The following is a 123,359-nucleotide window of genomic DNA, read 5'->3' as shown; positions in this document are numbered from 1 at the left end:
TCACAGAATCATCTGTTTTTCTAACAACATTCCCTCGGCACCTCTGAATGGAGGTGAAACCTCTAGAAAGGTTTCAGGTTAGTGAAGAGGTCTCTGTAGTAAGCAAGCACTGTCCTCCTGCGTCCCTTCTACCACAAGTGAGAAACTATTTGGGTCCCCACAGAAACCAAACCTCATCTTTGCTAGGGTCTAACATGGACCCATTTGTGGCTGGAATGTAGAGACTAGAAATCACAGGAGAGGCTGCTAGAGACCTCACTGGGTCCTGCAGGGTCTGGGGTGGGTCTCAGCCCTGTGGTGTCAGAAACCCCATTAACCAACCCTTAAGTGGGTCTGTCAGGCCCAGTGAGCTAAGCTCAGAAGCTGATGCACCACCCGAAACACCCAACATGTGCGTGCACACACACACACACACACACACACATACAGCTTCTTCACTGACAATAGCTGCAGTGCAAGAACCCTCAGCTGCTCTGCTATCCAGGGTGTTCTTGGTCTGTAGTTGCATTTTCATGGAAAGCTGGAGCACAGCCAGTCTCAGAAGAAGGGAAAGGAGTTGGATAGTAATTACTATGGGAGCTAATTCCCAGGCCTTCACCTCTAAGCCCTTAGTGAACCGATATGATTGTTTTTAGTCCTCACACCAACCAGAAGGGAAGTATGGTTATTATCCCCATTTTATGGATGAGCTCAGAAAGGTTAAGAAGCTTGCCAAGGTCACACGCACCCTAGCAAATCTCCATGGCAGGGGCAACCAGATCAACGGCACATACCAGTCTTCCCTGGAGAGTGTTGCCTGCCCTACCAATGGTCTAGTGACTCTGACCAAGCCATTTCAGAAGGGTACTGATCTGTTTCTGCTTGGCAAGGTCCCCAGAACAGCCCAGAGTGCAGGCTCAGACTTACCAACTTCTTGCATGGGGCATGGAATGGCAGAAGCTGGGCAGAGTAAAGGTGACCCCTGAAGCTTTGGATCTGAGTGTGGACAAGGCTGGTGCCACAGCACCTGATCACCAACTCCGATATGCATGAACCCAGCACCACGCCTGCCTGACTCACTCCTCAGGTCATGATCCCGGCTAAATGGGTCATCCCCACTACTCATCAACCCTCCGTAGTTCCAGGAGGTTGCTGAGAGACAGCCTGGACTGGCCCCTTCCCAAGCCCCAGGGCTTTCTCTCCAATTGCTGGAAACTATCTTGTCACCCAGAAAGAGATTTCTAGGCGGGAACAGTCTCTTACTCCTCAGTCCTGCCACCTGTGCTTTCCCAGCCAATGTTCCTGTCCACTCTCCTGCCTGCCCCTGAGGCACCAGCCTCCTCAAGGCCCTATGCTAGCTCCTCCATTCCTCCCCAGACGCTCATTCTCTAGGGTGGTTTGTGCTGTTTGTGCTGTCTAGTAACCACATCCCTTCTAAACTGTCCCTACCCTACTTTTGTGCTCTCACCCCAGTCCCGCTGGACTTGTTCCGGGAGAACAGTGATCAGAGGCCATCCTGACCCAGTCAAGGAGCAGCTCTTACACTACAGGCTCAGGGGAAGAGCTTAAGCAGGCTTCCCTGTTAGGGCTCCAGTCTGCTCTGTCTACTTCCCAGGCAGATGCCATCTCCAACAGCAGATTTCTGCTTATCTCAGCAGGATGTCAGATTTCCCATCAATTATGTGAGCATGCCTGCAACCAGGAACCCTGGCTGGCTCTACTTCACAACAAGGGCCTCAGGAACTCTGCAGTTATGACCTTTCCCAAATAGGTATCTCCAACCGAGATCTAAATATGCCCTACTTACAAACCTTAAAGATCAACATTGCTGAAGACCCATCACCCAATTTCTTGAATCTGAAAACAACCTGATGCTGCATTCTTCTTCTTTTTAGGCTTCTAAATATTAATTTTAATTACTTTGAAACCACACAATTTAGTACCAAACGTTTAAAAAGACCTTTACTAAAATGTGAAATCAGTGTTATTTGTATCTGATCAGCTATACAAAACTCACCAATTTTTCTTCTGAGAAAAGATAGCCAAAATCTCAAAGAATAAGGGAAAGACTACTCATTAAAGGTCATGTTCACTAATCTAGCAACATAATTCCAGTCTTAGAACCTCCCAAGCTGGCCGGGCTCAGTGGCTCATGTCTGTAATCCTAGCACTTTGGGAGGCTGAGATGGGTGGATCACCTGAGGTCAGGAGTTCAAGACCAGCCTGGCCATCATGGTGAAACCCCATCTTAAAATAAATAAATAAAAATAAAAATAAAAAAGTAAATAAAAAGAATCTCCCAAGCTGCTGAAGGGAAGATTTGGAAAGAGAGAAGGATGTCGAAAATATAAAGGTAATGTAACAAAAAAAACCCAGAATTCTATTTTTAAAAAAAAAAAAAACAGAAACCCTTCAAACTGACAGGGAGCCCAGAGACCAAAAAGAGCCTCGGACAAGGGCAGCTTGGTAAGCAAATAAGTTTATTAGGACTTTCACAGGAGGCACTCCTGGATGGCAGCGGGACAGCTTTAGAGATCTGTGCCGCCTCCCATCCCTAAGCTGCTTTTAAGCTAATTTTCTGGCTCTTTGCCACCTCTGTGTATGTGATGGTACTATTTCCCTTGGTGGGTTCTCAGCTATTCTCTGGGACGTTTAGGTTCTCAGGGTTATTCATTCCTTGGCTGGGTACCATGGCCTTGGCTCATCACCCAACTCAGAGTTCAGGCAGCGGACATACACCTTTAAGTAACCTGGTCAGGGAACATGTCATACTTCAATTTATCCCATTCCCAACTCTTACATTATTTCCATCAATCTTGCTGGAGAGTCCCTGAGCAGGGAATGGGGGGAAGAGCTATAGGGGTCTATACGGTATAGCCACAGCTTGTGCATACAGGTCACATCCATGGTATACATAAGAGCATAAAAAGTAGAAGCTAACTATAATTATGATGCCTATTAGCAAAACATAATTCCAGCAAGTAGGTAAGGTGTATAACTAATGAGTCAAAGTAAACTAAGTGAGCTATATCATGGATCTGAGTTGACAAATTATTTAAGTATCTGTGACATTATTCTCTTTATTAGAGACACAACAGGTAGTGCCTATAAGGACACATGTTGTTGGGTCTCTGTCATGTTGGCAATTTGGCCTCCAGGTAGAGGCAATCCCCAGTGAGCCTGATTGCCTTGATGCTGTTGAACCAGTCATTCCAGTTCTGCTGGGAGAAAGGCAGAATGTTCCAAGGCATACCATTATCATTTGACAGGGACAGGTATTCCTATCCCCAGTAACTGGGCTGGCTATTGACCATTGCTGCAGCCACAGCCCAGTCCTGGAAGACTTTACTAGCTTCCATTGGTAGCAGAAGCCATAGCCTTTGGACATAAACACAGGCGTTTAGTAAGAACCCTCATAGGTGTATCCATTCCTTGTAACATAATTATTGCTAACGTAATTATTTTTCCCATTGGCCCTATTAGGGCAGCTTCACTGGGCCTTGAGCCTGGCTTGCAGTACTACATAGGGTCTCCCTCCACAGGGGTGGGCATAAGGCCAACTGGTAAGTTTCTGGCCTTGCCTGCACTATCCACATTCTAATGCATCTAGTAGGTGTTGGTGTTGCCCCATGTTGATAACATCAGTCTCTTGGATCTCCATAAAGGAGCACAGCTGGGACCTTTTTCCCTCTGTCAGTCTTCATGGCATCCTCCAGCGCTATAAAATCGATCCAGTATGGGGGCACTTTCCAGCTCAACTTTGGGTCCATGTAGCCATTGCCACTTGGCAGATCCACTGATACGCTCAGGAGCATAGTCTGGCCATTTGTTTCGGGATCATAGTTCTGAGTCTCAGAGGCAACACCAAGAGTTTGTGGAGGCTGTTTTATAGACCTTGCTGACCATTCACAGGAAGTGAGGCCAGGTATGGTAGTGGGTGACATTTAAAATTTATATCGCTTCAGGGAGATTCTTAGTCCAGTCCTAAGACAATGTATGTAATTGGGTCTTTAATAGACCCTTTCCACCCCCCCCATATAAGGCCTGCCCCTGTTGGGTTATATGGTATGTGGAACTTTCAGTCTATGTTTTGTCCTGATGCCCAGTGTTTGATATTATGGCCTGTGAATGGGGGCCTTGATTATTATCTATCCTTTTTGGTATGCCATACATGAGATTAAGAGCAGTGATGTCCAGGATCACACTTGTAATCCCGGCACTTTGGGAGGCCGAGGTGGGTGGATCACTTGAGGTCAGGAGTTTAAGATCAACCTGGCCAACATGATGAAAACCCATCTCTACTAAAAATACAAAAATTAGCCAGGCATGGTGGCAGGCACCTGTAATCCCAGCTACTTGAAAGGTGGAGTTTGCGGTGGGCTGAGATTTCACCACTGCACCCCCAGCCTGGGGTACAGAGCAAGACTCTGTATCAAAAAAATAAGGAGTGAGACATTTGATGATCTCCAGTTGAGTGGCACATTTTATTGGGAAGGCCTGTAGCAGCCCCATTGCATTCATGCAAGTTAAGTCATAACTCTTCTTTCTATTCTGGGGAAAGAGGCCAATATAATTGACTTGCCAGTCTCACATAGTTGTGCAGCTCGATATATGTAACCTGGTGTGGAGGGAACCTTTCTAGGTCACAGGTATGAGCAGATCTCAGTGTTCTGAACAGCTGCCAAAACAATTGCATATTGGATAGGGACGCCTGCTGCCTTTGCTACAGGCCATTCTGTGATTGCCCCTGGTGGCCGTTCTTATGATGTACACATATGGCAGTTTCCTGGGATGGGCTTGGGCAAATTGCCATGTGAGTAAGGGCATTCACCTTTTAATTTCCAGGAGGTGGTTTGGGGCTATGTGCATCCATATGGTTCATCGCAAGATGGGCATCCCTTTCCTGTAACCTGATGTGGATCTCTTGCCACATGGACATTCCCCAGAGGATCCTGCCCCAAACTTGCCAATTGTCTTTGGCCCACTGATTGATCCACACAGTAAGGCGTCTGTACATAGCCTAATTATCTGTGCAAATGACTATGGCCAGGGATCATGGGTGATGAGTATCCAAACTGCCTGTAGCATGGCCCATTGACTGCTTTGTCCTAATTTCCATTCTATCCATAGGTTGTCAGTATCCATTTTCACCGTAATTGCCAACCATTGATGTTGGGTGCCTTTGCTAGACCCATCAGTGGATTAGGCCCCAGTAGGTATCAGTGGGATCCCTTAATATATGGTGGTTGGCCTAATAGGTAGATTCATCACCATGTCAGCCCTTTCCACTTGTTCCAAGTGGACGGGTCTGAGCATGTTCCGTGGTGCCTGACTTAAAGGACTCGTGGACAAGACACCCCTCTGTTGTAGATAGGAATGTCACTTCAGCAGAGTGTGTGATTATATTATCCCAGAGGTGGGCTTGGCTAGAAGGCATTCCATCTACCCTTTTATAGGAAAGGCAGTTTTTATCGTGATGGTTTGCTTTCTGGTAATGGCCTCCATCTGTTGCAATGTCCTGTACACAGCCAGAGTTGTTGTGTCAGGACTATATAGTGGGATTCTTCCCCCTCCCATAATTGAGATCAAACCTTACAAGTACCATTACTGTTGGTTGCTTTTGCCACAAACACCATTTCATTCCTGTGGCAACTCTAGTGACTTCTAATACAAAAGGGAGCTGTGGCTGTGGGGAGCACCTAACGCTTGGGCTTGTTTTACCAACAGTTTTGCTATGTCAAATGCCTCTTGCTCTATGTGTGTGCAGTCCCATTTTTTAATCCCTTTTTACTAGGGCATAGAAGGCTGGAGGGTTTGCGTCAAATGAGGGATGAATATTTTCGAGTAGCCTAATAAACCTAGGAAAACATGAAGTTTCTTTATTGTCTGAAATAATAGACTGTTGTGCTATCTTTTCAATAAGAGCTCTTGGTATGTTTTCGTGTCTTACCCAGCCAGGTAATTCCTAGGAATTGGATGGCTACGCTGGGCCTTTGTATCTTCTGGGGATTGACTTCCCATCCTCTTTCTTTTAGGCTGTCTAAGATGGTGTGCATGGCAGTCTCCAGATTTGTAAGAGAGTCTGAGGTTAACATGATATTATCAGTATAGTGAAACAGGACGACCGAAGTAGGCAAAAGAGTCTAGACAGGTCCTGTGCAATCCTATCGTGACAGTTGGTGAGGCTGCACCGATACTCTTGTGGTAGCACCTGGAAAGTCCATTGTTCACCCTCCCAAGTGAAGGGAAACTGCTCCTGTGACTCTTCGGCTAAAGAAATACTTTAAAAGTCATTAGCCAAATCAGTCACAGCATGGACATTTCCCAGCTTAAGGACCATTTGCTCCAGCAGTTGAGCAATACTGCGTACAGCTGCAGGTACAGGGGGCGTCACTCTGTTTAGTTCCTGGTAGTATACTGTCATTTTCTTGGTGTCATCTGGCTTCTTGGCAGGCCACATAGGGCTGTTATAGGTGCTCTGGCCTACTTGTGCCTATGTAATTGTTGAATTGCTCATGTGATTTCAAAGCATCCCCCTGAACCGTGTGGATCAAAGCATCCCCCGGCAGGTGGTATTGCTTCATGTTAATTACCTGCCGACACCAGGGCAAGTGTACAAGCATCCAGTTGGCCCATCTGCTTTTTGTTCTTTGATTATTTTCTGGATTTGGTCCTTGTTTTTATCCAGTTCGTTAAGGTTCACCAATACCTCCCTCATATCATAACCCTTTTTAAATCACAAATGACCTAGACATTCAATGAGTACCTAAAATAATTTTAAGATTTTAAACTGTACATAAGTTTAACTTACAAACATTTATCACATTTACATTTAGTCAGTTTATTCATTTTTAGCAGTTTATCTAGATTACTTGTGAGAACCAAGACATTCAACAAACCTAATCATCAACTCAAGTTATTTCCCTGTTAACTGTTTTCATAGCTTGTGAATATCAGGTGTTCATGTAAGTAAGAGCCTTAAGTTTAAGCACATGGGGATTCTTGCTGATAACTCAGAAAATTCAGCTGTTTTCATTAAACCAATAATATCAAATTAGTCTTGCTTATCAATAAATCATTCAGACAAAGATCATTTTGATTTGCACTGGGTTTACAGTCTTCTAACTTTTATGTAAAATCCTGACACTTTAAAGTGTCTAGCAGAAGCAAATATAAAATGTATTTTATCAGTAGACTCAGACAAAAATGTATGCTGACACTTTTGAAGACATACTTTTTATTTACTAATAATTTTTTTTTTTTTTTTTTTTTGAGACGGAGTTTTGCTCTTGTTACCCAGGCTGGAGTGCAATGGTGCGATCTCGGCTCACTGCAACCTCCGCCTCCTGGGTTCAAGCAATTCTCCTGCCTCAGCCTCCTGAGTAGCTGGGATTATAGGCATGTGCCACCATGCCCAGCTAATTTTTTTTGTATTTTTAGTAGAGACAGGGTTTCACCATGTTGACCAGGACAGTCTCGATCTCTTGACCTTGTGATCCACCCGCTTCGGCCTCCCAAAGTGCTGGGATTACAGGCTTGAGCCACCGCGCCCGGCCTTTAGTAATAATTTTAAAGCCAACTTATTTACCAAAGATTATTGAATTCTTGTGAATTTGAAAAGCATTTGGACTTTATACCCATTTATTTATAATTTTATTTGGTAGCACGTTAGACAGAACATATAACACATGTACATATATAAATATATTTAAACATGTATATACATACATACACAAAGATCTGATAGCTTTTACTTCAGAACTCTAGCCATGAAGCAATATAATAAACTTGTTATTTTTATAAAAGACAGTTGGACCCAAATTACTTTGGACAAAACTGGGACCTATTCACATGGCTAAACTCTATTTTCTCCAATAAGTAATCCAAAGAAAGCTATGGATCAAAATTTGGGGTAAGGCAGTTTCCATGGCAGTTTGATTTTTAAAATCCTCTTTTTTCCTTTTTTTTTTTTTTTGTTTGTTTCAAATGAATTTTATTGTTTATCTTTTAACTAGAACTGGCTAAACTGTATAAGAAAAACAAAATCTTCAAATAACCTTGAATTAGTGTTATCATAAACAGTGCGTTGTTTTTTTTTTTTTTTTTTTTTGAGACGGAGTTTCGCTCTTGTTACCCAGGCTGGAGTGCAATGGCGGGATCTCGGCTCACCGCAACCTCCGCCTCCCGGGTTCAGGCAATTCTCCTGCCTCAGCCTCCTGAGTAGCTGGGATTATAGGCACGCGCCACCATGCCCAGCTAATTTTTTGTATTTTTAGTAGAGACGGGGTTTCACCATGTTGACCAGGTTGGTCTCGATCTCTCGACCTCGTGATCCACCCGCCTCGGCCTCCCAAAGTGCTGGGATTACAGGCTTGAGCCACCGCGCCCGGCAACAGTGAGTTTTATCTCAACACTGGTAGCTTAATAATAGCAGATTCAAAGCACATGGAAAAGGAACGAGAGAAACAGAAAGCATCTGAAGATACTATTTAACTCTGTATTTGCAGGTTAACCATTTGAGCTCTGAATTTTATTTTGTAATTTGCCCATCAGTTTTTTTTTTTTTTTTTTTTTTTTTTTTTTTTTTTTTGAGGCGGAGTTTCACTCTTGTTACCCAGGCTGGAGTGCAGTGTCGCAGTCTCAACTCACCACAACCTCCGCCTCCTGGGTTCAGGCAATTCTCCTGCCTCAGCCTCCTGAGTAGCTGGGATTACAGGCACGTGCCACCACGCCCAGCTAATTTTTTGTATTTTTAGTAGAGACGGGGTTTCACCATGTTGACCAGGATGGTCTCGATATCTTGACCTCGTGATCCACCCGCCTCAGCCTCCCAAAGTGTTGGGATTACAGGCTTGAGCCACCGCGCCCGGCTGGCTGCCTATCAGTTTTAAAACGTGGGTAAGAATAGGCCATAATATGTAAGCTGCTTGTGTCCTAGAAAACCCGGCATGCCTTTGACCTTCTGCAGGAGTTTTTACCCTTTCTCCCTTTCCTGCTCTCATGATTTCTCAGTAGCTAGCCTCATTGTTAACAACAGTGCGTTTATTATCTTTATCGTATTTTAATATCTTAACTTCTTACAATAGGTGATTTAGTTTCTGCCAGTGTTTTCCCAGAGTCCACAGTGGCCCACGAAGCTTGAGCAGCTGGGCAACTCCTCCCCACATGCATGTTGCCAACCACCCTAGGATTCACCCTGCAGATGCCCCTTCCTAATTCATCTGTTGGTTTCTCAGAACCTGCTCATGATGCCACTTGTAATGAGAAAAACCTGGAATTGTATTTTAAAAACCTTCCCCCAAACTGGGAGGGAGCAAAGAGACCAGAGAATGTCTTAGACAAGTCCAGCTTGGCTAGTAGATGAGTTTATCAGGACTTACGCATGAGGCACTCCTGAATGGCAGCGGGACAGCTTTAGAGATCTGTGTCCCCTCTCATCCCTAAGCTAATTTTCTGGCTCTTTACCTACTGTATGTGTGATGGGACTGTTTTCCTCGGAAGGTTCTCAGTGATTCTCCAGAATGTTTGGGTTCTGAGGGACACCTATTCCTCAGCTAGACACCAGGGCCTTGGCTCATTGCCTAGCCTTCAGGGTTCAGGCATAAGACATGAATCCCTAAGTAACCTGGCAGGAGACCTGTCAGACTACATAGGTAGTTCTTAATTTGTGGGCCCATTTTTGCCCTAAAGCAATACAGGGTCTAGCCAAGAAGAAAATAGCTGAGGTTGGAGATGAAAACAAAAGCCTTTGGTTGAGATGGTAAAGGCGGCCCTCAAGAGTGGTGGAATCAGTGTATCCAGAAGGCAGTGCTGAGATCAGCCTCATGAACTAGGGGGTTTCCTCTCTGCACTGACTTTTTTCATTTTGTCAAGTGTTTTAGCCAGGCTTGGTGTGGCATAGCTCTGAGCCAAATACATTCCAGTAACATTGCCAAAGTAAATTCAAGCAGGAACTGGAGCATGATGTCGGCAAGGAGGGTGGGGAAGGCTGGGAGGGCGCACAAGGCGGCTGCAGCTCTCTGGGCGGGTCTGAGGCTCTGCACTCTTACATTGGCTTCCCTTCTTTCCTGTTTTACTCTCCCCAGTCACTTATTTTGGTTCCTTTGGATCCATTCCCAGATAAATCATATACACACAAACTCTTGACTCAGGTTTTGCTTTCAGGAGAAAACCTGGGCTAAGACAGTTGACATAAGTATGGTCCTAAACGGCAGATCTGCAAGGAAGGGATTCACAGCCTTGATGGGTCTGCTTTCTACAACAGAGTCATGGCACTGATAGGAAATATATGGAACCCTGGAACACATCATGGGAATATTTGAGTAGATTAATGTGAGAATTTTGAATTCCTGGATTCCCCTAAACCTTCAAGGCCAGCAGAAGCAGCTATCTTTCTCTTGCTATAGGAGACAAGCCTCTCCTTGCCTGGAATCCTGCCAAGACTATTCTTAAGGTAAATGGCTCAAAGATGATGCTTATTCTCCTTGATATTCCCTACTTCCCTTCATTGTCTGCAGACCAATAACTAGGGCTAGGTCTCAGCATAGTCTAAGTGGAGAAATACAGTATCTGACTTACAAGCAAATACCATAAGCATTGAAAAAATTACAGGACCTATGTTCTGGCAGGAACAGGCGCTAACAGGGGTGTGCGGAGCAGGGGTGTGAGAATGTATCAGTCTGGGAGCACTCTCATTATTCAGGGATTAACATCTAAGCAAGGATACATAAAACCATTTTCACATGCTTCTGTGACGGTTCTTTGAATCTTGGATGCAATTATGACCTTCGAAATGAAGTAGAGATGCCAGAACTTCTTGGGAGAATATTGAAGGAGTCAGAAGGCTCAGAGGGATTAGCATGTTAGACTGTAGTTATTATGCAAGGCCAGAGATCCTACCAGAAGACTACATTCCCATGGGACATCCAGAGGACACTCTTCACTGAGGCAACACAACATGTAAAGGTGAAGAATCCTTAGTGTCAGTAGAGATGGTAGGACTCTGGGTGACAATCAATAGGGGCAGGGGAGATATAACAACTACCACAAAACCAAAGTGGCAACCAGAGGGCTTTGACCCATAGGGTCTGTTTATGGCAATGGCTAGTAGACCATAGTGTTCCTAGGCGTTAACTAAGCTGGCAGATGACTGGGTATTACTTGACTGTAACAACAGCAATCTCCAAATCAAGAGCTCATGAGCAGAAGGCAAATGACAGCTGCCAAAATGGAAAATAGTATTTTCTCATAAATTTCCTTGATCTAGGCCAGTTCTCAGGCTCACAGCCTATTGATTTAAGGAAGGGCCAACTCTTTTTATAGAAGAGCCCTCTAAATGCTGCCAAAAGTATACAAGATAACTATTTCCCCAATCTTTCCACATGAGGGATCTGTGGCCTTTTATCAGAGTAACTCTGGTCAGTGGGGAAGAAAAAGAACCGGACTTTCAAAGGCTATTGGGTACAGACTATGAGCAGGCATCAGTGCCGGGGGCAAACACTATCATCGTCCCCCAATTAAATTGAAGGTTCATGAAAGCCAGGTAAATGTCATTCTCATGCAAACAGATCCAAGAAGTCTGAAGATCCACTCTGTACTAATTTTCTTATCCCTAAGTAAATAACTGGGACAGATACTCTAGCAACTGGCAGGACCCTAACATTCACTTCCTGTTTTATTAAGAGCCATAAGGTAGAAAGGGCCAAATGAAAGCCCCTGACACTTAGCCCTACCTTTCTTACTAATTTATTAATTGAGGGGTAAAACCACATCCTGGGTGATATTGCAGAGATTAATTTTAACATCCAAGATTTTCCTCTCAATATTCTTCAGTCAGGAGGATGAAAAACTGCTTTTATGTGGGAATAATAGCAGTACATATTCACTCTCTTTCTTCCGGGCTATTAATTCTCCTTCTCTCTGTCACAACGCAGCATCTAGCAACTTTGATTATCTCAATATTCCATTGAACATCAGAGTAGTCCACTGTATTGATGACCTAATGCTAATTTGACCTAGTAAACAAGAAGAAGCAAGAACTCTTGATGTCCTAGTAAAGACACATGCATGCCAAAGGATAGAAGATAAAAATATGAAGATTCAGGGAATTCATGTTGTTCAAATTTTTTCTTACCTTTTTGTTCTAGAATAAGTTAAATGAATATAAAAGTAGACAAACTAGTAAAATGGACCCCTAAACGAGAACCACTATTCACAGCCCACATTGTTTCATCTATATCCCCACTAACTTCTTCTATCCCTATTATTTTTAAACAAATTGGTAAAGTTATCAGGGATCAGTAGCCTGGAGCATACCAGGTTATCTCCTGTAAAGTAAAGACAAGTTGTTAAGCTCTGTATCCTCCAACACTAAGGCACAGTTCTTGGTGGAGTATTCCTCCGACCCGTCTATTGGGTGCCTTTGAAGGCTCTCAGTTTTGAGTGAAGTCCAGAGGAGGAAAGAGCTGTACAGTGTGTTCAACTATTGTACAAGTTTCTCTACCATTTGGTTGATATGATCCAGCAGATACAATGGGGCTAGAGGCATACATAATGAATAAGGCTGCATAGTCTCTGACATGCCCTAATAAAGGAGTTTCAGCATAGATCTCTTAGGTTATGAAACAAGGCCATGCAGCAGAGAGTTATTTGACTTTTGAAAAGCAGCTGTTCGGTCCCAATAAAAACCAAGAGCCAAGCAATGGAACATGAAGGGTCTATGCAACCAGAGATACCCATTGTGAGCCAGTGATTGCCAGAGTCTATCGAGTCATAAGACTGGGCAGATTTAAGCCAAGGATGATAGCCCACACCTGTAATTCCAGCACTTTGGGAGGCTGAGGCCAGAGAATTACTTGAGCCCAGGAGCCCAGGAGGCAGAGGGGCAAAACCCCATCTCTACAAAACGTGGAATTAAAAATAAAGTTAGCTGGGCCTGGTGGTGTTTGGTTGTAGTCCCAGCAACCTGGGAGGCTGAAGTAGAAGTATCATTTGAGCCTAGGGAGGTTGAGCCTGCAGTGAGCTGTGATTGTACCACTGCACTCCAGCCTGGGTGACAGAGTGAGACCCTGTCTCAGGAAAAAAAAAAAAAAAGGCAGACTTATCAGCAATCCATCATACAATAGGAAGGGTAAATTCAGGATCAGGACTAAGCAGGTCGGTAAGGTGCATGTAAGTCACCAAAAGGTGGCGGAGACTCCTATGACACTTACCTCAGCTATCAGCCATACCAACCCTTCTGTCTTAGCTCAGACCTACAGCTTTAGTGAGTAGTTCTCTGTAACCAACTGATAAAAGGGAAAATAGCCCTGACTCACAGATGGATTAGCTTTAGGCATAGATACTAGAAAAAAAAAAAAAAAAGATTGTTCCTGTAATGTAGCTCCATTTAGGGGGTAGCCTTAAAGAACTTTGAAGGGAAATTCCCCCCAATGGGCTAAGCTGTAAACAGTATACTTGTTCATCCATTTTGTATGGAGGACAAAACAATTCCAGATATAGATTTGCATACACTTGTGAGCAAAGGCAAATAGTTGAATGGTACCTGATCAGCACTCACTTATGTGCAACCTGGAAGTGCAGGCAGTTGACCGATGGAGACAGAACTTGGAAACAAATACCTCCTCATTCTATATGGCTCTTTAGGAGTCCCCAGTGGGATTAAACCTCATAACCCATAGCAATAGGGATTGAGACAAGGCTGAGGTGAGGGAAAAGAGCAAGGCACTTTTCTCTGGTGCAAATTTAAGGAGGCACCAAAAAATTCAGTAACCAAGATTAATTATATTTTAATGCAATATTTTTAAAAATAGGAATTAATGCAAATATCCATGATGAACACAATATCAAAATGTTAAATAAAGAAACAATATTGCTAATTTTCCCTTTATTCTTAGGCTCCACAGGGCTCCACACAGCACTGTTACTTATATATTGGTCATCGCCAATGACCATCTCAATTTCACAGTCGATGTCGGCTTTACCTCCCTCCCTGCTCAGGCTCCTCCCTAGTCTCCTACTTCTGTTTTATGTCATCACTACTCAAGATAAACGACCTTATATAAGTTCTTGTCTCCGAGTTTGCTCTATTATTTGGGGTGGAGTAGGGGAGATGAAACCCAAGCTAAGTAAGCTAATTACCATAATACATCATTCGAAGAAGGATACTAGTCAAAGTATAGGGAGGCTCTATTAATAATTTCACTGGATTAATAGACAAAAATCAGAGCTGTCCTAGCACATCAGAATACATAGTCTTATTACAGGTAAGGAAGCTGAGGTTTCAAGGGGGTGAGAAGTCCTCCTAAGAGGAGGAGTCAGACTCGAAACTACACAAAAAGAGGCAGAAATGTCCCTCTGCCTCTTAATCGGGGCCTGGAGACTCAAACACACTTGTGCAAAATCTCCAAAGATGGTGAGCTCTTCATCCTGTCAATTTCGTCTGCCTCGTGAACCTCAAGGCTCAAGTCTCCAGCACCAGACTAGCTTACACAACAGCAGAGGGGCCTTAGGTCTGGGCACCGAGCCAAAAAAAGGGAGGCTGTGGTCCCTGCTTTGGTTACCCTGGTGGGTCTGAGCGCCAAATCCGATCTCTTCCTCCTCTCTCCCTCCCTCTTTTCCTCCCTCTGTTCCGGGTCTGGGAGCAGGCCCTTAGGCAAACAGAAAGCCTTCCAGTCGGAGAAAGCTCTAGCAGCCTGCCGGGATAAAGGGCCCTGGGGGCGTGAGTGCAAAGGGCTCAAAATCAGAACCCAGCGTGGTGACAATGCCTCCATGAGTGTGCTTCCGCAATGGGCAGGCTCCTGGTCCAGGCGCCCGCCCATGGACCCGGCGGGGGCTTCCAGGCTGGGCCCAGCCATTCCGCTAGCTTGCGGGGGGAGGAAACTCGCTTCCCGAGCAATCGGTTGTCCCCTGCCCCCGCCACTCCCTCCGGTCCGGGCCCATCTCTGACGTAGTGTGACCTTGCTCATCCCTTCCAGGCTGTGGGCCTTTTTTCCCTGGGCAAGGTGAGGCTCCTGGCTGTCCCGAGGACGCTGTCCGGGCGCCGCGGGGGATTGACCGAATTGAGCCCTCCTAAGACTAATGGGCAATGAGCTCCCTGTCGGCGAGTGCCAGCCGCCTGCGCGGGGCGCCCCAGGAGAGGGTGCATTCCTGTCGCTCCGCCGCCCGCAGAAATTTCCCGGGAACCAACTCCACTGACTCGCCTGTCCGCACCCCGCGCGTGGCCGCCTAAGCTCAGACTCCAGACTGGAAGAGACAGCGGAAGGAACGCTGCCCGGGGCTGGGCCCGGGGCGACGCGGCCCGAGCAGGCCGAGGACCGACCTCTCCAAGACCTTGCTCTCCGCCTCTGCTACTCCCTCGAGCCAGCCCTCCCACGTGGTATCCAGGTCTGGGAATCAGAGCTCAGGGATGGCTGGGGACAACCGAGCGTTCTGAAGGTAAGCTTCCTCCCCTGCACTCGGGCGGAATGGCTGAGCCGGGCCTGGAAGCCCCCGCTGGGTCCTTGGGGACTTGCGGGCGCGCCGAACACAGGGCGGAGACAGTCGGGAGCCCCGCCCCAGCGGACTGGGCCGCCCTCCCTTTCCCCGCGCAGGGTCAGGGATGGGGGTGTGGTCCCAAGTGTACAGTGGCATCAAGCTCTGTGCGGAGCTCCCGGGAACGCTCCAAAGCCCTCAATCTGTTTCCCAGAACCGGTCCCCGGCCGCGCGCCTCGATTTCCAACAGCCTGCCTGTCCCCTGGGAACGTTCTGACATCCCTGGGGAGCGCCCAGGCCACGCGACAGCATCCCGAGGACGCTCTCATCACGCGTAGTCGCAAGTTTCGGAGCGGCAGTGAGAAACATGCGGGACTACGACGAGGTGACCGCCTTCCTGGGCGACTGGGGGCCCTTCCAGCGCCTCATCTTCTTCCTGCTCAGCGCCAGCATCATCCCCAATGGCTTCAATGGTATGTCAGTCGTGTTCCTGGCGGGGACACCCGAGCACCGCTGCCGGGTGCCGGACGCCGCGAACCTGAGCAGCGCCTGGCGCAACCACAGTGTCCCGCTGCGGCTGCGGGACGGCCGCGAGGTGCCCCACAGCTGCCGCCGCTACCGGCTCGCCACCATCGCCAACTTCTCGGCGCTCGGGCTGGAGCCGGGGCGCGACGTGGACCTGGGGCAGCTGGAGCAGGAGAGCTGCCTGGATGGCTGGGAGTTCAGCCAGGACGTCTACTTGTCCACCGTCGTGACCGAGGTGGGTGCCAGGCCGAGACCGGGGACCCAGGAGTGCCTGACCCTCCCTGTGTGTCAGCTCCCCTTGAGACTCTCTGCGCACTGCTAGGGTCAGCGTTTCGCATCCCCTCAAACCTGCTGTTCATACTTCCAGCAGCGGGTGTGCGCCCCAACAGAGAATAGGACTCACTCGAGGTGCATTCCTGGGTCCTTTCTGTCCAGTAAGGAGGTGATGGAGAAGGGAGTTTGTCACCAACTGTCTTTTCGTTTCCGATTTTCACAACAAATGAAGTTCCCCAAGAGCCTAGATGCTGCCTTGGGGGAAGCACAGCCTCAGGCTGCCCAGACGCACTGCCTGAGTCACCTTCCTGCCAGGCAAGGGAGGAGGGGTATGAAGGACCTTGTTACTGAGCAGGGCAGAACCAAATCTTGTCTGTTCCCTGGCCACAGATTTCCGGAGACATCAGGAGATGTACTGCTGAACCACATACTTGTGGTGAGGTTTGGGGTCCTGTCCTGAGGTCCCAGTTTCTCTAAAAGACAGCAGATGGCCTCCTGATGCTCTTTGGGTGCAAGGAAGCAGAGAAGGGGAAACCCCGGCTGGAAGCCCTGGCACTCAGGGACCTCTCTGAGCACAGGGTCAGTTGGTAGGCAGGAGCTGCAGCCCCTCAGCACCCTGTGTGGTTAATGGTAGGTTTTCTAAGTTCCAAGAATCAGGATGCACACAGGCTTCTCCCCTTTTTTCCTGCTTCACATCTGGTAAGGGCCAGGGGCTGCTGGGTCAGGACACACCTTCCTTCTGAGAAGAGCATCCTCACGGAGCCATTGCCTGCTCTTGGTCAGGCAGGTAGGATTTCCCTGCCGCTAGTCCCTCCTCTGCCTTGTGCTGCTCCCAAGAAAAACCTGAGTGGCCTCTGGTACTCAGGTTTTATCCCTTATCACTTTCCCTCAGCACAGTACGGCAGTCATCAGACATTGTGTCTGGCCTTGTGCTGGGCACCAGAGTGTGGATATCTGGGTGTGAAGCCTGCCCTCAGATGTCCATGGGGCACACTGGCTGTGTTACTGAGAAGGCTAACATTCACTCTGGTTAGGAGTAGGGTTCTGGAACGCAAATTCAAATCCTGCCTTGCTTGCTATGCAACCTGGGATAAATAAATCACCCTCTCTGTGGGACAATAAGTGGAGGAAATACTCCAAGAAGGGGTGATACAATTTTTGGTAAGTCTGAAAATATGAGCTAAGACCTGTCTAGGAAAGAACATGGGAGATTTAGGAAATGGAATTCTCATACATCAGAGTGGCTGGAACTCAAGGGATGAGAGATATGACAGATGAGACAAGAAATGCCCACAGGGGCCAAAGCTGACTTTATTCAGAGGACAGTGAGGAAATAGTAAGCATTCTAAGGCCAGGTTCGTGCTTTTGGAAAGAGCTCACTCTAGCTGCTATGACAAACAAGACCAATGAGGAAGCTGTGAAAGTCTCCTCTGCAAGAGAATGGTGGCCAGCCAGGTGTGGTGGCTGTGGAATCTGTGGCACCTGTGGGAAGAGGGCTCAGCCTGTGGACTGCCTCTGGATCCCCCAGCATTGGCACCATACCTACTCTGGGCCCTAAGGTGGCCATGCTTCTCTGGCTATGCTTCCCTAGCAGGGGCTCTAGTGCTTGCCCACTCCCGGCCCACAGCATGGCCTGGGAACAGCTAAGACTGGGTGCCAGCTCATCCCATGCTGATTTCTGGAAGTGTTAGCAGTGCCTGATATGGAGGCTGGACCCACGAGCAGCAGCCTTCCCTGACAGCTGGGCTGACCTGTCTGCTTTCCCTTTGTTCACTGGTTTTGTTTACCATAGGGTATGAGGGGTGGGTAGCTGCTGGCCTCCAAGTCCATAGCTACCTATGTTGTGTCCTGTTCACAGGGACCTCTAGGGATGTACATCATCACATATTCACACGCATACACCAGGATTTACTTTTTTCAGCAGCTTTTCCCTTCCTGGCTTCCTTTTTGAGTGGTGGGAGTAAAATAAAAAGCAACCAGAGGACAGGTGCAGTCACTCATGCTTGTAATCCCAGCACTTTGGGAGGCCAAGATGGATGGATTACTTGAGGTCAGGAGTTTGAAACCAGCCTGGCCAACATGGTGAAACACCGTCTCTACTAAGAATTCAAAAATTAACTGGGAGTGGTGGCGCACCCCTGTAGTCCCAGCTACTCAGGAGGCTGAGGCAGGAGAATCACTTGAACCTGGGAGGTGGAGGTTGCAGTGAATTGAGATCATGCCACCGTACTCCAGCCTGGGTGACATAGAGCCAGACTCTGTCTCAAAAAAATAAAAAATAAAAATAAAAAAAGCAACTGGGCCCTGGAAGTTGGGAGGAGAAGGGAAGGAAGCAAGTACCAGGGTGAGGAGGATGGATGGATGGCTCTCCCCAGAGGAGTGGTGGCACATGGAGTTCTGGAGTCAGACTCAGTAGAGGGCCAGTTCTGATTCCACTGCCCATCATCTGGCTGGCTGACTCCAGACAGGTTACATCACTGATGAAAGCCTCAGTTTCCTTGTCTATAAATTGGGGATACAAGCATATGAAAAGAGGCTCAACATCACTAATCACTAGGGAAATGCAAATGAAAACCATAATGAGGTACCACTTTGTAAAAATAGCTACTACCAAAAAAAAAAAACCCACCAGAAATCCACTTTAGGAGGCAGAGGCAGGAGGATTGCTTGAGGCTAGGACTCAAAACAGGCCTGGGCAACATAGCAAGACCCCATCTCTCCAATAAATAAAAATAAAAATTAGCCGGGCATGAAGGCATGCGACTATAGTTCCAGTTTATCAGGAGGCTCAGGCAGGACGATCACCTGAGACTAGGAGTTCGAGGTTGCAGTGACCTATCACCATACCTCTGCACTCCAGCCTGGTGACAGGACGAGACCCCACTTTTTTAAAAAGTGTTGTTTTTTAACACAGAAAATAACAAGTGTTAGTGAGGATGTGGAGAAACTGGAACCCTTGTTCATTCCTAGTGGGAGTGTAAAATGTTGCAGCCACTGTGGAAAATAGTATGGTGGTGCCTAAAAATAGAATTACCATATGATCCAGCAAGACCAATTCTGGATATATATCCAAAATCACTGAAAGAGGGTCTCAAAGAGATATTTGTATACCATTTCCATAGTAGCACTGTTCACAATAGTCAAAAGGTGAAAGCAACCCAAGTGTCTGTCCACAGACAATGGATAAACATAATGTGGTATGTGCGTACAATGGATAATTAATTATTCAGCTTTAGAAAGGAAGGACATTCTGACACATGCTACACATGGATGAACCTTGAGGAGACTATGCTTAGTGAAATAAGCCAGTCACAAGACGAATTATTTTCTGATTTCACTTAAAGAGTAGTCACACTCATAGAAACAGAGAGCAAATGGTGGTTGCCAGGGACTGGAAGAAGGAAGGCATAGGGAGTTGTTGTTTCATGGTTATAGAGTTTCAGTTTTGTAAGATGAAAATAGTGTTGGAGATTGCACAACAGTGTGAATGCTACTGAACTGTACATTTAAAATGGCTAACATATTAAACTGTATATTATGTGTACTTCCTCTCAGTTTTCACAGAGGATAGTAAGAGAAACCACCTTATGAGTTGTTGGGAGGACTCAGTGAGCTAATACCCCAGGCCCCATCCCATGGTGGCCAGCAGAGTGTGGCACCAGCAAACAGGCTTCCTAGGTGGGCAGTGAGGAGTGGTAAGGACAGGACCTCAGCCCTCTTTGCCTTCTCCACTGGCTGGGCACAATGGGCATGGTGGGAGCTGTCCTAAAGTCCAGATTGTGGCTAAAATAGGTGATAGGACTTGCTGGAGGCTGAGTCCCTCTCCCCACAGTGTTAGTTCCAAGGCTCAGAGACTTGGACACAGGTCCAAACCCATGCTGACTTGGCCAGTGTCAGTGGAGAAGGCCACACCCAGGGCCCCTGAGCAGGTTTTCTGCATCCCAATTGGCACAACACAGGTAGTGGAATCGTCTTCATATTGTGTCTCTGCCTTATACCACCATGCCGGGATCTCCCAGTGAGCATATCCTAGGGGACAGACAAGACTGCCTGAACTGCGCCCCACCCCCAACACCTCTTCACAGGATGACAAAGCTAGTCAGGAACCAGGGATGGCATGCTCTGGTGTAGAAATGCCTTTCATAGTATGCAGGAGGTAGCACTAAGGTGTCGGAGTTGGACACTTTATTTGTTATTTAACTCCAAGCAATGAGTTGGAGTTTGCATGAGTGCATTCGTCTGTGTTTGTGCATGTGTATAAGGCAGTTTCCTTCTTCAGGGGTTATTGTGAAGTCCAAGTTATTCATCCTGTGCAATTACTGAGTCAAAACATTTTTTGTTTGTTTTTTTTTTTTTTTTTTTTTGAGATGGAGTTTCATTGTTGCCCGGGGTGGAGTACAGTGGCACCGTCTCGGCTCACTGCAGCCTCCAGCCCCCGGGTTCAAGCATTTCTCCCCACTCCTAACACTGTGGGGAGAGGGACTCAGCCTCCAGCAAGTCCTATCACCTATTTTACAGGCCACAACCTTGACTTCTGGACAGCTCCCACCATGCCCACTGTGCCCAGCCAGTGGAGAAGGCAAAGAGGGTGCTGAGGTCCTGTCCTTACCACTCCTCACCACCCACCTAGAAAGTCTATTTGCTGGTGCCACACTCTGCTGCCTCCCAAGTAGCTGGGATTACAGGCACCTGCCACCATGCCCAACTAGTGTGTGTGTGTGTGTGTGTGTGTGGCCAGATTGATCTTGATCTCCTTATCTCAGGTGATCCACCTTCCTTGGCCTCCCAAAGTGCTGGGATTACAGGCGTAAGCCACCACGCCCAGCCATTATTTTTTAACTTTATTTTGAAATAACTTTTGATTTAGAGAGAAGTTTGAAAATAGTACAGAGATTTCACATATACCCATCATCCAGCTTTCTCTGATGTTAACAACTTAAATACCCATTATGCATTTATCCAAACCAGGAAATTAACGTTGGTTACAATAGTAATAACTGAACTACAGACTTTTGTTTGAATTTCACCCATTTTTCTGCTAATGTACTTTTTCTATTGTAGAATCACACCCAAAATCCCATGTTGTATTTAGTTGTCGTGTCTGTCTCCAATCAGTGACTGTTCCTCAGTCTTATCTTTCATGATCTTGACATTTTTACGAGTATTTTGATGAATGCTCCTCAATTTGGGTTGGTATGATTTTTCTCATCATTAGATGCGTCATGTGCTTTTTGGTAACAATACAATAGAAGTGATGCATATTCCAGGCATCATGCCAGTGGGTACATGATGCTGATGTGTTTTATTACTGGTGATGTTAACCTTGATCACTTGTCAAGCTGGTGTCTGCTGAATTTCTCTGCTGTAAAAGTATTATTTTTTCCTCTGTCATTAATAAATATCTTAAGGGAGGTACTTTGAGGTTATGCAAAATCCTGTGTCTCCTCAAATTTCTATCCACTGATTTTAGCATTCATCACTAGACCTTGACTGAAACAACTATTGCTGCAGTTTGCCTTGTGATGACTTTGCATTTCCTGATTCCTTCAATATTAATTGGAATTCTGAGAAGAAGAGCTTCCCCTCCACATCTATTTATTAATGTATGTAATTATTAACTTATATCGGTACAGGTTCATACATACTTATTTTATTTCATCAGTTATAAACTAATGCTATCCGTCTTTATTTCGTTGCTCCAGTTATTCCAGCTCAATCCATCAAGTTATTTTTCACTTTAAGGTGAAAGAATTAAATATCCAGGGTAAAGGCCTTTATCTATCTCTGGAGTCCGGGCTAGAGGAGTCTGTGTTTGCCCCTGCGGGAGGAGTGCCAGCCACAGCTCATTGCTAAGTTTTCCATCAGGCAGCAGCTGAGCAGGAACGCAAGCAGGGACTGGTGGAACCTGGGTTGGGACTGAAGCTTCTGTTGGGGAAGGAAGGGCCCCAAGCCACACAGAGTGTCTGATGATGGGGTCCTCATCACTGAGACCTACTTCAGGGGTCAGATCTCCATCTCTATGGGTGTAGCCCTTCATCTATAGCTCTCAGGGCCAAAACCTTAGAGAGAAGAGACCCTGTGTATGTGAGGAAGCCCAGCAACCTCCTGCCCTGAAGCTAGAGGATCAGGAAGGGCAACAAATGCCCTGCTCTGGAGAGGGCCTAAGTTCATCTGCAGGGCAGATGACAATCCTGGCTCTTGGCCAGGGGCTAAGCATGAGCCAGCCTTTGCTTCAAACATGTCCTTTTCTCCCATGAAATATCATTAGGGTCTTGACCTTCCCATCCATCCATGGGCTGGGAAAACTGAGGCAGTCACCTTAAACTATATACCACTTCTGCCAGGTCTTATGCTCCAGAGTTCTTGGGGAGCCTTGTGTATTAAGGACCAGCCTTCTTGATAGGCTACCAGTGGTTTGAGACAGGGCTGCTGCCATACCATAGAGTCTTCTGTCCTCTTCTCCAGCTGGGCTGCATCCTCTAGGAGCCCCTGAGTGGAGCTGCTGGTAGCTACGCCCTTAAGCATGACAGAATCTCCAGCAAAGGGCCTGGACCTCTGGGGGCACTAGCCTTGTGCTTTCCTGGGAACTGGGGTCAGGGCATGAACCACAGCAGGACTTACTGATTCGCCACCCATAGCCCAGAAGCGAGCCAGGTATGTGGAGCAAGATGAGGGCCTCTTCCCTTGCTAACAGGGAGCTTCTGGCAGGCATTGAGAGCAGCAAGCAAGGGAATAATTAAACAGACTAACCCTCACATCCAGCTGCTGCTATGTGGTACTTCACACAGTAGCTCTCAAAGACGCACCTCTCCTGGGGTCTGGGTAGGCCCTGACAAAGGGGAAAACCTCCCGTGATAGGCAGGTTTGTGGAGTTTCTTTCTATCAGGCCTGCAGGCTGCCTGGGGACGTTGCTCATGGACGTGGAGACTGGTAGCCTGACTATCAAGATAACCTGAATATTAACCAAGTTGTTCATCCAAGTCCATACTCAGACCTGCCCTCTGGCAGATTCCAAAGGGGATAAGGTATGGGAGCCTCTGGCTCCAGCCAGCCCTGCGAGACTTCTATTTCCAGTCAACGCTTCAGAAAGCAAATCTTGCCAGGGAGCAGATAGAGGAGACTCAGGGGCTTCCCCTTGCTCTGGCCTGAATGTGCTTCCCTGTTTGTTTATCAGCTGCCTCACCCCAAACTGTTTGCCTCTCTGCTGTGTTCCTCTGACAACAGCCACCAGGATCTCAGAATATGCTTTTGCTCAGAGGTTGCTTCACCTGTACCTCCTGCCAATTTTCCGGATAAATAGACTTTGCCCATCCCTCCGGTGGGCAGCAGAACCCTCATACAGAGTCCAGGGTGGCATTTTGACAAAAACAAGGCTTTGGCAGGACTGGTCGGGGGGAGCTGCAGGTACCTTGGGCCTCTAAGACTGTAATTCCTCCCTTATGACAGGCTGCATTCAATTTAGGTGTAAGTCTAATACAGGTCTGCCTTGTTATCTAAAGCTGTGTTGTGGTTTTATACATGTTTCTGGATTCCAAAAGAAAGGCAAGAATCCCCATTTGGAATGGAGAAGGTGTGGAAAGAATGAGGGTTCTAGGGAAAGGCTGGATTGACTCACAGGCTCTAGCAAGAAGCAGAGACAGCCCCAAGCTGGTGGCTCCTGCTCAGCATTTGCAAGACTGGAGGGCAGGCCCAGGTGGCCCTTCCAAAGCTTCCCCTCAGTGCTTGGTGACTGGCATAAACATGGTGTCATTTGCTCATGGTCCCCTAATACAGGCTGGGATGGCTATGGTAGATCCACTGTCAGGATGCAAGGGGCACAGCTAGATCTCTGAATGTCCCTTCTCCTTCCCACAGCCCCTCCACTCCCATCCCTATCTTTCCACTCACACTCACTGCTGCTTCTGCTTTGGTTTAGCCTCCAATGACTACAGAACTCATCAGTGAGGGTTTTCCATCTGTGACAGCTTTTTCTTTACCTCTAAAGGAAGAAAGATACCGAGAACATTTTAAGGTTTAGCAGCCTTCTGGCTTAGTTATTTGTAAATGAAAATATGAGTAGAAGAATTAAACAGCCAAAAAGATAACCCACAAAATGGGAGAAAATACTGGCAAATCATGTATCTGATAAAGGATTTGTATCTAGAATATAAAAAGAACTCTTACGACTCAGCAATAAAAAGCCTGATTTAAAAGTGGATAAAATCATTTGTCCACTTTGGAGAACAAACGTTTTCCCAAAGAAATACAAATCAATCAGCACATGAAAAGATTCCCAGACTTCGAAGATGGCAGTGTGAGGAGCACCAAAGCCACAGACCAGCTCCCCAGTGAAACAACCATAACTGGTGAAAATACCACACACACACACACACACATTTAGAGTCCCTGGAAGTTGTCCTAAGGGCATACATTTATTCAAGAAAGTCTACTATATCTTGGCAAGAACAGTGGAAGTCTATGATATTTGAGTTAAAACCCCTTCAGCCCTCCCTTTCCCCATACTCCCAGCACAAGAAAAATGGAAGTTCCACTCTAGGTGCATATAACCAAGAAAATAAGAGTTCTTTCTCCCACCAGCTTCCAATGAGAGGAAACACCTCACCAAGAGGAACAACAAATTCCCATCCCCCACCCATCCCTGTATTCTCTTAGCTCCAAACCACGGAAGTTAAAATTCTCGTGAGTGCAACCAATTTATAGGATCCCATCCTCCACCCAGCCCCTATTCATATAGTAGAGACTCTACTCCAGGTGTTACAAGTTGAGACTATTAGAGCCTTGATTGCACTTATGACAGCTTATTCATAGGGCAGAGCTTCCACACCAAGTTCCCACTTCCACTCAGTGTCCTACTCATAAAGTAGGGGTGTCATTCTGAGATAAAAAGGCCACTTTTCCTGCCCACCTCTCTAGAACAGGAGCTCAGAGATTTTGCCCAGTGCGGGAGAGATAATCCAAAAGAAGAGAGTGCTAAAGCTATCCACACAGGAACTAAATTTATTTGAAATAGAGTGTAAAAGGACAGCCCAAGATTGCTCTCAAGAACAATGGAGAATTTGGTGGTAAGCAACTAAGAGGATTCTGGTAACTCCATCAGGGCAACAAGTGAACTCATAATACAGCTAGTTGACCAGGAAAAAAACAGGAAACAAACAAATGAGAAAGAGACAGCTAAGAGCAGCCCTTCTGGAGTCAAAACAAATCTTAAAGACTTGTCTCAAAAACTATCATTGCAAAGGGGCTTGACTCAATTGGATTAGACTGTGGGACAATATATGCCCCCAGGGAATTGCTGAAATTAATAAGGCAATTGGCTAGCAATTAGTGAGGCTAACAGCTGAGTGTGATACCAGCTGAGACAGACAGCTTAACAAAAAGATCAGGACAGGCGGCAATGGCTCACGCCTGCAATCCTAGCACTTTGGGAGGCTGAGGTGGGTGGATCACCTGAGATCAGGAGTTCAAGACCAGCCTGGCCAACAGGGCAAAACCCCATCTCTACTGAAAATACAAAAATTAGCTGAGCATAGTGGCAGGTATCCATAATTCCAGCTACTTAGGAGGCAGAGGCAGGAGAACTGCTTGAACCCAGGAGGCGGAGGTTGCAGTGAGCCGAGATTGTGCCACTGTACTCCAGCCTGGGTGACAGAGTGAGACTTCATCTCAGAAAAAAAAATGAAGAGGAGGTGATCAGGGAAATGGAGGTAGAAGAATGTGTCAGTAATTTCTACAATATATTATCTAATTTATAATGTGTCCTAATTTCCACAATATATTATCTAAAATGTCCAGCTTTTTAGATAATGCAGAGAAACAGAAAAGTATGACCTATACACAGAGAGAAAAATGTGGACAACAGTTACTGCCTGAACGGGCCCACATGACAGATTTTTAAAAAATTTAAAGCAGCCATTATAAATATGTTCAAAGAATGAAAGGAAGTCATGCTTTTAAAAGTATAACGACAATATTGCATCAGACACAGAATAGCAATAAAGAGAGAAAAGTTACATTTATATTTTTAAAAGCTGAGCCAGGCATGATGGCATATGCCTACAGTCCCAGTTACCCAGGAGGCTGAGGTAGGAGAATTGCTTGAGCCTAGGAGTTCATGCCCAGCCTGGGCAACAGAAAGAGACTTTGTCTCTTAAACAAACAAACGAAAGAACTGAATAGAAATTCTGGAGTAAAAATGTACAATAATTGAAATTAAAAATTAACTCAAGGTCCTTAACAGAAGATTTGAACAGACTGAAGAAAGAATCAGCAAACTTGAAGGTAGAGGATTGGAAAGTATGTAATCCAAAGAACAGAGAGGAAAAAGGGAATGAAGAAAAATTAAAGAGCCTCAGAGAAATGGGGAACACCATTAAACATAGCAATATATGCATAATGGAAATACTAGGAGAAGAGAGAGAGAAAAGGGCAGAAAAAAATACTCAAAGAAATTATGACTGAAAACTAACCAAATTTGGTGAAAAACATTAAACTACACATTTCAGAAGCTCAACAAACTCCAAATAGAATAATCACAAAGAGATCCACACCTTGACATATCATGGTAAAACTGCTTTTAAAAAAAAAAAAGATAAAAAGGCCGGGTGTGGTGGCTCAAGCCTGTAATCCCAGCACTTTGGGAGGCCGAGGCGGGTGGATCATGAGGTCAAGAGATCGAGACCATCTGGTCAACATGGTGAAACCCCGTCTACTAAAAATACCAAAAATTAGCTGGGCATGGTGGCGCATGCCTGTAATCCCAGCTACTCAGGAAGCTGAGGCAGGAAAATTGCCTGAACCCAGGAGGGGGAGGTTATGGTGAGCTGAGATCACGCCATTGCACTCCAGCCTGGGTAACAAGAGTGAAACTCCATCTCAAAAAAAAAAAAAAAAAAAAAAAGACAAAAACAATGGGAAAAATTTGAAAGCAGCAAATATATGACTAGGCACATACAAGAGAACTCCAGTAAGATCAACATTTGACTTCTCATCAAAAACAATAAAGGACAGAAGGCAGTGGAGTGGCATAATCTAAGTCCTGAAGGAAAAAACTGTCAACCAAGAATTATGCATCCAGCAAAACTGTCTTTTCAAAAAAGAGATAAAGAAATTCTGAAATACACAAAACTTGAGAGAATTGTTTCTAGCAGTGATGTTTCACAAGAAATATTAAAGGAGGCACTTCAGGAATAAATTTAAGAATTTGCAAAATGTATATTTTAAAAACTATAAAATGTCTTTGAAAGAAATTCAAGAAGCCCTTAAAAAGTGGAAAGGCATCCCATGTTCTGTTCCATGGAGCAGAAAACTTATTGTTAGGATGGCAATGCTCTCCAAATTGATCAATAGATTCAATGCAAAAGATGTTCAACATTAGTTTTATTAGAGAAATACAATTAAAACCATAATGAGATATCTCTTTACACCCACTAAGATGACTAAAATTAAAGTCATGCAATAACAAGTGTTGGTAGAAATGTGGAGAAATTGAAACCCTCATTCATTGCTGTTGAAATCATAAAATGGTGTAGCCACTTTGAAAGCAGATTAGGAGTTCTGCAAAAGGTTAAGTATAGACTTGTCATATGACCCAATGACAGTTTCCCTCCTATGTATATGCCCCAAAGAAATGAAAACATTTACATACAAAATGTTGTATATGAATGTTCACAGCAGCAGCATTCATAGTAGTCAAAAAGTGGAAACAACCCAAATACTTATCAATTGATGAACGGATCATTGAAAATGTGGTAGACCTAAACCATAGAATATTATTAAACCATAAAAAGGAATGAAATACTGATACACTGCACAATGACATGGATGGACTTAGAAAACAAGCTAAGTAAAAGAAGCCAGTAACAAAAGACATATATAATTCTATTTATATGAAATGTCCAGAATAGGCAAACCCATAGAGACAGAAAGTAGATTAGTGGTTTCCAGGGACTGGAGGAAGAAGAAAATGAGGAGTGACTGCCAATAGGTATCGATTTTCTTTCAGGGGTGATGAAAATTCTAAAATTAGATCATTGCTGATGGTTGCACAACTCTGCGAATATACTAAAAATGACTAAATTGTATACTTTAAAAGAGTAAATGTTATGGTGCACAAATTATATCTCAATAAAGCTGTTATAAAAAAAATAATTAGCCAGGTTTGTTTTTGTTTTTCTTTGTTTTGTTTTTTCAGATGGTCAAGGAATTCCCAGCTTTACATCACAATCAAGTGATAAAGATAGAAATGGGGTGGTTAACCCCAGTTAACCTTTTTCAGTCCATTATTAACTACCACTTCTTACTTTCTCCTGCAATAAAGAAAGGATAACTATGAGAGGATACCATAGAAACCAATTTTTTATTCTTAAAAGGAGCACTGCTGATTTTTCACTCAGTTGTCTCTGGGATTGAAGACCATTTATAAAATCCCTTTTGAAGAGCTTTTCTACTTTTTAGTAATGGACTGGAAGAATTTTTATTTCTTAGAATTTCTTTCTATTAGTCAGATTTTAGTGTAACCTGCTTTGCTTATTCATCCATGAGTTCCAGGTCATGATTTTGCTCAGGACAAATAAAATGCTCTACTAGCATGAGACTAGTAGAAAGGAAACTACCATTTAATGAGGACTGTGTCAGATGCTCCACTGACATTTCCCATCCAATGCACACAACAAACCCAGGAACAGGTATTATTGTCATCTTTTTGAAAGTGAAGAAGCAGGCTAATAGAGGTGAATGGACTGCCCAACATCACACAACCCAAAGTGGCAGACCCCGAGAAAACCTGTGTTCTTTGCTGAACCCCAGGATACCTTCCAGTGTTCTCAGTTCCGTGCAGGTCAGATGGAGTTCATTTATCTTTATGATCCTTTATGACTCTGGCAGAAACTAAAACTGCCAGACTTTGGCTACTTGGAGAATTAGTTCAAGGCTGAGGGTGATTTTCCAAGTACAATGTATGATACTCCTCAGTCCCAGAACCACATTTTCCAGATTGATTTTCTGTGACTCCTAATTAATTGTTCAATGTTCATTCAACAGTTTGTAAAGCACCCACTGTGTGCCTAGCACTGTGCAAATATTAATCAACTAAAATATGATTATACAGATTATTCAGGTTTTAGAACTCTGTCCTTCTGCTGGAGGATGGTGAGGAGGGGGTGTCTCTTTCCTCTCTAGCCAGAGAGCAAGGGTGAAGTGGCCCAGAACAGAGCCTGCCCCACCCAGGGCTGCTGGGCTCATGCATGCACATGTGCACATCTGATCTGTCCTGTAAAGTATGCTTGACCTTGAGCTTTGTGAAGGCTGGGACCATGTCTTTCTTGTGCCCCACACAGAGCCTGGCCTGGAGCAGGTGCTCAATGTCAGTTGAATCAATGATTAAGCAATTTTTTGACCAATTCACTAGGAGAACTTGGGCTGGTTGCTTTATTGCTCTGTGCCTTTACTTCCTCATTTGTAAAACAAGGATAAAAAGAGTACCCATCTCACATGGCAACCCTGAGATCCCCTGAGATAATACATGGCACTCAGTGAGCACTCCACATGTTGTTCTCATTCCCATTACTGCTACTGTAGGGAGGCATGGGAGGTGGCACATCCTTCTATGCCAAGAGTGACCTCCCATTCCCTATTACCTTATCACCTGGATTTTTGTTTCTTAAATTAGAGCTGAATGCCAGATGGACCACTACGTGAAACTCTGCTCTGTTGTGAGAACCTTGGTCTGAGACCCTGCTGATGGGACAGACATAGTAACTCTGGGAGGCCCCATCAGAGGGGCAGGGAGAGGGGGGGTAAGCTGTTTCAGAAATGTTAGTGTTTGACTTGAAAGTGCAGCCCCAGAGCAATGCCAGCCAGCTCCTCAGGAAGACATCCACCATTAGCCTCTGAGCTGGTCATGTGAATGTATGTGTGTGTGTGCATGTGTGTACAAACATGTGCAGGGACACACAGGGACAGTTCTGTCCCATCAAGGAAAACACTGACTCCCACTGGGCCCACCATATCACTGTTAACCACAGGGAGGTTTTGTGGCCCTGGCTAGTGGGGACCCAAGAGATATCCCTCAAACCTAAGGGTCTGGGAGCAGGGAGGGCTTGGTTTCCTAAGAAAAGTCCTTTCTGAAGGGTCCCCTTTAGGACTGGCAGCTGATTTACTGGACTCTAGCCCTTCACTCCAGGTGGAACTTTGTCTGCCAATCCTGTGTCCTAACACCAGGCCCCTCACAACTTCTCAAAAAGACTCTGGGCACCATGACTCCCCACAGGAGAGCCCAGTCCTAATGTCAACAATGGGCAGCCATGCAGTCTAGCTGCCTTCCCCTGTGGGTTGTAAGCAGGGTCTCCAAAGGCAGATAGCACCCCGCATGGGCTTGGGACAAATGGCCACTGCGTGTGTGTGGTTCTCCTCTGCTGCATCATTCTGACAGGGCTTCTTGGCCCCTCTTCAGGGAGGGAATGGGACCAAAAGCCATGGATACAGAGCCTCCAGGAAGGAGAATGATGGGAGCTGGCCCTCACCCCACTCCCCTTCCCAGTGCCCTCATTCAGAACTCCTGCCTCTGCTTCATTCGCCTGAGCCAGGCTTGACCCCTTATCAGGGCCAGCTTCATGGGCATGCAACTATACAGTCACACAAAGCCCCACACTTGGTTTCAGTGTTTTGCCATTGCTGTTTTGAAATTCTTAATAACTTTTGACCAAGGAGTCATGCATTTTCAGTTTGCCCTGGACCTGCAAATTAAGTAGCCAGTCCCCAGTCCTACCCTTTGCTCACGCAATGCCTGGCTCCACATCTAACAGCCTTCCTTTCCTTTCTATCTCTAAATCCTATCTATCCTCCCCGAAGGCGAAGTCCAGACAGAAAAATATTTGAAAAACTACAAAGAAGAGCACATTAGATTTGAAAGAGCTTTTCTGCTCAACTGCAGATGGAACGATAATGGTTGGCATGTTAACGTGTCTACCAATCTTGAGTTTTTCCTGGCTCTGTCCAAGGCTAAAGGCTGCGATGGAGGCCTTCTACTCCTAGTCCTGGGTAACTGTCTCCTGGTATCACATTCTTTGAAGAAGGGTAGGGCATCATATTTAATAAGCTCCTTTTGTCCTGTGTTAGGAGCAAAGGTCTAAAGCAGGACGCTGGTACAAGTTTGGGTTCTGAGGCCCAAGTAGCTATCTGTCATGCTCATTTACTTGCTGTGGCTTCAGACAAATCCCATTCTCACAGTCTTTAATCTTCTGCAAAATGAGTCACACCACATCATGAGGCGTTGGGGCCTCAATTGCTCATCTCTCTAAGTCAGAAGCAGATCCCAAGCTTTTATCTGAAGCTTTGGACAGTTATTTTTGGAGGTAGATGTCCATGAATGCAGGCACACATCCTGTTTACTGTTTCTGGTCTATGGACTGGCAGAACACATTCATCTGGCCATACAGTTTTAGAGGGTTCATTCCCCTTTCTCCTGAAGCCCACTCAGGAGCCCCATGTGAGGCAACCCAACTCTGGGTACAGCCTCAGATATTTCCTTGGATTGTGCCTGAGCGACAGAGCACCAAATTCCTGACCCAAGTTGTTTTTCTTCTGCAGAGCTGTGTTGGGCGTTGCCCCTAGCCAGCATTGTGAGCACTGTGAGAGGCGGCCTCATGAATCTTGCTATTGTCTCTAGGACAGGGGTAATCTCGAGGACATTATCCTCAGCATCAGAGTGGCTCTTTTGTGGAAGAAGTACATAGGAGAGACTTCTTTCAGACCTCAATATTCAGAACAAGTGGGTGCTTCTGCGAATGAGCAGACAACTTCGGGTAGTAACCCTTCTGAGAGCTGGGATATGCAGAGCCAGTTTTGGAGCCCTGTCTGGCAAAGCAGACAGGCCCAGGACAGGACAGTCTAGGGTCAGTCTTACCCCAGGCTTAGTTTTTGCAACCTCCTTCCCCTTTATTTTCCGTTTGCCCCAATTTCCATAGCTTTTTGTTTTACGTTTTTCTCTTGTATGCGTCTTAATAAACATCTCTGCCTGCTGCAGAATGAAGTGTGATATAAATATGTGAGTTTGTTCTTAAATCCACCACACTTTCAAGGGAGTTGTATTAAGAATGAATTATTTGGCAACGCTGTAAAAGGAGCCCCACCCCAGATGGAGCTAGGGATGGGTGGGAGGCAGGAGTCTTTCCTCCAGACTGGATCATCTTGCCATAGACAGCAGCCCCCCAAAACCCAGGCCCAAAGTGCTCATTGGCATCTATTTATTTTTTTGTTAACAAATGAAAGGCCACTAAACACACTTTGAAATCTTTGCAACTTCCCTTGAAATTTTGCTGAATTGACTTAAGTCAAACTGAAACTCTGGCTGAAACTCTCATTTTGTAGACATACTGGCAGGGACTTGTTAGGGCAACAGCATCCCACAGGCCCTAGGGAATGGGAGGAACCACACTTCTGGAAAGACTGGATGGGAAGGAGGGTGTAGGGGTATAGGAAGGGGAGATAGGGAGCCCTGGAGAGGGGTGAGTTAAGTAGGCCCTAGAACAGCAGGGCCCTGAATCAGGCCCCAGGCTTGGCCTAGGCGTGAGTGGACCAGGGACCACATGATTTTTCAGAGGGGTCTTTTCAGAAAATAAAGTCACAGAGCTCCTGTAACCACTTGCACTTTTCAACAAGGGAAAAGACATTTTACCCCTAAACCACGTGGCCATGTCCTCTGCCCTGCCCTTTGGGCTTTTTAAACACCTTCCCTCCACACCAGGCTGCCTTCTAAAGATGCAGTGCTACTTTTACTTCGGACTGCTTCATAGCTGAGGGGTCACCAGTCATAGCCACGGCCTCAGCTGGCTTCCTGCTATGTAATGCGAGCAGAGTAGGAGCATCATCCTTCCTTTCCAAAGAGGATCCTGAGTTTCAGGGAGGGCAGTGACATGCCCCAGGTTCCTCGCCCCAGTCCCGGTATGAGCCAGTCAAACCCAGAGCTGCAAGGCCTATGCCCAGGCTATACAAAGGCAATAGCCTGGCACAGGGGAGGAGAGTCTGCCCAGCAGCTGTGCTAATATTCCCTCGGAGCTGGGCTGGGGTTGAGGTCTGCCTCGGGCTGGGCTCATGCTGCATGCTGTCTTTCTTTGCAGTGGAATCTGGTGTGCGAGGACGACTGGAAGGTGCCTCTCACAACCTCCCTGTTCTTCGTAGGGGTGCTCCTTGGCTCCTTTGTGTCTGGGCAGCTGTCAGACAGGTAAGGATGTGGGAGGGGAGGAAGGTGGGATGGCATCTCTTGTCAATCACTGCCTATCTTGGGATTGGACTGAATTCAGGGTCTACCCAGAGACAGGGAGGACCCTCAGGACACTGAGTCCGTGAAAGGAGGAGCCCTAACGTCTCTTAATCACCCTGTTCTCAGTCCCCTTCGCCTGGACACACTTTTGTTCCATTCTCCCAGCCTCATACTCCTAGGGCTTTGGCGGATTGTGGGGAGGGGCCACTGACCCCACTGGTCAGTGGGGTCCTCATACCAGAGACTCCTTGACAAAACATGATGCTGCCATCACCATTGCCCTCCCTGCTCCACCACCATGTCAGGGACAGGGGTGGATGGCACAGGATCTGTCTGCTAGGACAGCCAGCAACCAGACAGTGAGCCTTCACATGCACTGCTGCTGTGCGTTGGGCCCTGGTTGGGCACTGGGGCCATGGAGCTGATGCTGGCTCTGGGCCTCATAGAGCTTACAGGCCTGAGGAGGCAGCATCACAGCACTGGGAGACAGTGTTCCACAGGCCCCTGGATGTGCTGTGGTGACCAGTGCAGGAAGGTGGGAATGCTAAATGGCAGTGCTGGGGAAAGCTTTCCAGCTCAAGCCAACAGCCAGAGACCTGAATTTGGAGAATGGGGCAGAAGAGGCTGTGCTGCTCATACCTGTGCTCCAGTCTACCCACTGGTCACTACCAGAATGTGAAGGTAACAAACCAGCTGCAGTGTCTAGACACTGCTGAAAGCTACATCTTTCCACAAAGCAGTGGTTTGCAATTTTGTTTGCACACTGCTTGTTTGGGAAACTCCAAAATTCTAATACCGAAACTGTATCCCAAAATCTTGGGAGGTGGGGTGCTGGTATCAGGTTTTTTTGTTGTTGTTGTTTGTTTGTTTTTTGAGACAGAGTTTTGCTCTTGTTACCCAGGCTGGATTGCAATGATGCGATCTCAGCTCACCGCAACCTCTGCCTCCTGGGTTCAAGCAATTCTCCTGCCTCAGCCTCCCAAGTAGCTGGGACTACAGGTGCGCACCACCATGCCCAGCTAATTTTTGTATTTTTAGTAGAGATGGGGTTTCACCATGTTGACCACGATGGTCTCAATCTCTTGACTTCGTGATCCACCTGCCTTGGCCTCCCAAAATGCTGGGATTATAGGGGTGAGCCGCTGCACCTGGCAGGCATCAGTATTTTTTCAGGCTCTCCAGGTGATTCCAAGTGCAGCCAAGATTGAAAACCACTTGCCAAGTGATTCTTAGTTCTGGATTTACAGAAGTTTCATGTTGCTGATTCAAGAAATATCTGCAATCTGTGCTGTACTCACTTTCCAGAAATGTGCTGGCAGCATCCATCTCTGGCTCCTTCTAAAAAGCATATTTCCACATGGTCCTTGCATACTCAGTTCCATGCTTTTGAGGCATAGTGACTCCACAGGAAACTGAGACTCTCAAAGCTATCTCCAGAGCAGACAGATGCCTGAGACCTCACCAAGGAGGAAGATGAGATGATGTGACAGGGGAAAAAGTCTGCCAAGGCCCTGAAAAAACACTAAGTCTGCATTGATGCCTGACTCAGGGCTTGCAACATACCTTGGCAACCTACACCTCTCATGTTTTGTATTAAACTGCATTTTCTAGGTTTGGCAGGAAGAATGTTCTCTTCGCAACCATGGCTGTACAAACTGGCTTCAGCTTCCTGCAGATTTTCTCCATCAGCTGGGAGATGTTCACTGTGTTATTTGTCATCGTGGGCATGGGCCAGATCTCCAACTATGTGGTGGCTTTCATACTAGGTAGGAATGGCTTCTGGGACACGGGGTTCCTCCCTCCAACCCTCTGAAAGGCCCAGAAACAGGAAATATTGGGCCATTGGGCCGTGCTTCCGAAGCCCTTGAATATATATGTGTGTTGGGATGGAGCTGTAGCTGTAGCTCTTGGAGCAAGTCACTCATAGAGACTTGCTCACAGGAACTTGTGAGCCCTGAAATATGGTGGAGGAGGAGAAGAGCTGGAGCCATTGAGAACCAGATGCACAATAGCCAAGACACATTCTCAGGAGCACAGGGCTTGAGAGAGGCACAGAGGAGGACATTTTAAGGGAAGGGCAGCCTGAGGATGTCTGATCTGAGCTTTGCAGGCTTGAGAATTCTTCCTGGTGGCCTGTGAAGGAATTTATGGTAGTCACTGTGGCCAGTACACAGCTGAAGAGGCTCATGCCAGACAGGGGGAGTTCAGTGCCAGCCGGTCATCACTGGGCCCATCTGGTCTCACCCTGAGTCACAGCCCACCCCAGAGCCTATCAGCTAAGCACAGGACAAGCCTCCCTGCACTGATAGCAGCCCCATCTCCTGTCAGGCTGCACAAGGAAGACACATCAGCTACAAGGTCACTAGGAGGTCCCTGGGGCCCTCTGCAGGGCCCTTTTCCTGGGAAGGAGTGAGGTGAGCTCTGGACAAGTTGGTCAGGGTCATCCACAGGAGTGAGAGCCCCCAGTGTGTTTTCTGAGCACAGCAAATGGGCAAATGAGAGAAGCAGAGGCGAGGGGTATTTCTGGGACAGGAGACACAAATTCCCATTATCTCTAGGGTGACAATATATTCTAGCTTGCTCATACCATCTCAGTTTGTCTCTATTGTCATAATGTCATTATTAATAACGCCCCTTTAACAGAAGTCTAACGATTCTTCTTGCCCCAAAAGTCTGAATCTGGTTAGGTGACTCTGATTGCTTTTTAAGAGTCTGGAGGACTAATTGGCTTTGGAGATGCTGTGCTCTCTTAGTTGAAGGTGTGTACACCCTCCATCGGGCTGCCAGGATGGAATTATTCCACCTCCATTCCTCTATATGTGAAGAGCCCCATGCCATGGGCTCAGCCTCAGTGTCTGCAGAGGGGAGGAGGGAGGAGAGAAGGAGGGAAGAACATGCTGGAGCCACATGGTCCCAGCAGATAGCATACTCTTCAGTAGGCCCCAGCAGGAGGAAGCTGCTCCCCTTCCTGCAGGGGGAAGGAGAGGGGCAAGATTTTCTTGAAGTTCATTTGTAAAGAGGCATAGGGAGCTTCAGGCCAGGGATGTTGGAAACTGGAGGTTGGAGGATCTTAGGACAGAAATTGCAATCTCCTAGTCCCCAGTGGCTCCAAGATCACAGGGCAAAGCCTACTGTCTGCATATTTGAAGTCCCCAGAATCCATCTTCTGTGTCATGATCCTCCCTAAACCTGAAAACCCCAACATGTAGCTCTGCTAGGGCTAGACACATATCAAAAACCAAACAGGCCTCCCCAAAACAGAGGACTGTGACCAGCAGGCTCATATCCCAGGAAGACCTGAATGACCACCTGGAACAGAAGGGCAGGGAGTCATGGTGAAGCCAGAGAAGCTCCATCTATGGGAATGGGACCAAGGTGGGACTTGTACCAGGTGGTGGCATCCCCAGTTCTACAGAATGGGCAGCATTGAGATCTGCCTTTTCAGTGGCACAGGGTGCTTCTGGGGCCTCCAAGCCTCCCCTATGCGAGTGGGTGAGGCAAGGAGAGCATACTCCAGACTTCCTACAGGAAAGCGCTGCCCTACCTGCCCTGACACTATCATCTACTCTCCTCCCAGCTCCCCATGCTACGTGTGGTCTCACATGCAAGGTGGAGAAGGGGAAGAGGGCCAAGGAGAAAGTAAGGTCATGGAAGATCAGTCAAGTCAGCAGTCGGTAGGTGAAACCCTAGGTGCAGCAATCTTGCTATCAGCCAGGATCTCGGCTGCTCAGGGCTTGCTATCAGCCTGGGGCCAGGCCTTCTGTAGGGTGCTCTGGGAACCTCTTCAGTGGTAGTTTTACTCCATTGTGCTCTGCAGGAAATTACTGGCTTTTGTGTCCTTGTATGAGACTCGTGTTGGATTCTCAGAGTGTCCCTGAAAATTAGCCTGCTCTGGAGTGGCTGACTCCCCAGTCAGTGTCTGGGATTGGCGGACACAGCGGAAAGGCAGGATGGCTGCTGGCTTTCCTACAGTGCAGCAGCGCTCTCTGGTGTTTCTGGGATAAAATTGCTGAATTCCAGGTTGTATTTGACTAAAATAAACCAAAAACTGGGGTCTGGGCTGAGGAGTTCTGTAGGTGCCTTCGCTTCTGCCCTCTGGCCCTAAGGAAGGGTTGGCAAAGCTCTGCAGTGATCATTTCACATTAATTTGGGAAGCCAAATTACTCCCACTGTCAAGGCGGTGCAGAAATGAGTCCTTTTTTTGTGCTGCTTTTTAAAAATGATCAAGCCTGCCAGAGTCACAGCAGACTAGAAAAGGGAAAGAAAGAACAGTGCTACCCAATTCAGCATAAAGCAGACATGCCTGGAAGTGATGGTGGTGCCAGAATGACACTGGTTTAAGAGGAAATGACCACTCGGGACCAAGGACACCAACCCTACCCACACTTCAGCTCCCCTCACAATCTCCTACTGTTGCCCAGAAATAATGCCCTCCACCTGTCAATAGCCTTCTGGGTAGAATGCCATCAGTATCCTCCCTTATCCCCCATAACTAGTTGCTTAAACACAAAAAGTTACCTGCCTCCTCTTTTGACTGATTCATTAATTCCGTATTTTTTAATACTTCTAACAGCCTCCATGTGACATTTCTTTGGGCATGCTGAACCATTTAAAGCCTTGCTTCCTCTGACATCTAGAGGTTTCTCCTTTTGATAGGTGTGTAAACGATGGCATCTTCCTTTACAACTCTGGCTACTAGGAAGCTCAGGCAAGTCTGGAATTTAATTACATCAATGATGCAGCTTTTACCAGCCACATATTTGTTTTTTTACCGTTTTTAAATGGAAAAGTTGAAATATAATTTTGTCTTAGCCTGTTTGGGATGCCGTAACAAAATCCTGTAGACTGGGTGGTTTAAATGACCAAAATTTATTTTCCACAGTTCTGGAGGATGGAAGTCCAAGATCAAAGTGCCAGCAGGGTTGGTGTTTAGTGAGGGTTCTCCCCTTGGGTTGCAGACGGTTGCCTTCTCCCTAAGTGCTCACATGGTCTTTCCTCTGTACAAGTGCTCAGAGAGAGGAAAAGCAAGAAAGAGAAAGCAAGCCATGGAGAGCTCACTATCTGATATCTCTTCTTATAAGGACACTAATCCTATATCCTATCAGGTCAAGGGCTACAATGTATGAATACAGGAGAGACACAAACATTCAATCCATGACAGATTTGCATACCATGATATTCATACTTTTAAAGTGTAGAGTTCAGTGGTTTTTAGTAAATTCACAAAATTGTACACCCATCAACACTATCTAATGCCTCATCACCCCAAAAAGAAACCCTTTACCCATTAGTAGTCATTTCCCTCTTCCCTTCACCCCTGGCAATCACTAGTTTACTTTCTGCCTTTAATGGATTTCCCTATTCTGCATGTTTGATATGAACAGAATCATATAATATGTGGCCTTTGGGACTGAATTCACTCATTTTGAAGGTTGATCCATGTTATAGCATGAATTAGTATTCCACAGATGAAGACAACACATTTTGGCCATCCATTCATCAGTCATTGACTGTCTGGGAGTTTCTACTCTGGGGCTGTTATGAATAATGCTATGAACATTGGAGAATAAGTTTTTAGTGGAAATATATTTTTAATTATCTTGGGTATATACTTAGGAGTGGAAATGCTGGGTCCTATGGTGATTCTATGTTTAACCTTTTGAGGAACTGCCAAACTATTTTCAAAGTAGTCAGCTGCGTAGTTTTGTTCTTTTCACCAAGGCACAACTTTTACTTTTCTGTATATCTTACTTTAATGTTACCATTATTTTATTGTGTTTAAATCTGAAGTTGCCTCAAAATCTCCAAGAGATGAGCTGGCATATAAATACATAAATACATACATGATGCAGAAATTTTCTAGCATGCCTTATTTGCATTGTACCATGAGAAGGAAGGACCGTGGGGACCCAGGGAAGAGTAAGAACTCACTCCTGTCTATTCACAAGAAGCTCACTGCCTGGTTGTGGAGAGGGAGCCAACGTAGTTGTCACTGTGGACATGGGGACATGGGTCATGGGAGTAGGGCACATATCATTGCTGGGTATACACAAAGATAGGAAAGGTTACTTTTGACTAGAGTGATCGGTGCAGAGAGAGGAGAAGCCTGAGCAGGAGAACATCTATTAAGTCCTGAGCATTTTCTGGGAAGCAGAGGGGTTCTGCTGTCTTCCACTGGGCCTAATTGGATCAAAGGCATTGTACTTTCCATTATTCCCCTGAATGTAGCACATTTCAACTGCTTGACCAGGATAAAGAATAACTATTGCTGAACACCTGCCACATGCCAGATACCCTCCTAGTCACTTTACATATGTGATCTCAGTCTTCATAATAATATCTCCATGAAAGAGATATTATTATTATCACAGTTACTCTAGCAGCAAGTTAGTACCAAGAAACCCAGGCTCTCCTCGTGCCAGATAGAGGACACTCCTAGCCCAGGGTTCCTGGGTCTTACCTCATATGCTGGCAGCTGCACTACAGTCTCATTTCTTGAGCTGGGGTCTACTGAGGGCCTCTGTTGGTCATTTATGAAGGTTCATGTCCTGCCTCTGTGTGAAATGGGCCCAGTGGTTCCAGAGGCAGGTACTGCTCTATGTGGAAGGGAGCCTGGCCCTCTCTGAGTCACTACCTCTTGGAGAGTGCTCAGATTCAGGTGGGTGTGACAGTTGGTAAGCAATACTGCTTGGGCTGTCCTGGCCCTCATCCTAGCTAGGTTATGTCCCTTTGGCTTAGATGTCAAAATTTCACTCTCAGGAGACACTCAGAGGCCCAGCCAGACCAAGACCAACCAGGCTTTGCACTAGAAGCAAAGCAGGCAGAGGAGGCTGATGGAGCAGAGGAGGCCGGGACAGGGATCCCCAGTCAGCACAGCAGGAGTCACTACTGTCATCTGTCTCACTGCTACATGGAAAGCTCGTGACATCTGCAGGCCATAAAAGATCTGCGTAATCAGGCTCCTTTCCTAGCATTCCTCAGAGGGGACTGGCTGGCCTCTAGCGACAAGCTCAGGAAGGGAAAATGCAAATCCACTTCTGAAAGGGGGATAAGGAGTGCAGATCACCTGAATTCAAAAGTTCAAGACCAGCCTGGCCAACATGGCAAAACCCAGTTTCTACTAAAAATACAAAACTAGCCAGGCGTGGTGGCTAGTGCCTATGGTCCCAGCTACTTGGGAGGCTGAGGCAGAAAAATCACTTGAACCCAGGAGGCAGAGGTTGCAGTGAACTGAGATTACACCACTGCATTCCGGCCTGGGCGACAGAGCACAACTGTCTCCAAGAAAAAAAAAAGAAAGAAAGAAAGAAAGAAAACTGAAAAAATGAAAGCACGATAGGGCCTTACCCACCTCCCCTCATGTCTCTACTGGAATCTCAGTTGAAGAACTACTTTATAGGGCCAAGGCTTGCCTCCAGTAATTTTTTTGCTTGGAAGGTAGACCAGTATACATAGAACAAATAAGGCTTAAATCCTGGTGCACCATCTATTACGTGCATGAATTTAGGCAACTGGCTTTAACTCTGAAGTCTCAGTTAATTATGTGTAAAACAGAAGGAATATTAGGGTTTGGGGGGGGGTTGGTTTTGTTTGTTTGTTTTTGGGACAGAGTTTCACTCTTGTTGCCCAGGCCCGAGTGCAATGGTGTGATCTCAGCTCATTGCAACCTCTACCTCCTGGGTTCAAATGCTTCTCCTGTCTCAGCCTCCCAAGTAACTGGGATTACAGGCATGTGCCACCACGCTTGGCTAATTTTTTGTATTTTTAGTAGAGATAGGGTTTCATCATATTGGTCAGGCTGGTCTCAAACTCCTGACCTCAGCTGATCCTCCTGGCTCAGCCTCCCAAAGTGCTGGAATTACAGGTGTGAGCCACCATGCCCAGCCTGGAATATTAGTTTTTATATAACTGGTATGAAAGATCAAAGAGATAATATACATAAACCCTTAGCCTGGAACCTGTCTCAAAGTACTTACTCAAAAAAAAAAAAAAAAAAAAAAGCTATCTGTGAAGATGGTGATCCTGTTTAAGGAAGGGTGACTGCCTAAAAGGCAGAGAGCAGAAAGTAGGGCTAAAAAGGAATTATTTCCATTTGTACCATCCATGCTGCCCACAGGAAGGCAAAGAGACAGACCTACAAAGCCTCTGTCCCCAGCATGCACTCTGCAAAGTTACATAACTCTGTTCTGGTCTGAGTCTCACGTTTAGAGAGGGAGATTATCCAGGAACCCAGGGGTATAACTTCTCTTTTCTTAACAATGTCACAACGGTAGGAGAAAGCTTCCCTGCCCTCACAATTCTACAAAATTCTCACTTGATCCTATGCACTTTCTCTTTTCCAAAATCACACCCTCTGCTGCTTCACTTCTGAATCGCTGCTTAGGAATAAAGCACCCTCTATTTATTTCCACATCACAATCATAGCCAAAGGGTTTAGAAACCAGTGCATAGCAGAAAGGTCACTAATGAGGTAAGAAAAGACCCGAAAATCACACTCATGATCCTCAAAGAAGTCGGGCCCTATGCTTGGAAATGCGTTTCTAGGCTGAGCAATGCTCTGGGTGATTAGGGCAACTGTCTGTAACATGGTATGCAGAAGGCACAAAGTACTGGCTGTTTCTGTCAGTCTGGCTTTTTTAAATGGCCTCTTGAGAGGGACCCACTGAGACAGATCTCTCAGTTATGAACAGTGAGAGAGAATGAGTGGGGTGGGATGGGCACAGGTAGGTGGTAAAATGAGAAACCAGTTAAAGTAGTAATTTTGCTGCTTCTCTGGAATTAGCCCTTAATCCTTTAGCCTGTGCCCAGAGCATATAAACATGATTGAGAAAATCTCTCTTGAAAGCCAATCATGAATGACCTTTGAATTATCTGTTTTGTATCTTCTGAGCCACTTCTTCTCTGTAGTGTGGGCAGATTCCCAACAAAAAGCAGAGTCGTTGCCATTGGTCAAATCTCCACCCCAAGGGTAGAGAACCAAGGGCAGACTCTGTGGAAAGTGGCTGGAGCTCCATGACAAGAGAAGGAGCTTTGTTCTGGGACTCCCCAGTCTCCAAGGGACAGGCAATGATTCTGGAATGCCAAGTAATCCACTATGGTACTGAGCAGAGCAGAGGCCAACAGTCATCTGCATGTCTTTTCCCAAAAAGCAGTGCCCACACTGAGCAGTCATGGGCCTTTGTGCTGTTCTGGGAAAACTCTGTGGAGTTCACTGGGTGTGTAGCCAGGTCCAGGGCTGCTGCCTGCAGGGGCAGCAGAACAGCTCCTGCTTTTCTTTCCTTGGTCCAAAAGGACTGTGTCTGCCTGGGTTGATCTCTAGGTACAGCATGGCTGCAGGGAATTCAGTCCTGGGTGCTGAAGGCCTGCTCTGTGCACCTCCAGAGCCAGCTGACTCCAACTGATTTCTCAGGGCTCAGGCATGGGTAAGTGTGTCCTGATGTCTTAGAAACAGTGAACTCTCCACTGCCTCCTGATGGGCCAGTGTCCATTTATTTACAGTTCAGAAATGTGGGAAAGGCTACACACACCGTGACCCCACACAGCCCTTCAGAAGAGCCACTGCTTGTCTCCTGAAATGCTCTCTCTGTTTCTCGTGTTGGGGCTTATTTTGGAAATGTGGCATTCTCAGAAGGGATTAGCTCTTGGAGCTGGCATGATATTTCTATGATATAGAATGGCCTTAAAAAAAAAAAAAACTGGCTGGGCATGGTGGCTCATGGCTGTAATCCCAGCACTTTGAGAAGCCAAGCCAGGTGGATCATTTGAGATCAGGAGTTCAAGACCAGCCTGGCCAACATGGCAAAACCCTGTCTCTACAAAAAATACAAAAATTAGGGCCGGGCGCGGTGGCTCAAGCCTGTAATCCCAGCACTTTGGGAGGCCGAGGCGGGTGGATCACGAGATCAAGAGATCGAGACCATCCTGGTCAACACGGTGAAACCCCGTCTCTACTAAAAATATAAAAAATTAGCTGGGCATGGTGGCACGTGCCTGTAATCCCAGCTACTCAGGAGGCTGAGGCAGGAGAATTGCCTGAACCCAGGAGGCAGAGGTTGCGGTGAGCCGAGATCGCCCCATTGCACTCCAGCCTGGGTAACAAGAGCGAAACTCCTTCTCAAAAAAAAAAAAAATTAGCCAGGCATGGTGGTATGTGCCTGTAGTCCCAGCTAGTCGGAAGGCTGAGGTGGGACGGTCACTTGAACCCAGGAGGCGGAGGTTGCAGTGAGCCAAGATCTCACCACTACAATCCAGCCTGGGCAACAAAGGGAGACTTCGTCTCAAAAAAATAAAATAAAATAAATAAATCTATGGCTTCTTTAAAATCTCATGGAAATTCACCCTTCTATAAGTTGCCAAGTCTCAGATAACTTCCCACCTTTATCCACCCTGACCATGCCTGCTCTGGGCCATGAGGCAAATGCCTTTTCCCTTTTCTAAGTGATGATAGTTTGAACTCTACCTGCCACATAATGATAGAAAAAGCAAATATTAAAATGAGTTAAAATGCTAATACTCCTCCCTTGTTTTGAACAGGAACAGAAATTCTTGGCAAGTCAGTTCGTATTATATTCTCTACGTTAGGAGTATGCACATTTTTTGCAGTTGGCTATATGCTGCTGCCACTGTTTGCTTACCTCATCAGAGACTGGCGGATGCTGCTGCTGGCGCTGACGGTGCCGGGGGTGCTGTGTGTCCCGCTGTGGTGGTGAGTGTAACTCGTCCCCAGACAGGCCCTCTGCTGCGAGTCAGCACACCTGGAACACACCTGGAGCCTGGTGCTGACCTAGCTTGGGCTCACATGACCTCCATGGAACTCATGGAGGCCAGCTTCCAAGCTGGGAGAGTTTTCGCCTCATTGTGGGTGGGCCTGTGTGCTGGAGTTTGAGTCTCCATTGTCCTGCAAAGCACAGTTCTTGGGATTCTGGTCTCTTCCTTGACTCCAGCCACTCTTGTTTGTTGTTACTTGTCGTTTGTGAAGCTAGTGGTGTTGAGTTTTGTTGTTTTTAACTCTGCCCCCTCCTCTGCTCTTTTGCCACTTTTCTCTCTCTAGAAATATCTCTCTCTATTCAACTAATGTAATTCTTCAAGCTTCCCTATCATATAATGATTAGCATCTATGATAGGGAAGCCTATTTATTAGCACTTATGATAGTGTGCCTATGTATCTGCTATGTCCTAAAGAGTGAGAAAATTACTTTTATTTAATAAATTGTTAGAGAAATGTTCTCTCCCCCCACAACCTCTCAACTCAGTTTCAACACAACAGTTAAAGGAATAACAAAGTTCAAAGATTCTGGCCTCAGTCTTGCCCAATATGACTATCTGGGAGATTTCAGGTGAAAGAACAGATTAAAAATAATGGAATAAGGTATCACACATACTCTTTTTTGGGGGATTTCCCATTTCTTTGCTTTTTCATATTTAAGCAAGAGGAAAGGGGATTTCTTCCATTTGTGGGTCTGGTTAGGTCTCTCTCTCATTCTCTCTCTCTCTCTCTCTCTCTCTCTCATTAATTCTTCTTGGTTTGATTTCATTATATTTGATTTCAAAGTCAAATCTCCCAGCACTGACTAGTTTTACCAGACTGCATGATTTCTACCTGCTTACACATAACACAAGCTTCTCTGATCATTTTTTGGAACTCACAATTTAGACTAGACTTCATGGTTGCCCTGTCCTTTGGATACCTCCTGACTGGGAAACTGTTTAGGCCTTTATCTTACTGCAGCTGTTAGGCAGTCATAGAGGTTGACAGGCAGGCCACCTTAGCCCTGTCTTACCAGACACCACAGGTCAGGTGGGCTCACTTCATGAGAATACAAGCCCCTGTATTCTCATGACCTCTCAGAGTGCTACAATTTACCAGTGCAAATTCTTAGCATGAAATGCGCAGGGGGAGTTGACAGAGAGTTTGTTAAAGGTTAGGTATTATTCTGACTTGCAACATTCCTCTGGAACCCTGTCTGAGGACCAGAAAACCCAGTCTGAGGAGCAATAAATAAGGGCTGGCCATTATCTACACAGCTGTGCCTCCAAGGAAAGCAACCCAGATTTACAAGAGCAGAGCGATGTTCTGAATGAGAGTAATTATCGTCCTCATCATCTATCCTTCTCTCCACAACTCCCTTGCTAACTAAATTTATTGGAAAAGATGTTGGTGACCAGAAGTTCTCTCAAGATGCAAGACAATATTATTCAAAGGTTCTTTTCTGCCTCTTCAGTTGAATGATTTTAATAAACTATGTTTTCTGGCTCCAATTGTCATTTTGACCTAAGAGACCAGTACTTTCAAAATGTTATAATTAGCCAGGCATGGTGGTTCACACCTGTAATCCCAGCACTTTGGGAGGCCAAAGTGGGAGGATTACTTTAGCCCAAGAGTTCAAAACCAGCCTGGGCAACATGGCAAAACCCTGTGTATACTAAAAATAAAAAATTATCTGGGTGCAATGGTGAGCGCCTGTAGTCCCAGCTACTTAGGAGGCAGAGGTGGGATGATCTCTTGAGCCTGGGAGTTCGAGATTACAGTGAGCTATATGATCATGCCATTGAACTTCAGCCTGGATAGAATAAGATGCTATCTCAAAAAGAAAGTTATAATCAATCATATTAGTGTATGATTTTATCAGAGAGAAAAAGAGAGAGAGAGAATAACAATATAAGGCCCCTGATGGGCTGAACAGAGGTTAGTAGGGATGGGATCTTTCCCTTGGGACCAAATGTCACAGTGAGGAATGAACAGCTCTAATCTGTTAACCCTCCAGAGTCAGCATCCAGAATTTCTAGCAGAGAAGGTCCATCCCACAGGGAGCCGGCTCACTCTGCCCTAAGGAAAACTGTTTTTTCTGTTCCCCAGGGGCCAGTCCCTGAGTGCCCCTGGCTGTGGGCACACTATACCAGGGACAGGACTTGCCCCAGACAGAGGCCAGCCCAGGACCAGCACTGACAGAGTGCTCCCCCTGAACATTTAACAGTGGTCTTATTATTCTTCCATAAAAGAAAATAGCTTTCTTTTGAACATCTCATCCTTGCTGGTGGGGCTTCCCAAAGCGATGCTCATCAGTCTAGTGGTTGGAGTATGGCGGATGCTTAGAGCTGACATGGACCCTTGCTGCCTGCTCAGTATGAGGCAAGCTCTCCAGCAGCACCTCATTCCTGTTTAGTCTGAATTAAATCTAGAGATCATAGTGTGCAACCACATTTGGCATTCCACTGACTTTTGAAATTATCAGCTAGATCTGAGATTTTGTGTACCATAAAAAATCAAAGCAATTCAAAATTAGAGATACCAGTGGCCCTCAGTTCAGCGGGCTAGAAATGGGAAGGAAACCTACATAGACCTACTGCTCATGGTTTGGGGAACTTTTTACGTCCCAAGTTTCCTTTAAAAGGATTGGCAGTAAGTGGCCACAGGTGTGAATGGAGTATGTGTATAGAGATTGGCGCTGGGGTAGGGAAGCAGGCCATAGATGCAAGGTGAGGAAATCTATGCAATTTCTAGCCAATTAAACATTAAGAATCTGAGGCCAATGCTCTGTAGGAAAAAAAGGTAGGATATTTCTAAGCATTATCTGGTTGGGAAAAGATACTGGCCCAAAGTAGAAGCATCCATGAGGTGTATTGTGGCTGTGTAGTAAGATCTCTAATTCTGTACTAATACAGTAGCCACCAGCCACATGCAGCTATTTAAATTAAAATTAATTAAAAGTAAATAAAATTAAAGTTTTATTTCTTCATCACATTAGCTCAGTAACTACATGTGGTTAGTGGCTGCTGTCTTAGCACAGATATAGAACATTTCAGAAGTTTCTATTGGACAGCATAGATCTAATTACTGAAAGTCAGTGACCTAACATCATCGTAGTTCCTATAAGGACCAACTAAAGGCATATTCTGAAAAATGCAAACTAGGCTAATTTTTCAACTCATGTACTAGTAAGCTGGAGAGGGGAACTGCTAGTTGGTCATTTGTTTTGCTCTGAGCTAGTTTCCAGTGTGGCTTTGGGGCCAATTAATTATAGGAGGGTTCTGTGTCTGCTACTTATAATTTGTTTTCTAGGCTAAGTAAGTACAGATGCTCTTCGACTTATGATGGAGTTACATCCCAATAAGCTCACTGTAAATTGAGACTATTCTAGGTCAATACTCCTAACCTACTGAGGTAGGAGGCCAGACATGACTCCAGAAGCAGAGCTTGGACACCGGACACCACCAGCTAAAATAGAGCTGGGGTGGAAGCTGCTTTCCATAAGACACACTTATCAGTGTGCCCTGTCAGTTTACCATTGCCATGACAACACTCAGGCATTATTGCCCCTTTCCATGGCAATGACCCAATGAGCCAAAAGTTGCTACTCTTTCCCTAGAAATTTCTGCATGAACTGCCCTTTCATCTACATGTAATTAAAAGTAGTTATAAATATGAGTGTGAAACTGCCCTGAACTGCTACTCTCTGCCTGTGGGGTAACCCCGCTCTGTAGGAGTAGTCACAGAGCTGTAATGCTGCCTCTCCAATAAAGCTGTTTTCTTCTACATCCAGTTTGCCCTTGATTCCTTTCCTGGGCAAAGCCAAGAACCCTCATGGGCCAAACCCCACTATGGGGCTTGCCTGCCTTGCATCCCTACCAAATATCATAGCTCAGCCTGGCCTACCTTAAACATGCTGAGAACACTTACATTAGCCTATAGTTGGGCAAAATCTTCTAACACAAAACCTATTTTACAATTAAGTATTGAATATTTCCTGTAATTTATTAAATACTGTACTGAAGCCGGGCGCGGTGGCTCAAGCCTGTAATCCCAGCACTTTGGGAGGCCGAAGCGGGTGGATCACGAGGTCAAGAGATCGAGACCATCCTGGTCAACATGGTGAAACCCCGTCTCTATTAAAAATACAAAAATTAGCTGGGCATGGTGGCGCGTGCCTGTAATCCCAGCTACTTAGGAGGCTGAGGCAGGAGAATTGCCTGAACCCGGGAGGCAGAGGTTGCGGTGAGCCAAGATCGCGCCATTGCACTCCAGCCTGGGTAACAAGAGCGAAACTCCGTCTCAAAAAAAAAAAAAAAATACTGTACTGAAAGTAAAAAACAAAACTTTGAGTACCTATACATGCAAGTATAAGTACTCAAAGTAAGGTTTCTACTAAATGCTTATTACTTTTCTCCTATAATAGAAAAATCATAAGTCGAACCATCCTAAGTTAGGGACCATCTGTACTGACAATAGGTAAGGAAAATGAGAGCTGACAGGAAAATGGCTAAAATATATTGAGAAATAAAAATTAGGAAAGAATAGAAGTCCTATTTTTTGCAACTGTGTTTGAGCATCAGTTATAAATGGAAACAGACTATGTAATTTAACTTTTAGACATTTTTTTAAAAAGACAACATTTGGACTCATCTCCCAAAAACTGCTTTGGGCACTCGCTGATCTGGGAATCTGCTGAAAGCTAAGGGGACCTCACACAGGCGGTTATCAGTGCCCTCACTTTCTCTCTCGACTAAAGGAAAAGATCAAGAATACAGGTGCCCTGGCCATCCTTTTCCCAATAAACTGTGAACATCACCAGCTGGGACACCAGCAATTCTCCTTAGGATGGACCCACTGCAAAGACAGTCTCTTCTCGAGGGGACCTATAGTCTAGTAGCTATGTTTCTTTTATGAGCCACACTGGCTATAAGTTTTGGATGAACTTCTCCAGATACCCTGGCTCAGACATGCCCACAGTTAATGTTACCACTTAGAGTCTGGTCCTGGTCTCAAGCACAACTGATGATCAGTCTTACAATTTGATTGGAAGTTTGAAACTTGAAGGTGCTTTTATTTATATTTCTATGCTCCAACAGAAATCTTATGTGGACTCCCTTTAAAAAGACAAACTAGAATTTTACAAAATTTAAACTATCTGGGGAAAACTCAGATTTAATAGTATTCAACTCTGCTGTTGTGAAAAATTATTAAATATTAAAAATAAATTATAGGTTCATTCCTGAATCTCCCCGGTGGCTGATATCCCAGAGAAGATTTAGAGAGGCTGAAGATATCATACAAAAAGCTGCAAAAATGAACAACATAGCAGTACCAGCAGTGATATTTGATTCTATGGAGGTAAGCATTTGCTGATGTTTCTTCTTAGATCAGCGATGCATTCTTGATTTTATGAAATTTAACTTAATTCAATATTTGTTAAGTGCTCACTATGTACCAGGCCTTGCACTAGGCCTTATGAACACAATCATGATTAAATTCTAAGATAAAATCCACCTTAAAGGGCTGTTTATAAGAATTAAATGCAATAATGTTTATAAACTGTTTAGCAAATAGCAAGCGTTCATTAAATATTAGTTTCCTTTATTTTGCAAGTTTATCATTGACATTCTATTGGCATTGCTCCGAACCACTGACACAGCTATGTACTGATGATTTTTAAATGCCAAGATTAAGTAGAAAAATATGTTTCAGAGCTAGTCCACCCTGGGTTCTCCACTGTACCCTAATCTTACAACAGACTGCTGAAGAAGCTATGCCTGTCTTTAGTCTCACTCTGTGTCATGTCTAGAACCTTAAGGCCTGAAAGCATAGGCTTAAGGATTCATCCTTGAAAGCTGGTGGCCACAGGAAAAGCTGATATTCAATGGAAGCAGCCACACTTCCTGACAGTTCGTGAGGACGTGCAGTGTGCCATGCCCTGTGCTGGCTCCTAAAGGAAATAAGAAAAATAAGACACAGCTCCAATTCTAAAAGAACAGAGAATGTAACTAAGATGGGCAAGAGAATTAAATGAAAACATAAAGAATGGCATAGGAGCCGGGCGCGGTGGCTCAAGCCTGTAATCCCAGCACTTTGGGAGGCCGAGGCGGGTGGATCACGAGGTCGAGAGATCGAGACTATCCTGGTCAACATGGTGAAACTCCGTCTCTACTAAAAATATAAAAAATTAGCTGGGCATGGTGGTGCGTGCCTGTAATCCCAGCTACTCAAGAGGCTGAGGCAGGAGAATTGCCTGAACCCAGGAGGCGGAGGTTGCGGTGAGCCGAGATCGTGCCATTGCACTCCAGCCTGGGTAACAAGAGTGAAACTCCATCTCAAAAAAAAAAAAAAAAAAAAAGAATGGCCTAGGGAGGAAATGATAATTATCCAAGTGGAGACGCTGTGTGCCAGCAATTCAGAGGAAGAGAGCAGGGTGGCCCATAAGCAGGTCCAAGCCAGAGAGGACAGCAGGACACTTAAATGAGTGGAGAGTATGGGGCAGGGCATTCCTGGCTAGGAGATGGGTAGGGGACTGCTCAGGACACCTAAAGAAGACTATGGTGGCTTCAGTGGCATTATACATGCCCCACACCAAAGCAGGTAGTGCAGAAAGTAGAACTCTATGGAGGATGGTGGGCATGCCACTGCTCACCTTGAGGGCTTCTCCAATCCCTGGCCTTCAGGACTTTTTCCAGAAGCAGATACTCTGGCTATGGCTAGAGGCTTAGAGTGGCCCTGAACTCAAGCTTTCAGAAGACTGCCAGGACAAAACATCCCTTAATTCTTTGCCCTTCAAATCTAGAAGTCAATTTCAAGTCTTAGTCAATTTAAATGGATAAAACAACAACACTGGGAGTGTCTAACACTTCTGCCCTTCGGGGCTGTGCTGGGTGTTTATTGGTATTTATCAGCTACATGTCCTGATTCCTATCTGTGAATCTAACAGTCTAGTTGTAGGGATCCACCTATATGGATGAAAGCAATCATAAAATAGATAAGAGATACACAGTTATGGACAGATAAGAATATAGTCCAATGTTGAAACACATGTTTCCGACAGTGCCTTAATATATCATTTTATACATACACACACACACACACATACACATGCACATATATGTGTGTATATATGTATATGTGTGTATATACATATATATGAATAACATACGTATATTCACACACATACATATACATACATACATGTATGTATTATATATGTATATACATATGTATATATATTCACACACATACATATATACACACACACACATACATACATATATATGTATGTGTGTGGCTGATTTCAGTGAGCTGAGATTGTGCCACTGCACTCCAGCCTGGGTCACAGAGCAAGACTTCATCTGAAAAAACAAAGAAACAAACAAAAAACATGTATGTATGTATGTATGTATGTATGTATATATGTATGTGTGTATATACAGATGTACATATATTCATATATATGTATATATATGTATGTATGTATATATATACACATACCTTTTTTTTTTTGAGTCTTGCTGTGTTGCCCAGGTTGGAGTGCAGTCATGTGATTACAGCTCACTATAGCCTCAACCTTCCAGGCTCAAGCAGTCCTCCCACCGCAACCTCCCAAGCTAGGACTACAGGCACATGCCACCACACCCAGCTAACTTCATGTATTTTTTTTGTAGACATAGGACTTCACTATCTTGCCCAGGCTGGTCTCAAACTCCTAAGCGCAAGCAATTCTCCCACCTTAGCCTCCCAAAGTGCTAAGATTACAGGTGTGAGCCACCATTCTCAGCCTGACAGCACCTTCTCTCTTCCTACCATGATGCACATCTAGCCTCAATTGAACAAACCCATTGAGGGAAAAAAAAGGCTTGCGCTTTCCTGAGGCCCGGTCATCTCCTCTGCTCACCTCCCATAGGATCCTCTTTAGGAGGATCTGTAGAGCCCTGTGCCAGCAAATGCAGCCTATTTAGAATGATATTGAAGAGCCTACCAAATGCCAGGCACTATGGTCTGCTCATTTAATGCTCATGCATTTTCTTCAAAAGAAAAAACTAACGCACAACAAAGTTAAGTAACTTGCCCAGGATCACACAGATGTTAAACTGAGATTTGGAACCTAGTTCTCCCAGGTATCAAAGTACATTCTCTTAAAAACTGTGATTTTTCACTTCATGTTAGAGGCAGTGGCATTAACTTGGACAGGAAAAGATATACAGTATTGTCTTAGAAAGCAGTCTTGAGCACCCTGGCTTCAGAAGAAGCACCTTCAACCTGCTCCTGGTACCTGATCCAAAGACATTTTGGTGGCTCCACTGATGCCAAGGACAACCACTGGATAGAAGGATATTCTTGTTCTGAGGTTTCCAATCCTGGCTGCTCATCGCAATCACCCAAGTGCTTTAAGAATACAGATTCTCAGGCCTCTGTATAAAAGAGTCAAAGTAGGCAAGCCCAGGGAGGGACCTGACAATCTGCATTTGAGAAGGGCCCCATGGAACCACCAAGTGTTAGCACAGGCCTGGTCCACAGGTCCTGTCTGTGTGTACCATCCCAGAACCCTCCAAGATGATGTATTTCCCACTAGTTTATGCAGTGGCTTTGCTTTGTTGTAATACCAGGGTTATTCTGCTGGGGGCATGTTCTGGGGCTCTACAATCCAAATAGTGCAGGAGAGAAAAGGCAATGTGGCTGTGGGCTGTGTAAGTGTCTGATTATTCCTAGAAAGAAGGAGAGCACCCACTGTCAAGGCAGACCTGGCACTCTCACTTCTTCATAACAGAAACTCCTCCATCAGTCTCTTACTGTGCATGCCACAGTCACCAAGTCCTGGTATTTCATCCCCTAGAGATTCCCTACCTCTAGGGGGAAGTTAGAGCCTAATAACTTTTTTGTTAGTTTCAATTCTACTGAGCTTGGTTACCTTGATTCATAACTCATGGCAAGTTCCTATCAGCAAATTAAAAGTAAAAGAATAGGCCGGGTCTGGTGGCTCACGCCTGTAATCCCAGCACTTTGGGAGGCTGAGGTGGATGGATCACCTGAAGTCAAGAGTTTGAGACAAGCCTGCCAACATTGTGAAACCCCATCTCTACTAAAAATACAAAAAATTCACCAGATATGGTGGTGCCTGCCTGTAATTCCAGCTACTCAGGAAGCTGAGGCAGGAAAATCACTTGAACCTGGGAGGCAGAGGTTGCAGTGAGCTGAGATTGTGCCACTACACTCCAGCCTGGGTGACACAGCAAGACTCCATCTCAAAAAACAAACAAAAACCAGAGAAGTGTAAAAAGCAGAGGTGGCCTCAAGGAAGGGACTACATGGCCCTACCCTTCAATAGACATTCCTGAGGATCACAGATCAGTGTGGTAAAGGTCATCCATAGTGATGACTGTCAATCAGAAAAAGGCTGTGTTAACCAATAGTCTTTGTGTAATGAGACAGGGGAAGGGGTGTCATATATTTAAAAGGTTTCTGTTTAAAATGGGCTACAAACATTTTAAAGCGTCAGAATAAGCGTCATATATGTAGATGCCCTATCGCCTCCAATTCCCACACTTCTAAGCATAGTCAGGGTGAAGTGAGAGTTGCATGCATATGTTTTCTCCATGCATCATAGCCAAAGATACTTTCTTACCACCTCTTAATCTCATGGTTATTTCCATTATTTTAGTTACAGGAGCTAAATACCCTGAAGCAGCAAAAAGCTTTCATTACGGACCTGTTCAGAACTCAGAATATTGCCATAATGACCATTATGTCTTTGCTGCTATGGTAAGTAGTAAGTAACCTGGAAATGCAGACATCCAGCATGTAAGTATGCAACTGATTTTCTTTGACTCAGAGTAACATTATGGCAACACCTGGGTTTTCCTGAGGAAAAATTAAGATTATAAAGTTCTAAATTATTTTGAAATGCCTCGATTCAGTTCATGGGACTGGATGCTGAAAAAATGTCACTGGCTGCAGTGGCTCACACCTGTAATCCCAGCATTTTGAGAGGCTGAGGTAGGCAGGAGTTTGAGATCAGTCTGGCCAACATGTTGAAACCCTGTCTCTACTAAAAATACAAAAAATAGCCTGGCATGGTGGCACGTATCTGTAATCCCAGCTATTCGGGAGGCTGAGGCAGGATAATCACTTGAACCCAGGAGGCAGAGGTTGCAGTGAGCCTAGATTGTGCTACTGCACTCCAGCCTTGGCAGCAGGGCAACACTCTATTTAAAAAAAAAAAAAAAAAAAAAAAAAGTAAGAAAAGAAAGAAAGAAAAAGAAAAAGAAAGGCACAGGGAACAGTATTTAAGCCTGCAGTACTGGGGCCCAAAGGGAAAGCATTCCCCTCTCCTAAAGTTATGGGATTGAGATATCATTGATGTCCCTGGGTAAGTGTTCCCTCCCCACCAAAAATTGTGAGATTAAGACTACTGATATCCCTGGTGCCTGAGGCAGAGATACTAATTCAGCTCCTGCTCCTAAAACTGACCTGGCAATTGAACAGTGAGGCTACAATAACCTAGATCCCCACTATGTGGATTGGAGTCTTGATAAGCTTTTTACACTTGCCAATAGCAAACTAACAAGTGGCTTTAAGGCACAGAAATAATGAATTGGCTTTATAGATTAGATTTAATAATTAATCTGCCAAGAAAAAAAGAGAAAGGAAAAAAGAAAATTCCTACTCTTGATGGCAGTGCACACGTGCACACACGCGCGTGCACACGTGCACACACGCGCGTGCGCGCGCGCACACACACACACACACCCCATCTCTGGATGCTCCTAATTTACATGGAGATGCCTACCTGAACTGTTTCCTCTCTGCCTTGATTGAAGTTCCAGTTTACACATACACATACACAAAAGATGATCATCAAAACTGGTAGATTGAAGCTGCAGCTAGTCTAAGCTTACTATTATTATTATTATTATTACTATTACTATTATTATTATTAAAGATGGGGTTTTACCATGATGACCAGGCTGGTCTTGAACTCCTGACCTCAGGTGATCTACCCATCTCGGCCTCCCAAAGTGGTAGGATTACAGGCGTGAGCCACTGCGCCCGGCCAGTCTAAGCTTATTTTTAAGAGCCATCCTACTTGGCAATTAGAAGAGATCGGTGACAAAACTTATGCCTCTGAATTAAGCAAGTGTGTCCCAGCTACATGACCTTCTTAGTTCTTACATTTCAGCATGTATCTCTGATGCAAATGTTCTTAGGTAATAGTGCTATTAAGCTAATAAAAAATTAGTCACTAGTTCTATCTAAGCTGCTTCAATTACTTGCTAAATGGGAAAATCACTAAGATCCCTTGAGCAGTAAAGTTTAATTATTTGCCTTTTTTTTATGAATTGGTCCTTACGGTTATCTGATTTGGGTCTAGCATGTATAAAAAGATCCATCAGTGTTTCTGAAAGCATTTTTCAAATATCCTCTGCTTCTAGGTCATGTTAATAATAAGCAAATTTCTATACAGGGGCGTCTGCATAGTGCAGTTGTAACAGAAACGCAGATTCAGTCACTCACAGCTTGCAGCGTCCAATTAACAAGAGCAAGGTCTGATGTAAGGAAAGTGACTTTTTATTCCAAAGCTAGCTTGGGGGGAAGGGTATCAGCTTCCTGCCTGAAGGGTACCGCTTCTCTTTTTGGAGAAGAAAGCAGGCACTTTGGCCGGGCGCGGTGGCTCAAGCCTGTAATCCCAGCACTTTGGGAGGCCGAGGCGGGTGGATCACGAGGTCAAGAGATCGAGACCATCCCGGTCAACATGGTGAAACCCCGTCTCTACTAAAAATACAAAAAATTAGCTGGGCATGGTGGCGCGTGCCTGTAATCCCAGCTACTCAGGAGGCTGAGGCAGGAGAATTGCTTGAATCTAGGAGATGGAGGTTGTGGTGAGCCGAGATCGTGCCATTGCACTCCAGCCTGGGTAACAAGAGCGAAACTCCGTCTCAAAAAAAAAAAAAAAAAAAGAAAGCAGGCACTTTTAAAAGGCAGGGGAGGACACAAGCAGGTGAGGGGTCCCAGTGTTAGCTTGTTACCTTATCTACTAGGCAGATGAGTTGGTGCCTCCATGGGCAGAAATAGGCTGTACATATGGCCAAAAATTCTAGCACGCACACTTTGGGTTGGAAATGGACTGTTATATCTCGAGGAAATCTCCTAGGGGGTGAGAGTCCCGCTCTGGAGCTTCTAAAAACATTGTTAGATAAACTTGCCCTGCAGGGAGTGTCCAGTGAAAAGGAGGTTAAAAGGCACTTCTAGGGCCTGGCGCAGTGGCTCATGCCTGTAATCCCAACACTGTGGGAGGCCTTATCTACTGGGCAGTTGAGTAGGTGCTTTCATGGGCAGAAATAGTTTGTATAGGTGGCCAAAAACTCTAGCAGGTACTCTTTGGGTTGGAAATTGACTGTTATCTCTTGAGGAAATCTCCCAGGGAGTGAGAGTTCCACTCTTGAGCTTCTAAGTACATAGATAAACTTGCCCTGCACAGAGTGTCCAGTGAAGAGAGGGTTAAAAGGCACTTCTAGGGCCAGGCGCAGTGGCTCACGCCTGTAATCACAGCACTTTGGGAGGCCAAGGTGGGGGGATCATGAGGTCAGGAGATCGAGACCATCCTGGCCAACATGGTGAAACCCTGTCTCTACTAAAAATACAAAAAAATTAGCTGGGCGTGGTAGCGCACGTCTGTAGTCCTAGCTACTTGGGAGGCTAAGGCAGGAGAATTGCTCGAACCCAGGAGGTAGAGATTGCAGTGAGCCGAGATTGTGACACTCCACTACAGCCTGGGTAACAGTGTAAGACTCTTCATCTCAAAAACAAAACAAAACAAAAACAAAGGCACTTCTAAAGGGCAAGTAGAAACTAGGGAAAAGGAGGAATGAGAAAAGAAGAAAGAGAGAATAAACTATCTCTTAGAAAAAATGAGGGTACTCAGTTACATAGTAATTTTTTCCACAGGGAAGCTTTTTTTTTTTTTTTTTTTTTTTTTGAGATGGGGTCTGGGGTCCTGCTCTGTCACTCAGGCTGGAGTACAATGGTGCGATCTTGGCTCACTGCAACCTTTGCTTCCTGAGTTCAAGCAATTCTGTCTCAGCCTCCCAAGTAGCTGGGATTACAGGTGCATACCACCATGCCCAGCTAATTCGTATTTTTTAGTAGAGACGGGGTTTCACCATGTTGGCCAGGCTGGTCTCAAACTCCTGACTTCAGGTGATTTGTCTGCCTCAGTCTCCCAAAGTGCTGGGATTTCAGGTGTGAGCCACCACGCCCAGCCCACAGAGAAGCTTCTACATGGAAGTTAACTATAATGACAGGATGTACAGGCTGCACTCTGATACTTGGAAGCATTAAGGGACATTCCTCTTTTGCCTAAAGAGAATTAGAATTTACTCTAAGTGGATCCCACAGTATGACCCTTGTATCTTCTTTTTAGTTAAAGAATGAAATCTGGATTTTATGTTCACTGATGTGACTAATAGTTTTTCTTCAAATAATAGCTCTAAGAGATTGAGGAGGCACAAACTATTCAGGAAATAGGAAAACTTGAAATCAACTAACTGAGAAAAGGTATTGTTGAATTTGGTATATATCTAGACTAGCAATGTCCAATAAAACTTTCTGCAGTGATGGAAATGTTTTATATCTATGTTGTTCAGTGTAGCAACCACTAGCTACACTTGACTATTAAGAACTTGAAGTTCTTTAATAGTCAAGTGTAGCTAGTGGTTGCTAGTGTAACTAAGGAAATGAATTTGTAATTTTATTTAATTTTATCTTATTTAAATTTAAATAGCCAATGAGGGTAGTGGCTACTTATTGGACAGCAAGATATAGACAATTTCTTGACCATCATAAAACCTTAGAGAGATTCACACCATTCCATTGTCATTTTTACCTTTTTCTTTCAGGATGCTGACCTCAGTGGGTTACTTTGCTCTGTCTCTGGATGCTCCTAATTTACATGGAGATGCCTACCTGAACTGTTTCCTCTCTGCCTTGATTGAAGTTCCAGCTTACATTATGGCCTGGCTGCTACTGCGAACCCTGCCCAGGCGTTATATCATAGCTGCGGTACTGTTCTGGGGAGGAGGTGTACTTCTCTTCATTCAACTGGTACCTGCAGGTAAGAAGTTAACCAAGATGAACAGCTTACCAGAAATGACCCACATATTGACTAGGCTGCTTCTGAGTCACTGCTCCCTGTTTATTGAGCCTTTACATCATAAGCTATTCATAAGTCAATCGGACAGGTGATTGTTCACTACGTATGCTGTTTCCTGTGTTCAACAAATAGAAGAGACAGCCCTGGAGAAGCAGAAAGCACCAAAGAGGAAGAGTAACTCTCCTAGTCATCCCCTTCACAGAAAGACTCACCTAAAATCTCCCTTTGAGTCACAGTCATGATTCCGAATTTCTGGCTACTGTCAAACCTTTCCCCTGGGTGTATATTTAAGTATTACAGTGAGTAGAACATGTTGGTTTCAGGATACACTCAGTGGTTTTCTGGTCTTAATCTTTAAGCAGTGAAATAGTGCAAAAAAGGATATATGCTTCCCTATTTCCCTTGTGTCTGACGTTCTCATAATATTAAAATGTCAATAAATTATTGATAGTAATAGAAATACACATTTCTTAATAATAAGATAGATAATAACAGGATAGAAAGGATTGGCCCTCCTCTTTGAAGATAAAACTTAACTATATTAACATGCTAATAGCTTACCATGAAACTGTTGTAACAAATAAAAGACAAGTGGACAAAGGTCACTGAATGCACTAATGACCTAGAATAACAGTAGAACAAAGTACAAAGCCACCCTTCACACTCTTTGTCCATGCCCAAGTATTAGGACATTTGAAGAGAAAAGACTATTTGGGAATACATTTATGTTAATAAAAGCATTCCCACTGAAGCAAAAAGGACAGCAAAAACAACTGAGATAAGAAAATATCACTTCTAAAAGCACCCTTGTTTACACTAGGTCTCTTTTCCAGATTATTACTTCTTGTCTATTGGTCTGGTCATGCTGGGAAAATTTGGGATCACCTCTGCTTTCTCCATGCTGTATGTCTTTACTGCTGAGCTCTACCCAACCCTGGTCAGGAACATGGCGGTGGGGGTCACATCCATGGCCTCCAGAGTGGGCAGCATCATTGCCCCCTACTTCGTTTATCTCGGTGAGCTGCATCTTGTCCATTTATCCTTCATTTAAATTAGTTTTCAATATAAAATATTTTCATTGTGAAAACTCCAAATAGCATAGAATGTTCTGGAAAAAAGTACAAGTTCACCTCTCCTCTCCCAGGAGGAGCCCTAGAAAGCCAACACAAACTGTTTGGTGAGTAGCCCTACAGACATTTTGTTTTGCACAACATCATGTACACATATTTTGCAATATCTATTAAATTTTTTAATGCCATGGACAAAGATGAAGCATGAGGGGTGGCGGCTATATAAGTTTTTGAACACACAAGCAGGCCAGGCATGGTGGCTCACACCTGTAATCCCAGAACTTTGGCAGGCAGACCACCTGAGACCAGGAGTTGGAGACCAGCCTGGCCAACATGGTGAGACCCCTACGAAAAATACAAAAAATTAGCTGGGCATGGTGGCGGGTACCTGTAATCCCAGCTACTCGGGAGTCTGAGGCAGGAGAATTGCTTGAACCCGGGAGGCAGAGGCTGCAGTGAGCCAACATCATGCCATTGCACTCCAGTCTAGGCAATAAGAGCAAAACTCCATCTCAAATAAATAAATTAAATTAAATAATATAAAAATAATAAACACACAAATAACATTATATACATTGAAACTTTCAAAACTTAACATTGTACCAGAATATCCTTCCAAATGGTTACATATTGCTCCTTTACCTTCTTTTTAAAATAAGTACATAGTTCTTCCAATATATGTATATACATAATTTATTTAACTGGGCTCCAGTAAATGGAGAACATGCAGGTCATTTCCAGGTTTTTGCTACTACAAAGAACATTACAACAAACATTCTCCTATGCTCCTACACCCTTTGTGAATTTACTTACATATATTTGGATTCACAGGTAGATTCATAAAAGTAAAATTCCTGGAGCAAAAGTGCCGTTAAAAAATTTCATAGATATTGCCAAATCAAACTCTAAATATTGTATGAAATTACAATCCAATTATTAATAGGTAAGAGTGGTTGCTTCTAATAATCTCACCAACAATAAAGATTACCTAATTCTTTTTTTTTTTTGTTTTTGTTTTGTTTTTTTTTTTGTTTTTTTTTTGTTTTTTTTTTGAGACGGAGTTTCGCTCTTGTTAACCAGGCTGTAGTGCAATGGCGCGATCTCGGCTCACCGCAACCTCCGCCTCCTGGGTTCAGGCAATTCTCCTGCCTCAGCCTCCCGAGTAGCTGGGATTACAGGCACGCACCACCATGCCCAGCTAATTTTTTGTATTTTTAGTAGAGACGGGGTTTCACTGTGTTGACCAGGATGGTCTCGATCTCTTGACCTCATGATCCACCCGCCTCGGCCTCCCAAAGTGCTGGGATTACAGGCTTGAGCCACCGCGCCCGGCCCAAGATTACCTAATTCTTTATAGTGATGTGATCCTAGATCCCAGCTCACTGCAGCCTCAATCTCCCAGGTTCGAGAGATCCTCCCACCTCAGCCTCCCAAGTAGCTGGGACTATAGGCATGCACACCACTAAGCCCAGCTAATTTTTTTGTGGTAGAGACAGTATTTTGCCATGTTGCTGGTTTCAAACTCCTGGGCTCAAGTGATTCACCTGCTTCAACCTCCCAAAGTACTGGGATTACAGGCATGAGGCACAGCACCTGGCCTACCTAATTTTTTTTATCATTGGCTATCTGTTATGTAAAAAATGGATATCATCATTACTTTCATTCCTATTTATCTAATTATTACTGAGGTTAAGCATATTTTTGTGCATTTATTGGCCATTCTATTTACCTTTCAGTGAACTGACTGCTCATGTTCTTTGCCCCTCCCCCACTTGTTTTTTTTGAGACTGAGTCTCACTCTGTCGTCCAGGCTGGAGTGCAGTGGTGCAATCTCAACTACTGCAACCTCCACCATCCAGGTTCAAGCAGTTCTCCTGTCTCAACTTCCCTAGTAGCTGGGACTATAGGCACATGCCTCCAAGCCCAGCTAAATTTGTTTCTGTGTTTTCAGTAGAGAGGGGTTTCACCATATTGGTCAGGCTGGTCTTGAACTCCTGACCTCAAGTGATCCATCTGCCTTGGCCTTTTATAGACGTGGGCCACTGCACCCAGCCTTCTTTGCCCATTCTTTAATGGTGTATTCATCTTTTTCATTTTATTTATACAAGCTCTTTGCAATGGAAGAAATTAGCCCTTTGTACATATGTTGCAACTATTTTTTATAGTTTACCATTTGCATCTTGACTTTATGGTATCTTTGTAATGAAGAGAATTTTAGTTTTAGTATACTCAAAGGTGTCAATCTGAAATGACACCAAAGAAGTGTTTCAGCAGCATGTTCAACCTCAGGTAGGATCTGACACTCCATGCCTGATTCTCATTAAGGACTCCACTGGTGAGAAATGTAGACACACCTCATCAATTGCTCAATTGGTTACCTACTGGTACACACAGGCACAAACACACACATATACACACACACACACACCTGAAAATATATATGAATTCCTAAGAAAGGTATAATCCAAATCCTTACAGAGAAAGAGAAACATTTTCCTAACTTAAATGTATTCTGCACAGTTGCCCTGAGCCACAACCGAGATAGCAGATTATACAGAGTGGTGTTATTTTTCCCTTTGTCCTTCCCTGTACTTTCAAACCATGCTCAGACAGTCCAGTGGTCAGACACCAGTACATAAGATAGGGAGTCCAAGAGCCTTCTATTCTTCAGTAGCTACTCCTGTTAGTGACACAGAGGCCTCAGAAAAGCTTCAACAACATTTTCTTTATGTTTTGGGTCGAATGAAATCCATGGGTGTGCTGCTCCTCTAAAAGCTCTGTATGTATACAGAGGCAAAGCAAGATGAGGATCTGTTGTTCTCCAGTGTGAGTAAAGCTTCATAAAGAAGAGATTTCTTAACCCAAGACATGTAAATGCTGCAAAAAAAAAAACAAATCCAGGCACACAGTGCCTTTTCCGAAAGTGCCTGATATTTATTATTTACTGATTTAATCTGGAGTGAACAAAATACTTAGATTTTTTTTTTTTTTTTTTTTTTTTTTTTTGAGACGGAGTTTCGCTCTTGTTACCCAGGCTGGAGTACAATGGCGTGATCTCGGCTCACCGCAACCTCCGCCTCCTGGGTTCAGGCAATTCTCCTGCCTCAGCCTCCTGCGTAGCTGGGATTACAGGCACACACCACCATGCCCAGCTAATTTTTTGTATTTTTAGTAGAGACGGGATTTCACTATGTTGACCAGGATGGTCTCGATCTCTTGACCTCGTGATCCACCCGCCTCGGCCTCCCAAAGTGCTGGGATTACAGGCTTGAGCCACCGCGCCCGGCCTTTTTTTTTTTTTTTTTTTTTTTTGAGTCTTATAGCTCTGTGGACCTAACTTTCCACTGCATCCTACTAGCTTGGGCAAAAGCAGAGATCACACCAGACTTATCATGGCCAAAACCTATCCCTGAAACATCCTGGTTAACCTCCTTCTCCTTGATGTCCTCCTAACCCCCATTTCCAATTACCTCCACCTTAGGAAGAGAACTCTGGTAGGCGAAGAACCTCCCAAAGGAATGTCGGTCACACATGACTGAGCTTAGAGGATACCAGTTGACAGGAAAGAATGAAAAACCTTATGATAATGCAAAAGCATTATAGAAATGCACAATGTCATTTGCCAAAAAGAAACGGATATTTTGCTAACTTCTTTTCTCTGAAAATGTTCAGATTTAAAACCACTCTCATACTATTCGCCACCTTCACAAAATGAGGCTCAAGAGTGCCCAGAGAGTCCTCGTATTTTGTTGATGTTCTTATGTCCCATGCTTTATAGGTGCTTACAACAGAATGCTGCCCTACATCGTCATGGGTAGTCTGACTGTCCTGATTGGAATCATTACCCTTTTTTTCCCTGAAAGTTTGGGAACGACTCTTCCAGAAACCTTAGAGCAGATGCAGAAAGTGAAATGGTAAGTAGAACTTTAACAAAATGATACCAAAATGCTTTAAGGAGAATAAGCATGGACGAATAGCTAGGAAGGTTCTGAAAGAGAAGAGTAATAAGTAGAGACTAGCTCTATCAGATAATAAATCATATTATTGGCCAGGCATGGTGGCTCACACTTGTAATCCCAACACTCTGGGAGGCTGAGGCAGGTGGATCACTTGAGGTCAGGAGTTTGAGACCAACCTGGCCAAAATAGTGAAACCCCGTCTCTACTAAAAATACAAAAAATTAGCTGGGCATGATGGCAGGCACATGTCATCCCAGCTACTCGGGAGGCTGAGGCAGGAGAATCACTTAAATCCAGGAGGCAGGGGTTGCAGTGAGCCAAGATCACACCACTGCACTCCAGCCTGGGCAACAAGAATGAAAATTGTCTCGCCGGGCACGGTGGCTCACGCCTGTAATCCCAGCACTTTGGGAGGCTGAGGCGGGTGGATCACGAGGTCAAGAGATCGAGACCATCCTGGTCCACATGGTGAAACCCCGTCTCTATTAAAATACAAAAAATTAGCTGGGGCATGGTGGCACACGCCTGTAGTCCCAGCTATTCGGGAGGCTGAGGCAGGAGAATTGCCTGAACCCAGGAGGTGGAGGTTGCAGTGAGCCGAGATCGCACCATTGCACTCCAGCCTGAGTAACAAGAGTGAAACTCCGTCTAAAAAAAAAAAAAAGAAAATCGTCTCAAAAAATAATAATAATAAATAAAGCATACTGTTGAGCAATAGTAATTAAAACAGTGTAATAATGGTATAGGAATAGAAACCAATGGGAAAGGATAGAGTTCAGGATAAAACCCAAGAAAATATAAAAATTCGGTATGTAATAAAAAGTAGCAAAGTCAAGGGGGAAAAGTTAATTAAGTAAAAGACATTAGAACATTCAACTAGACATTTTGAATAAATAAAAAAACTGGATCTTAAAAAAAAAAATGCATTGGCTGGGCACAGTGGCTCACGCCTATAATCCCAGCACTTAGGGAGGCTAAGGCAGGCAAATTGCTTGAGGTCAGGAGTTCAAGCCCAGGCTGGCCAACATGGTGAAACCTTGTCTCTACTAAAATACAAAAATTGGCTAAGTGTGGTGACACATCCCTGTAATCCCAGCTACTCTGGAGGCTGAGGCAGGAGAATCACTTGAACAGGGAGGTAGAGGTTGCAGTGAACCAAGATCTTGCCACTGCACTCCAGCCTGGGTCACAGAGTGAGACTCCATCTCAAAAAGAAAGAAAAAGAAGAAAAACACATCAAGATAAAATACAGACAGTTTAAAAATTTAGGCCTAAAAATGTAAAATCACAAATGTACCAGGAGAAAACAAATATGTGTACAACCTTAGAGAAGATCTTTCTGAGCATAACATAAAATCAAAGAGCCATAAAGGAAAAGATTGATATATCTGATCATACATTTTTAAAATTATTGGCAAGGCAAAAGAAACCACCCACAAAGACAAAAGTCAATAAGCCAGGACAAAATATTTGCTACACAAAATCTAGACATGAGGCTAATATATCTAATATATAAAAAGCTCATAGTAATCAGTGAGAAAAAGACAAACAATTCAGTAGGAAAACCAGCAAAGGACAAGAACAGTCAGTTTATAGAAGAAGTCACTTCAATGTTCAATATACGTATTAAAAAAGGAACTTGTCCACGCTAATAAGGAAATACAAAAATAAAACAATTCAAAATCATTTTTTTGGCCTATGAGATTGTGCAAGGGTTTTTCTTCTTGACACAAACCAATTCTGACAGTCCTACAATTCAGTTCAATTTTGACAATACCTGAAGTTAACATCAGACTCTACAGGTATAAAAACTCAGTCCCACTGCCTCACTTCAGTCACCACTCACAAATGTCAAGTCCCCAGTTACCCACATTTCTCTCTGACTTTGCTGCAAAGTCTGGGGTTCCAACAACTCCCCTCCTCCAGTTTGATAATTTGCTAGAATGACTCATAGCACTCAGGAGAACACTGACCATTCATGGTTTCTTATAAAGGATATGAATGAGCAGCCAGATGAAGAGGTACATAGGGAGAGGTCTGGAAAGGTCCTGAGTGCAGAGCTTCTGTCCCTGTGGAGTTAAGGTGCACTACCCTCCTGCACATTGATGTGGTCACCAACTTGGAAGCTCTCCAAACCCCATCATTTAGAGATTTTCATGGAGGTTTAGTCACCTTGGCATCAGGATTATTAAGTCTATCCCCAGCCCCTCTCCTCTGCCCAGAGGTAGGAGGAGGGTGGAGCTGAAAGTTCCAGGTTTCTAATCAAGGCTTAGTCTTCTGGTAACCAGTCCCCACTGAAGCTCTCTAAGGACCCTGCCGAGGGCTGCCTCATTAGAACAGAAGAAGCTCTTATCACCTGCTATCACTCTGGAAATTATAAGAGATTCCAGAGACAAAGACCAGTATCTTTTTTATGACACTACAGCAAACATTTAAAAGATTAGTGGTATTGTAGGAGAAGTTTAGAGTTTTGAGTAACACTGCCTGGCTTTAAATCCCAAATCTACTGCAAAAATTTGGGCATATCACTTAATATTCACTAAGCCTCAGTATTCCTGTCTGCTATATGGAGATATTTCATATTGCTATTTTGAGGTTATAAAAGATAAAGTGTTCTCAGTGCCTGGCCTTGATAAACATAAGCCTGCAAGTGAATTAATTCTGATCCCTGACAGAACATTTACAGCCCAAAGTGCCCATTTTTGATAAGTTGTTTTCTTCTACTGATAGAACTATTTTGGTATCAACTTTAATTGCCAAGAATTTCATGCCTCTCTCTATCCTCTGCTTGGGAAAACTGTAAAAGAGTTTAAATTTTGGCTTTTATGCTTAATTAAGAAAGTGGCTTCAGATGTTTAAAAGCATAAAATACTATATCTACACTATGAGGGTCTCATTAGAGTTCAAATAATTGTTCATTAATTGAAGAAATATTTTTCAATATCAGTTTGCAGCATTTTGTGGGGAAAGTCTTGAATATTTAATTTTCTTTAGCATCTATTTTATTTTCAGGTTCAGATCTGGGAAAAAAACAAGAGACTCAATGGAGATAGAAGAAAATCCCAAGGTTCTAATAACTGCATTCTGATAAAATATCTACCCCATTTGGTAAATGAAAAACAGATAAATAAGACCCTGTGGAGAAATCTGTCATTCCCACTGAAGTGGACTGACTGTAACAACTGACATGAAAATGGACCTTGCTATCAAGAAGTGCTCCTCATATAGTAAACTCTGGATGATTCTTCAGATAATGTCCTTGCTTTACAAACCAACCATTTCTAGAGAGCCTCCTTACTCATTAATTTGATGAAATGGATTGGTAAGCTATCTTGAAAACATGTTAGTCAAGGACTAGTAAAATACATGTAAAGATTTAACACTCGTTTCCAATCATACAAATACTATCCAGATAAAAATGTCATTGTATTAACGCAAATATTAGACAACAATATGTGTGTGTGTGTGTGTGTGTGTCTGTGTGTCTGTGTGTGTACATGTGGAAGTGAACCAGCACATTTAAAACAAACCATTTTTATCTTCTACTCTCACATTCAAGCCAGAATACTTCTGTTATCAGATGTGTTAGAGGGCAGGGGGAGGGTTCCTCACACACCAAGCAATTCTCCAGCAGATACCAATGGGGTGTTCTATAATGGAATTCAGCTCTGACCCTATCCGTGGGGAGATAGTGTCATATCCCACATGTTGTGTGTTCCGTCCCTCTTCAGATGCCATTCAAGCGTCCAAGCCACACGCACTTCTGACCTACCAGCTACAAACCAGGGTTTCCACAGCCCCCTTCTTGGGTTCAATTAATTGGCTAGAAAGGCTCGTCAAACTCAGCTAAACCTTTACATTTGTCATTTTATTACAAAGAATACAGATGAACAGCCAGATGAAGCAGCATGTAGGGCCAGGTCTGGAAGAATTCCAAGCGCAAGAGCTTCTGTCCCAGTGAAACTGGGGTGCAGTGCCCTCCCAGCTTGTGGATACAGTTATTGGAAGCTCCTCAAATCTTGTTGTTCAATAGTTTTTAGAGAGCTTGATCTCCAGCACCCTCCTCCACCCAGAGGTCAGTGGGTAGAGCTGAAAGTTCCAAACCTCTAATCCTCAAATGCCCTGGTCTTTCTGATGACTAGCCCCATCGTAAGAATATGTAGGGCCCCACATTAAGTAACCTCATTAGCATAAACTCAGGAGTTATCCAAGGGGCTCATTATGACTAATGAGATACTCCTACCACGCAGGAAATTCTAGAGGTTTGGGGAACTCTATGACAAGAACTGAGACAAAGACCAAGTATCCATATTTCATATTATACCACAATGGCAGATATTAATTGTATTTTAGCCTGGCTCATCTGGCCTATCTGCCTGCAAGAAGGCAGCAAGATAGCTCCTAGCTATAGTTTCAGCAGCTACACCTCACAACCCCTACACCATTAAATGGTCCCCATTTATTGTGCTTTTGTTGAGCACATAACTAAACCTCCTGTTTCCTAAAACTGGCTTAAGATATACTTTGCTGATGAATACAAAATCAGAAAAACTGCACAAACAGATTGGTAGAGGTGATTTCTGTGCCTCATAGCCAAGAGGGGTGCACGCCGAGAAAGAAATCGTCAAAGCTGACAATCTGGAAAGCCTTCAAAACCATTCCTTTCCTAAGCATAGTATTCAGCTGTGTCCTCTTTAACCCATATGCATCAGGTCAGCAGTATTGGAACGTCAGTGCCACAAATAAGCAGCATGAAAGATAAAAGCCACTAATGCAGGGGTATCCAATCTTTTGGCTTGCCTGGGTCACACTGGAACAAGAAGAATTGTTGTAGGCCACACATAGAATATACTAACAATAACAATAGCTGATGAGCTAAAAAAAAAAAAAAAAAAAAAAAAAAAAAAAAAAAAAAAACCACAGAAAAAAATCTCATAATGTTTTGTTTCGTTGTTTTTTTGTTTTTTTGTTTTTTTTGAGACAGAGTTTCGCTTTTGTTACCCAGGCTGGAGTGCAATGGCGCGATCTCGGCTCACCGCAACCTCCGCCTCCTGGGTTCAGGCAATTCTCCTGCCTCAGCCTCCTGAGTAGCTGGGATTACAGGCATGCACCACCATGCCCAGCTAATTTTTTGTATTTGTAGTAGAAACGGGGTTTCACCGTGTTGACCAGGATGGTCTCGATCTCTTGACCTCGTGATCCACCTGCCTCGGCCTCCCAAAGTGCTGGGATTACAGGTGTGAGCCACCGCGCCTGGCCTCCTCATGTTTTTTTAAAGCTTACAAAATTGTGTTGGGCTGCATGTAAAGCCGTCTTGGGCTGCAGGTGAGACAAGTTTGCACTAATTGGTTAACATATTACATAAGATAAGCTCAGAAAATAAATGTCATCTATGTGTCTCACTATGTATTAGGCATGCTGAGATGATAACATAGCAAGAAGTTACTCCTGGAGACTTGGGGCAGTATGCTTTCATTGAAAGTAGCTTCTCTTTCAATTAAAGTGACAAGCTACTCACCCTTTAACATATCCCACACTGCCACACCTGTGTACAAATAGGGAGCCACCAGTTTTTGATATGCTGCTTGGTGGTATCACCTTCTAAAAATAATTATTCTCAAATGCAAATTCATATTATGTTATATTCCAAAGGACCCATTTACATAACATCTTGAATAACTGTCATTATTTCAAGATTCTTATCTTGAACTTTTCTGATTAACTCATAAGTTACCTAGAAATAATTTTAATAAGCAACATATAAAACCTAAGTGAATACATTATTTCATTGTATTGAGATTTGAATGGAGATTGACCATGTTCCTGAATGAGAAGAATGGATGTTGTGAACTTGCCATTCTGACCAAATTAACTGATAGTCCTAATATAATTAAAATTAATATTTTAAGAAATTAAAATATAGTTATAAACAACATCTGAAAGAACAAATAGGCAGGCAGTATGTTTAAGAAACTTTTGGCCAGGTGCAGTGGCTCACCCCTGTAATTCCAGCACTTTGGGAGGCCAAGAGGGTCAGATCACGAGGTCAGGAGATTGAGACCATCCTGGCCAACATGGTGAAACCCCGTCTCTACTAAACTACAAATAATTAACCAGGTATGGTGGTGTGTGCCTGTAGTCCCAGCTACTCAGGAGGCCAAGGCAGGGGAATCGCTTAATCCCAGGAAGCAGAGGTTGCAGTCAGCCAAGATTGTACCACTGCACTACAGCCTGGCAAAAGAGCAAGACTCCGTCTCAAAAAAAAAAAAAAAAAAAAAAAAATTTTTTGAAAAAAATCAGTGATAAGGGGAAATGTTCTCTAACATATATAAAAACACAGGATGGGCTGGGCACGGTGGCTCATGCCTATAATCCCAGCACTTTGGGAGGCCGAGGCGGGTGGATCACGAGGTCAAGAGATCGAGACCATCTGGTCAACATGGTGAAACCCCGTCTCTACTAAAAATACAAAAAATTAGCTGGGCATGGTGGCACGTGCCTGTAATCCCAGCTACTCGGGAGGCTGAGGCAGGAGAATTGCCTGAACCCAGGAGGCGGAGGTTGCAGTGAGCCGAGATCGCGCCATTGCACTCCAGCCTGGGCAACAAGAGCAAAAAAAAACTCCGTCTCAAAAAATAAAAAAAATAAAAACACAGGATGACGACTCTGGATTTCCTGGAAAACACACACACACACACACACACACACACACACACACACACACACACAAATTAATCAAAGAAAGAGAAGTGGTATCACAGAAACAGACCCAAGTGTTGATAAAATTGTAACATATGTTAAGCCAAGCATGGTGGCTTATGCCTATAATCCCAGCACTTTGAGAGGCCGAGGCAGGTGGATCACTAGGTCAAGAGATCGAGACCATCCTGGCCAACATGGTGAAACCCCGTCTCTACTAAAAATACAAAAATTAGCCAGGAGTTTGGCACACACTTGTAGTCCCAGCTACTCTGGAGGTTAAGGCAGAAGAATCACTCGAACACAGGAGGCAAGGTTGCAGTGAGCTGAGACTGTGCCACTGCACTCCACCCTGGCAACAGAGCAAGACTCCAACTCAAAAAAAAAAAAAAAAAAAAGTAACATATGATAAAGGGGAATTATAAATTATCAAGAAAACCACATTGTTGAAGACTGGTGCTGGGACAATTGATAAGCTGAATAAATGGAAAAACTGGGGGAAAAAATAGCATCCCACCGTAACTCACATATCAAATTAATTCCTGATCAACTAAAGTTCCAAATGTAATAAATGTAAATAAAACACAGCCAAGAATAAATAAATCAAAGCTAGAAGAAAATATAGGTGATATTTAAATTTAAGATGAATAGGAAATTGAAGATAAGACATAGATTTTACTATATACTTAAGGTATTCTGTACAACAGAATATCTTAAAATTAACACAAGATGGAAAAACATTAACAAAAACATATTGGACAAAATTACCATCCTTTCTACATGTGCATCAATTTTTTTAAATGCCCACTAATACTCCAGTTAAAGCAAATAGGGCTAAGTACAGTCTTTGGAGACAAATGTCCTGTACCTGATGCTGAGTCTGTCACTTCTCAATCAACTGTGTGACCTTGAGCAAGTTATAGTCTTCCCTAAAACTAAGCTTTTCCATCTGTAAAGAGGGATGATAACAGTTCCACTTGGGTGGGGATTACACGAGAGAATGCATGCTGTGTTTAGCTCCATACCTGGCAAAGATGTCCACATTTTTCTCTATTTCTCACCTTACTCATGTCCTTACTCTCCTTCTCGGATAGCTTAAATTCCATGCTTAAACTGGGCGCGGTGGCTCAAGCCTGTAATCCCAGCACTTTGGGAGGCCGAGGCGGGTGGATCACGAGGTCAAGAGATCGAGACTATCCTGGTCAACATGGTGAAACCCCGTCTCTACTAAAAATACAAAAAATTAGCTGGGCATGGTGGCACGTGCCTGTAATCCCAGCTACTCAGGAGGCTGAGGCAGGAGAATTATCTGAACCCAGGAGGCAGAGGTTGCGGTGAGCCGAGATCGTGCCGTTGCACCCCAGCCTGGGTAACAGCAAAACTCCGTCTCAAAAAAAAAAAAAATTCCATGTTTAATCATCGTAATTAACTTTCATGTCCCTTTCTTATCTGCCTTGCTTTTTGGGTAAACTATAAAGCTGGTTAAATCTAACCTCCCTCCTACTTCTTGTTGGCACCTGCATAGCCAAATGTAGCTGGAAAATAAATTCTAGCTGACTGGTTTCACTTTAAACTGACCGTCAGTGACTTCAAGAGGATCCTAATTGCCCTGGCTCGTTCTCTATCCTGGAGGACCTTCTTTCACTTCAGAACTCCATCATTTCCTTCCCCATGCTCACCCTCAGCTGTGCCTTGGCTTCCTATTTCACTTAGAAAATAGAAGCGATGGAGAGAACCTCTACAAGCACCGTAATCCCCCAGCCTAACTCCATCTGTACCCACACACTCTGTCTTTTCTCCTGTTCCTTGAGATGAACAGTCTCTCCTCCCCACTGGAGTGCAGTGGCATGATCGTGGTTCATTGCACCTCTGCCTCCCAGGTTCAAGCAATTCTTGTGCCTCAGCCTCCCAAGTAGCTAGGATTAGAGGCATGCACCACCACACACAGCTAATTTTTGTATTTTCAGTAGAGACAGGATTTTGCCATGTTGGTCAGGCTAATACTGAACTCCTGGGCTCAAGTGATTGGCCTGCCTCAGCTTCCCAAAGTGCTGGAATTACAGGTGTGAGCCACCACGCTTGGCCCCAGCCTTATATACTTCTTACCCACCCCATCCCATACTCCCTTACCAACTCAAAGATGTTGCTCCAGCAATTCTCCTGACTCCTTCATCATTAACCTTTTCCTTCTCTACTGGTTCTTTCCCATTCAGTAAGCAAACAGGCTGTAAAAGCTCTCTCTTGACTCAGTTTCTGCCTTCAGCTCCTGCCCCATTTCTCCCTGTCCCTTAACAGCCAAAGTCTTCAGAAAATTGCTATATCAACTTGTTACTTCCAACTTTTTCCTTCTAATTCTCACTTGGCCCCACTGCAATTGAGCTTTAGCCCTCACCTTTCATCAGAGCATCTCTATCAAGGTCCCCAGTGACCTGCATGTTTCTGAATTCAACAGTCAATTCATAGTCCTCCTCTTACCTGACTTCTCAAGGCATCTGACAAACTCATTTCTCTTTTATCCTTGAACTGCTTTCTACAACATGACACTTGTGCCAGGCATGGTGGCATGTGCCTGTATTCCCAGCTAGTTGGGAGGCTGAGGCAGGAAAATCAGTTGAATCCAGAAGGCAGAAGTTGTAGAGAACCGAGACTGTGCCACTGCACTCCAGCCTGGGTGACAGAGTAACACTACGTATCAAAAACAACAAAATGACACTTGCTTGATTTTCCTCTTATCTTGTTGGCTGCTCCTTTACCATATCGTGCTCTGGTTTTTCTTCATCTCCACTACTGCCTACAATTGGAGTGCCCAGAACTTAGTCTTCGGTCTTCTTCCTTTTTAAAAAATCCAGTTTCATGGTTTAAATATCCTCTCTGCACTGAAGATCACCAATATATAAAGAGAACTGAACCCCAGGCTTGCATAGTAAATGCCCACTTGATATCCTCACTTGGATATATAATAGGTGTCTCAAACATAGCATGTCTAAATTTTAACATATGCTCCTAATTTTGTCCCAAATCTGCTCTTCCTGAAGTCTTCCCCCGCTCAGAAATGGCAACTTCATTTTCCTGGCTGCTCTTCCTCTTGTATTCCACATTCAGTCTGTCAATAAAGTCTTTTGCCATAATTTCAGCATACGTAGAATCCAGTTTCTTGACTGTATCCTCTTAGCCCCCAGCCAATCCTTCCTCATTAAGGCTGCTCCTACGCCCCTTCAATCTACTCTCAGCATAGTAGTTCACGTCTCAGTTACATCATGTTACTTTTCTGCTCAAAACCTTCCAATTGCTTCCCATCTCAGTCAGATTTTTTTAAAGCCCAAGTCCTTACAATGGTCTATAAGTAGAATGATTACACATCAGAGTTTGTCCAGAACAGGCATGGCTTCTCTCCATTGATCTAGTATTAATTATTAAGAACCCTCACTTCCACCTTTCATTCCAGACATGATGACAACCTACAGGTCACATTTGACAGTTTACTTTAAAAGTAAACAGGTGGCCGGGCATAGTGGCTCACATCTGTAATCCCAGCACTTTGGGAGGCTGAGGTGGGCAGGTCACCTGAGATCAGGAGTTTGAGACCAGCCTGGCTAACATGGCGAAACCCCATTTCTACTAAAAATACAAAAAATCAGCCAGGCGTGGTGGCACATGCCTGTAATCCCAGCTACTCAGGAGGCTGAGGCAGGAGAATCACTTGAACCCAGGAGGCAGAGGTTGCAGTGAGCCGAGATCACACCATTGCACACCAGCTTAGGCAACAAGAGTAAAACTCTGTCTCAAAAAATAAAAATAAAAGTAAACAGGCTTCTAAATTAACCCAGCTTGGGAAGGTCTAGTGATTCATGGTGATACCTTGTCCCTGAGTTAGGAATCTTATGAGTTTCTCAAATTATTGATGTACTGATCCATGCACAACCTAGGTACACCAATTTATCTCTGAGTCATAACGTTTTACTGATTGTCTTGCATGTAGACATTTTAGCCTGTATGTTGCAATTGGTAGCCAATTATTGTAACCTTTGTATTCTACTTTCCAATGAAAAAGTACAACTCTTATATGAATGGTCCCCCTCCTTTCTTCTAACTTTCCTATAAAAGTCTTCCAACTTGTAACAGATTCCAGAACACTCTCAACTTTGTGGTGTGTTTTCCTGGGTTCGTCCTCACATTTGGCATCCAATAAACTTTTATCAAATAATTTCTGCCTCAGCAGCCTTAATTTCATTTGACAGTCACCCAGTTTATAGGGCTCTCCTCTAGTTCGTGACTTCTTCTCTCATTACTCTCTCCATTGCTTTCTTCATTAAGGCTACCCAGGCTATTCTTTGAACATACTAGACATGCTTCTTTATTAGACACATGTTCCTTCTTTCTAGGAATGCTCTTTCCAGCTATTTACATAGCTTGCTTTCTTACTTCCTTCATGTCTTGGCCCAAATGTCATATTCTTAATAAATCCTTATCTGACTATGCTATTTAAAATTGTATCCTCTTCTCTCTCTGAACTAACTTTATGCATCCCTGCTTCATTTTTCTCCATGGCACTTATCACTCTCTGACATCCTGATTAATTTACTTCTTTGTTGCATTTATTGTCCTTACTAGACTGTAAGTTCCATAAGGAGCATTTCTGTATTCCCAGAAGTTAGAATAGTGCTTGATGGCTCAAATGGTTGTAACCAGAATGCTGATGGTGATATGGAAAGTCAAGGCATAGCTGAAAAGGTCTCAGAGGGAAATGAGGAACTTAGAAGTGGAGCAAACGTCACCCTCATTATGCCCTAGCAAAGAACTTGGCTGCATTTTGTTCATGCTCTAGGAATCTGTGGAAGTTTGAACTTCACAGTGACAACCTAGGGTATCTGGCAGAGGAAATTTCTAAGCAGCAAAGTGTTAGAAGTGGCATGGCGGCATCTAACAGCCTAACTCAGATGTTAGAAGACAGAAATGACTTAAAGTTAGAAGTTTTATTTAAAGGGGAAGCAGAGTATAAAAGTTTAGAAAATTTGCAGCTTGGCCATTTGACAGAGAAAGAAGAAGCATTTTCTGTAGAGGAATTCAAGCAGGCTGTGGAACAACGACTTGCTAGAGAAATTTGTTAATTTTAGTTAAAAAATTAACAAACTTTGCCAGGTGCGGTGGCTCAAGCCTGTAATCCCAGCACTTTGGGAGGCCGAGGCGGGTGGATCACGAGGTCGAGAGATCAAGACCATCCTGGTCAACATGGTGAAACCCTGTCCCTACTAAAAATACAAAAAACAAGCTGGGCATGGTGGCGCGTGCCTGTAATCCCAGATACTTAGGAGGCTGAGGCAGGAGAATTGCCTGAGCCCAGGAGGCGGAGGTTGCGGTGAGCCAAGATCGCGCCATTGCACTCCAGCCTGGGTAACAAGAGTGAAACTCCGTCTCAAAAAAAAAAAAAAAAAAAAAAAATTAACAAACTTTTAGTTAACTCTCTTTTAGTTAAAAGAGAGGCAGGTACTAATAGCTAAAACAATGGGAAACAGGCCTTGAAAGCATTTCAGAGATCTAAGGGGCAGCCTTGCCATCACAGGCCCAGACACCTAGGAGGGAAGAATGGTTTTGTGAGCCAGGCCTAGGGCCCAACCGTTCTTCACAGCCTCTTTGGGACAGTGCTCTCTGTATCCAGGCTGTTCCAGCTCCAGCTGTGGCTCAAGAGGCTCCAGGTACAGCTCAGACTGCATGCTTCGGTGGCTTCCATGTGGTGTTAAGCCTGCAGACATGCAGACTCTAAGAGTGAAGGAGGCTTGACAGCCTCTACCTAGACTTCAGAGGATGTATGAGAAAGCCAGGATGGCCAGGCAAAAGCCTGCTGCAGGGGTAGAACCCTCACAGAGAACGTCTACTGGCAGTTTGGAGGGGGAATGTGGGATTAGAGGCCCCACACAGTCTCCACTGGGGACTTGCCTGTTGGAGCTGTAAGAAGGGGGTCACCACCCTCCAGACCTGAGAATGGCAGATCCACTGGCAGCTTGCACTTGTGCCTGGAAAAGCCACAGGCACTCAACTCCAGCCCTTAAGAGCAGCTGTGGGGGCTGTACTATGCAAACTACAGGGGCGGAGCTTCCCAAGGCATTGGGGGCCCACTCCTTCCACCAGTGGGCCTTGGATATGGAACATGGAGTCAAAGGAGATTACTTTGGAGCTTTACAATTTAATAACTGCCCTGCTGGGTTTTGAATTTGCATGAGGCTTGTAGCCCTTTCTTTTGGCCAATTTCTCCCTTTTGGAATGGGCATGTTTACCCAATGCCTATACCCCCATTGTAATTTGGAAGTAAATAGCTTGTTTTTGATTTTCATAGGCTCATAGGTGGAAGAGACTTGCCTTGTCTCAGATGAGACTTTGAATTTTGGGTTTTTGAGTTAACATTAGAATGAGTTAAGGCTTTGGGGAACTCTTGGGAAGGCATGATTGTATTTTGCAATGTGAGAAGAACATGAGATTTGGGAGGGCCAGGAGTGAAATGATATTGTCTGGATATTTATCCCCATCCAAATCTCATGTTAAAATGTAATCTCCAATGTTCAAGGTGGAACTTGGTGGGAGGTGTTTGGGTCGTGGGGGCAGATCCCTCATGGCTTGGAGCTGTCCCCACTGTAGTAAGTGAGTTCTTGAGAAATCTGGTTGTTTAAGGGTGTGGTACCTCCTCATCCCCTCTCTCTGGCTCCTGTCTTTGCCATGTGACATACCTGCTCCCACTTCACTTTCCAACATGAGGAAAAGCTCCCTGAGGCCTCCCTAGAAGCTGAGCAGATGCCTAGTACCATACTTCCTATACAGCCTGTGAAATCATGAATCAATTAAACCTCTTTTCTTAATAAATTACCGAGTCTCAGGTATTTCTTTTTTTTTTTTTTTTTTTTTTTTTGAGACAGAGTTTCACTCTTGTTACCCAGGCTGGAGTGCAATGGCGCGATCTCGGCTCACCGCAACCTCCGCCTCCTGGGTTCAGGCAATTCTCCTGCCTCAGCCTCCTGAGTAGCTGGGATTACAGGCACATGCCACCACGCCCAGCTAATTTTTTTTTTTTTTTTTTTTTTTTTTTTTTTTTGAGATGGAGTTTCGCTCTTGTTACCCAGGCTGGAGTGCAATGGCACGATCTCGGCTCACCGCAACCTCCGCCTCCTGGGTTCAGGCAATTCTCCTGCCTCAGCCTCCTGAGTAGCTGAGATTACAGGCACACACCACCATGCCCAGCTAATTTTTTGTATTTTAAGTAGAGACAGGATTTCACCATGTTGACCAGGATGGTCTCGATCTCCTGACCTCGTGATCCACCCGCCTCAGCCTCCCAAAGTGCTGGGATTGCAGGCTTGAGCCACCGCGCCCGGCTGTGTTTTTTTTTAGTAGAGACAGGGTTACACCATGTTGACCAGGATGGTCTCGATCTCTTGACCTCGTGATCCACCCACCTCGGCCTCCCAAAGTGCTGGGATTACAGGCTTGAGCCACCGCGCCCGGCCTGGGTATTTATTTATTTTATTTATTTATTGTTTGTTTGTTTGTTTGTTTTTGTTTTTGTTTTTGTTTTTGAGACGGAATTTCGCTCTTGTTACCCAGGCTGGAGTGCAATGGCGCGATCCCGGCTCACCGCAACCTCCGCCTCCTGGGTTCAGGCAATTCTCCTGCCTCAGCCTCCTGATTAGCTGGGATTACAGGCACGCGCCACCATGCCCAGCTAATTTTTTGTATTTTTAGTAGAGACGGGGTTTCACCGTGTTGACCAGGATGGTCTCGATCTCCTGACCTCGTGATCCACCCGCCTCAGCCTCCCAAAGTGCTGGGATTACAGGCTTGAGCCACTGCGCCCGGCTAATCAGATTTTTTTTTTTTTTTTTTTGAGACGGAGTTTTTGCTCTTGTTACCCAGGCTGGAGTGCAATGGCGTGATCTCGGCTCACTGCAACCTCCGCCTCCTGGGTTCAGGCAATTCTCCTGCCTCAGCTTCCCGAGTAGCTGGGACTATAGGTGTGCGCCACCATGCCCAGCTAATTTTTGTATTTTTTTTTTTTTTTAGTAGAGACCGGGTTTCACCATGTTGACCAGGATGGTCTCGATCTCTTGACCTCATGATCCACCCGTCTCGGCCTCCCAAAGTGCTGGGATTATAGGCGTGAGCCACCGCGCCCGGCCAGTATTTCTTTACAGTAATGCAAGAATGGCCTAATATACTCTGCCTCTAAAAAAAAAAAAAAAAAATTAATTAAAAAAAAATTAGCAGGGTGTGGTGGCATGTGCCTATAGTCCTAACTTCTTGGGAGGCTGAAATGGGAGGATCCCTTGAGCCCAGGAGATCAGGCTTCCAGAGTCATGATCATGCCACTGCACTCCAGCCTGGGGAACAGAGTGAGACCCTGTAGCTAAAAATATAACATAATAAAATAATAAAATAAAACCAATATATGGTTATTAACCAAAAATGAGTGAATAAATGAATTGATAAACTGAGTTATAAAAGTATAAAAAAGGGTCGGGTGCAGTGGCTCATACCTGTAATCTCAGCACTTTGGGAGGCCAAGGAGGACAGATCACCTGAGGCCGGGAGTTCAAGACCAGCCTGACCAACATGGAGAAACCCCATCCCTACTAAAAATATAAAAAATTAGCTGGGTGTGATGGTGCATGCCTGTAAGCCCAGCTACTTGGGAGGCTGAGGCAGGAGAATCGCTTGAACCCAGGAGGCAGAGGTTGTGGTGAGCCAAGATAGTGCCATTGCACTCCAGCTTGGGTGCCAAGAGAGAAACTCTGTCTCAAAAAAAAAAAAAAAATGGCTTATGCCTGTAACAACAGCACTTTGGGAGGCCAAGGCAGGAGAATCACCTGAAGCCAGGAGTTTGAGATCAGCCTACCAGCCTGAGCAACTGAGCAAGACTCCATCTCTTTAGAAAAAAATAAACATATATATATGCAATGGCGGGGGGCCAGTGTAGCAGGGGGAGGCATTTTAAAAAGACCAGAAGAGCCGGGCACGGTGGCTCAAGCCTGTAATCCCAGCACTTTGGGAGGCCGAGGCGGGTGGATCACGAGGTCGAGAGATCGAGACCATCTTGGTCAACATGGTGAAACCCCGTCTCTACTAAAAATACAAAAAATTAGCTGGGCATGGTGGTGCGTGCCTGTAATCCCAGCTACTCAGGAGGCTGAGGCAGGAGAATTGCCTGAACCCAGGAGGCGGAGGTTGCGGTGAGCCGAGATAGCGCCATTGCACTCCAGCCTGGGTAACAAGAGCGAAACTCCGTCTCAAAAAAAAAAAAAGACCAGAAGAAAGTAGGCTCAGCCGAGCACAGTGGCTCACGCCTGTAATCCCAGCACTTTGGGAGGCTGAGATGGGCAGATCATCCCAGGTCAGGAGTTTGAGACCAGTCTGGCCAACATGGTGAAACCCCTGTCTCCACTAAAAATACAAAAAAATTAGCTGGGCTTGGTGGCACCTGTCTGTAGTCCCCGATACTCAGAGGGTGAGGCAGGAGAATTGTTTGAACCTGGGAGGTGGAGGTTACAGTGAGCCGAGATCACACCACTGCACTCCAGCCCAGGCGAAAAGAGCAAAACTCTGTCTCATTTAAAAAAAAATAAAATAAAAAGTTGGTACTGTGGCTCACGCCTGTAATCCCTGCACTTTGGGAGGCGAGGTGGGCGGATCACCTGAGGTCAGGAGTTTGAGACAAGCCTGGCCAACATGGTGAAACCCTGTCTCTACTAAAAATACAAAAACTAGTGTGGTGGTAGATGTCTGTAATCCCAGCTACTCAGGAGGTTGAGGCAGGAGAATTGCTTGAACCCGGGAGGCAGAGATTGCAGTGAGCCAAGATTGTGCCACTGCACTCCCGCCTGGATGTCAGATCAAGACTGTCTCAAAAAAAAAAAGAAAGTAGGCTAAGGCATTAACAGTAGGTATGTTTGGACGGTGGGATTATAGATGACTTCTGTTTTATTTTTTCCAGGTTTCTATACTTCATAAATACTTCATATATTACTTTTATAATCATAAAGAAGTTAAAAAATAAAAACATATTGAGTGTCAATTAAGTGCCAGGTCTTTGGAAGCACAGATGAAGAGCATGAAGAATGCAAAATTCATGCATCAGGCTGGGCATGGTGGCTCATGCCAGTAATCCCAGCATTTTGGGAGGCCAGGCCACTTGAGGTCAGGAGCTCAAGACCAGCCTGGTCAACACAGTGAAACCCCAACTCTCCTAAAAAAAAATACAAAAATTAGCTGAACATGGTGGTGGGTACCTTTAATCCCAGCTGCCTGGGAGGCCGAGGTAGGAGACTCACTTGAACCCAGGAGGCAGAGGTTGCAGTGAGCTGAGATCACACTACTTACTGCACTCTAGCCTGGGTGACAGAGGGAGACTCCATCTAAAAAAAAAAAAAAAAAAAAAAAAAAAAAAAAAATTGCATCAGCGGGCCCAGTCTAGCCTGGTTATAAACTCCTGCCTGTGGCCTCAGCAACTAGTCAAGTGCTCTCCGGGGCTGAGCTCTGTTGAGGCTGAAAGCAAGGTCAAAGTCATGTTCTCCAGTCCAGAGCTGGGTGTTTCTCTCATTTCCTTTGAGCAGCAATTACCTCTACCCTGATTTAGACCAAGCCAAGCTTGCTATGCTGAGGTAACTTAGCTTATCACCAAGGTTATATTTAACAGACTGCTGAAAGGATTATAAAAAAATTATAAGGATTTGAACTGTCACCTAATTTCTCTGTCTGTTGGCACAGGAAAGTCTAAAGCTTGATTTTGTGAATCTTGAGACAATCTTCCTCCAGCACTGCAAATTTAATCCTTCTCATGTAAAATCCCATTTTAATGCCCTGCTGTGCTGCTGCTCACCCTCCTGCAGTTGTCTTTCCCACGACTGAGTCCCTCTGCAACACACATTCCACTGTAGACAAACAACTCTCTCTTTTTTTTTTTTTTTTTTTTTTAAGAGATGGGGTCTCCCTATGTTGCCCAGGCTGGAATGCAGTGGCTATTCACAGGAGCGATCCCACTACTGATCAGCACGGGAGTTTTGACCTGTTCCGTTCCCAACCTGGGCTGGTTCGCCCCTCCTTAGGCAAGCTGGTGGTCTCCCGCTCCTGGGAGGTCACCATATTGATGCCGAACTTAGTGCAGACACCCGATCGGCATAGCGCACTACAGCCCAGAACTCCTGGGCTGAAGCGATCCTTCCACCTCAGCCTCCTGAGTAGCTGGGACTACAGGCACGTGCCACCGCGCCTGGCCAAACAACTCTCTTCTTTCAAGTACATCCCTGGTCGCTCTCTCCATCTCCTTTCCTTGATAGAGACCTGGCTTCCTTCTGAGCACCCCACTTGCCTCTTGGTTATGTCTCTCAAATGGAGGCTTTTTGCATTACCCATGATCTTGAAAGCTAAGAGCTGAGCAAGCTCTCTGCATTCTCCCTGCTTCCCAATGTCATTTCTAAATCATAACTCTTTCACCTTCACATACTTAAAAGGCCTGCTCAGGTTTGTGCTGTGCCCTCCTGGTTGCTGTTACTAACATCTGCCTGGTTGGTTATCCACATTTCATGAGCTCCCTAAAACTCAGATCAAGGTGCTGGTGACTTTTGTGCCCAGGAAGATGAGGAGTGCTACACGGAAGAAGGAGACCTAGGCATCTAGGATCCCTCCCGCTTGACTTCCACACTGTATTTCAATAGAAGAAAAGGCTGGCCGACTGGCGCCTCCTAAATCACCTTCCTGTAAATAGCAGGCATGGCGTGGGGGAATCCCTCAGAAAGATATATTGTTTTTACTGAAACAAGATCAAAACCCTGCCGGGCGCGGTGGCTCAAGCCTGTAATCCCAGCACTTTGGGAGGCCGAGGCGGGTGGATCACAAGGTCAAGAGATCGAGACCATCCTGGTCAACATGGTGAAACCCCGTCTCTACTAAAAATCCAAAAAATTAGCTGGGCATGGTGGCGCGTGCCTGTAATCCCAGCTACTCAGGAGGCTGAGGCAGGAGAATTGCCTGAACCCAGGAGGCAGAGGTTGCGGTGAGCCGAGATCGTGCCATTGCACTCCAGCCTGGGTAACAAGAGTGAAACTCCGTCTCAAAAAAAAAAAAAAAAAAAAAAAGATCAAAACCCCAAGACCCTTTCATATGTAATTTCTAAAACTGTAAACCCAAAACCCTTTCATATGTGATTTCTAAAACTGTAAACCCAAGACCCTTTTACTTGTAATTTCTAAGGCTGTAAACCTAAGATTCTTTCATGTGTAATATCTAGAGTGTAAGCCTATATAAAGGCAGAGCTTCTCTTTGTTAGGGGAGCTTGGTTGTTTAGACAAATTGTCACCTGGCTCCCAGCTGTAATAATAATAATAATAATAAACACTTCTTCCTTCCCAGGTTGGTGTTCGAGATGTCTGTTTCTTGCAGCCACTCCTGCTTCAACGCCTTAGCCTCAGAGTATTTGACCTTCACCTATACTTCACAGTCTTGCTGCTGAGGACACACCCTGGACCCCACATCAATCACAACAGCTTCATCTCACTTTATGATCTTTTGTTTTCCTCTCAACCCTTCAGCTCTCACCTGATATCATTTCCTTTCCCTTCTACTTTATACCTTGTGATCCCTTCAGTCTATTCACGCTCTTGCCACTAACCCAGTCCTTTTGTTTACTAGTCTTGCAAAGTCTAAGCTCATAATAAGTCAAACCATTTTACTCTTCACTCTCAATCCAGGATGCTGACTTAAGATACAGGAAAGAAAGGGGGCTGCTGATTAGCTTGGCATGGTGGCGGGCTCCTGTAATCCCAGCTACTTGGGAGGCTGAGGCAGGAGAATCACTTGAACCTGGGAGGCAGAGGTTGTAGTGAGCCAAGATCACACCACTGCACTCTATCCTGGGTGACAGAGTGAGCTTGCATCAGTGGGCTCAGTCTAGTCTGGTGTGAGGAAACGTGGGTTGAGAGAGTAACAAGTGGGCTGAGTCCAATTGTGATTGGAAATGTAAATGTGTAGAAGCACCAACTCACATCTTGTGTGGTTTCCTCCAGTGACCCGGGGTAGTAGTGCAGTGACCAAATGCTTGCAGTTGGGGTGAACAGAATGACAAGACAATGAAGGAACTGAAGCAAAGGACCACAGTAGTATCTAAACTGAAGAGGAAAGGGAGTAAAAACATAACTTTTGTTGGGCCTAATATGTATACTGTGTCCATCTACCTTCTTTTTCTTTATTTGGGGTATATAACAACCTGGCACAGTGTTAATAAGAACCAGAATATTCAGAAGAGAATGCAAGTCAGGCTAACGAAGGTGGCAAGAATAGCACCATCTCTCCTGAACCATTCATCACACACAGATGTGACTGTGGTGACATCTAAAATGATCTAATGCAGCCAGTTGATAAGGGCTCAGGGCTAGATTTCATCTTTCAGAGTAATGAGATGTAGCATCAGTAACTGAGAGTGCAGGCTTGGTGGCAGGGGGCTACATTCCAAGAACTCCAGGGGATTCCTGAAACCTCAGATAGTACTGAACACTATATATACTAGGTTTTTCTCCTATACATACAAAGCTATGATAAAATTTAATTTATAAATTACACAGAGTAAGAGATTAATAAAAATACTTAATAATAAAATAGAATGATTATAACAATATAGTATAATAAAAGTCATGCAAATGTGTGTGTCTCTCTCTCAAAATATTTTAATGTACTTACTCACCTATTTGGTTTACCCAGTTGGCTGTAACTGCAGAAAACAAAACTGTGGATAAAGGGGTGTTAGGGCTTTCCAAAGAAACCCAAACTAATAGGATTATAGACATAGGTAAAGATCAATAGGAGGAGATTTACTATGTAAACTGACTCATGTGATTACAGAAGCTAAGAAGTCCCATGACATGCTATCTGCAAGCTGAAGAACCAGGAAAGGTGATGGTGTAATTCGGTCCAAGTCTGAAGGACTGAGGGGAACAGGGTAAAGTTTAAGTCCTAGAGTCAGAAAGTCCAAGAATAAGGAGCTCTGATTTCCTGAAGGGAGGAGAAAATGGATGTCCCAGCTCAAGAAGAGAGAGAATGAGAGAATTTGCCCTTCCTATACCTTAAAAAAAAAAAAAAATTTTTTTTTAAAAGAAAAATGCCTTGCTATGTTGCCCTGGCTGGCCTCAAACTCCTGGGCTCCAGCATCTTCCTGCTACAGACTTCCAAGTAGCTGGAACTATGGGCACATCCTCTGCCTTTTTGTTCTATGTGAGAAGGAGCCCTCAGTGGATTGGATGATGCCTGCCCACATTGGTGAGGGCAGACCTCATTTGCTCAGTCTACTGATTAAAAAGCTTGTGAACCTCTCCGGATACAGCCTCACAGACACACCCACAAATAATGTTTTACTAGCTATCTAATAAAATTAACCATCATGCAGACAGACCAGGGCTCTAATATGGACCTACTACATGCTAACTGTAGCAACTAGGTAAATTACTTTACTTCTCTTTTGTTTCTTTGTCTGTAAAGTAAAGACAAGAATATAGATCACATAGAGCTATTGTGAGGATGAAACGAGGTCATGGGCTATTGTTAGTACTATTCTTGTAATAATACAATAGCAGAACAAATTGGTACTTACCCAGGACCTCCAAATTTCTACCCTAACCTGGCACCTAGCTTAGAAGAACTTATTAACATAGTTAATAACTTATGTTATCCAAATTTAACTCAGCCAAGACCTCCTGATCTCTTTCTATGGAATTTTACTCTAAGACGACTGTATTCCCTAGGGAAACCTATGTGTTTCTATGTTACTTCTCTCCTGGGTGATTATATCCGGACCCATGGCTTTAAATATCATCTATGTGGATGATTCCCTAATTTATATATCATTCTGATCTCTCTTATGACCTTCAGACTCATATATTCAGCTGTCTATTTGACATTTTGACTTGGATTTCTAACAGACATCCCAAAATTGCATTTAAAATAAAAGAAAAAATAGAAAACTTGGACTACATCAAACATTTAAAACTTCTGTGCATAAAAGGATATAATCAGTAGTGAAAAGGCAACCTATGGAATGGGAAAAATATTTTCAAATCATATATCTGATAGGTGGTTAATATCCCAAATATATAAAGAACTCCTACAATTCAACAAATAACAATAAAAATCCTTATTTTAAAATGGGCAAAATACTTGAGTAGACATTTCTCCAAAGAAAATACATAAACTGCCAATAAGCACATGAAAAGATGCTCCACATAATTAATCATTAGGGAAATGCAAATCAAACCCACAATGACATACCGCTTTACACTCATTAGAATAGCTTCTGCTATACACACACACACACACACACACACACACACACACACACAGAGAGAGAGAAAGAGAGAGAGAGAGAGAGAGAGAGAGAGAGAGAGAAAATAACAAGTATTAGTGAAGACATGGAAAAACTGGAACTCTTGTGTACTGTTGGTGGGAACAGTACAGCTACTGGAGAAACAGTATGGCAATCCCTTAAAAAAATTAAATATAAGGCCAGGCGCGGTGGCTCAAGCCTGTAATCCCAGCACTTTGGGAGGCCGAGGCGGGTGGATCACGAGGTCAAGAGATCGAGACCATCGTGGTCAACATGGTGAAACCCCGTCTCTACCAAAAATACAAAAAATTAGCTGGGCATGGTGGTGCGTGCCTGTAATCCCAGCTACTCAGGAGGCTGAGGCAGGAGAATTGTCTGAACCCAGGAGGCGGAGGTTGCGGTGAGCCGAGATCGTGCCATTGCACTCCAGCCTGGGTAACAAGAGCGAAACTCCGTCCCAAAAAAAAAAAAAAAAAAAAAAAATTAAATATAGCCGGGTGCGGTGGCTCATGCCTATAATCCCAGCACTTTGGGAGGCCAAGGCGGGCAGATCACCTGAGGTTAGGAGTTTGAGACCAGCCTGACCAATATGGTGAAAACCCGTCTTGAAAAAAAAAAAAAAAAGAAGAAGAAGAAGAAAAAAATTAAATATAGAATTACCAAATGATCCAGTAACCCCATTTCTGGGCATATACCCAAAGAATTAGAAGCAAGTACTCAAATAGATGCTTGTCCATACGTGTTTACAGCAGCATTAGTCACAATAGGCAAAAGACAGAAGCAACCCAAGTGTCCATCAGTGGATGAATGAGTAAATAAAATGTAGTATACGAATATAATGGAATAGTAATCAGTCTCAAAAAGAAAGGGAATTCTGACATATGCTACAACATGGATGAACCTTGAAGACATTATGCTAAGTGACAATAAAAGCTAATCACAAAAGGATAAACACTATGTGATTCCAACTAAGAGTGGTCAAATTCATAGAGACTTCTTCATTATACAATGGTTTTCAGGGGCTAGGGTAAGAAGGGAAGCGGGGAGTTATTGTTTAATAGGTACAGAGTTTCAATTTTTCAAGATTAAAAGAGTTCTACAGATGGATGATAGTAATGGTTGCATAATATGAATGTACTTAATGCACTTAAGAATGGTTAAAATGGTAAATTTTATATGTTTATTTCACCGCAATTTTTTAAAAGCAAAAACAAAAATAAAAAGCTCTTAATTTCCAAAACCCCTATCCCCTAAGTTTTCCCATTTCAAAAACAGTCATGAAAAGCTACAACGCTGCTTAAGCTAAAAATCCAGGAATCATCCTTAATTTCCTTTTCTCATGCCCATATCCAATAGTAAATCATGTCATCTTTTGCTTTCAAAAATATTCTGAGGCCGGGCGCTTTGACTCAATCCTGTAATCCCAGCACTTTGGGAGGCTGAGGCGGTGGATCACGAGGTCGAGAGATTGAGACCATCCTGGTCAACATGGTGAAACCCCGTCTCTACTAAAAATACAAAACATTAGCTGGGCATGGTGGTGCATGCCTGTAATCCCAGCTACTCAGGAGGCTGAGGCAGGAGAATTGCCTGAACCCAGGAGGCGGAGGTTGCCGTGAGCCGAGATCGCGCCATTGCACTCCAGCCTGGGTAACAAGAGCAAAAAAAAAAACTCCGTCTCAAAGAAAAAAAAAAAAAAAAAAGAAGAATTCTGAATTCATCCATTTATCACTTCCACAGTTACCACTCTAGCTCGGGCCATCATAATCTCTTGCCTTTAATGCTGCAGTGCTTTCCAATCAGTCAACCTGCTTTCATTCTTGTTCTCTACAGTCCATTTTCTATATAACAGCCAGAATGTTCCTTTTATGCTAGAAATAAGACCTGATGTTTTCTGCTTGAAAACAGGCCAGGTGCAATGGCTCATGCCTATAATCCCAGCATTTTGGGAGGCTGAAGTGGGAAGAGTTCAAGACCAGCCTAGGCAACATGGCAAAACCCCATCTCTATAAAAAATACGAAAATTAGTTGGGTATGGTGTGTGTAGTCCTGGCTACTGGGGAAACTGAGGTGGGATGATTGCTTGAGCCCAGGAGGCAGACGTTGTAGCAAGTCAAGATAATGCCATTGCACTCCAGCCTGGGTGACAGTGAGACCCTGTCTCAAAAAAGGAAAGGAAAGAAAAGTAAAGGAGAGGAAAGGAGAGGAGAGCAGAGCAGAGGGGAGCAGAGCAGAGCAAAGCAGAGAGAGGAGGGGAGGGGAGGGGAGGAAAGTGGAGGGAAGGGAAGGGAAGGAGAGAGGGAGGAGGGGAGGAGAGGGAAGGGAAGGGAAGGAGAGAGGGAGGAGGGAAGGGAAGGGAGGGAAGGAGAGAGGGAGGGAGGAAGGGAGGGAGGGAAGGAGGAAGGAAAGAAGGGAAAAGAAAAGCAAAGAAAAGAGAAAAGAAGGCCGGGTGTGGTGGCTCATGCCTGTAATCCCAGCACTTTGGGAGGCTAAGGTGGGCGGATCACTTGAGGTCAGGAGTTCGAGACCAGCCTGGCCAACGTGTTGAAACCCCATCTTTATAAAAAAAAAAAAAAAAAAAAGAAAAGATTCTGGTAGTGTTCCACCTAGAATAAAATCCAAACTCCTTGCCACTATCTACAAGGCACTAGACAATTTGGCTTCCATAAATACTGGCCTCTTGCCAATGTCTCTGACTTATGTTCCAACACTACTGACTTTGATCACTATGTTCTAGTCACGCTGGTCTTCCCTCCCTCTGTTACTTAGTCACCCCAAGCACATCCCTTATCTCACGGTCTTTGTACTTGCTGCTCTTCTGCTTAGTACACCTGCTTCCCAGATCTTCACATGACAGATTCCTTCTCATCCTTTGCCTCTCAGCTCAGATATCACCTTCTAAGAAACATGTTCACTCAGTATTCATCTAAAGCAGCTACTCAATGGCTGTCATTCTAAGCCATTACTCTCTTTTCTTTCTCCTTGGCACTTGCCACTGTAGCAGGAGCGGCTGTGGGAAACAGATCTCTTGGACACCGAATACAGGAGGAAGGAGTTTATTTGGCCGGGAGCAAGGTAGCATATTTGCTAATAGCCAAGCTCACCTAACAAAGGAAGGTTCCTTCTTTATATAGGCTTATACTTTAGATGTTACAGGTGGAAGAATCTTAGGTTTAGAGCTTAACATATGAAAAGGGTCTCAGTGGCTGGGGCGTGGTGCTAATCCCAACACTTTGGGAGGCCGAGGCGGGTGGATCACGAGGTCAAGAGATCAAGACCATCCTGGTCAACATGGTGAAACCCCGTTTCTACCAAAAATACAAAAAATTAGCTGGGCATGGTGGCACGTGCCTGTAATCCCAGCTACTCAGGAGGCTGAGGCAGGAGAATTGCCTGAACCCAGGAGGCGGAGGTTGCGGTGAGCCGAGATCGCACCATTGCACTCCAGCCTGGGTAACATGAGCGAAACTCCCGTCTCAAAAAAAAAAGGGTCTCAGTTTATAGTCTTAGGAATTACATATGAAAAGGGTCTCAGTTTACACTCTTAGGAATTACATATGAAAAGGGTTTCAGCTTACAGTCTTAGGAATTACATATGAAAAGGGTTTCAGTTTACAGTCTTAGGAATGAAAAGGGGAAGTTGATCTGAGATGCCTGGGTCTCCCTCTTCACCACTACCTCAAATTTGTATTTATTTGTACAAGTTTATTGTCAGCCTCCCATCCTCCAAGTAAAATGTGAGCTCCATGAGAACAGATAGCTTGTTTCTTTCCTCAATTCCCAGAACTCATAACAGTGTTTGACACACATCGATCTATTCACGTTTGCCAAATGAATGAAAAAGTGAAAAACATTAGTGACCCAATTTTCCTGCCATGTCACATACATAAATAAAAGTCTTCCGGGAAAACTCCTAATTCTATGCTGGCCCTCACTAATGTCTTTTCCATCTATTCTAGAATGCAATAAACAGTCTTTAAAATACAAGCGGCATATTTCACATTTCATTTTTTGCAGGTATCTCTGAAGGGAATGGATTTACATTTCTACTACCATGAATAGGATGGTCAAGTTTGTTGCAATGCAATGCACTATTTTTTCTGTGGAATTCAAAAACCTGTCTTTATCTCTTGAAGCCAAATTGTGAGGTTCACATTGGAAATTATACTCATCTAAAGAATATGGGCTGGGTGCAGTGGCTCAAACCTTTAATCCCAGCACTTGGGAGGTCGAGGTGGGTGGATCATGAGGTCAAGAGATCGAGACCATCCTGGTCAACATGGTGAAACCCCGTCTCTACCAAAAATACAAAAAATTAGCTGGGCATGGTGGCACGTGCCTGTAATCCCAGCTACTCAGGAGGCTGAGGCAAGAGAATTGCTTGAACCCAGGAGGTGGAGGTTGCGATGAGCTGAGATCGTGCCATTGTACTCCAGCCTTGGTAACAAGAGCGAAACTCCATCTCAAAAAAAAATAATAATAATAATAATATGGACATTTAAGTCCTTAAACAGTTGTTCAAAGTATTTTATTACATCCTTTTTATGTCTTCAGAATGTTTCAAGGTCCACTGTCTTCATGGCTAGTTACCTATCTGTCCAGGCCAAACAAACTCAAGTTAAAATGCAGGATCACATAACGGCAGAAATGTGATTTCTCATTTTATTATGCAAACCAACAGAATTATGCCAGGTCTTGCTAGGCTGCAGCTGCTCTACTCTGCCCAAATGCCGGTATGCATCGGGGTGATGACATCCCACTTGGGATGTTGTCTGATGACATGAACAGACTTCTGTTTCTCAACTCTTTTTTTTTTTTTTTTTTTTTTGAGACGGAGTTTCGCTCTTGTTACCCAGGCTGGAGTGCAATGGCGCGATCTCGGCTCACCGCAACCTCCGCCTCCTGGGTTCAGGCAATTCTCCTGCCTCAGCCTCCTGAGTAGTTGGGATTACAGACACGCGCCACCATGCCCAGCTAATTTTTTGTATTTTTAGTAGAGACGGGGTTTCACCATGCGGACGAGGATGGTCTCGATCTCTCAACCTCATGATCCACCCGCCTCGGCCTCCCAAAGTGCTGGGATTACAGGCTTGAGCCACCGCGCCCGGCGTTTCTCCACTCTTGAGTCATAGTTTGATGTTCTGAGGCCAAGGTAAGTAATATCTTACAGGGATTTTGGCAAGGAAAAAAATAGCTATTTCAGATTTTATTCAAGTTTCCCTTGTCATGCCAGACCCCACTGACTTCAGTAAGGATAGCACCATGTTCAAGAGGCTGAAGAGACCTAGAACCAGCATATGAGACATAAGATTTATTGAGGGGCCTTAAATAAAGGGCAGTTCAGTGTCAGTGGCCTGGGCAGAAGAACCAAAACTCCTTGCAAAAAGCATGCAGTCGGCCAGGCTCGGTGGCTCTCACATGTAATCCCAGCACTTTGGGAGGACAAGGCTGGTGGATCACCTGAGGTCAAGAGTTTGAGACCAGCCTAACCAACATGGTAAAACCCTGTCTCTACTATATACAAAAAATTAGCCAGGCCTGGTGGTAGGTGCCTGTAATCCTAGCTACTTGGGAGGCTGAGGCAGTAGAATCACTTGAACCCAGGAGGTGGAGATTGCAGTGAACCAAGATTGTACCATTGTACTCTAGCCTGGGCAACAAGAGCAAAAACTCTGTCTCAAAAAAAAAAAAAAAGTGCCGGGCGTGGTGGCTCACGCCTGTAATCCCAGCACTTTGGGAGGCCAAGCCAGGTGGATCATGAGGTCAAGAGATCGAGACCATCCTGGTCAACACGGTGAAACCCCGTCACTACTAAAAATACAAAAAAAAGCTGGGCATGGTTATGCATGCCTGTAATCCCAGCTACTCAGGAGGCTGAGGCAAGAGAATTGCCTGAACCCAGGAGGCGGAGGTTGTGGTGAGCTGAGATCGCGCCATTGCACTCCAGCCTGGTTAACAAGAGTGAAGCTCCATCTCAAAAAAAAAAAAAAAACCACCAAAAAACTGCAGTTTGTATAGCACTTTTACTTAACACCTGTCCCCTAGCAATGTCTACCAGGCAACCTTCATTTAACTTAAACAAAGGGCTTTGATCACCTAGTAGGGCCTGCATTCTACAGGATGGGCTAGGTGTGGGAGCAGTTCAGAAGTTCCTCATAGATAAGAAATGAAATCTCTGGGTTGGCCACTCCCAGATTCCTTAGCTTGGAACTCTGAATACGCATTCTTCTCAGACCATAGGGTCATCCTTCAGGTATGCATGTTATTGCTGCCAAGTGCATCTGTCAGGTACAGTTGCCATACACTCCTTACCAGAAGCATCCAAACACAGATTTGCGGGATCTAAAGCAGACGCTGAACAGACTCTCTGAATCATTCTCTACTCTGATGCTGAAGCTATAATACTGGACTGAGTTTGGGCCTTCTACTCTTTTCTTTTTGAGATGGAAACTTGCTCTGTTGTCCAGGCTGGAGTGCAGTGGCACAATCTCAGCTCACTGCAAACTCCACCTCTCAGGCTCAGGCGATTCTTTCACCTCAGCCTCCCAAGTAGCTGGGACTACAGGAGTATGCCACCACACCTGGCTAATTTTTGTATTTTTAGTAGAGACAGGGTTTTGCTATGTTGCCCAGGCTGGTCTCAAACTCCTGACCTCAGGTGATCTGACCTCCTTAGCCTCCCAAAAGGCTGAGATTACAGGCATGAGCCACTGCTCCTGGCCTACTCTTCTTTTTTTTTTTTTTTTTTTTTTTGAGACGGAGTTTCGCTCTTGTTACCCAGGCTGGAGTGCAATGGCGCGATCTCGGCTCACCGCAACCTCCGCCTCCTGGGTTCAGGCAATTCTCCTGCCTCAGCCTCCTGAGTAGTTGGGATTACAGGCACGCGCCACCATGCCCAGCTAATTTTTTGTATTTTTAGTAGAGACGGGGTTTCACCATGTTGACCAGGTTGGTCTCAATCTCTCGACCTTGTGATCCACCCGCCTCGGCCTCCCAAAGTGCTGGGATTACAGGCTTGAGCCACCGCGCCCGGCCCTGGCCTACTCTTCTTAAAGGAGGAGTCTGTTCTTTGGAGACCTTCCCTTCCTCAGGCAAATAATTGCTGACTGCTCCAGCCTATATAACGTCCCGACATAACCAAATCTATGGAGAACACATCGTTCTTAAGGCATTTATTTAGAGCCAATAATCAAACGAAAACAAATAATTATAACTAACATTTGGTTTATAGTTAACATATACTAGGAGCTTGAGCTAAGCACTACCATCCCAGGAAACTGAGGCTTAGTAAACTTTAAATTTACTCAAGCTCACAAGCTTGGAATTGAAGAAAAAAGCAACTGAATACTGGTCTTTCTACTAGCATACATCCAAAGGCTATGCACTTAACCAATACAATATACTGTCTCTTATTGTACAAGTTATTATAAGGTTCATCTATAAAATTCCATTGTGCAGAATAGAAGGGAAAACAAAGCAAGAAATTATAGATGTTTATTTTTTTGAATTTTCATTTAACATATTGTTTGATTCAAATAATTTGTATATGAGTTATCCGTTGCTGCATAATACCTTAAAATTTAGCAGTTTAAAACAACATTCATTATTTCTCATAGTTTCTGAGGATGAGGAATCTGGAAGCCGCTTACCTGAGTGGTTCTGGTTCAGAAGACTCTCATGAGATTGCAGTGAAGCTGTCAGTAGTCATCTCAACACCCAAGTGATGCTGAAGGAGCTACTTCCGAGCTCACTCAAGATTGTCGATGGGCCTCAAGACCTCATTAAAAATTGGCCAGAGACTTCATTCTTTGACATCACATGAACCCCTCAAAGGGCTGTTTATAACATGATAGCTTGCTTGTCTCTGAGCAAGAGAAAGAGAGAAAGAACACCCAAGATGGACATCTTTTATAATGTAATCACCCAAGTGATATAAGTACCATCACTAATGCTGTATGCTTTTGGTCACATAGACCAATTGTGGTACAGGGATCATTCATTGGGTGCCATCTGGGAGGCAAACTACCATTTAAAGTTCTAGCCCTGAACCTTATGGTTATCTACCATATAAATCAGTTTTACATTTTCCTATATGTAAAATAGGAACATCCTAATTCAGAACCTTGCAGGATAAAGGGCCTCAGGTAACTGATTCAGATTCTGAGCTCTCTTTCTCTTTTAAAAGATGACATTTAAAGCTGAGCATGCTGGCTCACACCTGTAATCCCAGTACTTTGGGAGGCCAAGGCAGGCGGATCACTTGAGGTCAAGAGTTTGAGACCAGCTTGGCCAAAATGGCAAAACCCCGTTTCTACCAAAAATACAATGAAAAATTAGCCAGGTGTGGCAGCATGTGCCTATAGTCCCAGCAACTTGGAAGGCTGAGGTAAGAGGATTGCTTGAGCCCGGGAGGTCGAGGTTGCAGTGAGCCAAGATTGTGCCACTGCACTCCAGCCTGGGTGATGGAGAGAGACTCTATCTCAAAAAAAAAAAAAGTAATTTAAATAATAACTATATTCAGATAGTAATCACAGTGCACCTGGAACCAGACGGCACCATCTTAGGTTGCCCTCTACTTTGCACACGTGGACAAGCCATCTATGACAAATGGTTTCTTTTCTTCCTAAGGATGTGCAGCTTCTTTTGTAGTCTACTGCATTGTTTTCAATCCCTTTCAGGAGTGTTATCTGATACCAAACTGATGTTTCCCGAATGTTAAAATAAGACTTCTTCACCTTGTTTGGTCTGGACACAGGTCAACATTCTTCTTATAGAAGCTTTCATTTATTTTGAAATATTAAAACAATATTTTAGCAAAAAATATTGCTAAAAAGGAGTTTTCAAGAGGCTTTGCTTTCTTTTGCAGTTAATTCCAGATAAGAACTACAACTTCATATAAGATGCTAGAAGGGATTAAGTACGTTGCTAAAGGTATAAGCACCCATCTTCAAGAAGCAAGAATACTGAATAGTAAGTGTAAAGAAACAAACAAGTCCTGTGATAACATCTTTATCATAATTTTTTTTTTTTTTTTTTTTTTTTTTTTTTTTTTTGAGACGGAGTTTCGCTCTTGTTACCCAGGCTGGAGTGCAATGGCGCAATCTCGGCTCACCGCAACCTCCGCCTCCCGGGTTCAGGCAATTCTCCTGCCTCAGCCTCCTGAGTAGCTGGGATTACAGGCACACGCCACCATGCCCAGCTAATTTTTTGTATTTTTAGTAGAGACGGGGTTTCACCATGTTGACCAGGATGGTCCCGATCTCTCGACCTCGTGATCCACCCGCCTCGGCCTCCCAAAGTGCTGGGATTACAGGCTTGAGCCACCGCACCCGGCCTATCATAATTTTTAAAAAGTCTATTATGCTTTATGCAAATGTTTAAATTTCCTTGTTAAAAACCTGCTGGCAAGGTTAGGTTCCCTTTCTGTAGCTTTATTTTCAACTTACAATATAGTGACTATTAAATATTGCTTACCCAACACATATTGTAAAAATATATACTTAGTTCTGTTTCTATTACTAAGCCACTACTATTTTAAAAAAGAATGTCTTGCATTGTTAAGTTTAGCAGTCTAAATTCTTAAAGGCCTTGGAATGATGCTGTCCAATAAGATAACCAATAGCTACCAGTATTTTGGGAGGACTGCTTGAACCCAAGAGTATGAGACCAGCCTAAGCAACACAGGGATGCCTTGTCTCCGCAAAAAAAAAAAAAAAAAAAAAAAAAAAAAATTTAGCTGGGCATAGTGGCCTGTGCCTGCAGTCCCAGCTACTCGGCAGGCTGAGGCAGGAGACCTGCTTAAGCTTAAGAGTTCAGGGCTGGCCGGGCGCGGTGGCTCAAGCCTGTAATCCCAGCACTTTGGGAGGCCGAGGCGGGTGGATCACAAGGTCGAGAGATCGAGACCATCCTGGTCAACATGGTGAAACCCCGTCTCTACTAAAAATACAAAAAAATTAGCTGGGCATGGTGGCACGTGCCTGTAATCCCAACTACTCAGGAGGCTGAGGCAGGAGAATTGCCTGAACCCAGGAGGCGGAGGTTGCGGTGAGCCGAGATCGCGCCATTGCACTCCAGCCTGGGTAACAAGAGCGAAACTCCGTCTCAAAAAAAAAAAAAAAAAAAAAGAGTTCAGGGCTGCAGTGAGCTACGATTGTGTCACTGCACTGTTGCCTGGGCAACAGAGTGGGGCCATGTCTCCAACAAATAAATGAATACATATTAAAAAATAAAATTGTTGGCCGGGCGCGGTGGCTCAAGCCGGTAATCCCAGCACTTTGGGAGGCCGAGGCGGGTGGATCACGAGGTCAAGAGATCGAGACCATCCTGGTCAACATAGTGAAACCTCGTCTCTACTAAAAATACAAAAAATTAGCTGGGCATGGTGGTGCGTGCCTGTAATCCCAGCTACTCGGGAGGCTGAGGCAGGAGAATTGCCTGAACCCAGGAGGCAGAGGTTGCGGTGAGCCGAGATCGTGCCATTGCACTCCAGCCTGGGTAACAAGAGCGAAACTCCGTCTCAAAAAAAAAAAAAAAAAAAAATTGTGGCTAGTCCAAATTGAAATGTGCTGTAAAGTACATACTGGATTCTTTTTTTCAAATTCTGACAACCTGTGAAACACACTGAATTCTTAAGGTTTAGTAAGGGGGGAGAATAAAAGATCAGTGATTTGTATATAACAATGTAAAATATCAATAATTTCTATATTGATTATATGATGAAATGATCATGTTCTGGATGTACTGATTAAATATACTATTAAAGTTAATTTCATCTTTTACTTTTACTTTTTAAATATGCAGCATTGCCAGATAAAATACAGGACAACCAGTTACATTTTCATTTTATATATTCCTTCATGGGATATAATATTTAAAAATTATTCATTCTATATCTGAAATTCGAATTTAACTAGGAGTCCTATATTTTTACTTGCTACTGAAAATTTTATTAATATGGCTACTAGAAAAATTAACATAACAAATGTAGCTCCTTATCCTATTGAACATTGCTGCTTTAGAATCACCTTGCTGCTTTTTGATGTTCCAATTAGTTCCCGAATAAACTCTTCACAGAAATAACTAATCTGTGGAGAATATTTAATCTTAGGCTAGGATCATTAATCGTGATGTTAAATTTTTACATCGGCATGAACGAAATGGCTTGTTACAGACGAAAATATAGAAAGGGCATCTGGACTAGAATGAAAAGCCATAGTTCCGAGTTTCTCTAGTGGGGTAATTAACAGTCCCAGTTCCTCTTATAAGGATAGGGGGTGTCAACAGCAACTATCTGTGAGACCCTAGGCCAGTCACTTTCTCCCCGCCCCCACCCGCACCCCGCGTAGGCCTCTCAGAAAGCTAGGAGAGGTGCGTTTTCAACACTGGAGCCTCGCGGCCGCTCTCCCACTCGCTCCCGGCCCCGCGCTGGAGGAACGAGTTCGGACTCGCACCTCAACACCGCGAGTCTCGCTGCCTTCCTAAACCGAGCCCGGGCTACCTCGGTCGCCTCTTACTGGCTTGACTGGTGGAGGCCCGGCCGCCGCCAGGGCCCCGGGACAGACTCCGCCCGGACCTCAAGTGCACCCGGCCCGCCCCGCGCCCTCTAGTCCCGCCCCAGCTCCGCCCTCGCCGGAGCCACACTGCCTGGCGGCGGGGCGGCCCTGACGGCCCAGGCCCGGAACCCTGCCTGGCAGAGCGCCCCACGTAAGGCAGGACCGCGGCGGCGGTATCAGCTCACAAGCCTACCCTCGGCGGACGGTCTCGGGTCGCTCGCTGCGTGGCTCGCCCGGTCGGCGGCGTGTGCCCCCGCGCGCACGCGCAAAGCCCGCCGCGTCCCCGACCCCGGGCGGCGAGCTGTGGGCCGCAGAGGGCGGCATGCGGGACTACGACGAGGTGACCGCCTTCCTGGGCGAGTGGGGGCCCTTCCAGCGCCTCATCTTCTTCCTGCTCAGCGCCAGCATCATCCCCAATGGCTTCACCGGCCTGTCCTCCGTGTTCCTGATAGGGACCCCCGAGCACCGCTGCCGAGTGCCGGACGCCGCGAACCTGAGCAGCGCCTGGCGCAACCACAGTGTCCCGCTGCGGCTGCAGGACGGCCGCGAGGTGCCCCACAGCTGCCGCCGCTACCGGCTCGCCACCATCGCCAACTTCTCGGCGCTCGGGCTGGAGCCGGGGCGCGACGTGGACCTGGGGCAGCTGGAGCAGGAGAGCTGCCTGGATGGCTGGGAGTTCAGCCAGGACGTCTACCTGTCCACCATCGTGACCGAGGTGGGTGCCGGCCCCCGCCTGGTGTGAGACTGGGGCGCGGAGGGGACCGTCCGGCCCTTGAACCCGAGCTCCTCTCTCCCAGATGCGGCTGGACGCTGCCACTCTCCCTCCCCCACAGTCAACACCCTAGTGATGGAGACCCTCCAGCCAGGTGGCTTGGGAACGCTTTGCGAGGTGACCTCCAGCCAGGGTGTGCTCCTCACAGCACAGGTTGTCAGCCTGGCCTCCCATCCTGATGGCCACTTTGAAGAGGGTACCAGGAAGGTCCTGGCGGTCCGTGGAAGATGCCCTATGGCCATGAGTGTCCAGGACTTCCTCTAGTTGGGGTTAGGGGTGGTGACGAGCACAGCCAGGGCTTGGGCCAGGGGCTATCCCGTTTTTCCTCTAGTCTCTTCACCTCTTTTTAGAAGAGAGGAAATACTTCTCTTTTCTGAACTTTTAAAGTTAAATAAAGCATGTGTATAAAGCTGCCTCTTCCCTATTTCCTCTAGTTACTCCTTCCCCTACCGTCCACAACCCAAAATGACAGTCTGGTTATGCCCTGTGTTTGCCTTGTCCCATGGTCAGTTGTCATTTAAGATCCATTCATCTGAAGATCTGTTCAGGGTGACTTGTTGACCTGGAATGTTTTCTAAGGTATTCTGAGGCAAGACTGTTGGCCAGATTTAGTTAAAGCATACGATCTTAGGTCACAGGGAGTCGGGGAACCTTTCTCATTTCTCAGCCCCTTGGATTTTCCTTCTGGGTGGTTTTGTCTGTCCCCTCTGAACCTGTTGGAGCAGTTGTTGGAGCTGGATGTAAGAACATGATGTTAATGATGGATGTGTTTTGTGTCTTTCTCAGACACTGGCACTCTAGCTCCCTGAAGTTTTAGCAGCATTGAATAAGCAGCCAGTGAAGAGCTCTCCTTGATAGATAGGATCACTGAATGTGTGGATGAGAAATTCACAGGTCAGAGAAGGCTTCCCGGAGGAGGAAGCCTCTTAGTGAGTCTAAGGTGTTCAGCTCAGCAGAATAGTAAGCTGAAGATCTAGATGCATCAACAAAAACTACCCAGTAGGAGGGCAGAGTTTACAGAGAGGGGAGAGTTCATAGACAGGGAGAGTGCTACAGGCCTTGGCACTGCTTCACACCCTGCTGGATGTGGGTGTTGAGCTTCTCTCCTGGAGCCTCAGAAGGGCTTAAAGGGGCTCTGGAGGTCGCAACTGTGTTGCTTCTTGACGTCATCACCCTTCAAGGGAGTCTGAGAGCTACCCTGGGAGACTCTGTGTGTGTACACACATGTTTTTTCTATGTTTGGAAATTTGATGTCCCCAGCACCTGGACCTGCTTTCTCCACATATATTTAGTGAGAGTGTGACCTGAGCCCCACTGGGATTTCTTAGCTAGTGACATAGCCTCAGTGATCAGAAGCTTCATGACTTGACAAAAGAAGCACTCACTGGAGGTAGCCAACTGTGCTTTCAGGCCCATGAATCCACAGAGAATTGGAACCTTCAGTTGCCATAAATCCTGGGTCCTAGCCTCACAGGTTGGGTCTGTTACCTTCTTAGAAGCCAGCAGGTACTGTGAAAGCAGAGGCTGTCCCTGGGGTTACAGGCAGAGGACACAGAGGGGAACATGATACAGGAATCTCTACAAATTCTACTTGGAGCTGCCTAAAGTAGAGGGAGGTAGTAAAGTGAGAAGAAGCTCATGGCATCTCTTGGGGTTTTACATTGACCCTTGAGGGCCTAGTTAGTCATTTATTCCTGCTTTACTGCCCCCATCCCACGTTGAAATGAGTGGTGGTGGCATTGATGAGCTCCCAAAGGCCAGCTGTGCCGGGGGGCTGACCTTACCTTGCTGCCAATGTCAGTCTTTTGTTGTTTAATATTTAGACTATTTACTTAGCTGTCTTAGCAGTTTCAAAGGAGTTACGTGCCTTTTCACCTACTTATATGTTGTCAATCTTTGCAGGGAGGTCAGATTAATACTTAGATCTTTGTTTTGGCCTCCTGGAATGCTTTACTTTAAATTCAGAGCTGCTTGTTCTTAGGTGAACAGCTACTGCTGGAAGTTGCTTCATCAACATTCTAATGGCTTTTTCTATGGCCTGTTGTCTTTCAACCCAAACCTGGCCTGCTGACCACTGCATCTAGTCCTGTGCCTGCTAAATGTCTCTAAGCCTGCCCTCTGCCCCAAATCATACATAAAGGTGTTTGTAAGTACACTGGTATTGAATTATGAGTGATAGTATTTCCACTGAAGACTGGAACCTCAGCTGTCCTGTTTGGATTTTTTTTTTCTTTGTTCAAGTTAGAGTACATACATGCAGCACTAAACTTTGTGGTGGATTTAGATCTTTGCATCTTCCTCAATTTCTGACACAATTCTGGATGCAGAGGGAGATTCTCAGGAAGATTTTTATTGAATGGGTTAAGGAATAAGAAATCATCTCTAAAGTTTGACAACAGAAGAAAAACGGACAGTTCAGTTCTTAGAAGGGAAACTTGGGGGTGGCCAAAAAGCATTGACTGGCATTTTTTAAAGGAAATCTGGCTCTCTCTACCCACTGACTGGGGCTTTGACGCCATGTGGATATGGAATGAGGTGTTGGGATTGGCAGAGGGAATCTGCCAATAATAAATAAATCAATAAATATTGGCAGGGTGTGGTGGCTCACGCCTATAATCCCAGCACTTTGGGAAGCCAAGGCCGATCACTTGAAGTCAGGAGTTCAAGACCATCCTGGCTAATACAGTGAAGACCTGTCTCTACTAAAAATACAAAAAATTAGCCTGGCGTGGTGGCATGCACCTGTAGTCCCAGCTACTCAGGAGGTTGAGGCAGGAGAATCACTTGAACACAGGAGGCGGAGGTTGCAGTGAACCAACATTGTACCATTGCACTCCAGCATGGGCAACAGAGTGAGACTCCATATGATAATAAATAAAGATGATTTATGAGGTGAAAGAGTTGGTGCTCCCATGTTTCAGGAGTAGTTTGATGGTCCACATGCTTCTAGGCTGGCCTCTCCTCTGACCCCTGTCATTCCTGGGGTACTGGGGAATTAGCCAACCCATCATGCAGTGCTTCTTGGCCATGAGCCCCTCCGCTGCAAACCTGGGTGTTTTCAGAGGTTGCCTGGGCTGCTTGCTTTTTGGTTTCACCATAGCCCAGTCCAGCCTGTGGACAGAAAGCTTTCTTTAGAAACTTCCTACTGGGTGTGGTGGCTCACACCTGTAATCCCAGCACTTTGGTAGGCTGAGGTGGGTGGATTGCAAGGTCAGGAGTGCAAGACCAGCCTGGCCAACATGGTGAAACCCTGTCTCTACTAAAAATACAAAAATTAGCTGGGTGTAGTGATGGAAGCCTGAAATCCCAGCTACTTGGGAGGCTGAGGCAAGAGAATTGCTCAAACCCAGGAGGCGGAGGTTGCAATAAGCCAAGATCACACCATGGCACTCCAGTCTGGGTGACAAGAGCAAGATTCTGTCTCAAACAAGAAAAAGAAACCTCCAAGCTGCTGTGCATCGCCTTGCTCTCTACCTATCTCCTTCTGAGAAGCCCTCAGCCCAGTCCTGGGTAGGACTCCCACTCCTTCCCTATTGTCCTGGACTAGCTTTTCTATCAGCCTTGTCTCTTACAGAGATAGTCTTAGAAGATGGGAGAGACTCCACTGTTAACCCCAAAGCTGCCTGGTGGAAAAGCTATAGCAACCCGGGAGCTGGGGCCAGGGCTGACTCTAGGCAGCAGAGACTCAAGAGACCTGGAGCTTGGGCCCCATGCTATACCTTTGCTGATTTCTCTCACTCAGGGGACATCCAGTCTTTTACAGCTATATGGCAAGGCAGAGAACCCACTTGCAGGGTCCCGTGGCCCACTATACACAAACATAGTAGACACACCTGGCCGTGAGTGGTCAGATTGAGCCCCTCTAGCTAGCTGAGACCCGTCATCCTGGGTCAAAGTTCTGACAGTTGACAAACTAACAGTTGACACAAAGCAGGGGGTCAGGGAGAAAAAAAAAATGGGGGGCCGGACATGGTGGCGCTTGCCTTAATCTCAGTGCTTTGGGAGGCCAAGGTCGGTGGATAACCTGAGGTCAGGAGTTCAAGACAAGCCTGGTCAACATAGCAAAACCCCGTCTCTACTAAAAACACAAAAATTAGCCAGGCTGGTGGTACACACCTGGTAGTCCCAGCAATTTGGGAAGTCAAGGCATGAGAATCACTTGAACTGGGAGGTGGAGGTTGCAGTGAGCTGAACTTGTGCCACTGCACTCCAGCCTGGACAACAGAGCAAGACTCTGTCACCAAAAAACAAACAAACAAACAAACAAACAACAACAATGACAACAAAAAAAATATATATATATATATTCTGGAGATTGAAGTTCAGGGTTCATCTGGAGTTTGGGCAGGCAAGCAAGAACCAAAGTATGGGCCCGGCGAGGTGGCTCAAGCCTGTAATCCCAGCACTTTGGGAGGCCGAGGCAGGTGGATCACGAGGTCAAGAGATCAAGACCATCCTGGTCAACATGGTGAAACCCCGTCTCTACTAAAAATACAAAACATTAGCTGGGCATGGTGGCGCGTGCCTGTAATCCCAGCTACTCAGGAGGCTGAGGCAGGAGAATTGCCTGAACCCAGGAGGTGGAGATTGCGGTGAGCCGAGATCGCGCCATTGCACTCCAGCCTGGGTAACAAGAGAGAAACTCCGGCTCAAAAAAAAAAAAAAAAAAAAAAAAAAAAGAACCAAAGTATGCTAAGATGTTGAAGGTTGATATCTTTTTATTTATCCATTCATTCACTCACCTATGTACCAAAGAGCTCCTGAGCCTCTCCTCTATACAGGGCACTGCCAGGAGTTGTAGAAGATGTGATAGCAAATACCTTTCCTCTTTGCTTTGACAGCCCTGGGGCAAGGATTCATCATTAATTGCAGAAAGAGGCAGGACAAAATGTGTGTAGGAATACATGGCAATCAGTAACATGTGGTGCTTAGCAGTGTGTCTGTTCATGCATTCAGGCTAGGTACATCTCAGGAAGAACTTCTGCCTTAGGGGCAACACACCCTATCTTTTTTCCCTTCCTGCCAATTCACAGGTCAGAACATTTAGTCCCAGGGAACTATGTCATATGCCCCTATGTGTGGATAGGGGCCACTACAGGGACACTTTCCCACTACCAGAGAGATGGCCTGTGGGTGCTGGCCCCTCTGAGGCTGTGGAGGTTGGAGGCTGCGGCAGCCTGGGCACTTGGGCTGTGGTGCTCCCATGTTCTCGACTCCTGCTAGTCTGGGCTGCCTCCTGATTGGGGATTGGACACTCCAATTCTTCCCTGGGTTGGGGATTGCCACCCCACTCCCAGCCCAACCAGGTACACACTTATTCCAAACAGAGAGCTAGCAGCATGCCTGCTGTGGGGGTTGCCTGCCAGCCCCTCTGAGAAGTGCCCGGGGGCTGTGCACACACACTGCCCAGCAGGGCAGAGAAGCAGGCTTGTTTTTCCCTGTCACTGGCCCGGAAGAGATGCTTTGTTCTAGGGAGCCACATGTCCCCTTGCCTGTGTTGTTGGTGAGGAGCCAGCAAGCTCCGTGGAGGGCAGGCCAGCAGCCTGGCGCCAGGCAGGCAAGGGTCTGAGTTCCCAGGAGGGTGGCTGCTCATTCGAAGAGTCTGCAAAGGTTACTACTGAGCACCATCTCACTGTCTGAAAAACATTTTTCATTTTTCTGTGAACCACCAAGCTTCCTGTTTGGGCTTTCTTCCTGCTTTTGGCTCCTGGTTAGGCAGGCATGGCCTGATTCAAGCATCTGGCTGCTTCCCCATGTACCCCCTCCCTTGCATGCAGACCTCTTTTTCTGTTCTTGGTAACTATAAATGGAACCACACATTGGATGCTGGAAACTCAAGCAGTGCAGCCTGTTCCTTACCCCAATCCCTGTTTTACAATGGGGAAATCAAGGCACAGTATGGGGTGATGCTTATCTGAGGTTGGATGAGTTGATAGTAGAGTGGGAGCTAAAACCCAGTTTTTACCTCCCAGCTCAGAGCTTTCAGATATAATTGAGCCTAGTATAGTTGGTGTGCAGCATCAGGGATTCCAGCTCTAAAGATCACAAGAAGGACCTGGGGGTCACTGGCCCAGGGTGGGAACCTGAGCAGAGCTGGAGGAACAGGTCCAGATGGTGCCCTCTGTGCCCTAGTCTTAGTTCCTCACAGGATGCTTTGGCCCATAGTGCCCCAGAGCCCCACTTCCAGAACTACTACAGTGTTGTTCATGCCAATGACCTTGAACCCCACTGAGCAAGGGTGCCCTGCCTTTTCCATAGCCCTGGGCTCTGCTCAGATTTTTAGGAGTGAGAGTAAGAGGCCTTGCCTTCTTCAGGTGAGCATGTGGACAGAACACTTACTTTCTGCTTGTCTCTCCTCCTCAAAATGGAAGCAAGACAGTGGGGCCCACAATGCTATGAAAAACAGGATGGGGAGGAAGCTTCTTTCTGCCTTCCTGCCCAGGAGAGCCATCACCTGTGTAAATGAGTTTACACCCAGAACATGCAGGGATGCAGGATGTTCTGACTTCGTTTTCCAGGATGCCTGCTTTAAAACTTTTTAAAAAGAAGTGAGTGATACACCCATTTGCTCATCTTGCAGTGGAACCTGGTGTGTGAGGACGACTGGAAAGCCCCACTCACCATCTCCTTGTTCTTCGTGGGTGTGCTGTTGGGCTCCTTCATTTCGGGGCAGCTGTCAGACAGGTAAGGTGTCTGTCTCCTGCAGAAGCAGGGGACCTCAGCACTGAGTGAGAAGCGTGTGTGTGGCCCTTGGCTTCAGTTGGTAGCATTCTTTCAGCCCAGGGCCTATTTATTTATTTATTTATTTACTGAGACAGAGTCTCGCTCTGTTGCCAGGCTGGAGTACAGAGGTGCAATCTCGGCTACTGCAACCTCTGCCTCGTGGGTTCAAGCAGTTCTCCTGCCTCGGCCTCCTGGGTAGCTGAGATTACAGGCCTGCCACCAAGCCCAGTTAATTTTTGAATTTTTAGTAGAGTCGGGTTTCACCATGTTCGTCAGGCTGTTCTTGAACTCCTGACCTTGTGATCTGTTCGCCTCGGCCTCCCAAAGTGCTGGGGTTACAGGAGTAACCCCAGCCACCACGTCCAACCAGGGCCCTGTATTTTAAATAAGAGGAAGTTATGTCTGTGATATAGACTCCATGCCTAGTAAAAAGAGCCAACAACTCCAACTCCATAATTCTTGCTAAGTAAAGAAACCTGAGCTACCTAAGACTAGTGTATCTCTGATCCGGTTGGCTAGCTAATATGCCATGATTCACTTCTACACTAGCCTGGCTTGCCTCCCCTGGCTGACGGTGACTCTGTCATGTCCCTGAGCATGGGAGCAGTTGACTTCATGCACAGATGCACATGTGCTGTATTGTAGATCTGCAGCAGTACCACGGTATCCACCTCTGTAGTCCCAAGAAGACCAGCATTCTCTCTGCAAAATGAGAGGAGATCTCACCAGCCACAGTGGTGTGACCAACAGAACTCTTGTGTCCACCAGGCTGATGCCCCTTACCTAAGTGGCCCGTGGCTTTGGCATTTACTTGATGACAAGGAAGGAGAATGCTGTTTTCACCCATTTCTCATAGGCAGGTTATTTGTGTAATTCTAAAGCTTTTAAACATTAATGGCTTAGAGAATCCCAAACCCCTTGAAATTATATGCACAACGTTAGAGACTACATGTGAGCATTTTTTTGGAGGGAGGTCCGTAGCTTTCGTGAAGTTCTCAGAGGGGTCCATTATGTTGTGTCTTCCTTCCTTGGAGCATCAGGGTCTACAGAGAAGCCTGTGAAGGGAGTAGCAGCCTTTAGCAAGTCCTTTGCCACATGGCGCCTCCCACAGTGCTGGGATTACCGGCATGAGACACCATGTACAGCCAGGTATTTTTTTAAAAAACAGATAATTTGGCCGGGCGTGGTGGCTCACGCCTGCAATCCGAGCACTTTGGAGGCCAAGGCGGGCGGATCACCTGAGGTCGGGAGTTCAGGACCAGCCTGACCAATATGGTGAAACCCCATCTTTAAAAAAAAAAAAAGGCAGATAATTTAACCTGTTTATTACTCCTAGCTTACAGATGGAGAAAGTGAAACAGAGGGATTCAATAACTTGCCCGGGGTTTCACAGCTGGCAAGTGGCCAAGTTAGGACTTGGACCCAGATAGTCTTGCTCCTCTATTTTGTATGGACTATTGTTCTAGGTCTCTGCTGTCCTAGAACTTGCTTTCTAGCAGGGTGGAATGTATTAAACAACCAAGTGAGGAAGTCATTGTTATCCTTGGCTGTGGTAAGTGATACGAAGAAGTGCAGGGTGCCATGGGATTGTCTAACAGAGGAGGTCAGGGGTGGCATCCCTGAGAAGGTGAAGCATGAGCTGAGAGTTGAAAGATGAGTCGAAGGTAGTCCGCTGAGGGGTAGAGGGGAGAAAAAGAACATCCGGGCAGGGAGAACAACATGTACTAAGCCGGTACTCAAGAAGAGGCATGGGAGCAGAACAAAATCCATGCGGTAGAGGTGTGGAGAGTGGTGTAGAGATGAAGGGGAGAGGCAGGCAGAGCCCCGAGCCGATGAGCGACTAGACCGTAGTGGATCACAGTTAGGAATCTGAGCTCCTGCCACAGAGCAGTAGGGGGCTACTGAGATTTTTTAAAGCAATTGTATGACAATCAGATTTGTACTTTATTTTTTTTTAAGATGCTTTGACAACCTTGTGGAGAAAGAATTGAAGGGAAGCAAAAGGTATTGTAGAGAGACCAACTAAAAGGTTGCCACGGTAGTTCATGCCAGAGATAATGGTGGCATGGCCTAGCATGAGGGTGGTAGGAATGGAGAGAAGTGGTAAGAGGTAAAATCAACAGGACTTGCCGATGGGCTGGATGTGAGAATTGAGGAGAAAAGATTTCTGCCCTGGGTTAACTGTATGAATTAAGATATACTTCTCTAAGACAGAGAACACTGGAAAAGAACCATGTTCTGGAACATGTTGAGTTCAATTTGTGTGTACTAAATTTGTGGTGACTATGAGACCCCTAAGTGGTGAAGTAGTATGTACAGCTGACTGTATGAATATGGTACTGCATGAGAGATTTTGGCTGGAGAAACATACAGAGGAATTGTCAGCATATAGAACCCTCAGCAAAGCCTCAGATGGGGATGAGGTTGCCTGGAGAGAGGGGAGAGCGTAGGGTAGCAGGGAGGTAGGGGAGGATTGTGATGTGATCAGAGGCCTCCCAAGTGGACATGGGAGACTCCTTCTCACGGTGCTAAGTGGCAGCTGAGGCTCAGAGGAATGACCTTGATGTGAAAAGGAGATACCCCAAGTTCAGAGTAGAAACACAGTGTATTTTTCTGGGTCAGCTGTGTCATGGGTCAGCTTAAGAACCTGCTCACAAGGCCAGGCGTGGTGGCTCAAGCCTGTAATCCCAGCACTTTGGGAGGCCGAGGCGGGTGGATCACGAGGTCAAGAGATCGAGACCATCGTGGTCAACATGGTGAAACCCCGTCTCTACTAAAAATACAAAAAATTAGCTGGGCATGATGGTGCGTGCCTATAATCCCAGCTACTCAGGAGGCTGAGGCAGGAGAATTGCCTGAACCCAGGAGGCGGAGATTGCGGTGAGCCGAGATCGCGCCATTGCACTCCAGCCTGGGCAACAAGAGCAAAACTTTGTCTCAAAAAAAAAAAAAAAAAAAAAAAAGAATATTTAACAACATATCTGGACTCTACTTATTAGACGCCAGTAGCACCACAAGTGATGGGAAAAACAACAGAAAAAGCCTCTTACATTGAGGAAAACACCAAACTCTTCCACATAGCTGCAAGACCTTGTGCAGTTTGCCGCCTAGCCACCGCTATAGTCTTGTATTTCATGACTGATGCCAACCACACTGGCTCCTCATGTTCACCATACCCTCTCCAGCCACAGGGGGGTGTGGTGTTGTCAGAGTCTGAAGCATTCCCCACCCACCCACTGTGGCCTTCTTTTCAGGATCCCTAGTTCCTTGTGACTTTTCTGTATAACATCTACCAAAAATTGGGGGGAAAAGTGTTATTATAGGATTAATGTTGGTCTTCCCCACTATACTGTGAATATCATTGAGAGCTTGGTCCCTACACCTTAAATCCCTCATTGTCAACTACTTTTTCCCATCTCAGTGTCCCTCTCTGAATGTCCAGTTCCCCAATCTTTACCCCAGTCCAGGGTGGCTTCCTTCCTTGTGCCTCTCATGGACCTGCATGCCAATCCTTCGGTGCACTTGACACAGTGTGTAATTGTATATTCAGTAGGGTGTTGTTAGATTAAAATATGATTAACATGTGTTTTACCACTTATACTATGAAGCTCCTTAAGGGCAGAAACAGTGTCTTTTTTATTTATTGATATGCAAAGTGCCCTGTATAATAGATGCTCAGTAAACGTTGAATGAAAGTGGATATCAGCCAATACTGGCCAGACTCAAGCTGAATCCACTGACTGCTTCCCAGTAGCTTGACTTTTTCCTCCTGTTTGTGGCACTCTTTAAAACAAACCAAAATAAATACAACTTAAAAAAAAAATTAAAAATGAGCACAGGTACAGAAAACCACACAGAAAAAAATGTGTAGCCCAGTGAATTATTTCAGAGAAATAACCTTATAACCACCACCAAGTCAAGCAGAACTTTGCTGCCCATTAAGAAGCCCTGTCCGTGTGCCTAATCCCAACTACAGCATCCCTTCTCTCCCTAGTAAGTAACCGCTAGCCTAACCCCTGTAATAATCACTTCCTTGTGAGTTTTTCAGTTTTTTTTTTTTTTTGAGACGGAGTTTTGCTCTTGTTACCCAGGCTGGAGTGCAATGGCGGGATCTCGGCTCACCGCAACCTCCACCTCCTGGGTTCAGGCAATTCTCCTGCCTCAGCCTCCTGAGTAGCTCGGATTACAGGCATGTGCCACCATGCCCAGCTACTTTTCTTGTATTTTTAGTAGAAACGGGGTTTCACCATATTGACCAGGATGGTCTCGATCTCTTGACCTCGTGATCCACCCGCCTCAGCCTCCCTAAGTGCTGGGATTACAGGCTTGAGCCACCGCGCCCGGCCAAGTTTTTCGGTTTTATCATCAAAATATGCATCCTTGACACAAGTTTAGTGTTGCTCACTTAACATATTTGATGTCTTTTATCCTACTTAATCTATAGATTCTCCTTCTGTCCCTTTCTATGCCTTACTGATTAGCTATGAAATAAGAACCTGAGCTGTTCCACCTATGGAATTTTCCAGTGTGGATTTTGCTGATTGCACACTTATGATGCAGTTCAGCACATTCCTCTGTGCTCTGCATTTCCTGAAAATTGGCAGTTGGATCCAGAGACTTGATCTGATTCAGGTTCAGTCCTTTTTGCAAGACCATAGGAAACATGCAATGCCTGACTGTCTCTATGGTAACAGTCATTACTATGTAATGCATAGATCTATTAATCCACTGGGGGCTATAAATGGGATTATTCTCATTTTATTACATATATTTAAAGTTAGAATACTTTTATAGATGTTACTACCTCTTATCTATTGTTGGTTACTGTTCACATAGTTTATGAAGGAAAATCAGGACAAATGCTTCTTTCTCCTCTTTGCCAGTTTTTATTTATAATGAATTGTTTGTCATTCTCCAAAGTTGGCAGATTCTTTTTTTAAAAAAATTATTACTGGGTGCAGTGGCTCAAGCCTGTAATCCCAGCACTTTGGGAGGCTGAGGCAGGTGGATCACGAGGTCAAAAGATCGAGACCATCCTGGTCAACATGGTGAAACCCCGTCTCTACTAAAAATACAAAAAATTAGCTGGGCGTGGTGGCACGTGCCTGTAATCCCAGCTACTCAGGAGGCTGAGGCAGGAGAATTGCCTGAACCCAGGAGGCGGAGGTTGTGCTGAGCCGAGATCGCACCATTGCACTCCAGCCTGGGTAACAAGCGCGAAACTCCGTCTCAAAAAAAAAAAAATTATTTTGAATGTATGGATTAAATAATTGATGTGTTTCAGTCTCTTGCAATCATTATCATAATTGCTTTTGGGCAATCCTGGTACCCAGGCTGTACATTTGTCCTGGGGAGTGGGGAGGGGGAGGAACAGCATGGGCACTGAGACCGAGACTGTCCCTGGCAGCCAGTATCCTGGCAACACTGTCCACACCCGCTCCATGGATGGATCTTGGGAAAGCCCCACTTGGTGGAGCCCATTGCTGCTGCCCCTTTCCAGCTGGTTCTTTGTCACTCTCCTTTTCTTCCCAGGTTTGGCCGGAAGAATGTGCTGTTTGTGACCATGGGCATGCAGACAGGCTTCAGCTTCCTGCAGCTCTTCTCGAAGAACTTTGAGATGTTTGTTGTGCTGTTTGTCTTTGTAGGCATGGGCCAGATCTCCAACTACGTGGCAGCATTTGTCCTGGGTATGGCCATCAGGTTGGAGTTGAGTACTTGATCCTGTATTTCACAATCATCCCACCACCCACCTTTCTGGAGACAGCTGTGATGTCCTTCAAGTGGATTGGGTTTCTAAAAGAACCAGCCAGAGCTTCCTGGTGAACCCTACTAACGGGCAGGGAAATTGAGCCATACAAGTGACCAGCCTGGGGTCCCAAGCAGCACAATAACCTGACTTCTGATTTCCTGTTCTTTTCTGGCCTCTGTGGCTCCTTGGTCTTAGTACTTGATGGCCAATTTACTAGGACTCGCCAGAGCTCATCCATTTACAAAAAGGGCCTGCCACTGCCCAGGGCTGAGGCAGCCTGGGAAAGCGGGCGGCATGGTGGGAAGAGGAGGGGTCGTGACTGGCAGGCTCACCAAGGTAGAGAACCCCTTGCCTGCAGAGCACTGTGGCTGGTGATATCTACAAAGAGAGTAAATTGATAGGAGTGGGCTTTCGTCACCTTCAGTGTTTTAATTCAGAGTGCACACTGCAGGGCTTTGTCTCAGATGTGCCAGCCTGTTGTCACCGAGAAGCTGCCAGGCTGGCCTGCGTTTGGAGGAACCTGACTCTAGTTGATAAGGCCTCTAAGTTCCTTGGGTTGTATTGTTGAATGGATTGTTTTTTCTTTTCACACTCTTAGTAGAGTATTGAATCTTAAGTCAGCATGTGCTGACTTAGTAATGACTTCACCTTTAATGAATTCTTCCTCATGTGAGTATTAAAGGGGGCCTACCATGGCATCTTTAGCATGTGGCTTCAGAACATGGTGAAATTTTCATGAGGGAACTGTTGCTAGGGGGCCTGAGAGGCCACAGGGATGCAGCCCCAGGAGACGGTCAGACAGGAGGGGTTCAGAACGCCATTGCCTCCCTAGTGCCACGAACTTGGAGACAGTTCTGGCTGTTTTCTTGTCTGTGTATTCACAATGGTACCATAAAAGATTAATACGGAAGTAACCAAATTAAACTGCTAACTCGACCTCCCTTGTTTTGAACAGGGACAGAAATTCTTGGCAAGTCAGTTCGTATAATATTCTCTACGTTAGGAGTGTGCATATTTTATGCATTTGGCTACATGGTGCTGCCACTGTTTGCTTACTTCATCCGAGACTGGCGGATGCTGCTGCTGGCGCTGACAGTGCCAGGGGTGCTGTGTGTGGCACTCTGGTGGTGAGTGTGACCTTGTGCCCTTTGTGTCCACCAGCAGGATGACTTCTGTCTGGCCTTCACTAGAGGGCAGCAGCAACCCATGAATCTCTATTTGGTCTCCCAGAAACAGGAAGCATAGATTATTCACAAGTTATTTCAGAATGTTTTCCCCACACTCAAAAGAGCCAAAGCAAAACAGAATCCCATGACAGCAACAGACTTGATCTCAGCCCTGTGCTGGGTTGCCCTATGTGTAGGGAGAAGAAGCAGTAACTGTAAGAAGACCTGCAGGAAGTTCCCAAGCCTCAGGGCAGGATGGTGTAGGCCCTAGTTCTGTCTGTGTGCTGCTGAAGCCTCAGGCCACAGGCACTGGCACCAAAAGCAAGGGTCCTCAGGGTGGCCACATGGAGGAAGCCAGGCTCTTTCTGCACCTCCAAGGGAGAGGAGTTGAACAGGCAGAGAAGAGGCCATTCCAGACCAAGAGGGGAACACAGCAGAGGAGCTAAGATGTGAATCACCCCTTGCAGGTGGAGAAGGTGAGATCACCAGCCCACGTGGAGCAGAGAGCATTTCAGGGCATAGTTGGGGAGCAAGCCACACATCACAGGCTTGCTCGTGGGATTGCAGGGGGTGGGGGCAGCTACATAGAAAGATAGAAAACAATATCCATAGAGCACTCAAGTGCCTTAATAAACTTGCTATTTTTTTTTTTTTCTTCTTTTTTTTTTTTTTTTGAGACAAAGTCTCTGTTGCTCAGGCTAGGGTACAGTGGTGTGATTTCCACTTACTGCAACCTCTGCCTCCCCAGTTCAAGCAATTCTCGTGTCTCAGCCTCCTGAGTAGCTGAGACTACAGTTGCCTGCCACCAGACCTGGGTAATTGTTTTGTATTTTTTTGTAGAGACAGGGTTTCACCATGTTGGCCAGGCTGGTCTGGAACTCCTAGCCTCAAATGATCCACGTGCCTGCCTCCTAAAGTGCTGGGAGTGAACCACTGCACCTGGCCAAACATGCTGTTAGATAGAGTATCTGATAAATCTGCTGGATAAACCAGGGGTAAGGTGAGGAGAAGAGATGCTAAGAGGCAAGTGCAGAAGCTTCTGTTGGTGCTGGGGACAGGAAGGACAGGTTAGCAGGGCCTGGGCAGGCCTGAGATAGACCCAGAAACCAGGCTTCTGGAACCCATCTTGCAATCATATCCTTAGCCCAGCAGGTGGCACCACTGCTCTTCAGAAATGGAGGTGTCCAGCCAGCTTAGGGATCCTGTCAGCGGGTGTAGGGCTCTCCCGTTTTTGTGCAGTGCGGTGTTCACAAAAGCTCACTGACCCCAGGTTATTGCTGCCTGTGGCCCAGCTCTGTGCTTCTGGCTTGTGAACACCAAACATTCCACAAGCTTTGGTTCTGCAATCTCATTCCCACCTCCGCTGTGCTCTGCCTGGTCTGTGGGTCCGCTGTTAACAGGGAGGCCTCACTGAGATCACATCTTGTACTGCCAGGTTCATTCCTGAGTCCCCCCGATGGCTCATCTCTCAGGGACGATTTGAAGAGGCAGAGGTGATCATCCGCAAGGCTGCCAAAGCCAATGGGATTGTTGTCCCCTCCACCATCTTTGACCCAAGTGAGGTAAGCACCACGTGGGGGTGGGTGGGAAGGACAGAGTGACCGTGATTTGGGGGCAGCAGCACCCAGCCCTCTCTCTGCCCGAGCCCCAGCTGCCCCCCAGGCGGGTCCTGTTAACACTCAGAAGCTGAGGAATAGGTTACAGCTGCCTCACTCTTCACCTTCCCGTGGATTTCATATTTTCATTCTTTACTTCCTTTCTAAGCAATCATATATTTTTAACCATTACTTTTAATAATGAACATTCTTTTTGAGTAATAGGACTTTCATAAAGGGGAAATCATTCGGGAAATCATTGTTTCTTATTGCCTAAGATGCCTTGTCATCTTACAAAGATAACCCTGAGTGTAAAATATAAAGCAGAAATAGATTTGGGGTTAGAAGTGTTTCATCTCTTGAGTATTAGCAATTACTCATTAAAAAGAAAAAAAGAGTTTAGTCTCTTTCCAATGGTTAATTGTTGCATATCATCTTGGAGTCAGGTCCTTTTTGATGTCTACCTCTTCCCCCTACCCCACCCTCCCTGCAACCCTGTTCTCACACACCATGAGTCATTTCTTGGCTCTGCCTGGTTCCTGGTTCTTGCTTTTCCTTCCCGTTCCCTCTCCTACCCTCTCTGCAGCAGGCAGTTTTCCTCGGTCTCGTGACTATGAGGAAAGGGTAGAAGCTGTAAATGCTGCCTGGTGTGGTTCTGGAATGTGTCTGTGGTCTGACTAGAAGACAAGGACTTGGCTGTGGTAAGAGCCACAAACAGTCATGCTGAAGTGTGAGAGCCAGGCATGTTGGGCTTGGGAAAGAGGGAACAGTTATTACAGTCAGTGGAGGCCAATGGCCACTGTCAGCCCTGAGGACTTCACAGTGAGTGGTGGCTCAGCAGCCACTGTCAGCATGCACCAGAAAGGGGTCCCATGCACAAACGTCAGGGAGGAGTGTGGCAGAGGGCTTTTAATTGGCTTTGGAGGCTTTTAAGTGAGGGGTCAATCTGGGTGAATACATAAGCTCCACTGGCATCTTTGAGGAAATGAGGCTATTTCAGGGGATCCTTTCAGGCCAAAGCTGACCTTTTATTGAACTTCTAACTCTGGAAAAACAAGCTCCAAACCTGGGTTTGCTTAAGAAGCAACATCAGTGTGTTTAGACGTGCAGTTTATTAATGGCCTTGGCTGTGCTGAATTTCGTAGGAAGTCACTCTGGGTGAAACTCAGTTCAATTTTCCTGTTTTTCTATTTGAATTCTTTTTCCCTGGAAGCAGACCAGTAACTACATGGTATAAGGACTCAACACATTAACTTTTAAAAGATATCAGACCAGTAAACCACATAGCCAGGTTCTCTCTGACCCAGAGGGCAGGGAGCCAGACTTGGGGAGGAATACTTAGAGGTCTCCTTGGAAAATGGCCACAACAGGAGGATGTGGGGGTGCAGTGAGGAAGCTGTCAGCCTGGGCTCCTGTCTTCCTGCACCCTTGAGGGACTGGTCATCTACTTTTCCTCATTTTAATTCACTCTGATTTGTTACTGACAAGGCCTGGGGAAGCTTTCACAACCTAAAACACAGTCAGTATACTTATAGTTCTTTTTAAGAAAGAAACACAATACTCCCCAACTCTGAGATGCAGACAGCCAAGACGCCAGGGATTCAAGTATGTTATTGTGTGCTCTAAGTCTCTGACCATCTCTTCTTCCCATACCCTTATCATATTGTTCCTGCAGTTACAAGACCTAAGTTCCAAGAAGCAGCAGTCCCACAACATTCTGGATCTGCTTCGAACCCGGAATATCCGGATGGTCACCATCATGTCTATAATTCTGTGGTATGTAAAAGAGACCTGCCTGAGGCTTCCAGACAAAGTTTCTTGAGGTGGCCATTGGGCCTCTTGTTTACAGACATGCCTCGGATGAAAACTTAAAGCCTATGTCATCAGAGAGTGAAAAGGATATGTCTCGTGTTACCTGAAGAAATGGGCATGTCACAATTCTTAATGGGATGGAACCTCAGAAAAAGAAAATGAAAACAATTGTGGAGGCTCTTTTGGGAAATACGAACTCTTTGGTGGGGAATCTCTCCAGATCTTAAGATGAATCTTTGCCCCCTTTGGGTCATTTAGTTCCTGTCTCCTACCCAGTCACAGACAGTGGCTGAGGAGGCCAGGTAGGGCTTTTAAGAGGGATCTGATCCTGCTGAGCAATCTAGGGGGGGGGAAAAGAAGGATCTGAGTGAAGACACCATGTCCTGTAGGCTGCAGAGGCTGCTAATTACTTTCTGGAAATGTGGAAGTGGGATGTGCTCCTCCTGGGATGTCCACAGACAGCCCTGGAGTCAGGGCCATGGCCTAGATGTCCTCACCAGGCTTCCACTAACAAGGCATTTCACGAAGTGTGTCAGAAAGGGATTTGTGAATTACCAGGGAGAGGGAACATGTCCAAGTGTGCCTGGCTACCTTTTGCTCAGCAGCCGAACCCTGGGATTCTAGGTGATTTCTGGACCCTGCTGGGTGAGCTGTGAGAAGATGGGAGAGGAGGGCAGACTTCATCTCAGAGTCCTTATTACTAGTCTCATCCAGCTTTGAGGCAGTTGGCCACTGTGCCTAATGAGGGGGTGCTATGAGTCACCCACTTCCAAGGAATGGCCCAGATCCCTCTGGGCAGTTCACCTTTCCCTGAGTTGGCCTCAAGACGGGAGCAGCATTTGGCCTGCAGCACAGACATGCCAGCCTGCGATGAGTCACCCACTTTGTGTTCACCCAGGCTCTCCTCCCTGCTCTGGATTTCCCGGGGACTCATGCACATACTCTTTTTATTGTACCAGCTGTGTGTTCCACCTGCAGATGAGTCAAAAACAGTCTAATCCATAAAGGTCTGGTTTGCCAGAGTGTGGGTCATCAACAGAGAGAATGCCTACTGGGACTGCCCAGGCCAGGGCACAGCGGGGATGCAGATGAGAGGCAATGTGGCCCCTCCATTGGGAGCTACCTCTCTGCTCTGCAAGCACCGTGGGGCTGGTGTCAGCTGCCTCTGACCAGCCTCTTCCTGACTGGTCACCACAGGTAGTGTGTGTGGGTCTCTCTCCAAGTGTTTGATCTAATGTGTTGTTCCTTTTTTTTTTTTTTTTTTTTTTTTATCTTATCCACCCAATCCTATCACATCTCACTTGATGTCTGCCTCCTGACTCATTCTCTAGCTCCTTCTGCAGTTGCTGGATTTGAGGAGGTTCAGCTTAGGATTTTTAAAGCTGAAAGGCAGGTTGGACTTTTTCTTTACAGTGAAGTAAATCTATCTGAATTATATAAGCTTTTTGCTGGGGACACTGTCTATATGGAAGGCTCTGAGAGTACTCTGGCGCAGTTTACACTGTACCACTTGGACTGGGGGAAGTTATCTTTTGTTCTAGGAAGTAAGATGCAGGGTTACAGTGACTGCTGCCTTACTCGTCTCTACTTAAAGATGGTTTGGAATTTACTGAAATAATCACATTGTAAAAGTTGTACAGGTTGGGAGAGATGTGGTACTGCTTTTCCAGCTTTCTTCTGCACTCTGTTTCAGGATGACCATATCAGTGGGCTATTTCGGGCTTTCCCTTGATACTCCTAACTTGCATGGGGACATCTATGTGAACTGCTTCCTTTCAGCAACGGTTGAAGTCCCAGCATACGTGTTGGCCTGGCTGCTGCTGCGGTATTTGCCCCGGCGCTATTCCATGGCCACTGCCCTCTTCCTGGGTGGCAGTGTCCTTCTCTTCGTGCAGCTGGTGCCCCCAGGTAGGGACCAGGTGCATCTGTGGTTTGGGGTCTTCATTGAGTCTCTTACTCTCTACCAAGCTGTCTTTCTCAATTAATAAAGATAATAAAATCAAGCCCATCACAGCTCACCTACATATATACATTCTTGGCTTAAAAATCAATAGAAAGTACCTTCTGAGGCCAGAACACTTATGGCCTAGGCTTTGAGGGAGTGAGAAAAGGCAGCCCATTGGGGCTGTTGGTTAATTTTATTCTGTACCCAAGTTAATGTGCTTGTGTTGTTTTCCACTCCAGAAAAAGGGAGAAGAAAGAGCCATTCCGTTACTTTTTTTCCTGGCCCTGTCTTCTTTATTTATCTGATAAATTGCTAAGGCATTCTACCATGGATTGGGTACTGTGCTCAGTGATAATGATACACAAGAAAATCAGCCAGGCAGAACCCTAGGCCCTTATGGAGCGTTTATCTTAGTTAGATAAGACAGACAACGAACAAGTAAATAAAATGTTTAATATAGTTCAGATTGTGTTACCTTCTAGGAATACAAATGAAGAAAAATGACGAGTTAGTTTACATAGTCACAGATAGTGTCCCTGAACAGGGGGCAGTTCAGCAGAAATGTGCATAAAGTATCAGAAAGCCCTGAAAAAGTCTAGGAGGACATTTTAGGAAGAAGAAACGGCAAAGGCAGTGACCCTGAGCAGGGGATGAGCCTGGCATGTTTGAGAAGGAGGAAGGGGAGGGGCCAGGCCACTGAGAGGCCTCACAGGCCCTTAGCAGGATTTTATTTCTGAAACTATCTTGGTATCCCACAGATAGGTGGGAGGTAGCCCTTTCCAGTAATCAATAGAACAGCTCATGGGCCCTCATCTCTCCCTCTCCATCACTGTGCCCAGAGTCTTCAGTGCACCTGTAGATTTGGCAGTCTCTGGTGGTTGCTTTTTGGCCCACCAGACTGGGAACACTACATGGGAACAGCTCCCCATGGGATGTGGCAGGAGAAGCCCAGAACCCATGTAGAGGCTCACAGCTGAGCTCAGAGCGACCTTCAGGTCACGCATAGCTCTCCTATCAGCACAGCACAGAGAGATTAGAAGATCAACTCAAGGTTCTGATGGCCTATGAATTTTTTGATGTCTGGGTGGGAAGAAAGCATGAAATGAGTTAGAACTGAATGTTCTGTTCATCTGAACATCATGAGTTAATTCCACAGTGTCTGCAGTGTGAGGTTCTGGGGTGACAGCTGACCCGTGACAGACAAGTCTTTAATGACTTCTGGACTGGGAAGCAGGTTGATTGGGCTACTGAGGAGCTTACTCTGGCAGTCTCCAGGCTGAGGAAAGTGCATGTCCTCACACAGCTGCAGGTCCCCAGCCTCCTTTCAGCAATCAACTTGGAGGGAAGTCTTGGCTACAGCCCCTTTCCCCACAATAGGAAGTGATAAAAAATGACTCCCCCAAAACTTCAGGGGGAAAGTATGTTTGTTTTGCTCTCAATAGCTGCATCCTATGGGTTGGTGCCAACTCTTACCCTCTTTCCTTTGCCTCTCCAGACTTGTATTATTTGACTACAGCCCTGGTGATGGTGGGCAAGTTTGGAATCACGGCTGCCTTTTCCATGGTCTATGTGTACACAGCCGAGCTGTATCCCACAGTGGTGAGAAACATGGGTGTGGGAGTCAGCTCCACAGCATCCCGCCTGGGCAGCATCCTGTCTCCCTACTTTGTTTACCTTGGTAAGTCCCATGGGCCTAGGGCACACTAAAGCAATGGGATGGAAGTACTAATTGGCTTGAATATAAGCTGGAGGTAGCTTGTTAACAGGAAAACAAGCTCATACAGCACATGGGCTCCATCCAGTACTGGATCTTTAGCCGGGGAGGGTTCTTATCCCAGTGTACTGGCCCTGACTTTCATATGGAGAACAATCTATAGACTACCTAGAAATTGATGAGAAAATGAGAGGGTTTGTTTCTGTTTTAGCTGTCCCAGGCCTTCCATCGGAGACTACAATTCCTTTATCCTAAGAACCTACAGAGTGGTTTAGCAAGCCGGTATACTTAGTTGGAGAAATGTCTTGGAATCAGAGTTTAAAAGTAAGATGAAGGAAAAGATGTCCATGTAAGAGGTCTGATGAACTGAAAATTATCATAACCTGGAGCACCATAGAGCGATTTCATGTTGTGGGAAGATTCACCCCATGCCATTTTATGTAGCAGGGCTCCAGTTTTCTCTTCTCAGAATTACGTCCTCATAACACCTGCAGTTTCCCTGCACACCCCTAGCCAGTACCTCTTTAGGGAGGTGGCACACCCCTGAGAGTACCCAGAGTGCTTTGTGAACATGTTATGTAGATCTCAAACCAAGAGTACCCTGCCTAGCCTGAAGGCAGATCACATGGGCTGGAACACATCTGCAGAGGTGGAGGAGTTATTTCCATCCCTGGACAAGTACCTCCAGTTCCTTGGAAACCCAACCTTGGGAAATAAGAATAATTAGCATGGCCCAGCTTTTCTCCTGCAACCACCCCTCTCTACTCCTCCCTTGCATGGTGGAACACCACGGGGCTCTGGGCGTGCCCGTGCCAGCTCTGGGTTCTGAAACCTGTCTAGGTGCCAGATTCTAATCTGGCAGCTCAGACCGTGAGAGATGCGAGAACAAGAAGGAAGGTGATCCCCCTTACAGAGTCCTGAGAGCATAAAAGGGTAGAGAGAGACCAAGTCTAACAAAGCCCTGGGCCTGCGCTGTCTGCTTTGCCATAGGTGTCTACGACCGCTTCCTGCCCTACATTCTCATGGGAAGTCTGACCATCCTGACAGCCATCCTCACCTTGTTTCTCCCAGAGAGCTTCGGTACCCCACTCCCAGATACCATTGACCAGATGCTAAGGGTCAAAGGGTAAGAAGACCTCCTCCCTCAGTGTTGATGCTCTGGGTCTAGGCCTGGCGAGGTCTCAGGAATCCCCCACATGAGAGTCACTCACAAATTCCCTCTCACAGACACCATGGACTAGTTTAGCCATCAGAGGGTTGTACATGGCAAGGTGCTTACTTATAGCCTGTCCTCTCTGGTCTGTTCCTGTGTGGACATGTCACTATACACATCTCCATGGCAGTAGCCATGCTGGATAGTGCAGAGGCTAGAAGAAACCTTTCAGAATCTGCTTCATGATTCTCTTTCCCAGGGAAGATATCCTCAGTTTGTTTGGAGACTAGGAGGCATCTTTTTAAAATTAAAAAAAAAAATTTTACTAACATTTTTTTGCTTGTTTTTATAGAATGAAACACAGACAAACTCCAAGTCACACAAGGATGTTAAAAGATGGTGAAGAAAGGCCCACAATTCTTAAAAGCACGGCCCTCTAACACACCTTCCAGTAAGGGAAAAACTGAAGAGGAAAAATCGTCTTGCCAGAAATGGCCAGCTTGTGCAGAGTCTGAGACCTTCAGTGACAAAGGCCTTTTACTGTTTATCCTCTTGACCTGTGTCTGACTTGCTCATGGATGGTCACCACTCAAAGGCTACGTATGGTCCTAGAGCACCACCTTCCTCTAGGGACACTGCGGCTACCTACAGATAACTTCATATAAGTCCTAACTATTACAATGATGGACTCCACTTTATAAGAAGCTAATTATTCACTAGCACCAGTGAGAACTGGAGGAATATGAGAAGCTTACACTAAATTTATATTTTAATTTCGACTACCTGAAAAGGCCCTTAATAAGGCTAGAGGTCTAAGTCCCCCCACCCCTTCCCTAGTCCCTCTAATGGTGAACTTTAGAGGGAAAGGAAATAATTGCATGAGGAGTTTGATTTCTTACCTTTTCTCAGTTACAGAGGACATTAACTGGATCATTGCTTCCCCAGGGCAGGAGAGCGCAAGGCTAGGGAAAGCGAAAGGTAACGAAGATGGAGCAGAATGAGCAGATGCGGATCACTGGCAAGTGCGCCTATGTGCACGCTCTTAGAACACTCAGCATAATGACTAAGTAGACTTGTCTACATCTGATCAAAGCACTGGGCTTGTCTAGGCCCATAAGAAATACACCATCGAATCTACTATTCTTGTTTTCCACTGCTGTGGAAACCTTGCTACTATAGAGTCTTATGTATGGTTTAAAGGAAGTTTATCCGTGAGAGAGACAAGCAACCTTGTCTTATCTCTCAAATCTGTAATGTTGGTTTTGTTTTGTTGTTTGTTGTTATGTGATTTTCTCCTTATTTGCCCTTCAGAATACACTTGGGAAAGGCTAGTTCCTTAGCCTCCTGATTTGTGTTTTTGTTTTGTTTTGAGATGGAATCTCACTCTGTTGCCCACACTGGAGTGCAGAGGCTCTCAATCTTGGCCTCAGTAGGGGCCGGCTCACTGCGACCTTCGCTTCCTGGGTTCAAGCGATTTTTCTGCCTCAGCCTCCCAAGTAGCTGGGACTATAAGCGCCCAGAACCATGCCCAGCTATTTTTTTTTTTCTGTATTTTTAGTAGAGAAGGGGTTTCACTACATCGGCCAGGCTGGTCTCTAATCTTATCTTCAGATCCGCCTGCCTCAGCCTCTCAAAGTGCTAGGATTACAGGCATGAGCCTCTGTGCCTGGTCATGTCTTTTTTTTTTTTTTTTTTTTTTTTTTAAAGATGGGGTTTCACCATCATGGCCAGGCTGGTCTTGAACTCCTGACCTCAGGTGATCCACCCACCTCAGCCTCCCAAAGTGCTAGGATTACAGGCATGAGCCACCACACCCGGCTCATCTTTTGTTTTTTTTAAACCCGGAATCACTCTGGCAATTGTCTGCAGCTGCCACTGGTGCCAGGTCTTACCAGCCCTAGCCTCTAGCACTTCTCTAAGTGCCAAAAACAGTGTCATTGTGTGTGTTCCTTTTTTGATACTTAATCATAGGAAGAAATTACAAAAAAGAAATTTAAATTGTGTTCACAGTCTTTCAGATTAGCTCACTTTAGTCCTATAACATTATCGGGAGATATTTTGTGTTCAGTGTAATTGTCTTCTCTTGGCTGATCATGTTACCATGGTACTCCTAAAGCATATGCTCTACCTGGTTAAAAAAGAACAAACACGTTTTTTGTGAAAGCTGTGAAGTGCCTTGGGAAATAAAGTTTTAATAAGTAAAATGATTTTTTAAATAACAGCAACTGCCTAGAATCTTTATTTCCAGAATTTAGTGAGCCTGTGCCACAGTCACCTGCCTTTTCTCTGTATCAGCTTGGGCTAATTCTAGCAACGGTTGGAATTAATCTCTAAGGCTAAGATTTTATTCTTGTGCACAAGAATTCTTTACGTAATTACTGACTATGGACTGAGCCAGTCTTCTTGCACAAATGTTGTAGCACGGGTTCCCTTGAAAGCAGAGCCTGAGACCAGTGCTTCTGTGCAGTTAAGCAGTTTATGCTTTTGGGAACAAGATTCCAGGGAGTAGGAATAAAAGACAGGAGGAGGAGAACAGGGAAGAGGGGGGCTGAATACAAGGATGCATTTTCAGGTTGGCTAGCAACAAGGGCAGGGGTGCTCCATCCAGCAGGGACTTTGGAGGAAGCTTATGAAATGCATCTCAATACCATCTGTACCATGGATAAAAGGGGGAAGCATTTCTCTGTTGGCACCCATTTGTCAAAAGCAGCCCATAGGTATCAGCTCCCCATATTTCCAGGCTGCACATGCATGAGTCCCAAATAAGTTCTGTCCCATGGGTAGAAAGCAAGAGAAGATACATTGCAGGGCCAAAGTGAGGGTTGCCAGAGCCCATGAGAACTGGTCACTGCAACAGTGGCTGGAGTAAGTGGTGGGCTGAGAGGATTGGGGGTTGAGTGTGGTGCACAAGAGGTGTCTAAATCTATACACAATTTGCACAGGGGACCTGGGCCACAAGGTGTGGATGGACCTGGGTAAAAAGCTAAAGTGTTGGATAGAAACTCAAGGGCATGCAGCATAACAAAACAAGCAGCATCAAACTCGGGAGAAGGAAGACAGCACGTCTTCTAGAACACTGTTGGCCTCTCCATTCTCCTCAAACATGTTCTTGTGCTGGGTTACTGATTAATGGACTTCCCAGGGGCTCTAGAATCTGAATTGCAGTTTTGTCTGCCCATTCTCCTGTAGCAGGAATGAACAGTTTCTGCATTTTCTCTCTTATTCTCAATGCCACTGATTATAGTCATTTGTGGCCTTCTGAGGGCAAAAATCATAATTGCCTGAATGCTTAGAGCTCTTCGTGTGGTGGGGCAATAGCCCAAGTCACTTCCAGAGTTGAGCCAAGCATGTGGAAATACAAATCCTGTCTACGCCTGTTAGCCTGTTAGATTCGTGTGTGGCTTGTTTCCTTTAGAGCCATGACTTTGGGAAGACTGACAGTGTTATCAGACCAAGGATCTCCTCTGCTCATGGAGAGAGGCATGCACAAACTATAGCCATAGGGACAGAGTTGGTGAGTGATGAGGTTGTCAGTTAATATGTGTAACAACTAGAAGCCAGCATACCCACAGAAATATAAAGGACAAAGAAAAGGAGGTAAAGGAACGATTCAGATTTTTTTTTTTTTTTTGAGACGGAGTTTCACTCTTGTTACCCAGGCTGGAGTGCAATGGCACGATCTCGGCTCACCGCA

The 123,359-nt window shown here is 45.2% G+C and overlaps 2 protein-coding genes and 1 long non-coding RNA gene across 7 annotated transcripts; 2 read left to right on the top strand and 1 right to left on the bottom strand.

Annotated features, from left to right (window-relative positions):
- The first annotated feature begins 15,718 nt into the window (after positions 1-15,718).
- On the top strand, positions 15,719-66,819 carry SLC22A4 (solute carrier family 22 member 4). Of its 4 annotated transcripts, none has more exons than XM_039472969.2 (10): positions 15,719-16,210; positions 33,363-33,466; positions 35,117-35,271; positions 44,039-44,210; positions 49,487-49,613; positions 53,923-54,023; positions 58,157-58,371; positions 59,244-59,426; positions 63,259-63,394; positions 66,452-66,819. In XM_039472969.2, the coding sequence occupies exons 1-10, from the start codon at positions 15,818-15,820 to the stop codon at positions 66,525-66,527; spliced, it is 1,662 nt and encodes a 553-aa protein (XP_039328903.2). In that variant the 5' UTR covers positions 15,719-15,817; the 3' UTR covers positions 66,528-66,819. The 4 variants fall into 4 exon arrangements, with proteins under 4 accessions (XP_039328903.2, XP_074237744.1, XP_074237754.1 ...); XM_074381643.1 differs by having other exon boundaries at positions 66,434-66,819; XM_074381653.1 differs by lacking the exons at positions 35,117-35,271; positions 44,039-44,210 and having other exon boundaries at positions 66,434-66,819.
- LOC120365365 (uncharacterized) lies at positions 58,278-97,298 on the bottom strand. The gene is made up of 3 exons (XR_005580321.2): positions 97,230-97,298; positions 93,134-93,348; positions 58,278-58,365 (listed from the first exon to the last, which is right to left on the bottom strand). It is a non-coding gene; the product is annotated as an uncharacterized LOC120365365 (long non-coding RNA).
- Positions 97,105-121,886, top strand: SLC22A5 (solute carrier family 22 member 5). 2 transcript variants are annotated; one of them, XM_074381661.1, is made up of 11 exons: positions 97,105-97,751; positions 104,180-104,254; positions 104,389-104,492; positions 110,064-110,218; positions 111,236-111,407; positions 112,882-113,008; positions 114,717-114,817; positions 116,547-116,761; positions 118,294-118,476; positions 119,503-119,638; positions 120,018-121,886. In XM_074381661.1, the coding sequence occupies exons 1-11, from the start codon at positions 97,359-97,361 to the stop codon at positions 120,103-120,105; spliced, it is 1,749 nt and encodes a 582-aa protein (XP_074237762.1). In that variant the 5' UTR covers positions 97,105-97,358; the 3' UTR covers positions 120,106-121,886. The 2 variants fall into 2 exon arrangements, with proteins under 2 accessions (XP_074237762.1, XP_039328902.1); XM_039472968.2 differs by lacking the exon at positions 104,180-104,254.
- The last annotated feature ends 1,473 nt before the right edge of the window (positions 121,887-123,359 follow it).

Source organism: Saimiri boliviensis, chromosome 1, assembly GCF_048565385.1.
Source record: "Saimiri boliviensis isolate mSaiBol1 chromosome 1, mSaiBol1.pri, whole genome shotgun sequence".
NCBI classification, from domain to species: domain Eukaryota; kingdom Metazoa; phylum Chordata; class Mammalia; order Primates; family Cebidae; genus Saimiri; species Saimiri boliviensis.
Note: the sequence above shows the minus strand (reverse complement) of the source record. Positions and strands in the feature narration are given on the sequence as shown.

Coding starts and splice junctions, on each gene's coding strand:
- SLC22A5 (XM_074381661.1), top strand. CDS start 97,359: ATGCGGGACTACGACGAGGTGACCGCCTTCCTGGGCGAGTGGGGGCCC. Junction 110,219..111,235: donor CGTGGCAGCATTTGTCCTGG/GTATGGCCATCA, acceptor TGTTTTGAACAG/GGACAGAAATTCTTGGCAAG. Junction 113,009..114,716: donor CCATCTTTGACCCAAGTGAG/GTAAGCACCACG, acceptor TTGTTCCTGCAG/TTACAAGACCTAAGTTCCAA.
- SLC22A4 (XM_074381643.1), top strand. CDS start 15,818: ATGCGGGACTACGACGAGGTGACCGCCTTCCTGGGCGACTGGGGGCCC. Junction 49,614..53,922: donor TGATATTTGATTCTATGGAG/GTAAGCATTTGC, acceptor CCATTATTTTAG/TTACAGGAGCTAAATACCCT. Junction 63,395..66,433: donor CAGATGCAGAAAGTGAAATG/GTAAGTAGAACT, acceptor AATTTTCTTTAG/CATCTATTTTATTTTCAGGT.